Here is a 114,431-nt window from a genome sequence, read left to right on the forward strand (position 1 = left end):
AATTACATAATATATATATTCTATGTGTACATAAATACAAATATATTATCTCTTTTCGAAAGATATGTTAACATTGAAAAATTTAAATATAATATATATTTAATATTCATATCTATTTATGTCGTATCACAAAGTAAGAAGTTAAACTTTGACTTCAATCCCGAAAAATACTGTGATCTTCCAATGTAATGTTCAAAGATAAAATAAATATTTTTCTATACATTCAATGTCATATTTATATATTTTTATTTACAAAAAAACAATATGTCTGTTGTGGAATAAAAACCTTTTTAACCGTATTTCTATAAATCTTTTTAGCAGTAAAATGATTTTTGATATTTATCAATCATTTTTTTTAATTATTTAAAAATTTAATTATTAATACATGTATAGAATTTGTTAAAGTAATCACTGATTCTTCTGAAGCTTTTATAATTAAGATTCTAAAAATATAGATGTTGCAAAATATTTTAAATATCTCTTCCTTTATAAAATATAAAGGATTCATATGTTCTATTCTAATATAGTCAACATTATTTATATATTTTTATTATAATTTTCTTACCAGCATAATATTTTTATGCTTAATATTTTATATAATATAATGTACTAAATTATAAAATTTAATATAATTACAAAATAGTATTATTATTAATAAATAGATTGCACACTGTCTTTTAATTTTTAATTATTATGCATTTCCAATCATTATGCATTTCTATCCAATATATTCTCTTCTTCGAGTTCTTGGATTATTATGATTTATTATGATGATGATATTTATGATATTACAAATTATTTAATTAATTAATCGTTTGGCTTTATTTTAAGTTAAAGTAAAATTTAAAAATAATATCTACAAACAAATTCTACGATGGATGAGCTATGATATAAGAAATTAGAATAAAATAAGTGCGTGTTATAAGAATAAAATAGTATCAAAAATTGATAAAATTGTTAAAATTATTAATGCGTGCTCTTGATTTAATAAACTAGTCAAGTCTTTACAAAAAAAATTTTCTTTTCTTGATTCTCTTTTTTAAATTAATACTTCAATATATTTTCGCAATAGATGCAAAGCATTTCGAAAGAATTTATTAAAAGTTATTTAATTTAATCTATCCTAGCTCATCCATTTTAAGGCAACGGACTTACTCTTCACAATCTACAATCTACAATCTACAATCTACAATCTACATCTACAATCTCTACGAATCCGTTACCTTAAAGTTAAATAAAAGTTTTTCTCACTTACCGACACTGATGCGCAACAGCGGAGTTATAATTATCGAAGCTACGTTGTCTGTAACATACATATAAAATTCATTTATATTAATGCTCACAAAATGCAATCAATATTTCAAAAAATTTTTATCGTGCGGAATTTTATATCCGATGTGTAAAATAATAAACAGAGATAAACACGTGTGGAAAAATTTTATAAAATTTTAAAACTGTTTTTTAAGAAAGTTTTTTAAAAAGTTTTATATAATTTTTATAAAAATCTTTCTCTCTAATTTTCTCTTTAATTCAATAATAATTTAATTTTTAATTCAATAATTTAATTTTCTCTTTAAATAATAAGATCGAATTATTATGCGTACGATTTATAACAATTGATATAATAAATATTCACCATCAGGTTGCTCCGCCGATGCAAGATGCCTCTCCCAGGCCTCCTCCTCCTCTCATGTTGTTGACGCGCGATACTTTCAACGGCACTCCCGCACTCACGAGCGATATTTTTATATCGCTATTTTCGTTATTTTACGCGCGATACTAAACGGCACTCCCGCACTACTTCGATATTCGGATTAAAAATTTGGTCGCGCGATGTATATATTTAATATATATATACTTTCAACGACACTCCCGGTTTCGGTACGAGCGAAAATCTCATTTCATTTACGAGACTTAACTTTGAGCCAACAGGTCGGGAGTGCAACGATACAACGAGCAAAGATTAGGCCCGAACCGGAAAGAAGACGAAAGGATTGACAGAATAGAGGAAAATAAAGTTCACCAGCTTTTTTTCGCGCATAATTATCCTATCTCGTATCGAACCTGGACCCGCTAAGCATGATTTCAGGTGCTTCGCCCGGAACACGAAGTTTGGATATGGCTACACCAGGCTGGTAGACGGCAAAAGAAGAGGATACCCACATTTTTTAAATGCTAACATTCAGCAATTTAAAAAATGGGGAGGCAACCCCTTTTACCGAGCGAAAATGCTTAGGGGAATCCACTCGACTCCTCGACAGGGTTAACACACGCAGTGCGTGTGGCTGTAGGGTAGACGAGCAAAGAGAAGGGACCCATTGACGACCATTCCGAGCAATCGATCGAGTTCTAACTAATTCGGGCCGAATCATTTGACGAAGTACGAAGCACGAAACGCGAGTGTACGTTGCATAACAACGTGTGCAAACTCGAAACATCCCAGTTAGTTGGCATCGGAAGTAGAGACTCGTGACAATAAATGAAATTGGGATTTTATATGAAAAAGTCCAAAATTTCCGCGAAAATGCGACGACGCGAGAATACTACAACGCGAAAACGCGGTAACGAAACGCTTGCCGTCCGCGGCACGTTGACGGCACCGACGACGCGAAAGGGTACTTAGCTTCCCTTTCAAGCACCTTAAGATTTATCATAAATAGAAAAATTTAAGATAAATCTCAAGACACCATCCAAGTACTAAGCCCTCCCACCGCGACAAGGTGTACCCCATGGGAGGGTTATATTATATATAATTTTATATATAATATAATATATACAATTGCAGCATTTATTTTGCAATATAGTATATAAATTTAAATTTGCATAACAAGACCGTAAAACAAAATCATTAGCACGGTATCGTTTATGTCGGATATTATGTTATTCATTGTTGAAATTCATTGTTGAAATTCATTATTAAAATATAATATAATTTGAAATGTAATACAACATAATTTAACAATTTTTTTTTTTTTTTTTTACGTGGGGAAAATGCTCCTTATGCACACCCCGACGGGACCGCTAAATAGGACCTATTTAGCGGTCCCGTCGGGGTAGTGTTGGGCTCTCCCCGCCGCCATTTTAACGGCAGGGACTACCAACTAAAAACCCCACGCGCCTTTCCTTAGTCTTCCAACGCGCAAGTCCCCGGAACCATGTGCATAAGGAGCATTATATGGAGTAGCCCTAACAAACTACTATCCTATTTCTTAAAAGGAATATTTAAAAATTTTAATGATTTATTTCATTTTACTTCTTTAATTTATACAGTTTAATAATAAAACATTATATTTTTATTATAAAAATAATATATAATACATACAATTAAATTTCTATTCATATAAATACAATATATATTCATAATATTCACTATATTCAATATTATATACATTCAATATATATTCACAAATATCTAAAAAAAATAATTTTCTTAATATGTTCGATATTAAACTTTAATAATATAAGCTGTTTAGATAAATTTATATCAATAAAATTAATGAAATACAATTAATGAAATTATATATATCTCAAAATATATATAAATATATAAATTTTATAAAAATTATTATTTAAATTAAAACTTTAAATACATAAATACACAAACATCTATATATAAGAAAATAAACATATAAATTTTATATAAAAATTATTATAATTTAAACTAAAACCTTAAATGTATATATAAGTATATAAATATATAAATTTTGTAAAAATTACTATTTAAATTAAAATCATAAATATATAAATAAATGAATATATAAATTTTCGAAAAGTTATTATTTAAAAATATTATTTAAATTAAAATTTTTTTTGAAATTTTAATAATAAATCTTTTTCTATAAATTCTATTCGTTCTTTAATATCTACTCATTCTTAATTCTATTTTAAATCTTTCAATTTCTATATTTAAAAATAACTTATAAATTCATAAATATACGAAATTTGTTATTCATATTACTAAAAAATAGCTTAATATATAAATTTGTATTTTAAATTTTTCATATAAAATTTCGTATTACATAAAAGTACATAAATTTCGTATTACATAAGTACATAAAATTTCGCAAAAAAATTCGTATTACTATACAAATTATTGAGTGTTAACAATTTAATTTTCATCCTTATATAAATAAAATACCTATAAAAAAACACTCAAAAAATATTGATCCCTTAAAAATTCTTAATATTAATAATATACGTGGGTCGTTTGATAAGTTTGGTAAATTTCCGTGAAATTCAACGAGTATTTTGCAAGTTTTGAGACAGTCTATTTTTTCGACGGTTAAAAAATTGGAATCTCGTTCGACCAAGTGTATAGACCTCAATGGAGACTATGTTGAGAAATAACGTAGATTTTTTCCAAAACAATGTGTTTTACTTGCTTTTTTACCAAATTTATCAAACGACCCTCGTAATTATTGAAATATTTATTAATTTGTTTTCCCTAATATTATTTAAACCTACATTTCCTGATTCCTTAAAAGATACATAATATAAAGTCAGCTAAATTAATCACATAATATCCCTAACAATCCTCTACTTTTTGAATGGAAAATTAAAAAATCTTAATGATCACCTAATAGCCCTAACAATCCTATTTCTCGATTAAGTGAAATTATTCGAGGAAAGCCTATCTCTAATCACGTATATTTTAATTACGTGCCCTAATTACATTCTCTAACCGCATGCCCTAACCGCGTGAATAAATGTCCGACATTACGTACTATTATACGTAAAGCTTTTCTTCAGGCCAATTGAACTTACTTTTCGTTGATTCTGGCCACTTTCTCGCTCGATCTCTAATCAGAGATCGAAAAAGGAGATAAACACTCCTTCTTTTGCCGATTAATTACCAGCAAATGAGCGTAAATATTTCACGCTCATTGTAACGATCGCTCGATTTTACGATCGTTTCTTAAATATTTGAATATAACTTTATTTTAACTCAAATAAAGCCAAATTACTACAAATTTCTATATACTATATTTTCTAATAAAATATATTTTCTAATAAAATATATTTTCTAATAAAATATTTTCTAATAAAATTCATGTATGTGTATAACTTTTATGATATTACAAATTATTTAATTAATTAATCGTTTGGCTTTATTTTAAGTTAAAGTAAAATTTAAAAATAATATCTACAAACAAATTCTACGATGGATGAGCTATGATATAAGAAATTAGAATAAAATAAGTGCGATATAAGAATAAAGTAGTATCAAAAATAGATAAAATTGTTAAAATTATTAATGCGTGCTCTTGATTTAATAAACTAGTCAAGTATTTACAAAAAAAATTTTCTTTTCTTGATTCTCTTTTTTAAATTAATACTTCAATATATTTTCGCAATAGATGCAAAGCATTTCGAAAAAATTTATTAAAAGTTATTTAATTTAATCTATCCTAGCTCATCCATTTTAAGGCAACGGACTTACTCTACAATTCACAATCTACAATCTACAATCTACAATCTACAATCTACAATCTACAATCTACATCTACAATATCTACGAATCCGTTACCTTAAAGTTAAGTAAAAGTTTTCCTCACTCACCGGCACTGATGCGCAACAGCGGAGTTGTTGTTATCGAAGCTAGTTGTCTGTAACATACAAATGTAAAATTCATTTATATTAATGCTCACATAATGCAATCAATATTTCAAAAAATTTTTATCGCACGGAATTTTATATCCGATGTGTAAAATAATAAGCAGAGATAAACACGTGTGGAAAATTTTGATAAAATTTTAAAACTGTTTTTTAAGAAAGTTATTTAAAAAGTTTTATATAACTTTTATAAAAATCTTTCTCTCTAATTTTCTCTTTAATTCATTTAAATAATAAGATCGAAATATTATGCGTACGATTTATAACAATTGATATACAAATAATAAATATTCACCATCAGGTTGCTCCGCCGATGCAAGATGTCTCTCCCAGGCCTCCTCCTCCTCTCATGTTGTTGACGCGCGATACTTTCAACGGCACTCCCGCACTCACGAGCGATATTTTTATATCGCTATTTTCGTTATTTTACGCGCGATACTAAACGGCACTCCCGCACTAATTCGGTACGATTAAAAATTTTGTCGCGCGATGTATATATTTAATATATATATACTTTGTCCGACACTCCCGGTTTCGGTACGAGCGAAAATCCCATTTCATTTCGCGAGAATCAATTTCCAGAGCCAACAGGTCGGGAATGCAACGATACAACGAGCAAAGATTAGGCCCGAACCGGAAAGAAGACGAAACGATTGACGGAATAGAGGAAAATAAAGTTCACCAGCTCTTTTTCGCGCATAATTATCCTATCTCGTATCGAACCTGGACCCGCTAAGCACGATTTCAAGTGACCCGCACGGATGCTATATCACTAGCGCAGTACACAAGGCTGATAGACGGTAAAAGAAGAGGATACCCACATTTTTTAAAAGCTAACATTCAGCAATTTAGAAAATGGGGAGGCAACCCCTTTTACCGAGCGAAAATCGTGCCTAGGGGAATCCACTCGACTCCTCGACAGGGTTAACACACGCTAGGCGTGTGGCTGTAGAGTAGACGAGCAAAGAGAAGGGACCTATTGACGACCATTTCGAACAATCGATCGAGTTCTAACCGATTCGGGCCAAATCAATTGACGAAGCAGAGCGTGTTCATCACTAAGCCGATCGAGTGCGAAGCTCGAACCCGCGCGCCCATGTACATTTTGTACTGGACCTACGTTCTGCGCGGCCGGCATCACCAAGTGCCACGTTGCACAAGGCGCGAGTACGTCGCAAAGCAACGACTCGATGAAACATCCCAGTTAGTTGGCGTCGGAAGGAGAGACTCGTTGACAACAAAAACGAAATTGGGATTTTGAAAACGCGAAAACGCGATAACGCGAGAATGTTATAACGCGAAAACGCGGTTACGAAGCGCAGCCGTCCGCGGCACGTTGACGGCACCGACGACGCGAAAGGGTACTTAGCTTCCCTTTCAAGCACCTTAAGATTTATCATAAATAGAAAAATTTAAGATAAATCTCAAGGCACCATCCAAGTACTAAGCCCTCCCACCGCGACAAGGTGTACCCCATGGGAGGGTTATATTATATATAATTTTATATTATATATAATTTTTTTATATATAATATAATATAATATAATAATTGTAATTAATAAGCTCTCTATAAAAAATAATTAAATGGAGTGAGAATAAAGGCTTTGAGAGCTTTTAGTATGAAATAAATCAGAGATAGTTATATATTAATCCAAAATAATTACATAACATGATATAAATTTAAGTAAAATAAAAGCGGAAAGTATAATATAAAAGTATATATAAAGAGGCTTAAATGATAAACATGTGCAGACAACGTTTCGACTTGTTTTCAAGTCATCTTCTTCGCAAGGAAGTAGGTTCGCAATGAGGTTTAAGATAACTGTATCATTCATTGTTAATATCACTGTTCATTGTTAATATCATACAATTATGTTGAAATATATTTAATTGTAATATTATATTCTGATATTATAAAGAAATTTTATAATAAGCATCGATGATCGAAATATCACAACATAATCTCTTATCCTCTTTTATGCATAATCTGTTTCAATTTTTAATCGCGGTAATGAATGATTGCGATTTGATAAAGATTTATCCTTGCAATACAGTTTCATGTCGTTAATTAATTTTTAATTAATTAACATTTATTAATATTCATAGCAAATTATGTTTCAAGACTAATCATAATCGCGTTTAACAAAAAAAATTATAATATACGAAGCGTTTCTCACCACTACTTTATTACTCGAGAGTCACTGTGCGAATGATGACAAAGCGGTAACGTACAGCGCGCTACTGTTTATATTTTATATTGCCAAAGTTGAACGCCGCGTTATCGATAATTTGTTGCTGAAATATTTTTATATTTTATATATTATAAAATATACATTAACGCGGAATTATGCAAGTATTTTAATTTATTGATTAAAATGTATTATTTATTAATCAATTTATCACGAATCTTTTCGTTATGTTAATTATTTGCATCTATAATTCGATTGTTTTACTTCGTGTTCTCTCACAATTCAAATTATATTTAGATTGTCAAGATAAAGTGACACGGGTGAAATATATTTGTGACTTTAAGTATTAAAATAATAATTATTGTCCGTGAAGATCGCAATCATCAAAGTGATTATTTAATATCTTGGATTCCTATCATTTAATCGATTCTCGATTAAATTGTATATTGTTTAACAAGGAGAAAATTTAAAGCATTGATCGAAATATATTTAATTCTAATACTGTTAAAGAAATAATATAATAAGTATTGATGATCGGAAGATTATATTTAATTCTCTTATTCCCTTTTATATATCCCCTTTCAATTTTTAATCGCGGTAGTGAATGATTGCGATTCGATTAATATTTATCGTTGTGATACAGTTTCATGTCGTTAATTAATTTTTAATTAATTAAAATAAATTAAACAAAGTTAAAGGCTCCTCTAAATTAACAAAACTAAATGAATAATGAAAGGCAATAAAGAGCCAACGTAGTTGTAGGGCGTGGATAAATAAAATAATTTCCAAAGCAGCGATTCAATTCCAACGATCCATTCGCTTTATTCCAAACGTTTCGGACTCAATTCGAGCCTTCTTCAGTGATTCTGATAAAAACAAATAAAAAATACATAAATCAAAAGAGAACAAGATAAAAACGCAATATCGGTAAAATACAAAAGAGAGGAGAAAGCATAGTCATATGAATGCATGGTCTATAAGAGCGACACGACTTCGTCAAGGCTGATCCATTCGAGAAAGCACGATGAAAAAGCCCTCTCAGCGGTACAAAGCGCGAAGAGCGATGCACTGACAAAATATATATAATCAAAACTAGTCACATGTCTTAAAAGCGAGAGGAATTCATTAACGTTAGTCAAAGGACACTCACTCACTCAGACAAAAGACGAATCAGCAAAAACGAGACGAAATAATCGACAAGGTAACAGTCGAACGGGCCGATAATTTGAACGATAAATGTAATCATGTCATAGTGTGGTCGGCAATAACAAACTAAATATATACTAAATATATTTAATATAACTAAATATATTTAATTAATTAATTTTTGTTAATATTTATAGCAAATTATATTTCGATACTAATCATAATCGTGTTTAGTAAAAAAATTACAGTATACGAAGCGTCCCTTACCGCTACTTTATTATTCGAGAGCCACCGTGCGAATAATGACAAAGCGGTAACGTATAGCGCGCTACTGTTTATATTTCATATTGCCAAAGTCGAACGCCGCGTTATCGATAATTACGTGACATTTATTATTAATAATAGATATGCAACAATAGAACTTAATAAGTTTTATATAACGTAAATAATCGTGAAAGAAGATAAAGGATCATTAATAAAATTATTGATCATTTCTTCGACTGTAAAAGAAAATATTTGGATTACTGGCGCATTTTGTGTAAATTATCAAAGGAAATATTCAAAATGAATAGAATAAACTTCGAAACCAACAATTAAATTACTAAATAAATTGCGATTTAAAATTCGCGAGAAAACGCGACGAATAAATAATTCGACAATAATCGGAATATTCGATTGCAAATGCGCGAGTTAATAATAAATTTATAAAAAATTAATATGTGTATAACACTTATCATATTACAAGTTATTTCATTATAATAATTAATCATTTGGCTTTACATTAAGTTTAAAAACTATATCTACAACAAATTCTATAATGAACGAGCTATAAGAAATTAGAATAAGATAAGTGAATAAGATAAATACGTGTTATAAGAATAAATTAGCATCAGATGTAATTGATACAATTTTTAATGTTCTTTTCAATAAATTAGATAAAATTACAAGAATGATCTTTTCACGATCTTCTTTCTTTATTATTAATATACTGTAATATTTTCGCGATGGATGCAATACATTTCAAACGAATTTATTAAAAGTTATTTAATCTATCCTAGCTCATCCATTTTAAGGCAACAGATTTATCTACAATCTCTACCGTTACCTTAAAATTAAATAAAAGTTTTTATCACTCACCATGGCATTAATGTGCAGCAGCGGAGTTATCGTTATCCGTTATTATGTTGTCGTTAAAACTACGTCTGAAACATACAAATATAAAATTCATTTATAACAAGGCTGCGGAATTTCATATCCGGTGTGTAAAATAATAAGCAGATATAAATACGTATGGGAAGATTTTATAAATATTTTAAAATTATTTTTTAAATAGAAATTTTCATATTTATAAAAATCTTTCTCTCTAATTTTCTCTTTAATTCCTTTAAATTATAAGAACGAATTATTATGAGTACGATTTATAACAATTGATATACAAATAATAAATATTCACCATCAGGTTGCTTCGCCGATGCAAGATGCCTCTACCAGGCCTCCTCCTCCTCTCATGTTGTCGGCGTTGCGATACTTTGACGACACTCCCGCACTCGCGAACGATATTTTTATATCGCTATTTTCGTTATTTTACGCGCGATACTGAACGGCACTCCCGCACTATTTCGATTAAAAATTTTATATTTGATCGCGCGATGTATATACTTAATATGTATATACCTTTAACGGCACTCTCTAATATATACCTAACGCGACGCGTTGACGAAGCGCTTGCCGTCCGCGGCACGTTGACGGCACCGACGACGCGAAAGGGTACTTAGCTTCCCTTTCAGGCACCTTAAGATTTATCATAAATAGAAAAATTTAAGATAAATCTCAAAACACCATCCAAGTACTAAGCCCTCCCACCGCGACAAGGTGTACCCCATGGGAGGGTTATATTATATATAATTTTATATATAATATAATATATATAATTTGGAATTTATTTTGTATATAGTATATAAACTTAAATTTACATAACAAGACCGTAAAACAAAATCACTAGGGTGATACTGATTATGTTGGATACTATGTTGTTGTTTATTGTTGAAATATTTTAACATATTAATGTATCTCATATATCTAACGTATTAATGTATCGTAAGATTAAAAGATTAAAGTAATTACATGTTGTCATACATAACTATTGTTTAATTAACAAAGATTTAATTAATAAAAAGAATATTTAAAGCATTGATCAAAATGTAGTTAATTCTAATATTACTAAAGAAATATTATAATAAGCATCAATGATTGATATCATAATTATATATATTTAATTCTCTATATATAATTATATATAATTAATTCTCTTATCCCCTTTTACGTATCCCATGTTTCAATTTTTGATTGAAGTAATGAATAATTGCGATTCGATAAAGATATCGTTTCATGTCGCTAATTACTTTCTAATTAATTAATTTTTATTAAAATTTATGGTTAATTATGTTTCGATACTAATCGCAATCATGTTTAGCAAAAAAATTACAATATACGAAGCGTTTCTTACCACAACTATATTACTCGAGAGTCACTGTGCGAATGATGACAAAGCGGTAACGTATAGAGCGCTACTGTTTATATTTTATATTGCCAAAGTCGAACGCTGTGTTATCGATAATTTGCTGAAATATTTTATAAATTGTAAAATATACATTAACGCAGAATCTTAAGTTAATGAAGTATTTTAATTTATTGATTAAAATTGATTATTTATTAAACAATTTATCACGGAGCCTTTCGTTATGCTAATTATTTGTATCTATAATTCGATTGTTTTACTTCGCGTTCTCTCACATCCTAAAATATATTTAGATTATCAAGTAGAACGATAAAGTAACACGGACGAAATATATTTGTGATTCTAAATATTAAAATAATAATTATTGTCCGTAAAAATCGCAATTATCAAAGTGATTATTTTATATTTCAGATCCCTATAACTTAATCAATTTTCGATTAAATTGTGTATTTAATTAACAATGATTGAGAAAATTTAAAGCATTGGTCGAAATATATTTAATTCTAATATTATATTCTAATATTATATAGAAATATTGTAATAAGTTTCGATGATCGAAATATCGCGACGATCGAAATCTCTTATCCTCTTTTATGTATAACCTGTTTCAATTTTTGTTCCCAGTAATGAATGATTGCGATTCGATAAAGATTTATCCTTGCAATACAGTTTCATGTCGTTAATTAATTTTTAATTAATTAACATTTATTAATATTCATAGCAAATTATGTTTCAAGACTAATCATAATCGTGTTTAACAAGAAAAATTATAATATACGAAGCGTTTCTCACCACTACTTTATTACTCTAGAGTCACCGTGCAACTGATAACAAAGCGATAACGTATAAAGCGCTGTTAATATTTTATGCTGTTAATATTTTATATTGTTAAAGTCGAACGCCTTGTTATCGATAATTCATTGCCGAAATATTTTTATATTATAAAATATACATTAGCGTGGAATATTTAATTATAAAAGTATTTTTATTTATTGATTAAAATTGATTATTTATCATACAATTCACAAAGCTTTTGTTATGCTAATTATTTGCATCTATAATTCAATTGTTTTACTTTGTGTTCTCTCACAGTCCCCTTTTCCCAAATTATATTTAGATTGTTAAGTAAAACGATAAACGGATAAAATATATCTGTGATTCTAAGTAATAAAATAATAATTATTGTCCGGAAAGATCGCAACAATCTAAGTGATGATTTAATATTTTGCATCATCATTCATTCGATTCTCGATTAAATTGTATATTGTTTAATTATAACAATAAGGATTGAGAAAATTTAAAGCATTGGTCGAAATATAGTTAATTCAAGTATTGTTAAAAAAATTTTATAATAATCAATGATGGATATCATAACATAATTAAATCTTTTATCTTCTTTTACGTACCCCGTGTTTCAATTTTTATTTGAAGTAATAAATGATGCGATTCGATAAAGCTTTATCGTTGTGATACAGTTTCATGTCGTTAATTAATTTTTAAATAATTAAATTTTGTTAATATTTATAGCAAATTATGTTTTAATATTAATCGTAATCATGTTTATTAAAAAAATTATAGTATACGAAACGTTTCTTACTACTACTTTATTACTCGAAAGCCACCGTGCGAATGATGACAAAGCGGTAACGTACAGCGCGCTACTGTTTATATTTTATATTGCCAAAGTTGAACGTCGCGTTATCGATAATTTGTTGCTGAAATATTTTTATATTTTATATATTATAAAATATACATTAATGCAAAATATTAAATTATGCAAGTATTTTAATTTATTGATTAAAATGTATTATTTATTAATCAATTTATCACGAATCTTTTCGGTATGTTAATTATTTGCATTTATAATTCGATTGTTTTACTTCGTGTTCTCTCACAATTCAAATTATATTTAGATTGTCAAGATAAAGTGACACGGGTGAAATATATTTGTGACTCTAAGTATTAAAATAATAATTATTGTCCGTGAAGATTGCTATCATTAAAGTGATTATTTAATATCTTGGATTCCTATCATTTAATCTATTCTCGATTAAATTGTATGTTGTTTAATTAACAAGGAGAAAATTTAAAGCATTGATCGAAATATATTTAATTCTAATACTGTTAAAGAAATAATATAATAAGTATCGATGATCGGAAGATTATATTTAATTCTCTTATCCCCTTTTATATATCCCCTTTCAATTTTTAATCGCGGTAATGAATGATTGCGATACAGTTTCATGTTGTTAATTAATTTTTATTTAATTAACATTTATTAATATTTATAGCAAATTATGTTTCAAGACTAATCATAAACGTGTTTAACAAAAAGAACTACAATATACGAAGCGTTTCTCACCACAACTTTATTACTCGAGAGTCACTGTGCGAATGATGACAAAGCGGTAATGTATAGAGCGCTACTGTTTATATTTTATATTGCCAAAGTCGAACGCCGTGTTACCGATAATTTGCTGAAATATTTTATAAATTGTAGAATATATATTAACGCAGAATATTAAGTTAATGAAGTATTTTAATTTACTGATTAAAATTCATTATATATTAAAGAATTTATCACAGAACCTTTTGTTATGCTAATTATGTGCATCTATAATTCGATTATTTTACTTCGCGTTCTCTCACATCCTAAATTATATTTAGATTATCAAGTAGAACGATAAAGTAACACAGACGAAATATATTTGTGATTCTAAATATTAAAATAATAATTATTGTCCGTAAAAATCGCAATTATCAAAGTGATTATTTTATATTTTATATCCTTATATTTTAATCAATTTTCGATTAAATTGTGTATTTAATTAACAATGATTGAAAAAATTTAAAGCATTGGTCGAAATATATTTAATTCTAATATTATATTCTAATATTATAAAGAAATATTGTAATAAGTATCGATGCTCGAAATATCGCAACATAATCTCTTATCCTCTTTTATGTATAACCTGTTTCAATTTTTAATCACAGTAATGAATGATTACGATAAAGATTTATCATTACGATACAGTTTCATGTCGTTAATTAATTTTTATTAATATTCATAGCAAATTATGTTTCGATATTAATCGTAATCGTGTTTAGTAAAAAAATTACAATATAGGAAGCGTTTTTCACCATTACTTTATTACTCAAGAGTGACCGTGCGAATGATGATAAAGTGGTAACATGTAGAGCGCTACTGTTTATATTTTATATTGCCAAAGTCGAAACGCTGTGTATTCGATAATTCGCTGAAATATTTTATAAATTATAAAATATACATTGACGCAGAATATTAAGTTAATGAAGTATTTTAATTTATTGATGAAAATTGATTATTTATTTAACAATTTATCACGGAGACTTTCGTTATGCTAATTATTTGTATCTATAATTCGATTGTTTTACTTCGCGTTCTCTCACATCCGAAATTATATTTAGATTATCAAGTAGAACGATAAAGTAACACGGATGAAATATATTTGTGATTCTAAATATTAAAATAATAATTATTGTCTGTAAAAATCGCAATTATCGAAGTGATTATTTAATATTTTGAATCCCTATAATTTAATCGATTTGCAGTTATATTGTATATTGTTTTATTAATAAGAATTGAGAAAATTTAACGCATTGGTCGAAATATAGTTAATTCTAATATTGTTAAAGAAATGTTACAATAAGCATCATTGATCGATATCATAACATAATTAATTTTTTTATCCTCTTTTATGTATCCCGTGTTTCAATTTTTATTCCCAGTAATGAATGATTGCGATTCGATAAAGATTTATCGTTGCGATACAATTTCATGTCGTTAATTAATTTTTAATTAATTAATTTTTATTAATATTTACAGCAAATTATGTTTCAATAATCGTAATCGTGTTTAGTAAAAAAATACAGTCTCAAAATCGATTCTCAATTAAATTGTATATTGTTTAATTAACAAGGATTGAGAAAATTTAAAGCATTGATCGAAATATATTTAAGTTTAATATTATTAAAGAAATAATAAGCATCGATGATCGAAAGATTATGTTTAATTCTCCTATTCCTTTTTATGTATTTTCTGTTCCAATTTTTAATCACGGTAATGAATGATTGCGATTCGATAAAGATTTATCGTTGCGATATAATTTCATGTCGTTAATTAATTTTTAATTAATTAATTTTTGTTAATATTTACAGCAAATTATGTTTCAATACTAATCGTAATCGTGTTTAGTAAAAAAAATACAGTATACGAAGCGTTTCTTACCATTATTTCATTACTCGAGAGTCACCATGCGAATGATGACAAAGCGGTAACGTATAAAGCGCTACTGTTTATATTTTATATTGCCAAAGTCGAATGTCATGTTATCGATAATTCGTTGTTAAAATGAATGATTATGATTCGATAAAGATTTAACTGTATCGTTGCGATACTGTTTCATGTCGTTAATTAATCTTTAATTAATTAATTTTTGTCAATATTTATAGCAAATTATGTTTCGATACTAACCGTAATCGTGTTTAGTAAAAATTACAGTATACGAAGCGTTTCTTATCACTACTTTACTCGAGAGTCACCGTGCGAATAATGACAAAGCCATAATATAACGCGCTACTGTTTATATTTTACATTGCCAAAATCGAACATCGTGTTATCGATAATTCATTGCCAAAATATTTTATATATTATAAAATATACATTAACGTGAAATATTAAATTATAGAAGCATTCTACGTTATAGATTAAAATTGATTATTTATTAAACAATTTGTCACGGGGCCTTTCGTTATGCTAATTATTTGCATATATTATTCGATTGTTTTACTTCATGTTACTTCATTTTACTCCGTACGTTCCAAACTTCCTTTCTTCTCTTTCGTTATTTCTCTTTGTGGCATTCACTCACTCACGAAAACACGATTTAATTATAAGTAATCAAATATGTGGCGCACTTTGCACGAGACTCTCAATAATCATACAAAATAATCATACGAAACTTATATATTCACTTAAATGATAAAAGAGCAACATGTACTTTAGACGAGATTAAAATCATTCGCTACTTGCTACAGCAATGTGTATGCTACTGATACGCATATTATATGCTGTATAATGTACGAATTATAAGAATGAAAATATTAAAATAATAAATAAAGTTGTGATAGCAGTCATTTAATTAATAATTAATTTATGTTCACATTTTACAAAAATTTGAAGTTTAGTTGTTTGATTGTAACGCAAAATATTAAATTGAATAGAAGTTTTTATATTTATAGATTAATTAAATGATTATTTATTATTTAAACAATTATTTAATATACGAAACGTTTCGTATCATTATTTATTGCTTGAATATCACCGAGCAAAACTGCAATATATAAACAACGCTGTTGCCAAAGTCATGATTTTATTGATAATTCGTTGTCGAAATATTTTATGTACTATAAAATACGCACGCGTAGAATATTGAATTATAGAAGTATTTTAATTGATTGATTAAAATTGATTATTTATTAAACAATTTATTCATTATGGAATCCTTTATGCATAAAATATTTAAATATATTATTGTGAAGCAGTTTATGAAATATTACTATCTATGTAAAAGTATTAAATAATATAAAAATATTTTATTATAGATATTTTAAGTATATTAAAATAAGATAAGAATCCAGAATATTTTATATATATGTTATACTAATATAATTTAAAAACTTAAATAATTTAGATAATTTACAATGAGAGAGAGGGGGGGGGAGAGGGAAAGAGAGAGAATCGTTATTGAGAAAACATGCAATATATAATATGATCTGAATATAAATGACATATATATATATATATATATATATATATATATATAATCTGAATATAAATGATAAATATAAATGATAAATAATTTATAAACTATTTACCGGATAATGTTGCTTAGTACGTGGTCCAGTGCTTTTTAGACTTGCTTTTCCTCTCCTTCGCTATTTTTTCGTTGCACTCACTTTCACTCCTAAAAACAAGAAAAATTAAGATTAGTTAATTAAAATTAGTATACGCAAAAATCGTGAGACATTTTGCACGGCATTCCCGATCGCGTAATAATTACAATTAAAAGTTTAGCAAGTACTAATTATAATTATCATAGCGAATTATGTTTTAATACTAGTCATAATTGTGTTTTATCGTTAGAGAAAAAATTTAATAATATACGAAGTATTTCGCACCTTACTTTTCGAATGTTGCCGTGTGAATGATATCAAGACCGTACATGTAAACACAGCGCGTCATACGCCGCCAAGGCCGACCGTGTTATTATCCATTCACTGCTGATATATTTTATGTACTTTAACATTTACACGAAATGTTAATGTGTCTAAAAGTTTTAGATTACATGGATTAATTAAATAATATTTGTTAATTTGATGTATCGCAAAGCTTTTTATTATGTTAATTATTTCGATTTATGATTCGATTGTTTTGCTGTGCGTTTTGATTCTAAATTAAATAATTAAATTTTAAATAATTGAAAAATAGAACGAGATAAAACGTCGCGAGAATTATATTTTATTCTATAAATATCATTAAAGTAATAATTTCTTCTTGTAAAAATCAATCTTAGATAAACTATAATTTATTATTTTAGATTTCTGTTTCTATGATTCTTACTTGATTAAATGAATAAATTACATGAAATATGCGCTTCAAGAACTTTGTGCGATATTTTGCGATATTTATAGTGTAATATTAATTATCTAGGGATAGTATAGGTTCAATTACAATGCGATATTTTGCGATATTTTGCGATATCTTGGAACGAAGATTATTATTCTGTATTTAGAGGTAATTTAGGTTTATTTATATTGCGATATTTTGTGATTTTTGTGAGCACAGTGTAATAATAATTATCTTTGGATAGTAAAGATTTAATTACAATGGTAACACGAAGTAAAACAATCGAATTATAGATGCAAATAATTACGAAATACTCATAACGAAAGACTTCATGATGAATAGTTTAATAAATAATCAATTAATCTTAATCAATAAATTAAAACACTTCTATAATTTAATATTTCTTGCGCAAATATTTTATATTACAGAAAATATTTCGGCAACGAGAAAATGATCAATAACACCGTATTCGATCTTGATAAACAGCATCGCGCTATTGTTAATATCTTACGTGGCTTATTATCATTCGCATAGTGACCTAGAGTAGTGACGTAAGAGACGTTTCACATATTATCAAATTCTTTCTCTACATAGTCAACCTTGGCGATATAAACAATACCGCGGTAATGTTGCTGACTTACGATCATTCGGTCAGTGACTCTCGAGCAGTGAGGTAGTGATGTGAGACATTCCATATATTATCAAATTCTTTCTCTAACCACAATTGCAAGTGCAATGAGAAACTTTTCGTGAATGAGTGTAAGTGTAACGAGGAATTCAAATGAGTGAAACGAGAATTGGAGTGCCATGAGGACAAAGTGAAACAAAAGAAAAAAAAGGTCTTGGAAATGAATGGATCAATAAGATATGATGTAAGTCATTAATTATTTTTATAAGTTATAAAATTATTTTTATAAGTTATAAAATTTATATATTATAAAAGTATATTATAAAATTAATTATATATTATAAAGTATATTATAAAATTAATTATATATTATATTACATATAAAATTATATATAATATAATATAATCCTCCCATGGGGTACACCTTGTCGCGGTGGGAGGGCTTAGTACTTGGATGGTGCCTTGAGGTTTATTTAAAATTTTTCAATTTATGATAAATCTTAAGATGCCTGAAAGGGAAGCTAAGTATCCTTTCGCGTCGTCGGTGCCGTCAACGTTCCGCGGACGGCAAGCGCTTCGTCAACGCGTCGCGTTAGGTATATACATATTAGGGAGTTAAAGGTATATACATATTAAGTATACATCGCGCGATCAAATATAAAATTTTTAATCGCATTTAATCGAAATAGTGCGGGAGTGTCGTTCAGTATCGCGCGTAAAATAACGAAAATAGCGATATAAAAATATCGCTCGCGAGTGCGGGAGTGTCGTTAAATTGTCGCGCGCCAACAACATGAGAGAAGGAGGAGGCCTGGGAGAGGCCTTGGACTCTAGCAGAGCAACCTTCTGGTAAGCAATTTATTTATTTGTAATTATATATTAAATATTAAATATATTTATTATAATTTAAATTAAACACTTAATCGCAACAACAAATTTGATGTTTTTATTTTTATTTTTTTATTTATATTTAAATAAGAGAGAATTAAAGAAAAAGATTTTTAAATTAAAACTATAATCTTGTAAATGTGTAAGCTTTTATCAAGTTATAAGCGAATTATTAGTAATGTTTTTTAAAATTTATAGTATTATTTTATTAATCTGTTATTATTGTATGTATCGAATATATAATTCAATGTATACAATAATTTTTGAGATATTAATTATTTTGAACGCTGCTACATTGAAATCTTTTTTTATTTGTTATAGATCGATGCAACAATCCTGATGATTTGAGAGGAGGAGCAGGCCTAGGAGAGGCATCCTGCACCGGCGGAACAACTGATGGTGAATATTATTATTTATATATTAATTGTTATAAATCGTTAACTTGTTATAAACGAACAATAATTCGATCTTATTATTTAAATGAATTAAAGAGAAAGATTTTTATAAAAGTCATATAAAATTTTCTATTCAAAAAACAGTTTCAAAAATTTATAAAATTTTTCCGTACGTGTTTATCTGCTTATTATTTTACACATCGGATATAAAATTCCGCGCAATAAAAATTTTTTTAAACATTAATTGTATTTTGTGAGCATTATTATAAATGAATTTTATATTTGTATGCTACAGAAAACTAGCTTCGATAACAACAACTCCGCTGTTGCGCATCAGTGCTGGTGAGTAAAAAAAACTTTTATTTAACTTTAAGGTAACGGATTAGAGATTGCACATGTAGATGTAGACGTAAATGGTAGATTGTAGATAAATTCGTTGCCTTAAAATGGATGAGCTAGGATGAATTAAATTAAATAAATTAAATTAAATAATTAAATTAAATTAAATTAATTAAATTAAATAATTTTAATAAGTTTTTTCGAACTTACGCTTTGCATCTATCGCGAAAATATATTGAAATATTAGTTAAAAAAAAAAGAGATCAAAAAAAGATTTTGTTGTAAAGAAAATTTTGTCTAATTTTGTCTAATTTATTATAAATAAAGGACACGCTTTAACAATTATCAATTTTTGATGCTAATTTATTCTTATAATACGCACTTATCTTCTGTTTGCTCATCCATCGTAGAATTTATTTGTAGATATTGTTTTTAAACTTTATTTTAACTTAATATAAAGCCAAATGATTAATTAATTAAATAATTTGTAATATGATAAATGCACATATTAATTTTATATTTTATTATAAAATATAATTTATAGAAATTTGTAAAAATTTGTAGTAATTTGACTTTATTTCAATTAAAATAAAGTTATATTCAATATTTAACGAGCGATCATGAAATCGAACGATCGTTACTAAATGAGCGTAAATATTTTACGCTCTTTTGCCGATAATTATCTGGCAAAAGAAGGAGTAAGTATCTCTTTCTTCGATCTCTGATTAGAGATCGAGAAAGAAAGTGGCCAGGATCAACGAAAGATAGATTCAACTGGTCTGAAGAGTACGGTTAGGGTATGCGGTTAGGGCACGCGGTTAGGGCACGCGGTTAGGGTACGCGGTTAGGGCATGTGACTAAAATATATATATACATGATTAGGTGAGGTGATGATTAGAGATAGATTCCTCAAATTTCGAATAATTTTAGTTAATCAGGAAGTAGAGTTGTTAAGTAAAAGGCTATTAAGTTAAGGCTATTAAGTAAAATCATTAGAATTCTTCTATTGATATTAGGATTGATAGAGTTCTTAAAATCATTAGAATTCTGTAATAGTAGGATTGTTAGGGCTATTAAGATTCATTCTTTCTTTTAATATTCCAATAATCCTAATTAAAATTATTTTAATTAAGTTGAATTTATTTTTAAAAACGTTGTAAAAATAAATATAACATGTTTTAAAAATAAAAACATTTTAAAAATGAAATTTAAATTATCAAAATTATTTTCAGAAATATTAAAGAAATTGCAAATTTGTAATTATTAACGTTTAAGAAATAACATAACATAACATGTTATATTTTATTTTAAAAGTTAAAAATATATGTGTATTAAATCAAATATAATATTAAATTCAAATGTTAATGCTATCAAATTATTATATCGATGTTATTAAATATTTGAATAAATAAAATATTATTATTTGATATTGATAGCATCATAAATTTGTAAATTTTAAATTGTAAATAGTTATAATTGTAAATAGTTATAATTGTAAATAGTTATAATTGTATTTTAATTATAATCTAACATTGATATTTTAATTGTAAAATATAATACAATTATGACTATAATTATATTATATGAAATTGTATTTACGATTGTAAATTCTTATACGAAAAATTATCGAAAGTATACGTATAATGATTACATAATAGTAATTAACATAATTCATTAAATTAAAGTATTTGTTTCTGAAGTATATATTTTTGGAATATTCATAAAAGAGTAACTGTTTGTATTTTTATGTCAAAGAGGCATTAATAAATTCGGAAAATTTTTATATAAAATGTAAAAATTCGGTGCTAAATTAATGATTAAATATAAGCATTATAAAATTTGACGGACGCCTTTGTTACAGAATCGCGAGTCAATTATTATAAATTTAATGATATGCTTTCCGTTAGCTATTTTTATTTATTAATTCCATATCGCGCGGAACTGAATATTCTTAAAATAAATTATTAAATTATGATTGCGAAAATATCGTGTTCTTTCCGCGTTCTTTTTGCGTCCTTATGCAAGATTATCATTTTAACGTCCTTATTATTATTTTAGCGTCCTTATACAAGATTATCATTTTAACAAAAGAATTTTATCGCTGTCCCTCTCGTCAGATAATATTCCTAAATATTGCTAATTAAATATAAAGAAATGTCGAATAAGAGAGTGAAGATTCGATGTGATAAGTCAACTATTAAATATTAACTTTAAAAAATTTAACGATTACCTTCGATATTATAGAATTGAGAGTTAATTATTATGAATTTAATCATTTGTTTTTTCAATTATATTTGTATTTACAAATTTTGTATCTGAAAATATTCATAAATAAATTAATAAATGATGGTTGCGAACCACTTTCTTTTTCGCACGTTCTTTTCACGTTCTTAGACGAGATTGTCGTTTTAATAAAAGACTTATCATTGTTCCTTCCGTTAAATAAACGTTAATAAAAGGTGCGCGGCTCGTACCGCCGAGGAATCGAAACGATTTTCATCATGGCGAATTTCTCACCGGTTCTTGTGAGATCCATTCGCGACGTCTAGTTCGGTGCCTTGTTGAAAATTGGGAACTTTTATTGTAAGATTGAAGGAACTAATCCCAGGTTTTTCTGACAATTTCCAAAAGCAATGATTTTGATAGTAATTCAACGACGAACGCCATACGCTTCTTTAAAGTTGAATTAATTTAAATAATATATATTTAGATGGAAGAAATGTATCTTTTCTTTTCTTCATTAAAAATATTTATTATTAGGATTGGTATTATTATTCTCTGATGCTAGAAAGATTTAATATTAGATTAAATATGGATATAGCGTTGTTTATAAATTTTTATTTTTCAAATAATTTCATATTGTGATTAATTTTTATTAATTTTTTGATAAAAATGATTACGAACAAATATATTTTTAATTAATATAATTTGTCTCTCTTTTGAAAAATTATTTCTAGGTACTGGGGATATTAACATTAATTTTTAGTTTCTTTTAAGAAACTATTTGCAGGTATTGGACATCCATAACCATTTTGAAATATTAATTTTTAGATATATATCATTTTATACATATGTATAATAAAATACATGCACAAATTCACGTATCCAAAATATTTTTATAATTTTTATTAATGTTATATGTTATATATACGCGAAATTATACATGAATGTTACATCAAATGTGCGAATATTTGAAAATTTCGAGACAAATCGAATGGATACCTCTATATCAGTAAGATATTGATTAAAAGAAAAAAAATTGTCAGTTTAAACGTTATAAGAGTCTAGAGAATTAATCTAGAATTAATTATTTAAAATTATTTGATTTATTTTATTTTGCACACTATTCAAATTGAAATTTTTTAAATCTTGCTGATATCGGATTCGATTCGTCTCGCGCGCGCGAACGGTATCTCACATTATTGTGTTCGCACATTTAACACAAACTCCAATGATGCATGTATTTTATTATTTATAAATATAATCGTACGTAATCATATTTTTATAAAAAAATCGTTATTTAATTTTCAATAAAGATATATATTTCTTAATAATGAAAGAACATGTTTTCTGACATGTATATCAATTTCGTGAATTGAAGACAATGACGAGGGATAATTGTTTTGTCGTTGATATATTACTGAAATCATTGCTATCGGGTATAGTCCGGAAGATCCAGGATTCGTTCCCTCCTACAGTGAAGTTCCCGACGTTCAATGGATCACTTAACTTTTCTTCAAAAATTGATCTTGCGAAATCTGATGTAGAAACAAAATGTTAATCATTCTCCATTTTTAAGATCGCTTTTCTTTTTATCGGATATTTTTATTGGTATGTCGCGTATCTGATGACTTCAATTATTATATTATAAAAATTATGTGTCGAATATTTTAAATATTATCGATTTATTTATTTGTCGCGTTTTTTCAAAAATTTTACTTATTTAAGACGATCTTAAATAAGAATGAATTATGAATGCCAGCCTTAAATAGGGTTACCTATGCCGGACAAGTCGAAGGGAAAGAGTCAGACTAAGAAAGATATCAAAATTATATATATATATATATATATATATTATATATATATATATATATGTTATTTTGAATTATATTAATATTTTTGAATAAAAGGAAAGAAAAAGAGACAGTAATTGAGAAAATAGAAAAAAGACAACTACAGTGATTTGAATATCTCAAACCCTTTCTCCTCCTCTTTCTCTCTTTCTCTCTCTCTCTGAGTGTGTGTGATTTGAATATCTATACTCGAGAGAACAAATGTCCATAGAAAATATTTCGATGGACTCCATAGGAAGGAATAAGCATGACAAATGATGATAATCCCTATGATTTTAACACCAAGGAATATACAATAAACCATAATAATCCAAGAACTCCAAAAAGAAAATAATAGATAATAGAAATAGGTAATAGAAATGCATAATGATTGGAAATGATTAGAAATTAAAAGACAGTATGAATACAACCTATTTATTAATAGTAATACTATTTTGTAATTATATTAAATTTTATAATTTAGTACATTGTATTATATAAAATATTAAGCATAAAAATATTATGCTGGTAAGAAAATTATAATGAAAGTATATAAGTAATGTTGACTATATTAGAATGGAACATATGAATTCTTTATATTTTATATAAAGGAAGAGATATTTAAAATATTTTGCAACTATATTTTTCGAATCTTAATTATAAAAACTTTAGAACAATCAGTGATTAATTTGACAAATTCTATACATGTATTAATAATTAAATAAGTAAATAATGTATTAATAATTAAATAATTAAATTAGTAATAAATAAATAAATAAATAATTAATAATATAATAACTTTTTTAAATAATTAAAAAAGTGATTAATAAATATCAAAGATCAGTTTATTGCTAATTAAGATTTATAGAAATAACGGTTAAAAATGTTTTTATTCCACAGCAGGCATTTTGTGTAAATAAAAATATATAAACATGGCAATGAATATAGAAAAATATTTATTTCATCTTTGAACATTACACTGGAAGATTACAGTATCTTTCACGATTGCATAATTTATTTACTATCAATTTATATACATGAGTGTCTTGTTATACTTTGGTGCTATCGGCATTTCGTGCACATAGCACGGAACGAAACCAGAAATTGTGCACATGATATCCTCTGAGAACATTCATGGACATTGGCTTTGTAGTTCATGTCCACGTTTTCAATGTCCATAGAGGGAGTATCGCTTTCAGGGATCATCTAAAAGCAGGCCATGACATCTCTCAGCTTTCTCTCTGACAGGTGTCATGGGCATGATCGCTCTTTAGCGTCTTTCATTTTTCTCTTTGTATGTACACTTGCATTACTTGGATTATTAAAAATAAAAATATGTTGAGATTAATTTACATCATAATTTTGATATTTTTCGCAAGCGGTTTGTGCGAAGAACAATTCTGTTCGGCGGAGAGTGCTGATTTATGTAAAGAGAACGAGATTGATCATCAGAAATTATCATATGCAAAAGGTATATATCGTGTACGTTTATAAGTTTCTACAATGTATCAACAAATTTGGGTAAAAATTAATTGCAATAATTCCGAAATATTTAGGATGATGTAATAAAAGAAAATGTAAAATCCAATGTATATTATTCTTTTCCTATCAGCAATAAATGAGGGATATCAAAAATATCTGACAGCGATTCAAGATGCAGAACAAGATTATAAAGAATGTAATAATACAAAGCACTCGTGCTTTAAAGATGTCATTGTACGGGACTTGAGCCCTTTTAAAAAGAAAGGCATAAGCGAAGAAATGATAGTTGCTGCAAAAAACAGGTGGTTATAATATCTTGATTTATATTGGTAAGATAATATTGATCTCTTCTGTTTATTTATACTAAATTCTATTATAATCATAGAGGTACATTTTATCAAATAATTGGAGGAAAATTGTACAGAGAAAAAGACTGTATGTTTCCAGCAAGATGTGCTGGAATAGAACATTTTCTATTAAAAGTAATTGGTAATTTATCAAATATGGATTTAATAATAAATACCAGAGATTATCCCCAATCCAGTGAATATTTTGGTAATGCAATGCCTATTTTTTCGTTTAGTAAGGTAAGAGATTTTATTAATTGTTACCAATTCTGAAGTTTTTGTTACAAGCAAATATATTTGTGCAATTAAGTTATATTTGTTTAATGAAAGTTGAGCAGTTTGCAAAATATATTTATAGACATCGCAATATTATGATATTATGTATCCAGCATGGGCATTTTGGGAAGGTGGTCCTGCTATCTCATTATATCCTCGTGGTCTTGATAGATGGGATCGACATCGTAAACTTTTGAATAAAGCAAGCTCAGAGATTCCATGGGAAAAAAAAGATAATAAAGGATTCTTTCGTGGTTCTAGAACAAGTTCAGAACGTGATAATTTAATTTTATTGAGCCGCAACAAACCTCACTTGGTGGATGCTCAATATACTAAAAATCAGGCATGGAAGTCTGAGGAGGTATAATTATACATTATTATGTATTTATTTATTTAATTATTAAATATTGGAAGAATATCATTATATAAACTTTAACATTATTTCAGGATACTTTACATGCACCACCAGCGTCAGAAGTATCTTTAGAATCGCACTGTACATATAAATATTTGTTTAATTTTCGAGGTGTGGCAGCTTCATTTAGACACAAACATCTATTTTTATGCCGTTCATTAGTTTTCCATGTAGGTGACGAATGGGCTGAATTTTATTATTATGCCATGAAGCCATGGATTCATTATATACCTGTTTCTAAAAATGCAGATCAAAAAGAATTAGAGTAAGATATTAAAATATTTAGTTATATATATGATTATAGTTCTTTATCCTTACCTTATCTTATCTTTATTAAATTATCATGGCTAATTTATTTTGTTTTTTATTTTTTCAGAAATTTAATTGAATTTGCAAGGAGTAATGATGATATAGTGAAAAAGATTGCATATCGCGGTAGAGATTTTATATGGAATAATTTACAAATGTCGGATGTTATACATTTTTGGAAACAGCTTCTTAAAAGTTACAGTAAGCTTCTAACATACAAACCAGTATTAAAGAAAAATCTTATACGAATTGAAAAGAAAAAATAAATACACTTGTAAAAAATGTAATAAATACATTTGTAAGTTTTATATTTATTGCTGTATCTGACATAATGAAATGTATTAAGTTGAGTAATATGATTATGTATCCTTTCTTGATATGAATTATATTAAGATAAGCTTGTATGTTTTAACCAGTTTTTTCAAACAATCATCTTTTTACAGAGACATTTCTTACCAAATATATCCTTTTATTCAATAAAACTTCTATGTAATTTTTATTTTGTTTTTATATTGCATAGAGTTATTTTTATTTTAAAACAATTGTGTTTTTTTAATAAATAGTCCCTACTTCTATCTACAATATTCTAATGTATATTAAAGACTACATGTTGGAACCATTGGAGCCATTGATTATCAATCTTGCCCAATCTTGTGGCCAAATAGCAATTACACTTGCAGATTTATTGATTTAAAATATTCAATATTTTCAAGTCATTCAGATATTAGGTTTACGATATTCCATTTTTTCAAGTCCTATTATATTTAATATTTAGCAATAAACTACTTAGGATATTTTCTATGTTATACTTTATTTTCAATGATGAATTCTTGTAGTCAAAACCATCACATGATGGCAGTAGCAGTGATGGTGGTAGGCGATGTGTGATTAATATCAGGTAATGTATTAATAATGTATTAATAAAATAATGAACAAAGAGAGACCATAAAACTTATTTATAGTATTTATATTAAAAAATTATTTAACATATATATAGTTATTTTGCATTATAATAACTCGTGTTATCTTATTTCGTGCACGTAGCACAAAACACAACTCGAAATTATGCCCATTATATATATATATATATGACTTTTTTTAAAGTATAAAGATAAATGATGCGCTTGTACTGTTCTAGTATATATATATATATATATATATATATATATATATATATATATATATATTCACTTCCGAAAATAAAATTAATAATAATTAGTCATATGTGGAACAATCGCAAGACATTTTGCATTCTCGGATTGTAGAATAATTACACAAGAAACGCATTTTATTATATTGTAAAGGATAGAGAACACAAGGGAAATAGAATTCGTCCCACATTTATATGAGGCCAAATTCAATACTACTCGTTATAAATGTTTAATCAAAAATCAAAGTGGTAGGAATCTAAAATAATACATAACAGTAAACAAGACAACAGTAAACAATAGTTGTCGTTTATATGTTATGATTTTGCTATCATTTGCTCGATGACCTTCAAGCAGTAAGTAATGATGCGAAACGTTTCGTATTTTAATTAATTGTTTAATAAATAATTATTTAATTAATCTATAAATTAAAAAAATTTCTACAATTTAATATTTTGCGTGTATAAGAGTATATGTTATAGTACGTAAAACGTTTCAGCATCAAATTATCTATAATGTCATGTTTTATTTTGATGGCATAAACAGTAATGCGCTAATATTTATATCTTATGGTCTTGCTATTATTCACGATGACACTTGAGTAACAGTGATGCAAAGTGCTTCGTATATTATCGAATTTCTTTTTTAACGCGATCGCGAATATTTTTGCGAGTGAATGCAAATGCAACAAATTCAAATGAATGCAACTATGAGGAACAGGAAAGAATCAGTGAGGAGTAGAAACGATTTTCATTATGGTAAATTATTTCTTATCGGTTCTTGTAAGATTAATTCGCGACGTCCAGTTCGGTATCTTGTTGAAAATTGCGGTTTTTAATTGTAAGATTGGAATTAATCCCAGGTTTTCCTGATAATTTCTGAAAACAGTGATTTCGATAATAATTCAAAGACGAATGCCATACGCTCCATGTATTTTTTTCATTTAATCAAGTAAGAATCTTAATAATAGGAGAGAAGGCGAGGAGGAAATTTAAAATAATAAATTATTGTTTTATTGTGATCTTTACGAACAATAATTATTTCTTTAATGATATTTAGAATCAAGTATATTTCACCATAATGCGCTTCACCATAATGCGCTTTGTCGCTTTATTTTTTTAAGATCTAAATATAATTTAGATTGAAAATGCCAAATAAAACAATCGAATTGTAGTTCCAAATAATTAATATTACGAAAGGCTCCTAATTTAAACATTAATTATTTAATAAGTAAAATCGTTAATTAATCTTATAAATTAAAATACTTTCATAATTTAATATTTCGCATATACATATATATCATAGTACATACAATATTTCGGCAACGAATTATTAATAACACGGTGTTCGATTTTGGCCATATAAAAATATAAACAGTAGCGCGCTATACGTTACGGCTTTGTCATTCGCACGGTGATTTTCGAGTAATAAAGTAGTGGTGAGAAACGCTTCGAATATTGTACTTTTTTTACTAAACGATTACGATTAGTATCGAAACATAATTTGCTATAAATATTAATAAAAATTAATTAATTAAAAATTTATTAACGAAAGTGTAAACGCAAACGATAAATCTTTATCGAATCATTCATTACCGCGATTAAAAATTGAAACAGGAGATACATAAAAAAAGGATAAGAGAATTAATTATGTTATGATCTTTCGATCATTGATGCTTATTATAATATTGCTTTAACAATATTAGAATTAAATATATTTCGACCAATGCTTTAAATTTTCTCAATAAAAATTGTTAATTAAATACACAATTTAATCGAGAATCGATTCAATTATAGGGATCCAAAATATTAAATAATCACTTCAATCGTTGCGATCTTTACGGACAATAATTATTATTTTAATAATGCTTAGAGTAAAATATATTTCATCGGTGTTATTTTATCGTTCTGCTTGATAATCTAAATATAATTTAGATTATGAGGGAACACAAAATAAAACAATCGAATTATAAATACAAATAATTAGCATAACAAAAAACTTCATGATGAATAATTTAATAAATAATCAATTAATCTTAATCATTAAATTAAAACACTTCTATAATTTAATATTTCTCGCGCAAATATTTTATATTACAGAAAATATTTCGGCAACGAGAAGATTATCAATAACACCGTGTTCGACCTTGATAAACAATATAGCGCTATTGTTAATATGTTACATGGCTTTATTATCATTCGTACAGTGATCTTGAGTAGTGACGTGAGAGACGTTTCACATGTTATCAAATTCTTTACATAGTCAACCTTGGCGATATAAACAGTACCCCGATTGTTTCTGACTTACGATCATTCGATCAGTGGCTCTTGAGCAGTGAGGTAGTGATGTGAGACGTATCATATATTATCAAATTCTTTCTCTGAACACAATTGTAAGTGCAACAAGGAACTTTTCGTGAGTGTAAGTGCAACGTGGAATTCAAATGAGCGCAACCAGAATTGGAGTGCCACGTGAAACAAAAGAAAAAAAGAAGGTCTTGGAAATGGATGGCTCAATAAGATATAAGTCATTAATATTTTTATAAGTTATAAAATTGATATAGTATATTACAAAATTAATTATATATTATATTATATATAAAATTATATATAATATAATATAACCCTCCCATAGGGTACACCTTGTCGCGGTGGGAGGGCTTAGTACTTGGATGGTTCCTTGAGATTTATTTTAAATTTTTCAATTTATGATAAATCTTAAGGTATCTGAAAGGGAAGCTAAGTACCTTTTCACGTCGTCGGTGCCGTCAACGTTCCGCGGACGGCAAGCGCTTCGTCAACGCGTCGCGTTGGGTATATACATATTAGGGAGTGCCGTTAAATGTATATACATATTAAGTATATACATAGCGCGATCAAACATAAAATTTTTAACCGCATTTAATCGAAATAGTGCGTGAGTGCCGTTCAGTATCGCGCGTAAAATAACGAAAATAGCGATATAAAAATATCGCTCGCGAGTGCGGGAGTGTCGTTAAATTATCGCGCGCCAACAACATGAGAGGAGGAGGAGGCCTGGGAGAGGCCTCGGACTCTAGCAGAGCAACCTTCTGGTAAGCAATTTATTTATTTGTAATTATATATTAAATATTAAATATATTTATTATAATTTAAATTAAACAATTAATCGCAACAACAAATTTGATGTTTTTATTTTTATTTTTTTATTTATATTTAAATAAGGGAGAATTAAAGAAAAAGATTTTTAAATTAAAACTATAATCTTGTAAATGTGTAAGCTTTTATCAAATTATAAGCGAATTATTAGTAATGTTTTTTAAAATTTATAGTATTATTTTATTAATCTGTTATTATTGTATGTATCGAATGTATAATTCAATGTATACAATAATTTTTGAAATATTAATTATTTTGAACACTGCTACATTGGAATCTTTTTTTGTTTGTTATAGATCGATGCAACAATCCTGATGATTTGAGAGGAGGAGCAGGCCTAGGAGAGGCATCCTGCACCGGCGGAACAACCTGATGGTGAATATTATTATTTATATATTAATTGTTATAAATCGTTAACTTGTTATAAACAAACAATAATTCGATCTTATTATTTAAATGAATTAAAAAGAAAGATTTTTATAAAAGTCATATAAAATTTTCTATTTAAAAAACAGTTTCAAAAATGTATAAAATTTTTCCATACGTGTTTATCCGCTTATTATTTTACACATCGAATATAAAATTCCGCGCGATAAAAATTTGTTAAAATATTAATTACATCTTGTGAGCATTATTATAAATGAATTTTATATTTGTATGTTACAGACAACTAGCTTCGACATACAACAACTCCGCTGTTGCGCATCAGTACCGGTGAGTGAAAAAAATTTTTATTTAACTTTAAGGTAACGGATTCGTAGAGATTGCAGATGTAGATTATAGATTGTAGATAAATCCGTTGCCTTAAAATGGATGAGCTAGGATGGATTAAATTAAATAAATTAAATAAATTAAATAAAATAATTAAATTAAATTAATTAAATTAAATAATTTTAATAAGTTCTTTCGAACTTATGCTTTACATTTATTGCGAAAATATATTGAAATTTAATTAAAAAAAGAAGAGATAAAAAAAAATTTTTTGGTAAAGATTTTGTCTAATTTATTAAATAAAGGACATCCATTAACAATTTCAATTATCAATTTTATCAATTTTTGATGCTAATTTATTCTTATAATACGCACTTATTTTTTAATTGCTCATAGCTCATCCATCGTAGAATTTGTTTTTATATATTGTTTTTAAACTTTACTCTAACTTAATATAAAGTTATTATATATAATATTATTATATTAAAATATTGACTCTCTGATAGTCGTTATAAATAACGTCATTATAAATAACGACTATCAGAGAATCGATATTTTATAATATTTTACTATAGTTTCGTATTATAATTTAGTTTAGTATTATAATAACAAAGGGTGAGGAGATTTGTGTACTTTCGTGAAACCTGAGACCTATAGCGGCGGTAATGTACCGATTCATATAGACTATTTTTATATTTAAGATCATTTTACGTATGATCTTATTGTTAGATCGTTAGTCTTAAGATTCCGTTCAGTTATTAAAATAGTGTAACAATTTCCAATTTGCTTAAAACGATCTTAAATAAGAGTAGATTATGAATACCAGCCATATAGTTACTGATAGGGTCACCCATGCCGGACAGGTCGAAGGGGAAGAGTCAGATTAAGAGAGATACCAAAATTATATATTATATAATTATATATATTATATATAATTATATATATTACATAATTATATTAATATTTTTTAATGACATAGGAGTAGAAGATAAAATAATCGAGAGAATATAGAAAAAGAGTAGTTCAGTAATTTGAATATCTTTAAGAATTTTTGAAAACAAATGGCCATAGAAAATATTCCGATAGACTCCACAAAAAGGAAGAAACACATCAAGTTCTTACGATCTTAGGAGAAAGGGCCGAAGAAATACGACAGGCCATAATAATTCAAATAAATTTAGAATAATCGAAAAAGAGGATATGTTAGATAGCATGGTAATTAGAAATGAAAAGATAACTTGTACGTAAAATCAGTTGTAAAATCCGTTAATATATTGTGTATATTTACAACTTTCTATAGTATATCAACATTGGATAAAAATTCATTGCAATAATTTCGAAAGATTTTTAATGATAATATAATAAAAAAAGATAATGTAAAATCCAATTTATACTGCTTCTTTCTATAGCAACAAAGATATTAAAAATATGGCGATTCAAGATGTAGAATAAAATTATAAAGAAAGTAATAATACAAAGCATTCCTGCTTTAAAGATGTCATTATATGGGAGTCTTTTTAAATATAAAAGGGCATAAGCGAAGAAATAATTATTGCAAAAAACAGGTGGTTGTAATATCTTGATCTACATTAGTAAAGTAATATCGATCTCCTCTGTTTTTTATTTATATTAAACTCTATTATAATTATAATAGAGGTATATTTTATTAAATAATTAAAGGAAAATTATGCAAAGAAAAATATTGTTTTCAGCCAGATATACTGGAAGAACATTTTCTATGAAAAGTAATTGGCAATTTATCAGATATAGATTTAATAAATAGAAACAGAGATTATCCTCAATCCAATGAATATTTTAATATCAATCCAGACGATTTTACTGAACATATTTATGCAATTAAGTTATATTTGCCTATGTAATGAAAGTTGAGAAGCTTGCAAAATATATTTATAGACATTGCAATATTATGTATTCATCATGGGCGTTTTAGGAAAGCTGCTATCATTTTATTCTCATGATCTAAATGAATGGGATCTACGTTGTAAAATTTTAAATAAATCAAGTTCAGAGATTCCATGGGAGAAAAAGAAAGTGAAGAATTCTTTCAAAATAAATTCGGGATGTGATAATTTAGTTTCATTAAGCCGTAATAAACCTTATTTGGTGAATGCTCAATATACCAAAAATCATGGAAAGAGGTATAATTACATAATGTAATTTATCAAATTATACATATTAAATATTGGCAGTCTATAACATTATTATATAAACTTTAACATTATTTTAAGATATTTTGCATACACCATCAGTGTCAAACGTGTTTTTCGAATCACATTATATATATAAATACTTGTTTAATTTTCGAGATATGGCAGTTTTATTTAGGCAATTTGTTTTTATATCGTTCGTTAGTTTTCCATATGGGCGACAAATGGACTGAATTTTACTATTATGCTATGAAACCATGGATTCATTACATATCTCTTTCTAAAAATGCAGATCAAAAATAATTAGAGTATAATGTTAAAATATCTAATTATATATCCTTTATCCTTACCTTACTTTATTTTTAAATTTAAATTATCATGGTTAATTAATTTTATTTTGTTTTTTGCTATATTTTCAAAGATTTGAATTTGCAAGAAATAATGATGATTTAGTGAAAGAGATTGCATATCGCGATAGAGATTTTATATATAATAATTTACGATTGTCGGAGGTTATATATTTTTAAAAACAGCTACTTATAAAATTACGGTAAATTTTTAACATATGCCAGTATTAAAAAAAAATTTGTACGAATCAAAAAGAAAAAAATAAGTATTTGTGATAATTTTATACAAGTACTAGTTTCTTTCAATAATGTAACATAAGTATATTAAACAAAGAGTATATTAAACAAAGAGTATAAATTTTGTAACGCTCAATATTTAATTAAAAATATACAATAGTTAAAATAAAAATACATATTAATTAATGCTATTTATATGACAGTGAAGAATATAATACAATAGAGATTTTATTCAGGGCGCGACATAATAACATGGCAAGTTTCAATGAACTATTAACACCCTAAAGTCAATAATAATATAAAGAAAGACCTTGTATAATTGAATTCAAATAATTGATGTTAGAACTGCATATGTTATTAAGTAATAATTTAGTTTTAATTTAATTTAAAATAAATACAATTTTTTTTTATTTCTCTTTTACAGAGATTCTTTTATTCAACAAATAAAAGAATAAAAAGTACAAGGCTTTTCTTGCTTTTCATTTTACTCTACTAATATAATATACATAAAAGTAATTCTTAACAATTAAGTACTGGTCAAAATACTTACAGTATTACTAAGACACTTTTTCAAATGTAAGAAAATATGTAATATATTAATACTTGTTTTAAACATCTTTTAACATTGGTTACAGTGAAGACGGTTTTTGACAACTTTTCTTGGACTATCTTTTTTTCTCTATTAAGGAAGAGAGATAACATTATACATTTCGTAAAATACAGTTTACAGTGCACTTTCATTTTGTAAAATTGAGAATTAAACTCTTTATACATAAGAACTTTATATATAAATTCTCACACACACAGCACTATTAATGTCAGAGAAATCCATTTAATACAATTTACATTAGTTGCTAATAATATCTAATATATACACACACACACAAACACACACACACATATATATGTGTGTGTGTGTGTGTGTGTGTATAATTGCATATAAAATCAAAGATAAACAAGCTACCATTAGGAGAAATCATGAAAGCATTATATAAAAACAGATGTTGTCTTCAAACTTACACAGTGTCGCCTAATTGACATTGATGACATGTAAGTGACCAGATACTTGATTTAACATTCCAAAAAAAGCTACATTTGGACAGATCTGACATTTACATATCCTCTCTTTGATGTATAAATTACAAAAATATTTGTAAGGCACATAAGATAACAATTACCCTAGCATAATTGTAACATAACGTAATAGTTGACATGAGTATTATAGATATTTATATATTTATAAATGTGGACAAAGTACGCAAATTAAACACTGGATAAAGTAGATTAACATTGAAAGAATAATAAGTATACAGAAAATATATTTTAGCATACAAATAAATAAAAAATCTATAATACCCATGTAATACTTTTTTAATCAAGAAACATTTTCGATAGTATTGTCAGTCAGAATTCTGATCATTACTTTTTAATCATTAATTGTCATGTCTCTCAAAGTGTCGCATATCCTTTATACATCGCGCGATCTAATGGAACAGTAGAGTTCCAAGAAATCCGTAAACATTTCCAATGTTCAAAGTCTTTGCAAATGGATACACGAATAAATAGGCAGTGTAGAATGTTCTGTGTTACATTACTGCGTATTAAAACATTACTCAAAGATAGAATATAATATATATTCTCGCGTATACGTATTTTGCACTGGCAATTATAACAGAACGTGTGCAAGTTGAAATACGCGCCACACACAGCTGCGCGAATCATTTTTAATTAATGCGCTTGCGCAGCCACGCAGTTTAACGGTTTAGCTGGCGATGACGCTGCTCACAATTTTCTAGCTATCTATTTAATTATCGGGAAGAAGGGCGCTAGTTTTCCTAAATCACCGCATTGATAACGATTCCGACCGCAAAACTTATCACGGCAGATACGTTTTTTTCGGAGCAGCGCTCGCATGCCCCCATTAAAACTAGAAACCTTATAACAAGTACTATAAGATCTCTATCTTTTACGTAGATACTACGTATCTCGCAACAATTACGGTCATGATGCTGGATAGAAGCTGCCACGTCTTCTCTGCTGGAATCGACAAATTTTCGGGCGCCCCAGAGTCCGCATGACTGTGATTCGGTGACGTGACGAGCTCGTCGGTTCCTCCTGTCGAGTTGAAATTGGAATCGTAGTAGCACGTGGTCTCGCGCGTAACAACGTGATTGGACGGCGCGCCGGCGCCGCATTGATCGTGCGCATGCGCGTGTTTGACAGCGCGAAACTGTGCCGATCAAACAGTGCGCGGTGCGTCGGTCGTTTGCTCTCGGTTGCCGCTGCCAGTTGCCATTGTTGTTTGGAACTATATATTTGATTTTTCTGCGCGTAAATAATCGAGATTTTGGCACGCGCGTGCGTGCACCGATCGTGGGACGTGCCGCTTCGACCGCTCACTTTTTCCCGAATTCGGAATGTACATTGTTGTCGTCTGGAAAAGGCGATTGCTCCCGGTTAATGCGGGTGGTTGATCGTCTTGGCTCGAGAGGCTAAATCTCCTCAAATTTTATGAATTATCATCTGGTTATTACTTGCTCATATTAGTGTTTACGGTGTGAATTATAGGTTTTATGTTACCAATAAGTGCGTGGAAGTAAAGAATTTAACTTATATATCGGACAATAATTGAATATATTAAAAGTATATGAGAAAAAGTTCGCGATATCCAATATATCAACAATCGGATATTTTAAATTGAAAATTAAAACTTCTTACTATTGCAACATAAAAAAGTGAAAAAATGCGATTATAAGTGTCGTATCAAATATATTGAAATCATTGTCTACAGAAAATTATTCCATTGGAAGATTTTTCATCAGTTGTACGTAAATATCAATACATGAATTTTATATATACAGGGTGTATCTTAAAAAGCTCTCACTAAGCAAATAGCGTTATTCCTGATTAAAAACCGAGTCGAAAAGTCCTGAACTATTTTTTTTCCAAGATTCATTAAATAATTAATCAGATTTAAATATTAAAAAGATTTCTGAAAAGATGAATTGTTTAAAAATTAACATAAAACAGTTTATTTTTTTGCTTATCCAAATCTTCATATGTTGATAACGAGGAAGTTTGTCTTTTTATTGGCGCGACTTTACTCATTAATTACTGCTTTATTAAGCATTATGGAAAAAAATGATTCAGGACTTTTCGACTCGATTTTTAATTAGGAATAACGCTGTTTGCTTAGTGGGAGCTTTTTAAGATACACCATGTATATATATATATATATATATATATATATATATATTCCAAGTAACAAACACATGATATATATATATATATATATATATATATATATATATATATATACATATATCAGTTGCGTAAATTACTTTTTACATTTTTAGATTGAACTTATCATGTATTTAGTAAAACAAAATTATATTAAAATAAAACAAAATAAAGAAATGAATATAATATAAAAGTAACAAAAATTGTAAAAAATAAAATTGTGCATTAAATTTTAAAGAAAAAAATATATTTTATGGCTTCTTCGAGATTTCTAAATAATCAATAATAAAATAGAAAATAAATTGAAATAAGAGGCATATTGGGGCGAAGGAAATTCGAGATAGGAAAATTTAAATTATTAATAATACTGTGTGTATATGTGTGCATTTTCCCTCTATACACCTGGTCATTGAATTACAGGTCGGAGAGAAAAGGGAAAGATGTGTAACTTACGATGCATGCCGTGTTTCCAGAGGATTAAATCTCGACAAACACGTCGAACATTCGAGAAAATAGCGAAAAGGTATGTATTAGAAAAAGTAAAAAATTATACGTAACGTGCGTATAAAGTAGAATTTTTGTGCGAATAAAATATAACAAAAATAAAATCAATAAAAGAATTTAGAAAAACAGATAAAGATTAGAACTGGAGGGAAGTTTTTCGTAAGTGTCAACACATTGTTAGATTAGGAGGAACAAGTCGAAAACCTTTATGTTTTTATGCAATATTAAGTTCCAAACAACGCAACTGCCAGTGGCAATGATTACTCATGCACCAGATCTTATTTCATATTTGTGTGCAGATGTGTGCACGTGTATCCTTATGTGTATAGATTTTGAAATAAATTGGTGCTGGTGTAACGATTAACTATTTGATTAATTAACTATACATTACATGTAACAATCAAGTTGTGAGCGATGATAAGACAAAGGAAAAGGTTCATGCAACACAAAATGATATTTTTATAATATAATAATACTACTTTCCCAACATAAAATAAAAATCACGTGTAAAAGAGATGAAGTTAGAGTATGTGAAGAGGAGAAAAAGCTTAGTACGCCACAACCCCACAACAATTGTAATGTGCTAATAAAAGCTGTCCGTGTAAATGAGACAGAAATGAAAAGAGAGGAAACGTGAAAAAATGTCTTACTCATACGATATTTACTTTTTGTCTTGTCAAACTGGATGTGGCGACGATGACACAAACCGAGTTTTCGATCATCGTTTACTTTTCGATGTCGTGATCTTTTCAATAATAAAACTCTGTTCTCATCCGTCGCCTGGCTAATAAATACTCTGGGCTTTGGCGTAATCATAACGTCGCGAGGTTATCAACAATGTGTGGAGATATTAGATTCAAAATGGTAAATCTGTGAAACCATAATGATATGATGATGATATGATTTGATGAGTGGCGATTAAATGGTTAAAATAATGGCGATAAAAATGGTTGTGTTAATCAATGATAGATTGGTGCTTTATATACAACGTATAAATATAATGTAGCGTATGAATAATAAGCGATAAATAATCTCCTTACAAAACTAATCAATATTAATTAATGTTATTTGTACTTTTCTCTCAACGTGATTATTTATCTTTAGTTTATTATATTAATTATATAAATAGCCAACACACACCATACATTAAAATCCCCAAATTAATGTTATGAATGTTTTTATGTAGATCAATCGAGCGTAAACATTTTATTTTGTTTTTCAATACTTTAGAATTCGCAAATTTTGATGCATCGAAATGTGCTCCCTCTTGAATTAAGTTATGTTTAATAATGTCCGCGAAATACTTTTCACATCATGCAACAATATTATCTACGCGTCGCATCAGATTTTAGCGATTTATGACTTGATAAAACACACGAAATGTGAAAGAGCCATCATGAAATCATGAATCATGATGTTCATAATATATTATATCAGAGGACACACACGTTGCAAAAGATCTTTTAATTTCAATCTACCGGTTCTAATATTGTGTTATATACATCAACTATTGTATTCGAACAACTCGCAGTCATTGAAGATTTAAATCTGATCAAATCTGATAAATCTTTTTTAGAAAAATATCGCGTGCACGTGTCTCTTTTCGCGATGTAGCCCTAGTATCGTAATAGCCAGGTGCACGAGAAAATCTTTTTAATATCGCGTTTCCTGCCTGCCTCTGTATTAGGGGAATTATTTTCAATTTCGTTCACATTGATTATTTTCAACAAAGTAAAACGAGCGGAACGAACCACTAGGTATTTATTGTTGCGAGATTCTCCGGAGCATTAATTTAAAGGATGTGCAATTCATGCAGATTCGCGGAAACTTATTCATCTCGTTATTCTTGGAATATTTTTATTACGTATTATTTTTTTACGACAGTTAGTAATTATGATATAGTAAGAATTATATAATTATTCGTCGATAAAGGATTATATTTATAACTGAATATAAAAGGAGAGATGCGTAAAGATTACAAGACTCTCGAGAAATATTTTCATAAATGTTGTAACGCGATTAATGGACATCTTCAAATTTTTTTACGAGGCTAGGCAGGATTTGAAAGATTTTATACCTGCGTCTAAGATGATGTCGCCGACGCTGTCAAGATTATTGTAATCGTCGTGCATGTCAGCCACGTCCAGATTGCTGGCAAATGCGAATGGCCAGAGATCATTACCTAGCGTCCCTTTATTAGCGGATTTGCAGCCAAACCACCAATACGCCGTCGATCTTGGGAAGGCGGGATCAGCATCGTCCACCTAATAAATCAAAAATAATTATTCATACTTTTATCCCGTATATTATATTAAATTAAAATACAATTATAAAGAAAAAAAAGAAGGAGAGAGCATGTATTATTACAGTGTTATTGTCATGTTACTGTGATATTGCTTCAAGTTTAATGAGACTCTTTTAACAAATATTATCATAGAGAAAAAGTACAGGAAATAATACAAATTTAATTCAATATCCCTTTTTTAAGTTACATACCCTGAACATTCGGTCGTTGAATCGATAATAGGCGTTATCTTGGAAGAAATACGTGTAACCTTTGTAAGTTACTGCTGCGTTGATGTGATCCGGGATACCTTGCCAGTTTTGAATAAGTTTAGGATAGTTACTCCTCACTGGTGGCTTCGACGCCGGATCAAAGCGCCAAAATTTCGTACCCTTGTAGAAGTAAATCTTGCCGTTTCCGGTCCATACAGTAGCCGCGTCAATGTGATCGGGGATACCGGTGAAACCGTCGCTAATTTCCTTCGGATAATCACCGTCCATAGTTGTATTAATATACCTCCAATATTGCGTTCCCTGAAACAACAGTTGTTGATGAATTAGGATAAAATTTACAATTTACGGCGCACAAATACGTAAGGTATAAGTTTGTGTATTTATCTTAGCTTCTCGATAAACAGTTTTACCTTGAAGAAATAAGTTTTGCCATTTCTGTACGTAAATGCGGCGTCTATATTTGACGGAAGCTCTTTCCACGCGCTATTAATAAGTCTAGGATAGCCACTAGCTACACCGTAGTCTGTTAATTTCCAATAATGTTTTCCTGAAAATTCCATAAATTTCCGTAATATTCGGTATTCATATTGTTTGTACATTTGATGAGACTTAAACGCTAACAATCAAGAAATTCTAACTCATGTGCGTACCCTTGAACACAATCGTTTCGCCTCCTTTAGTACTGAACATTGCATCGATTTTCGGATCCTTGCACAATTCAGGATCTTCTTCAGCAGGTGGCGAAGCACTTCCGTGAGGTGTTCCACCTCGTGGTATATGCTTGGTTTTCTCCCCGTATAAAGCCTGAAATTACCGTATTTTTTCATATTTCACATATTGAATGGCTATACCGAAAAAAAAATATTCTTGTTTTGAAAATATATTTAATTTGAACATGGAAATCTTGAAATGAGATTGCGAAATTATATTGCGTTAATTAATGAAAAATATAATTGCTTGAATAATTGCTTACTTGAATGAAGCCACTTTATATATAGTTGAATAAAAAAAAATATATTCTTATGATTTAAGATTTAATTTTCTTGAATGGAAAAGAAACAATGTTAGATAGAAAATAACATTTTTAAATCAAAGATAATTATAAAATATAATAAATATAATTAAAAATAAAATAATAAAATATAATTAAAAATATAATAATATAATTTTCTTAAAGTAGAATTAAATAATTATATATTCTTGAGGTGACAATTACAATATTAAAATAAGACTGTAATATTGTTGAAATTTAAAATTATTAAATTCTTCAAAGGAGATTATAAATTGTTGCGTTAGAGTAAGTGTATAAGTTTTGATTTGACACTTATTTCTTTCTGTGTAATCTTTCCGGTCATCTCTCATTTATGAGAAATGTAAATACCTGAATAGCGGCGGTATCGTCTTGGTCTAGAACAAAGTGCGGATCGTAGCCGCGATAAAAGGGTGCCATCAGTGCGCTTTTAACGTCGCTGTGACTCAAGCCGAGCGAGTGCCCAAATTCATGAGCCGCGACCTGGAAGAGATTGGTACCGCGATAGCTTCTGATAGTCCAACGTTCAGAATCGTCAAAATGAGCATCGCCACCGTATACGGGAAAATATGCGTGCGCCAAGGTACCACCAGGTCCATCGAAAGGATCACCGTCTCCGTGCTCGCCTACCTCGAATCTAATTTCGATATGAACCTAAACAAGAACCCCAGACCTTAGAGAATATATCATGATCCTCGAGTATATAAATATAGAAAATATAAATTATATTATAATTAAATTATATAAATTATATTATAAATTATATTATAATTAAATTATATAAATTATATTATAAATTATATTATAATTGTATAAATTATACATTTTTCTATCACAGTATTTTTTGTTGCCTTACGTTTTCGTGTCCCGATTTGCGGGTGAATGTCAAATCAGTTTCATTTGACCAAACGCCAAAGGCTTTCGCGATTTCTTTATCCACTTCCTGTTTGTTCAGACCAGTCGGATACTTGCTGAGCTTGTACGTTAGATTCTTTGTACGCCATCTGGACCCTGGACGAGAAAAAGTATAAGTTTTATACGTGAAGCGTGTACAGTGGCACATTTGCTTTGTTTAATAGTATTGCAGCGCTATTGTCGCGTCAGCTTCCTAGGCCAGGTTTCCCTCGGCTATTCTATCACATGCACATCCGTTACGCTGTCGCTACTATTTATTTGGTATCGCATCGTGATTCCGGACACACAGAAAAAAAGGACATTCTTGTTTTGAAAATATATATTTAATTTTAACGTGGAAATCTTGAAATGGGATTATATTGCGTTAATTAAAGAAAAATATAATTGCTCACTTGAATGAAGCCATTTTATATAGTTCAATCAAGAAAAATATATTCTTACGATTTAAGATTTAATTGTCTTGAATAAGAAACGAAACAATATTAGGTAGAAAATAACATTATTAAATGAAAGATAATTTTCTTAAAGTAGAATTAAATAATTGTATAATCTCGAGATGACAATTACAATATTAAAATAAGACTAATTAATAATAATAATTAATAAAAATTAACTAATAATATTGTTGAAATTTAAAATTACTGCCAAGAAGATCATAAATTGTTGCGTATATACGAAGCAATGAACGCGTTAGTTTAAGTATATTAAATTTATTTATTAAGTATATTAAATTTAGAATTGACACTTATTTTTTTTCTATGCATACAAGTGTAATATTCCTATTTTTTCACGTATAAATTTGCGGAATCCGCAGCCACGCTATCATTGTCATCACGCATTCGTTGTTTGTTATATGATGTAGGAATAAAAATCACAGCTCGCGTGTTATATGCTCATCACGGTTACAAAGCTACCGTTTATGCAACAGCTGTTTATATATATATATGCTTGATAATTATGATATCGTGCATAGTTTGCAACGAGTTACGCAAGGATTCGCTCGTCGCTGTGCGAAATTCGAAAGAATGAAAAACTAGAAACATTAGGTTACCGCTAGGTGTTAAATTTTACGACAGACATTCTGTAGGATGCACGCATGGCCGAACTTAGCAGCAAGTTCACTGAAACATGAAGAGCACGTGCGCGTAGCTTAGGTTCAAAGTCACGGTTAGCTCGAAGCTGCACAATCATACGCTTTGTTATTCCAATGATATAGTGTATGAGTGTCGCGCATAAGAATATCTTTGCGGTACTCCTTTATTTTCGATACGGCTTGACCAAAGCAATTGGATCGTTTATCCAAGTGTTGTTCAATGTCAATGAATCAATTTCATGTCTCAAAGATTTATATTTCCTTGCATATGAATGTGAGTGAACTGTAACCTAGCTATAAATATCTAGCTACAAATTTGCTGATTGCACATTAGCTATAAATATGTACACATCTGCTAATTGCACATTTTTCATTCGAAGACAAGGTATTCATCAGATGTAAGATCATATGGCCAATTGTCTTTCATCATTAAATAGCGAGGTACATACGTGGAATGCAATTGTCAACTTCGTATGCGACTTTATAATGCATCTGGAACATCCGACGAGCCATTATCATGATACAGATCCGCATGACCCGTTTAGGGTGACTGACTCTATATCAATGACTCGTAATAGTAGCGAGACAAAGCAGGAAGTCGGAATGTGCGACTCAGTTGAATTTATATTCGTAAAATGGATACAAAAATTCGCGCAATGTAAAGCGCGAAATAATCCTTATATTTAATAAGATCTAACGCGTTGGTTCTCTTTTCATAATCTCGTAACAGCCGAGTTATTAATATTCAATCAACTTTGAATTATGAACACTTTTTCACCGACGGATTTTTATAACAAATGTGCACGTCGAGTTAGATAATCGATTGCAATTGATCAAACGTAAAGTTATGTCATATCCTGCGGTTACGTCTACGCAATCCAGATTGCATTAAACTTTCTTAAATTTGTCAATCATCGTGTCAAATTATTTATAAATTATTCGATTCCGCGATAAAACATGACGTAATCATTGTTGAGATTAAACTTTGTACGTTATTTCATTCACCTTGAAGAGCGTATCTCTTCGACCTTCCATCAGCAGCTGGTCCAACCTTGTCTTTAACACCGCATCTTGGTGTAGCCATAAGTTTAGCAGTCTCTTCATTTAATTCACCTGCAACAAAAACGTGCGAAAAATTGAATATAAATATTATTTGTCTTCAGTCTCTAGAACTACTTATTACTTCTTAATAAAGAAGTGTTTTATGTCTTATTATTTCCCATCATCTTCAAGTAATGTGCGTGATAAAAGTGATTAAGTGGCTGGATTCGCGCGTATATTGATTCTTCTGAAGTACGGCCTGTGTGCATATATTTTCGTGTACCAGTTTATATCTCTTATGCGTAGGTAGGTACGCTGATATGTATGTGTGTGTATGTGTATATATATGTATTGTCGTGAACCCCGTGCACGTACTAAATTCTCAGGCATGTATGCATAATATGCATAGTAATACGAGACTTAACTCTCGTGCATATGCTACCACTAGTTTCGCAGCGCGGTCACGCGACTCGATATTTACAGATTCATCGTTGCCGCAAAGATTCGGAGCGCGATACGCGACGGGGATTATATTTTTTTTCTGGGCTGCAATCTTGCAAGAAGTGTATCTCATCTCGCGAAGCGGCCTTGAAACTTCTTACGTGTGTCGTTTCTTATATTTCGTAATTTTTTAATTTTATAAATTCATTCTGTCACGACTTCTTCCCACCTTCCTTACCTGCCTTGAGAAAAATTCTTGTTCCAACGAATACGTAAATGAACCGTGGTTTACGATTTTGAAAAGTAATATCGCGAAATGAAAATGAAAATCGTTACTGTAAAGATATTTTTAGTTTATTTTTTTTTCTTTTTTCCTCTTCCTCTTTTTTTTTTATTTTTTTCGTGATCGTGGATGCATCAACAATGCGTACGATTATGGCCGATGGCCTACAATTCTACAGTTAGATCATTCTTCCGTTCACCTTCGGTTTTCATTGGACTCCGTTGCCTGTTCTAGTCTGCCATAGACTCTCGTGTACTATCATTAATGACTGGCGAAACTTTTGCGAAATATTGTCGAATCAATTTTTCCACCTTTTATTTTTATATCTTTTTTTCATACATTTCCTTAAACTACCAGCAGCCTACATTTGATAAAACATAGTAAAATGTGTGAAATTGTATTTCTCAATAAACTTGAAATTATTGAGAAATTTTATAATATTCAATCGCAGTTGTGCAAAATGCAATGTTTTGTTTTGTTTTTATTTTAAAATTTCTTGCGTACTTTTCTAATCGATATTTCATAATGATATTTCCACAATGATTTCTCGCGACAAAAAGAGAGAGGGGGAGGGAAAGGTGCGGGTGTTACAAGTAATGAATCACTGCTGAAACGCCGCGGAGTTGAGTTCGGTCACATTTCATTGAATTCTGAATCATCGCTATTACACTATAGACAGGGAACCACCTACTGTTATCATTCCTCAAGCAACTTGACATATTGCGCGCATGATTGTACCTCTACAATTTCACACATTTTTTGCTATTCTTGCTTTTTTTCTTTTTGAGTCACATGGATACATTGGCGACGTTGAATAAACGCATCCTTTGTAATTTTCTGCGTGAGTCATCAATGAGGATACGTTCATCAACTGACCCAGTAATAAATTTTGCACAATTACTACTCTCCCCTACACGTATATAACATTTGAAATTAAATTTAAGCAAATAATATATATATATAACATACCCGTTATGTTAAGACCGGCGAAAGCTTGAAATTCTTCTATCGCTGCCGTCAGCTTTTCTTCGCTTAAGAAGGCACCACTCTCTGGATTTATTGGCGGCAAATATCCGTATTGCGCCAGATAATTCTGCAACATTAAGAAAAATACCCTTTAAAACACCTGTGTTCTCAGGATATGCGATAATTTGTGCCCAAACATGAGAATATTGCTTTCTTAGTACGTGCATATTTCGGTGATCCAAAGATATCTTTTATTTATATCTATTCAAGGCTGCATTATCATAACGTGAAATCACAAGTAGAAAAATCTAGTCACTTTGCAAAGAATCGGCCTTTAAACTCTGTGTCACAATGTAACCTTGACGTTTTACGAGCTTCGAAAGTGAAGCAACTAAAGATATCTATGTCTTATCTACGTGTAAATTTACTCAAATCCTTAGTTTCGTTTGTCAATCTTGTTCAATAATTATTTTTGATTAATAATTATAATTGCGCGATTACAGAATAATTTTTGTCAATACATGCCTCGCTTCTCTTTTACACACGTGCAAATCTCATCGATCATACGTGATATATTTTTATTCTACCACCTTAAAATATAAACTAAATAAAATATAAATATGTAACAAAATCCGATGTTACACAAGACGTGCTCTTTTCCCGCGCAAAAGAAGATATGTCGTAAGAATGATACACGAGCAGAAAATTGACATTAGAATCAATTCATACGACATTATATTCCAAGCACAGAGATTAGCTCTTTAAAACTGACTCATCTCTCATATCGGACACGAAGAGCACCGTCTGTCTAACTTACTAGTGTTCTAGTTTCGTATAAAATGACAATCTTGACAATCAACCGTTTCTACTGCGTGAAAGTTAACCAATCGATTTGCTATCGCATGTATTCTTTCGTAGCTACCTCTGTATTGATTTTGATTTTGTTTTACAAAGAGTAGCCGCACATGTATATATATAATGGAATTTCATGATATATTCAAAATATTTAGATAAAAAAATAGAAAAAATATACTTGATAAAATCGGAGTAGTTTTAAATTTTTTAATTAAAACAAGAGGACCGAGAGATGTTATTAAAGCTCTCGAAACTTTTATTTATACTAGATAGTCCTGGAAGCCCGACAAAATTACTCGGCGCAAATCACTGTACAAAAGAGTCTGGCGAGTAAGTCACGCGAGAATAATCAAAGTATATAGTGTGTCTAGACTGTAAATTAGACAAGCAGAAAGAGACTTTTTTATACTGAGACTTTACTGTTATTTAATCACATTTACATAGTCTAATTAATATTCCATTAGTTGGATCGTGCAATGAATTCCAGTATATGTATATTTGCTGGAAAAAAAGATTAGATTTGATGCTTTTACCTTTACATCGTATTTTATTTGTATCATCATATATCGTGTGAGAATTAATTTTTTTTTAACTGAAGAAAGCTTTTAAAATGAATTTAAGTATTCGTAATTTCATATGAAATTATGATGTGTGTATGATAATTATATGTGTAGATGTATTAATTGTAAAATGAAACAATCGGACTTTGTCATTCGCATAAAATAAAGCAGTAAGGGAAAATAAGCGTAACTGTAAAGTTATGACGTGAGTCATTCTATTGGGCATAAAAGTATGTTTATTCAGATATTTTTGCGCTGATAATTGCACACATCTTTGTCACTCTAGGCAGTAAAGTTTCCGAGTGCAATCTTTAGATCATTGATTTTTACATTTTTGGGTAGAAATTATTTTTATGAACATTCCCTTTTTTGGCAATTAATTATCTTTTTTATTAAAATATTATAAGTATAAATGAAAAGAGATTAACCTCTGTTTTATTCTTTCTGTAAAAAAAACATTGTTACAAAATTTTGCGATTTGATATATTTAACAGAGAGTAATTTTTTAAAACTAACGAGTCATTTTATCTTGATAAAGATATTTTTATAAAATTGAGAGATATTTTTATAAAATTAAGATATTTTATAAAATAAAGATTTATAAAATAAAGATATTTTTATAAAATTGAGACTCTTATGAAAAATATTAATTTCTGACAACCGTGTTTTATTCCGGTCGGATGAATAGAACTCAAGTGACTCAATGAAATCCTACGATTGACAAATTTTTATTATAATCTACTTCAGGCAAAGTAAGCTTCCGCGAAGGTCGAGATTTTTATGAATGAACGTAGCACACACACTCTCTCTTATGCATGCATCATGCGTGAATGGACGCCTTCCTTTCTCGCTATTTCTCTCTTTCTCTCTCTCCATGTATATGTATCGTACATGTATGTGTGCGTATCATTGCGTACATGTAAAGTATACGATACACTACGGTGCGATTGAATCAGCCAAGTGGTTTTCCGCGAATCCGATCGTGACTTGGCTCAGCGCCGCGTGTCGGTGTATTAATTGACGATTGAGGTGTCGCTGAATTTCAAGGTCTTCCTAATGGATGTTGATTGTCGATTGTCTTCAATTGATTGCAGCTTGGAAAATACATTATGATTTGCGTGTGTATGTTCAGTCACGCACGTGAGTGCATGTATAAGCATCATAAAATGCGTTATATTTTCACATGTTTAATTTCAACATATTTAAATTGCTCAAATTTTGAATATTTCGCGTAGTAAGGATTCGCGAAAAAAGACAAAATTCGTAAAAAAGACAACAGAAACATAACATATAATTATTTAAACCTCGAATACAAATGGCACGCATGCACTATATTCATTGTGTATTACGAATATATAATATATAATCGCGTGAAAAGGTGCATAATATATATTTGTAGAAACTTACATTGCAATATTTTATATAAAAATCGAGTCAGAATATTTTGCCAAGTGTGTACAATCATCGTAAAAAAGACAACAGAAACATAACATATAATTATTTAAACCTCGAATACAAATGGCACGCATGCACTATATTCATCGTGTATTGCGAATATATAATATATAATCGCGTGAAAAAGTGCATAATATATATTTGTAGAAACTTTCATTGCAATATTTTATATAAAAATCGTGTCAGAATATTTTGCCAAGTGTGTACAATCATAAATCTTTATAATATGCGTCATTATAAAAAACGAACCACTTTTAAGTGAGCAATCATATATTATTTCCCTACATTTTATATTTTCCCCACATTTTATATTTTAAACTTTTTTTCTCTTATTTTTGTTATCTAAAATTATATAAATTTCTTTCGCGATAAAAAGAATATCCTCGATGATTAATTATAAGCAGAAGTTGTTTATGTAATTACATAATTTCTTTAAATTATATCGTATAAGTTTTCTGCAAGACACAATTAAGTGCTCATCGTTTAATTACATTACTGAATGACTGTATGAGTTCATTTTTTTTAAATATTGTTGCATTACGAATTAATATCCGGCATGACGGGCAAATTTCATACGAATTTCTGATAGAAATGCTACACAAGCTTGTAATCTATGTATGTTGTTGTCGTTGTAATTGTACAGCAGGACTCGCGTTAAGCACGAAACGTTTTATGTCCGGGTTACCTTGAATCCGTTGTTCAAGATATGACGTAGATATCCACGTAGATAATATTCCTTTCAAAGTACAGTCTACATCAAGTGTCGTTTACGCTATTATTGTGTATTATATGCAGACTTATAGAAATCGCATCGAAAAGTAGTTTATCGAAAACAAACATGTATGTGTAATTAAATATATAAAAAAGCAAAAATTTGTCTCTTCCTCTCATTTATATTAATTATATTAATATTCTCGAAGAAAAAATATTGTCATACAATGTCATAAATTTATAACACAAGTTTGTTGTTTCCATGACCTGAATTTTCAATCGTTGAGATTTTACGTTACTTGCAGCCCAGTTTCGTATAATTACCGTCTTCTACCACAGTTTATTTAATCTCCAAATGTGTTTAATCTTCAGGTGATTATCTTCCCAACAGCATTAGAGAACCAAATTACATAGAAGGAGGTTGTTTTATTAATTCCTAATAGTATAAATCTTTGGTGCTTGAGATGTTAAAATGAAAATGTTGATTATCAAATTAATCACATATATTTTATTTTAATTTTTTATTTATATTAATCACACATATTTTATCTTTTTTTTTATTTATATATTTTATTTTTATTTTTTTTTAATTTTATCTTAATCTTAATTTTTTGTTTATATATAAAGATTTATTTGATGTCAAATATTGCCGAAGTAGTATCTGGGTCGACTTGTATACGATTAATAGATAGCAGGGGATACCGCAAAGGCCAAGTGTTCTATGCTAATGGAAATTGAGTAACTTTATCTCAACGGAACATGGCGTGTCTTCCGAATCCCGGCCAGAATCATGTCCGCCATATTAGCTGCGCTGATAAATTTAATTCGAACAATATCGGGAAAAATTTCTTTATAATTATCTATCATATCAATTATAATTAAACATCGCGTAGCTATTTTATCTTACAAATTTATTAAATTAATAGCTATGTTTAAAGCTACGTATGCTTTTCCGTTTATGTACACCCGACAATCTTTTATCTGATCGCGTTATCAATGATAACGCTTAGTTTGTCGTCCGAACAAGTCCGCCTTTCCTCATCAACCAAACTTTTAGCTTGTAATACAAAATGCAATTTAAACGATTCTAACGAATTCTTTTACGATTCCATAATCTTACGCATAATCTGGCTTATTATTAAGCTTATCTTATTGTAATTGTATTTATTTATTTTTATTATATCCATATCTACAATCGCGAACATGTGTGTGTGTGCGTACGTCAAATTTTTTAAATAAATTCTCCTTTTTCACATAAAAAAATATAGGGTTATGTGAATAAGATCTCTAGAATTACTTCGACAATATAGATAACTGTCTGCAATGTAAAGCAAGAGTCTTTGTCTAGACAAAAAGATAATCAACAAATTTATCGGGTTAATTTAACATAAAGATAGTGTTGTCTTGCAATGCAAGGAAAAATGAAATAAAATGAAATGTCTTTTATCAGTTGTAAAATGATTATTACATTTTAACGCGCTCACAGGATATCGCGTGGGAGTAGCAATTTTGAAAAAAAATTCATTTGATTCCTTTACGTTGATCTTATCCTTTACGATATAATCAAGCTTCTAATTTCTTTGTTTTCACACTTTTGCAAGTATATATTGCTCAAAAGCAAAAAAGCTGTACATAATTGAATATATATTTATAGATTTTTGTTTATTATTTATAGACTTTTTATTTCAAGCGTTGATATAGTTTCCTGTATGAGCAACTCTTGATATAGTTTCCTGTGTGAGCAATTCTTTTTATTATTTTTAATCTCTCAATTATGAAATAAGAATTGTGTGCATGTATTGATTTCCTACAATGTTGAGAAATATTTGTAATAAGTGATTAACGATAATTGGTTATGATGGAGTAAATTGATAAATATCAATAGGAATTTATTGTCACTTGTAAAACTTGTTTTGATGTTTGAATTGTAAATTTTGCAATAATTATATATTGCTCGGAAACAAATAATCCGTACATAATTGAATATATATTTATAGACTTTTATTTATTATTTATAGACTTATTATTTCAAGCGTTGATATAATTTCCTGTAGCAACTCTTTTTATCATTTTTAATCTCTCAATTATGAAATAAAAATTGTGTGCATGTATTGATTTCTTACAATGTTGAGAAATATTTGTAATAAGTGATTAATGATAATTGGTTACGATGAAGTAGATTGATAAATATCAGTAGAAATTTATTGTCACTTGAAACTTGTTTTGATGTTTGAATTATAAATTTTGCAATAATTATATATTACTCGGAAACAAATAATCCATACATAATTGAATATATATTTATAGACTTTTATTTATTATTTATAGACTTTTTATTTTAAGCGTTGATATAGTTTCCTGTAGGAACTTTTTTTATCATTTTTAATCTCTCAATTATGAAATAAGAATTGTATGCATGTATTGATTTCCTACAATATTGAGAAATATTTGTAATAAGTGATTAACGATAATTGGTTACGATGGAGTAGATTGATAAATCTCAATTATAAAATAAGAATTGTGTGCATTGATTTCCTAATATTGAGAAACATTTGTAATAAGTGATTAATGATAATTGGTTACGATAGAGTAGATTGATAAATATCAGGAATTTATTGTCACTTGTGAAACTTAGATTTTTTGAAGTGTAAATAATTTTTACATAAAAGGACGTATCAATTTTGAGAAAATGATTCTGGAAGAGAAGTAATTTTCTTTTGACATATCAAGTGCCGCTTGATTGTAAAATTTTACAAACTGTCGGTCGTAAAATAAAAGGAAGGAGTGCATAAGCGTCAAGAGAGCAGCACGCCGGCCTTGGAGAGGTCTTTGTCGACGCAAACGTTATTAATATTCTACGCCTTCGCGTCTTCTTCTAGACGTTGTTTGAATATAAAGGATAATTCTGACCATCTTCACATTGCTGTTTTGTACAATATATAATACTTTCTCATGCATGTAATTTCTCTTCTTTCGCGATAATCTTTATGCTTTATAACGGCGACGGAAATATCAAATTTTGAACAACAAATTTGAATAATGATTTAAATAAGAGGTAGATAAAACTATAATAATTAACTATAATAATTAACTATGTTATTTTCACAAAATTAAAAAGAAAAAGAGGATAAGTATCATGAAAAGAATATTCAGTTAAATATAAATGGCTTGTCGAAGTTCTTCTAATTACTTATCACTTATCATAATTATATGTATCGCAGATTGCAATGTTAAACATGTTGCGTCGATAGCAACAAGACTGTGATTTGATTTATGCAATTATGTTCGATTTCAGAGAATAATAACTCTATCATATAATATTATTGTAATTGATTATATTAACCCTTTACAAATCAACGATGATCTATTGGACTAATCTGATCAAGAGTTGAATAATGTCAATATCCATAAAGTTTATGATTGCAGGATATTCAAATTGAATAAAAAGTATTTCCATTATGATTAAATTAAGAGGTTGGCAAATGACAAAAGCGAAAAATCTTAAAAAATGTTGAGTCAACAAGCGGAAGTAAGATAGTTCAGTTCATAAGTAAGACGATTCAGGTCTGTGCATCATATGAGTCATTGAGAAGCAAACAAATGCGATAGCTAATTTTTCCTGTTTCTTGTCAATAAGACATACGTCGATGAGTTTCGAGTTTCAACGTCAATGCAAATCGATGTTACGTATAAAAGTCTATACGCTTGTTAATTTTAGAATCTCCTTTCATTTAAGAAGACTCGAAGCAACGCGACACTGCAAGATGCACTCGTACAACATCAACAGAACGTTTAAGAGACGGATGTTTAAGTCAAGACTAACAGTTAGGTACGGTACAGTTTGTAGCCGGAACAATCTTTTACAGTAACTACTGGTTAGCGCATATTATATAACGCACATTACGTGCACGTGTGGATTCCACGTGTCGGAAAACGCATAAATCGCAGAGACACGTTCGCGGAAATAGAAATAGCGGTTTCACAAAGAAATCAGACACTTAAACATGTGATAATCATACAATGCATACGCACGATAATTTGGTTTGTGACCGATATAATATGCAATCTTGTATACAGGGTGTCAGGGCAATCTCTTCCCAAAAAAAGCTCTTGTAGCTTATTTCGAGAGCTTTTCAAAATTATAATAATTTTTTTTCATCAAGTACTTTTCAAGTTATGAAGCTTGAAATAATCTCTTAATTTTATATAAATTATAAAATATTCATTTTTAGATTACCTTAATACTTTTATGTACAAAATAATGAGAGGAATCAATTGGTGTAAAGAAAACACATAATTGTTTCGAAAAAAAATATATAATTGTTAATTGCAAATTACATATTTTTTCTTCAAAACAATTATGTGTTTTCTTTACACCAATTGATTCCTCTTATTATTTTATACATAAAAATATTAAGGTAAGATAATCGAAAAATGAATATTTTATGATTTATATAAAATTAAGAAATTATTTCAAGCCTCATAACTCGAAAAGTACTCGATGAAAAAATAGTATAGTGTTTTGAAAAGCTCTCGATGTAAGCTACAACAGCTTTTTTGGGGAAGAGATTGCCCTGTATAATTTACATAAAAATAACAAACGAAATTTAAAATATTAATACCATCAAAATGGGTAACTTTTTATTTAAATACATGATTAATTTGAGAATATTCCTTCATTTATTTCTTTTACCGAGTGTGATTCATTTTTCTCATAGTCTACGATATAATTGAGATTTGTTGTATATAATATTTAATACGAAAATAATGATTTAATTGTGATCAGAGGGACCTGTTCAAATATCATTATTATCTGTGACAATAACGGTTTCTATTGGTTGGACGTGATTGCGTGTCTTATCAACAGGTATTTGTCTCCGCGAGCTTGTCATGCGTATCGTAACTTTTTGTCTTTCTTGCCCACACGCGCCTGATACGCAACAAATCATTCGTGCTCGAGAATAAATGAGTGTACTTGTGGACTTGAGCAAGATTCGCGTCTGTTAGCTTTGTTCTGTTGAAAGCTATCAAAGCGCCAAAGAGCCACGTATATATCTGATTTTGAGGAATACGTAATTTTCATACGTTCGTTATCTCCTATTCAAACGAGTGTCATCATTTATTATTGGCTAGATTTCGTATACATGTCACAACAGGATGTTTTTGATTAGCGACGATATTGTCGCTATTTATATATATGTTTGTCGAATGGCGGAAGGGAAAGATTTCTGGTAATTTCAGCGACACTAAAACCGCAAACACGAATCAATTCCTCTACTAGAGATTCTTTTTTTACGATCGGCACGCGATTGGAAGGAAAAATGCCAGGCAGAGCTCACTGCTGGCTTAAATATAAAAAAAAAGGAACGGACGATTGCTGGATCGAGTGACGATGAGAATATCTATGATTGGATCGTTAATATTCCGATGACGATCGGTCCGTGTCCGGACTGTGGATCCGCGATGACGAAGGCCAACATATGAGATCTCTGAGCTACGGTGTATTTCCGTGTTGAGCCACATACATTATGTACAATTTCCTAGTATAATCTACGAGAGAACGAGGGAAAGATATCGCGTGCGGTTCGATGACTTGGCATATTGCCGAAGTAAGATTACTGGAGCATCAAATCGTCAAGATCAACCGGATAATGAATTTCGTATTTCAATTTCCTATTATCCTACCTTATTCTTCAAGCGAGCTATTTCAAGCAACAGGACACCTTTGTTCCGAGCGTGTTCTAAGCTTATTTATTGCATAATGATTTTTACAGACGCGATTGTTTGTATGCGTAGAGAAATATATATGTTTTTTTCTCACTTGAATATGCATACCTGTCGAGGCAATAATTAATGTCTGACGTTGCGAACGACTTTTTTTAGAGTTTACCGTATAAACGAGCAAAACTACGTACGTTGACTTGTAACGTAATAATTATGAACTGTTAAATATTATTATTATATATTGTTATTTTTTTATATATTGTTTTATATATATATCGTTAAATATTGTTATTTTTTTATAGATAAAGATCGATGAGTCTCAGCTTCCTCTCTTTCAATTAAATACATAGTCCTTGATTGATTTAAAAATCAAGTGGAATGTTTGTTTAAATCAAATTTAAAATAACAATTTTTTTAAAATCGATGATTCGTCGAACAAACCTTCGTTCTTGTGTATATTCAAGAACACCAGATAATATCAAAGTTAATCTTCGACCGATAAATACTTTGTTATCAAGCCAAATATGTGGATAAAGTGTTAAAACAGAGCTCATAAGAAACGTTAATACGTACAACGCATTCAAACTTGTATAATAATAGAAGCGAGAAATGAAAATCTCTCTTTTTTTCTTTCTCCCTTTCATATAATCTTCAAATGCAATTTCTTAGTCACGCTAATAAAGCATAATAAACAAACAAAATTGCATATCCAAGTGATAGTCCGATATATATATAATCGAATATCAACGAGATAAACGTTTTCCTCGAATGTTATTCGTTGTAATCAAAGGAACAACGAGTACCAATGCAAAAAGATTGCAATGCGCGATCTTGCATTACTCATCTGTGACGCATCTCGTGAGGATTGCATAGCTCCAGACCGTTTCTTTCTTTCTTCCGAATGTCCGCATACAATAAAAAACCTCCCCCCCCCCCACAAGTCTCGACGCATAGTCTACATAACTTGTTGCGTAGTCTATACAGGTTGAATCAAAAAGTAAAGTTCCTCGTTTCACGATTTTATTTACGTATATAAATTGGACTTATTATGAAATATAAATTGATGGTTATATCTTTCAATATATCCTTCGAGAAGAATTAACATTTGCCTCACCTTGGCACGAGTTCGAAGGTTCCCTCCCGGTAAAAATCCGGCTCTCGAGATGATTAAATCATTCTCGAAGAGTCATTCTGTACCGTCATCATCTGCATCATCTAGAAATAGTTTCCCTCCCCAGATATTTTTTGTAACATTTGAATAAATGAAAGTCAGAAAGAACCAGATCTCAACTGTAAGGATACTTCGTAATGTTTCAATCAAATGATTAAAAAATTATTTATTTGTATAGAGTAAAGTCTGACGTTATGAGAAGAATTTACAAGAAAAATCTCTAGACAAAAGTTTTTTTTTTTTAATTTCTTCCTTGATGATGCAAACAGAATGCTGTTGAAGAATGATTTAACCATCAAAAGCTGGATTTTGACCGGAAGGGAATCTTCAAATTCGCTCCAACAAGGTGGGATAAGTGTCAATCTTCTCGAAGACTGTATTGAAAAATAGTCATTAGCTTCTATTTTAACACAATAAATCCAATTTACGCAGAAGTGGTAAATAAAAATCGTAATAGAATCTTACTCTCTGATCCTCTCTAGTAATACATACCATGTAATTCGTACAATATCGAAGCAAAGTGGAATTTAATTCCCATAATCACGTTCATCTACGTAGATCACTTTGCAAATGGGAAAATCTCTATACTTACCGCAGCAGTGGTGTCGCTGATGACGACATTGAGCGGCGCTGCTTCCGTACTCGCGCACAAAGCGAGAAACGCTATCGTTGTCAGGTAGCCGTCGACGCTTGACAGTCGCGAAACAATTTTGCTCCACCTCATATTTTCGATGCAATCTCAAACTACGTCTTTGCTACGTTAACGTACACCGCGATTCTTCTCTTCTGCACAGTATTATTGCTGCTCGTCGCTCGCTCCTTTACATCCCCTTCCTTCGGAGACACTGAATACACACGTGCTTCCCGGAAACACCCTTATTGTATACCTTGACAGTCGCGAAGAGCGATGTCAGATGCGATTCATCCTAAATCAACCGACTTCAACTATTCTCCTGTCGAGGGTAAATTTTGCACGCGAGAGCTGCTAGGGAGCTGTTGACGTTACCTCTCCAATTCTGTTCGCGAAGCGGAAACACCTGTTTTCAGTCTAGCTCTGACAGCGAACCGGCAACTATACCTGACTAGCAGAGTGGTTTGAAACGTGGTTGCCACAACACTATCGATCTCGTAGCGTTTTCCTCGCTGGTGGTTCGCCACCTGTGCTCTTTCGTTCTGTTGCTCCGATTCTTCGACTTTTACGCGTATATGTGTCGCGTGAACCTCGTTCGATTTTCACCGACAGAGACCTTCCCTCGATGATCTGCTGAATTCGTTGAAACGATCGTGGAGCGAAAGGGAAAAAAATAGGAGAAAGAGAGGGAAAAAAAAAGACTGAACAGTAATAAGAAAAGATAGATCACTGTGTACGGGATAGATGTCCGCGTCAAAGGAAGAGAAGAACCGACGAGAAGCGCGCGAATGTGCGGAGCTGGTACCGAAGCCCACCGCCACTCTGAATCATAATCAGTCTGCCACTGACTTTTATTGAGATCTCCCACCAAAGCCGCGACAAACCACGACCGCCAATCGCGCACGACGGAGCTTCTACATGTGCATACGTATGTGCAACGATGCTGCGTTCGTGCGTGATAATTTGTCAAATCGGAAGTGAAGAATTGTTGCGATAGAGTACAAGTTTGTATATCTAATATCTCTGACAGATTCCCGAAATTATTTTTCAACATTATTTTAATTTAGAATTTGAAAAAAGAAATTACTTTCGCTTGCACTTCTTAAACGTTTAGAGTCTCGTAAATAGGTTTTTAGAAGATTAAAATGTGTAAAGTATATAAAAATACGTAAAAATGTAACGGAGTTACATTTACATTTGTAGATTGCTCTGAAAATTAGCGCTCAAAAATGAGCTAAACAAGTTTTATGAAGTATTTTTTTCATATAATAGGCTCTTCATTATTTTGTTAGCTTAATTATGTATTGTTTCAAGACGACCGCTCAATTATTATACACGCGAACAAATCCAGAAAATTGAAATACTATTAAACAAGACAAACACATCATCTACAAGCTTGCTAAGAAAACACAGGACGCACAAAAGAATGGAACTTTGTTGGAATAATTGTACGCATTTTCAATTTTGTGCAAGGATTGTAAAATTTATTTGTGAAAATCTTTCATGAAATGATTTGTTTGAGAGATATGAAGATGCATATATACAAGATAAATAATAACCAATTTGTCTAATTAGATTATTTTTTCGCCCACTAGATCAGACTTCTTTTTAATTTATTATTTGACATAAAAAATGTTTGACGTTTTTTTTCATTTTTTATCGAGATGAATTTATAAAAATACTCTTTTTCTCATATTTATTACATATATCTCTCGCGTTGACGGTTTATTCCTAATTTCTTAATAGATTATTGAATGATAAATGTCAAGTTTCAACAATCTTTGAGAATCGATAAAATTGTGTGTGTGTGTGTTCTATTATTTTTTTATATAGTTTCTCAATCACGTGAAGATAGTAAACGGATTCGATGATGAAAAATAGATTTGATATTTTATATGATATCCTGAAATGAGATATTAGATTTAGGCATCTAGATCTCCTTTTTATAGTTCTTAGATGAAGGAAACTTTTGTTCTGAGAGGTTGCGTGGACAACTTTGTGACTCATCCGGGTTTTAAGTTGCATGGTTTTGTTCCCGAGAATTCTTCTAACGATACCGACGACCGCAGACTTGATTCCAAACCGGGGTCGATGCATGAATTTATGTAGATAAGTGTTTGCGCAAACTTTGAGTAATTACTTAGTCATTTACTTATTATATCTGATTTGATATGTTAGATATATACAATAAGAGATATATACATGTTAGATATATACATGTTATAATAATAAGTTTTTCTTCATGCAAATTAATTAATATAATAAAATTTTGTATAAGCAATTACAATTAGTTATAAAGGGCTTGTAGAGCAAGAAAATAAATATATTACAAAAATTTAATTATGTCGAGATGTACATCAAAATAAGTCTATGTCGACGGTGACATTACAATTTGTAATTAAATTAATTAAATTAAATTAATTGAAGCAAACAATACTTATCATAATTATAATAATTTTTGGAAATGTTCTATTCCTCGTTAATCGAAGCGTGATTTATTAAGATACACGAGAAAATGTAATAAAACTTTTTTCGCCTTTTAGTGCACCGGAGAAATAAAGAATATAATTATATATTAACTGAAACCCTTGTTTCAATTGTGATTTCATACATATACGAGTATTTTTCCACTCATGCAAAATTTTATTATATTAATTTGCATGTGAAGAAACTCATTTTATATCATTGTGCATATCTAATGTACGAAAGCAGCGAATCTTTCGTAGACGAAACTTGAATGCAAACGACAGAGTACATTGAACGAATGAGTAAGCATCGGACTTTTTGGTGCGCGCGCGCGATTATGATTCGTCATTCTCCTTTTCTCCGAATCTTCTTTCCGATTTAATCCATTTGACTTTTATATTTTTTTTTTATATTTTTTTATTTATGGTAATCATGATTTTTCAATTTTCTCTTTGTTTATCTCTTACAGTTCTATCAATAATTATCATTTCAAATTCATTTTTATTGCTTTATTCATATTTTCTTCCGTGAATCAAAAACTTTCAGCCTGAAAAAAAACGTATATGATTATCATAAAATATTTTTCAAAATATAAAAAAAATGTAAACAACATGTAAGCAAAATTACAATTCTATTTTAATTTTTTTTCTCAAAAAGAAGAAAAAAATAGCTACATCAAAAAAGGATCTTGATGCACAAAATCTTACTTTTATTTTAAAAAGGGGTATTTTTTTATTTTTGTAATAGTGTATATCCGCATATGATTGAAGTGATATCATCAAGAATTTAAAATTTATATTTGTATTAATTAACTCATTTAGTTTACGACCGGTTACATAGGCTTGACTCATAATCCTTTTTGATATTTCGCGAATTCATCAGTTTTAATAAAATTTTACATACATAAATTTTTTTGTTCGTTTAATGATTTTTATAAGAGAAAAATTCTCTCTTGATTTTGAAATCAATTTATTTTCTTGAAAAATGCATTTACATAGAAACGTATTCGATAAGTTAATATCAATGATCATACGTTATTGTACGTGACGATAAGAATATAAATTATTTATTTTGCCTGCTTTCATGAATTTATTCCATAAAATGTATATATACATGTGTGTATATGTGTAGAATTACATATATAAATCTAAAAAATTCTTATATGTATGTAAAATTTTTTATTCTTTACAAATTCTTCTAATACTTAATATTATACGTTAAAGTAGAATTCTATTGGCACAAACATACATAAATATATATCGATTTAAATTATACCAAAATTTTATATATATACAAATACACTGTTATGTTCATTCAAAATAGTCATCCATCTATTATTAAAATAAAATATATTTTGTCTAATTATTTTTAATAATATAAATCTACTGTAAAGAGAGTAAAAGCAATTTCTTCCTAAGCTAGTCCTCAGGACAATGCTCCATAGGGAAAGATATATCGACAAAGACATCAGTTCGAGACGATCGCATCCCATGCCGCACCCAAAAATAATATTCCGTTGGTTTTTCGTTAACTTTTTTCTTTTATTAAGATGCGTACACTAATCCTAATCGTTTATCAATCTAGCCGACTCATCCGACCCTTTCAGTTCTTCTTAGCTTTTTTTGGTTCATCTTGGTCAAGGACATAGTCGCGTCGCATAGATTGATTCAACCTATTTTTAATAATAGAAAATGGCAAAATAATAAAGATTTTAAAATAATTTATTTATAATACTAACAACTAAATAATTTTTTAACAAATTTAAAAATTATTTATTAAATTTTAAAATTCTCTGAATTATTCGTAGGAAGTCATCCGAATGGATGACTTCCTACGAATAATTCAGAGAATTTTAAGCCGGAAATTTTTTAGATCTGTTTATATAAAGATAGATATCTACCTCTTTTTCGAAGAAATATGAAGAGTAACATTAGGTAGATTATATACAAGCTGCAGGCTACAGAAATTAACCATTGCAAACTATTAATGAAAGCTATTCATTCTGTACATTTAAGTGATTCATCAACACGCGGTTCTTCGTAGATGAACGAATACTCAAAGATATCATCCACCGTAAAATCATCTCAAGAGATCATTTCTTTCATAAAGATTTATATTATTCAACTGTAAATTCATCAGATGTGTGCTTGTGCGGAAAAATTTTGCAACATTACAAATTTCGAAGAATAGATTGCTCCCTTGGATTTGCATTAGTATCTTAGCTAAACTGGAAACGAGACTGGCGACGAATAAGTGATATATTCTTTTGATAATTTTGCAATCCATGCTTCTTGGGCAACATGTGCGTAGAAACATGATGATGGAAAATTTCCAACTTAATTTCAGGGTTGATTGATATCTTTTCTGCTTTTTCATTATAGTGCCAAATATTCGTTGAACGAAATATTAAAGAATACTTTCCTTTTACTTTCCAACAAGTCATGGTTATTCAGCGATTCTAGATAGATAAAGATCTTACAAAAAGAAATCTTTTCTTTGCTTTTCTTCTACAATGAATTCTTGAAAATAAAATGTATCATTATACAACTAAAGAAAAGAAACACGATATGATACAAAGTTATGGAAATTAACAATAGTCCTGATTATATTATGATAGCTCCCGAAAACATGCGTCGATTTCGTAAACTCGGAACCAGTTATGCAAATCGCAAAATCTTGTTGTTGTCTAAGACGTAGGAAAGTTTCGTGAGAAACCAATATTTCAGGAATCTCTCGTTATCGCTCGTTATCATTTGATTTCCATGCGTACAATGTATCGCTTCTTACATTATTAACATTCAGATTCGCGCTCTCGAACTGCAAAAATCAATCATTCCAATGCGAAAATCGTAATTATGCGCAAGGTTGATGCACGATGCATCGTATTTCCCTTTCCCGTTTGATTCACATGGATGGCACGATGGACCGCCCGAAAGGTCATCTCGTACCGACGCCGGATGAATTTGCGACACTGATCTCTTACAGCTGATTATTTTGCACTATCTTTCTATTAGACGAGAAATAATTCTCTTTATTAATTCCGCCACCGGCGGTGTTTAAATATCCGCAACTTTGTATCCGCGTAATCTCAGATCGTGAAATGAATCATTCAAAAGACTTGGCGGATTAAACGTGTAGACGTTTCTATTAAATGGAAACTTACATTAATCGACAGCATGCCCTCAATATTCGCAGAATGCAAGATTCTAACGAGTTCAAAACTAAGAATGGAATTAATCCATCTCTGACTCAAATTGTAAATTATGTTGAGAGAGAAAGAGAGAAATAGCAATGATTGCGAATTATCGATTATGGATTATCGAAATATGGATTATCGAAATATGGATTATATTAATTAAACAGAAGTATAAATATTATATTGTTCGAATCATCGAACATACAATGTTTACACAAACATGAGAATTTTGAATAATCGCATTTCCGCACGTGCACTTCCTTCCACCAATGTTGTCACGTAAACTCGCGCTTGTAGTTACTTGTCTCGCAAATTTATACAGTTGAATGACGGAAGTCGAAATAACATTGCCCGTTGTACAACTAGGAAATTAATGTCTTCTACGATATTCAATGTAACGATCCGTTGTGAATTCCGCGCAGGAAAATCAGTGCTTTTCTCTGAAAATAATCTCTGTAGAAATAGTTAAAGGAATCTTTCCACTTTGCAAGAATCATTTCCTTGAAAATGCATAGCCATGAATATTTAGGACGTAGTTGATTACAATCGAACTTTCCTTTCATGTTCCAATTTTCTCCTATCTTATTTAACGACACAAAGAAAAAAATTGTGTCAAGAAAAGAAAAGAAAAATGTGACACAGTTGACTTCACGACTTTGTCGCAATTATCGTTGTTACGTTTGTCACTTTTTAATTCCAATTCCACGCTTCTTTTCACGAAAATTATTGCAATTGCTATAATACACTTGGTGGATCTGTTTTGTAAGGTTTTGTTTTGTATAAAATATTAAAAAATTTTTTTTTCATTACGTCAGATATTTCTATTGGAAACTTCGTAATTCGAATATTGTGCGCAAATATTGTTCTCGTCTACCGATAAAAATATCCTCGGCGAAACACGTCCTATTTACATAAGCGGAATCGTATATCGATTATTCCGTAGTCTACGCGATATCTGAACGCAACATTAATTTTGTAAGAAAAAAGGAAACGCAGCGTGACACTCTACTCTGGTATAAAGTTCCGATGTTTAAACGTTTTTCTTCTTCACATTTCCACGTATATATAAACGTGAGTGTTGATTGCGGTTGACGTGAAAGCTTCGACGAATTATGTATTACGCGTTTCGATTAAACTTGAAAAGATATAATTTTTGCTGTGAAATTAATAATCACGCCCAACTATTTATTCGATAAATTTGTAAAATTGTTTAAAAATGAAAGGACTTTTAATGAATCTCTTCTCGCGTGTTTGCTCAAGAAATTGTACTCGCGAATCGAACAACGATCGATTTGCATTCACGCACAATCATATTCGTCCATTGATGCACATGTGCTAAAAAATTAGACGCTTCATTATTATTATTATTATTGTTTATTTTATGACGAGATGTTGTTCTTTCTTCGTTGCCACGTATTTCTTCATTGATTATTAAATAAAGATATGAAATATTAATTTTATCGAAGAACAATAATGAAGAAGAGATTAAATGAAGAAAAAAAATGATTGAAACAATGACTGTTTCATAGTCTTAAAAAGTCTAAGAGACATTATTGTGGTACACATCTGCATTTACAGGGGATAAAGCGTGCGCGTCCTTTTGTTCACCTTTATACGGTTCGTTGCACATTATCGGCGCCACGAAAAGAAGCTGGCGCTATGTATTTATACATTATAGCATGTATATTATGTATACTTCATCTCCGCGACGACAAGAGCAGACGATCTGCTGACCATGGATGGGTTCACTGATCCCATCGTCTTCGAAGTATAAGCTCTTTCATCGCATCGCGGCTTCGAGATGCGAAATATGTGCTCGTTTGTGAAAAAAATGAGCAAGAAAGAAGAGAAAGAAAGAGAGAGAGAGAGAGAGAGAGAGAGAGAGAGAGAGAAAAGACGGGGAATTGAGAAGAGAAGGCAACTCTTGAAATCTCTCTTACACCCGAGGGAGAACATGGCCATGATGTGAAAGCAAAAGAGGAGCATGCGTTACATTCGAGTATATTTCGTGCATTGTTGAATGTCAATGCTCGAGACGATTCTCAAAAGTAAGACAGACCAATTTTTCTCCTTTCCACATGAGAAAATTGAATTATTTAAACATAATATCTCAACAAGAGTGTTGTGAAACAACATCAGCTGCAACGGTATAGATTTTAGAACTTTAATAATTATTTTTATCCTAATTATTATTTTTCCACATATATGTTGTCAAAAATTTTGGATAGGATAATTTTTGTGTCGGTTATAATCGACGAATTAGATGAAAACAAACGCTAAATTATTACAGGTAATTGTAAATAAATTGACGCTTGCATTAAGTGACAGTCGGTGAATATAGTTACAAGCGTCTATCTACCTCGTCTTTGAGGCAAATAACGTCAGTCAGGGCCACCAAAGAGGTATATTAATTGCAGACATCTCTCATCGATAAGTCGCTCTTCGGCTATGAGAAAAATGCACGAGTGCATTCGCTCGCTTCTGTTTGCGATAGACTACGAGATGAGGCCTGCTCCCCCCTCCTTGTGTCGCGTTTCCGAGGACAAAAAGGACCTTGAAAAATTCTTCAACTAGAGTCACCGACATTCCCACAGGAGTCATCCCATTATATTTAAATTAGATGAATATAATATGCATTTCTCTCTTCGGAGTCTCTGCGTGGGAGTATATCCGTGATATACATATACACGCGCGCACACACAGAGAATAAAATGTTTTTTTTTTTTTTTTTATTTCAACGCCAATATATAGCTTGATTTTACATATATTCCGTCGAAAAAAAATGTATGTGATATATACAAATTTTTATACGATTTTTAAAAGGAGGGATTCGAGTTGCGCTTAAAGAATACATGATTTCTGCTAAAGTCCTTTATTATCACACGTATCGAAACGTACAGCGAAGCGTAAAATGCAGAAAATATATAATAACAATAATAATAATAATAAGAATACTAATAATAATAATAATAATAATAATAATAATAATAATAATAATAATAATTGAGTAAATAGATTTATGAATCGAACATTTACTAAAATTAATCATGTTAAACGCGTACGTTTTTCATTATATATAACTTAATCACGCAATTAATTATATGTAATCAGTTAATCAGTTGAATCGGCAACATTCAGTAATCCACAAATTTATACTTATATCTTATTACGAATATCACTTTGTTCTAAAAAGGTAATTTTATTTTATATCGTTCATCGATAATTCAATGCAATGAAAGAATAGCCCCTCCTTTCTCTCTCTCTCTCTATTTGTAATTATTCTTAAATTATTCTTAAATAATAAAATGTAAATAAAAAATTTTAATGATTCGATTTCTATTAAAATTAATTAAATATGTTCAATTTCTAGACATTATAATTAAATAATTATACCTCGAGTTTTGACAAAAATAAACCAGGTAGATTGTTATATCGAATCTGAGCAGCAAGATTCAATCGGCCAAATTCATACATACATACGTACGTACACAATCAAACACACACGCACACACACACACTTTTTTTAGAACATTAAATTATATTTTTATTATATTCATAAAAATTAAAATGTACACACCTTATTGTTTAAGACATACTTGTCTTAGCTGTATCGCGCTATGTATATTATTTAACAAGATATAGATACTCTTCTGAGACGCGAAACGAGCTTATGAAATGAATATACGATTTTTTTTTTCATAGATGACAAAATTCTGAAGAAAGGGGTGATACAGTGTTCAGCTTACCTCGATAGATATTATAATATTATTGACTGCTTATAAAATAATACTATTACACGGTAATCATCCCTTGATTTTACGACACAGTTCTAGTGCATTCCTCGTTAATAATAATTATTAGCTCTTAGATAGTCTACGAGATCGAAAAGTACATTTTTGCTTTTGCGGCAAAGAATGGTAATCGCTTAAGTAAGAATGCTTGCTGCAACTATAAAAAGGATGAGTAGCTTTCATTTCAATTACAAGAAATTACATGGAATATATTCGCTAGTTATAGTTTCTTTATTTTGCTTTTTTCTTCGCGTAGCGTGTTGAAGCGGGTATGTCTCTAATGAGTATGACTGTATCGTATATGCATGCATCCGTGATGTATAACACATGAAAATTGTGCGGGTGATATATCTTTTGATGCCCGTGGACGCACGTTGCCCTAACCGAATCGCAAACCTAACTTCTAATCATAAGATTATAGAGAAATACCTCGAAATACAACTAATATTACGCACTTTAATTTGAGCCAAAGAAAGAGTCAAAGAAAATGGGATTTTGTATGAAATATCTACGAGATCCATCTCCTCAGATTAATTCAAATAACGATTTTAAACACGCCACAATTGCTTATTAATTTCGTGAGTCAAATTTAAAATAAACGCATTCAACGTATAGTGAATGCATTTATTCTTTTTAATTTTTAAAAGATATTAGAGTAAACAAAAATTAAAATTTTTTCAAACAAAAATTGAGGAATATTCTCTGTATAATACGAGCTACTTAATTACCGAGTAACTATACGAAAATGTTTTTTTGCGCATTCATGATGTGCTTATGATAGAAAGAATAATACGATATTATAAATATGTGAAAAATACACAATGTAAAAATTAATTAATACATAGGATCAAATTTCAATAGACTCTACTGTACACTTGTACTTTATCCAACTTAATATTAGAATTCTACAAATGCACCTCAATTTTTGAAGCGTACACAGAAGATGGATCGCGATTAGAATATTCCATGCAAACATTCAGAGAAGTAAACATTAAATATTATGCCAGAATACGTGTACTATACACCCACACAAGTGCATAGAGATACTTGTTAGTTCAATCGCTATCTATCTTTTTTAAATATTGAAACTTTGATTGTGCTGAATCAATAGCACTATCGATTTGAATTACTATGCAAAATAAATGTCTTTTAAATTACTTATACATACATATATATATATATATATATATATATATATATATATATATATAAGTTTATTGGAATTATATTTTGGTATTATAAGAAATTTTTACACCGATGTCTTAAAATTATTGGTGCGCTATTTATAATGTATGCATAGAAGTTGATTCTTGCGATTACTTATGGACTGTGTGTAATCTCGAAAAAATAATATTTTACATTATATCGTAATACCACCATTCGGCAATTAACTAATTATTAAATGATACAGAGTTTCTTTTCCAATTATACAATAAATTCAAGCGGTTTGAAACTTTCTAAATCTATTCTAATTTGTAAACAATATAACGTAACAATGCAACGTAAATTGTTTAACATATCATTATCTACCGAATGAAAATGTTAAAATAATAAGTTATAATTAAAATAATAATTTATGTAGAAAAGGGGAGGGAGCAGAAGCTACAGGAGCCTGTAAGAATTAAATAATAAGCATAATGAGCATTGAATTTGGATGTTATATGAATCACATTATTACGACATTGACAGTCAATATCCTACAAGTTGTTCTCGTATAGTTTGGAGCTTTATATAACACTCCATTCAAGTGTGTATAATCGCTGAATATGAACCGGCTAAATACCATTTTTTTTCTTCGTTTTTAAACGCACAATGCAAAAATAGGCTTTCCTATTACCGGTTATCTACAACCAGACGACACAGCATCCTATCGATCTACAAAGAGAATTTCCGAAATCCTTATTATCTAGTTATCAACTGTATCATTCATTATTTCCGGCAGAAGAGGCTCTACACTTATAGCGTAAAATCGCCGATCGACTGAAACTATTTATTACACACTTTGAAATACTTACGTCGCCAAACCATTTCTTTGCCATCATCGTTGCATAATACTTAGCAAAGTAGACAGAAAAAAAGATTCGGTCGATTCGGAGATTTTATGTGTTGTATCCATTTGATCCACGCGACAGCGCACAACATTGATATTTTATTTCGATTGATTAAAGAGAAAGAGGGACATTGCATGTGCATGTATGTATATGTCAAATGTTTTACTTGGTGTAAAATATTAAAATATCAACGAATCGAAGTGTAAATACCTCTATGACTGAATGGATCTATTTGATGAGTGATTTAATTTGATTTTCTGGAAAGGTATGACTTCGCGAATAGTGGATTTTATATGACGCACATACACGAGAGGAAGCGTGGATCAAACGGATTCGGCACAAAAACGTGGCGTCTCTAGCAAGTGATTTTTTTTTTAATTTTCTCAACCGTGAAAGAGATAGCCATGTTTGATATCACGATTTGTGATAATCGTATGTAATTACACCAAGTCGAACGCGCGCGAGTGTCGTGGACCTAACATATATGTATAGTGCCGCTTTGATAAATCTATTTAATGCGATTAGAATAAATGAAAAGAAGAGATATATGAAGCAAATACACACTTTGCTAATTTTCCTTATGTTACCGTGATAACTGATAAACGTAACGAATTAAGATGTGTTTCGTCACTTTCTTCGTACACATATTCTCTTTGTTATTTTCCCGTTATATATATATATATATATATATATATATATATATATATATATATATGCTTCTCTTCTCTTTTTTTCTTTTTTTTTCTTATACATTACATTAAAATATAACACCAATCTCGAGACTTATGTTGTACATATACATGTGTGTAGATTTTACATTAATATGATCGCGTCCGAACAGTCTCACTGTGAAAACTGGTTTACAGAAGAGTTCCGAATTCAAGATTACGCACTCTTGCACTTTTTCGCTTAATTGACAATATTTAAGCGCACAAACTTGACAAACGCGATCGATAAGACGTTCCGAGAAAAATGGGAATCATTAAAGAGGTAAAAGATAGAATCAATATTGTAGTTTCTTGCTACACATGAAATGTAAAACGTATAATATGTATACATTTAATACACATATAACACGACAAATAATATAAAACACATAAAATATTTGTTAGTAGATAGAACTATGCTTTGAAAAAAATTTTTATAATTTATAATTTACATAAAGTAACTTTGTCAAATCAATCATTATCAATCACAAAAATAAGATCATTTTCGCTGTCGTCTTACCGGCTTACGATCCTTAAATTTGTCCGATGTGCTTAATGCTTTTTTTATATATTTTGTTTTCTCTTACATAACAAAATTAATTGCTCGAGCTGTAATCTTTATGATTTACGTAATTAATCGGCAGCGTAATTAAATCGCGTTCGAGAGCGTTTTGGTATTTCGCGTTACTTTAACAGGGTGTCTGCTCAAATCTTGTAAAAAAATTCTTTGAGCCTCCAAATATTTTCATTCAAAATGCCAGCTTTTTCTAAAAATTTAATTTTTTTAAATAAAATTTTCAACATTTTGTTAAGACATTGAATATAAAACTGAGATACATATATTGAATATAAAACTGAGATACATATATTTGTAATCTTTAAATATATAATTCAGAACTTGGCTTACAATATAAGAGCAAATTTAAAAAAAAATTGTATCCCAATAAAATTTCATGAAAATTCCTTGATTTTTTCAAGTATAAAAGAAATCTCTGACAATTCCGATTAAGCTTTTCATATTTTCCAGGGAGTAGACACCCTATTTAAAGAGAAGAGAATCACGAAAATGAGCGCATAATTCGATGCGTGTAATATTTTAGCACGAGGATAAAAAAAAATCGAGGAAAAGCAGCGTAAATAGCAAAACATCGGTTAATTTCACAGCCATAGTTAGGAGATTTTGATCATGTGGACCCTCCTGTGCGATTCTTTGGAACTTGGACCGTGAAACGCGTGTCATTTGCAGAGCGATCGCGTTTGATAATGTCAAACTCGGAAGTCTTCCAGAGGTAAAATCGCGCGATTGGTCGAAAATATTATATTCTAGAATCATATTTAGGGTACAAAGTATAGCGTGAACAATTATTTTTAGATTATAACGGTAAAAATGGACATTGTCTTATTGCGGGATGGAATAGGCTGTGTAAGCTCTGTCAATGCTAGATGCTCCACTGCAACTTTCCGAACGATTTTTCTGATAACATAATGTGATAATCATTTAACGTTAACCTCCTATAAGGCCACGATTTAAAAAAAAAATCTTAGTCTTCCTCGACTATTGTTGAGATGTTTTTCCAATTTCCATTTAATTTATATATTTTTTTGCAGGTTTTCTTTCTTAGGTATATGTATATATATATATATATATATGTGTGTGTATGTATTGTGAGATAAAACAACTTTATTTTTTTGCTATGTTTATAAAGAATTAAAAGACATATAATTCAGTTTTTGTTATGTGTAAAATACAGTGAAAATCGTACATGACTTTATTAGAGATTTTACGTCGCACTATCTTTCAAGTAGAGAGAGAAGAAACAAAGTTTATTTTGCAAGTGATATACGAATTTCAATGCGTTTAAAACAATGTAAATGTCGATTGTGATATAATAATGCAAAAACCGAGAACGTATAATCAAAACGAAGAATTTATTAACATTATTGCATGCCGGGCAAGCATCATTCTGACACGTGGAGTCTTATAATTTGTGTTTCTTCCTCAACAATCTCGATTACCAAAAATGGACAGATGCCTTGCAAGATTACAATGTTTCCTTCTCGTGGAGGTAATTGTCATTTATATAAAAACGGTGCAATTGCCTATCACGTTAAGGAAACACCGTGCCGCGCGTGGCGATTATTATTATATTCAATAAATATTACATACAGCAATATATATTCATTATTGATAATATAAGTATTGTTCTAATTGGACAGAGGAGTTGTTTTCACAATTTGGGCAAATGTTACCGAGTAACCTTAAGTCGTTAAGTGCTTATTTTTTAGCTTTTTCTTCGTATTCCTTTTTTACGACACAATCTATTCCATGAATTAAGAGGGAAATCTAACAATTCTCATCATTTTGGGTCGTGATTATGTGTAGTAGCTTTTGGAATAAAGATAAATTTAATTTCTCAAGATGGGAATAACTGTTACTTGATAATGCGCGAATCATTAAAGAGAAATATGAAATGTGTATAGATTATTTGCTAATGTTTATGTTGCCATGTCCGTAGACGTAAAGTGAGACGTCGGCAACCCAGACGTTCATCAAAAAATCGAATGAATATATAGCTATGCAATTAATACAATAAAGCAAGCTCATTTATGTATATGTATATATATATTATATAGTTTTTCTACTACCTAAACCTAATATTGCGACTCGACGTTGACAACTTGGACGTTGTATCTTTGGACATTTGCAACTTGTCTCTTAAATCAATTAACTACGGCATTTAAGGATCAGTTTGCAATTTCCAAAAATGCAATATGCATTTAGAATGTATAAATTAACGTGTGTCATATTCGTGTAATAGGGTAACGGTGAGAAGAGATGTATGTTACAATAAAAAGGAACTTAACATACATAATCGCGCTAAAAAAATACAATATATGAAACAATTGTATACATATAAAATCTTTAAATAATCTACACAACGCGGTAAAATATATGTAAAGTGTCTTTTGACATTTTCGTCCTTTCATTGGGCACTTTTCCAAGAGTGTGTAATTACCATGAGGTAATTTTGGAAAGTGTATAATCCAATGATGATGTATGAAAAAGCCAATATTTAAATCGATTTATTATTATCGTATCCATCGCGTCAACACGGACCGATTTCATAAATGCAAAATATGTGTACTGTTACATGGAATATGTACATGAAATTGTAATCGTCACATATCTCGGATTGACATACACAGAGTAAAAGAAAAGATGTCACGTTGACTTTTGATTCCTTTAAAATGTACAATTAAATCGCACACAATTATGCTCTTTCCTCTCGCGTGAAACAAATGCTTCCAGTCGTGATTAAAATTGTGGAATGCTCATAAATGTGAATAAACATTGCTGACTTTCGATACATAACGACAATGTATCGATCATCCACCATCTTCTCGAAAGTAGATACACCACTTACGCAGCATGATCCGAGTCGAAAACAACCCACTTCGTGTAGGGGTTATAACACATTAATGACCTAATATTTCAAGTATTACTTTGAGAATAATCAATAGCTGCCCTATAAATGTCTAAAGGACTGAAACATTGCTGCTACACATATCATAGGCATGCAGCAATTAGGATACTTATGTAGTGGCTTTTACCAACATGAAGTAATGTCGAAGCTGTACGATTCGTTTATTTGCCGCGTGAAAAAGAACGTAGTGTACCTGCTGTAGAGAGGCCTTCTCCTCGACTACGACTTCGGTGCAAGGAATGTAAGCCTTCCCCTATAAGAGAGACAATATTTTCTTAATAAATATCGCTTGAATAGTGACGTATTTACGTCATAAAATATTTAACGCAAAGTTACCCTTGCTAACGCTCCTGCGCATTAACGCGGATGGTGCTGGTGCAGGTTCCTGCTTGGTGTAGCTTCTAAGCGCTCGTCCCCGTCTATCTTGAATTAGCTTATCCACTTTAACAAATATACCACATTTTGGTCTACAGGTAAAGTATCTATGACCATTAACAGCACCATCATTCTTGCCTGAAACATTATAGAAGACATACCTTATATAATCTATGGTTGAAAAGTAATAAAGTTATTACAAGAAAATTATATATATTATTAGCACCAGTTGGAGCGTCAAGTTCAACTCCTATCCAATTTCCAGATGCAAATTCTGTGGGGCCAACATATGCTATGACTCCGGAATAACTGTAAGGACGAACCAAAACTGATTCACCAACGACGACCCAGTCTGGTAAAAGAGTTTCCACTCGAGTTAAATCGTGTCTTGAACCAAAAGCCGAACTTTTGTCGCTTACATCATCTGCTGTAAAAAATTTTTTTGAAAAGTTACGAAAATATATATTAAGGTCTAATAAAAGAAAAGTTGCGGACATATGATGCACAATTCAAAATTCAAAATATAAAAACTCGAAAAATCTCTCAGACAGAAATGAATTGAAATTGCAATCTTAATTCGAATAATTTTGGAAAAATGAAAACGCCGTGAAAATTAATTGTTTGAATTAGTACCATCGATTCTCTCCGAAGAACTATTGTCACCGTTTTCATATGGCATATTAGATTGTAGCGTTTGTTCCAAACGTGCTGCAGCCTTACTCTCGGAAAGTTGTGGACGGACCATAGGAAACGAAGCTCTATGCTGTGAACTGGTAGGCCTTCCTGTACCGCTACAAGTCTTTTTTCTTCGCACGACCTGAAAGAATCAAAATGAAATTAAGAAATTATTAAAGCCTTTGAAAATCCAAGAAAAATGCATTAATTCTTTGAATGATACATTTGTGCACGCACACATTCTCTTTCTCTCTCTCTTTTAAAATCATTAATATTGTATAATACAAAATATAAAATGCTCACTTTGCCAGGTGGCAGTTTGGTATGTACGACCGAGGTCCCCTCTGTAGGACTATCATCTCCCGAATTAGATGTCTGGCTGATTTCCATTACACTTTTCCTCCTATCGTCAAAAGTCTGATCATGTGTACTTTTCTTTCGAGTTTCGATATGAATCAAATTGCTATTAGTTTCACTTTCGCTCTTTGTAGAAGAAACTGGGCTATCGATGTCAGTATCCACATATGCTCCTGTCTCTTCCAAATTTTTTCTGGTATATTCTAAAAGGTAAAAAGGAAAAATTACATATATAATACAGAAAACAATGTATGGACGTTTGAAATAATCATTTCTCAACAACTAACCTTCTGTGCAAGCGCTCTGTGAGATATCCAAGTTATCCAATGCAGAGTTTACTTCGCCCAGATATTCCTCGGGCGTTTCTTCAACGAGAGAACTATCCATTTTCTCAGGTTTTTTGTTATCGATAGGATTGCGATACTCGAGATCCGGAGTCTCATCAACGCTGATGGATTTAATGGAAATGGAATCTTCTGACGTTAAGTTTGTCGTGGAGACAGCCTGAGAACCGTAACCGCTACTACTCATACTTGGCGTGTTGATTTTGGTCGATTGTAACTCAACCAAAGAATCCAGTGTGCGTGAAGAAGTTAACGGCTTTGTCGGTTTTGGTGGAGCCTGAACGCAATTACATAATTTCGATAGCATTATATACTTGGATATTTTATCACACAATAGCTGACTCTGCTAATAAATCAACAAATTGACATAATAATATACAGTATAATTTATCATACATTTTATTCATGACTTAGTTTGCTATTTAAATAACATTTGAATTATATAGATTACCTGATATGCCTCATATTCAGAATAATCGGCGTCGCTTTTCTCCTCGTCATCGTCATTGATGGGAGTAAACGCTTGATTTCCAACATTTGATGTTTCTTCATGCAACGTGGTCATACGAGGACCCAGTTTGCTACTGACTATATTTGGAGATGCTACAACCAACACAATTAAATTGATAACATGTGATTGACGATAAAGAATATTTTTTTTCAACACAAGCATATTATACTGTTAAACATCAGGGCCGATCTGGCCGTTATAAATATAGTGACTTTTTATTTCAATTATATTATTTCTGCAAAATAATTTGCTATTAACAATATACATTATATATATTATATGTTATATTGTTATTTTAACATATATTAATGGATATTGGTGGATTTATGAATTATACAAACGTTATATTAAAGGTGCCAGGTCGGTTCTGATATACATATAAATAAATGTAAAAAATCATCCATGCACTTCCAAAATATAACAGAAAGTATCTTACATATTCTACGCTTACTTATATTTTCTGACATTAATAGTCTGACATCAATAATAATATAGGTGATTGTTCAATCATTTATACTTTTTAAGTTTTGCGAATTATAAATTCTTGTTTCAGATAATTGATATCAAGCAATTCAAGAAAAAAAAGAAAAAGCGTAGAATATGCAGCCTGAAATAAAGAAATAAATTACAAAATGGTTAAAAGGTAATTTTATAAGCAAAAAACGTTCGACATATATAATATTGTATACTGCACTTTCAATGCAGTAATAACGGTGATTTAACGGCGATTATGTGAATTCACAAACTATCTAAAATAAAACACCTAAAATAAAACGAAAAATCACTACTATCAATCCAATCACTACTCTTTAATGTGCTATACTAATTCTAATAATTGAAATTAAACAAATCGACTACACTATAAATATGACCGAGTTCATCCTTTCAAACTTCTACTACTCTCTTTTCTACACTAGAATTCTTCTTGAGAATTAATATTATTTAAAGTGTCTATTTAAATTTTGTAAAAAAATTTCTTAATCTTTCAGTTATTTTTATTCAAAATTTCAGCTAAAGAGAATATTTTAAAGATTCTTTGGTCCAAAGTTTTAAAATAATTTTTTTATCATATGTAGTTTCTGGTGTTTTTCATTCATACGAAGAAAAAACACAAAATCACTTAAGTTTCAAATGCTAGATTTGAAAATGTACTGAAAAACTGAATTGCTTCCGTGAGATAAATATTTTTTATTTGCACAATATTTTCCTTTTTAAAAAAAATAAGATTAAAAATAAAGGATATATATGGCATATTCAATATTTTGTTAAAATATTGAATATATAAACAGAAAGATGATATGTATTTATATTTTAAATATACAATATAATTGAATTGACCGACTCTTATAAGAGCAAAATTATTAAAAACAATTTTTTTAAATTTTTTAAAAATTTCATGAGAATTCCTTGATGTTTCTAGATACAAAAAAGAAATCTCTGAAATTTTCCAATTTTTTCAAGAAAAAAGTAGACACTCTGTATTATTTTAATTTGGCTTTCTTTCGATAACATGTTTGGGATCAGTTATGAAAAGATGAGTTTAAAAGGATGATCGACAACGACGTGTCACCTACACTTGGCAGAGGTAGACTGTTGAAGACGTGTCAATGAGTTGAGATTCAGGTTCAGATTCAGGAAAGTTGGTCTCGCTGAAAGGAGACAGATATACTGATTATATTTGTTTTTTCTTATCTCCCGATTAATTAATATTACGTTCTTTTTCATAATGGCGAGCTTCATAGATTTTTATATGAACTTTATAGACATTTTTACAATATATCACAAATCATGCCTGCAAGACACTGGATAGTGAACCAAGTAGACAGATAATGAACATCATCTAACGCGCATTCTAATACGGAAATTCCATCAAATGTTCATGTCACATCGCAGTCCTATCAATTTTAACATCAATATTTATGATATTTCATACATGTGTTCCTTTCCTTTTATTGATTTTATGATATTTCATTTCAATAATAATTTTAATAACTCGCCATTGCATTTGCAAATTCAAGATGCACGTGTTCGAAATATGTCTATATGTATGCGCTTATCTTCATGATGATAGATGAATAATAAATGAATAAATGAATACTACGCACATAATTCGATGACGCGCATAATGAATTTAAAATTAAGTTTTTAAAGATGATTAGTTTAAAGTCGAAGATAATAATGTAATTTTATTGTTTAATTTTATTGTAGCAGTATTGTAGTAATTATCTTATTTAGACTTTTAATGTATTTTTATATGCTATTACATAAAAACTAATAATATATAGACTATATGATTTAACCATATACATGCTACACTATATTTAAATTGTGATACCATGCATAACTAAGCCTTAATCTTTCAGCTTTTCCATTACTTTTATCTATAGTTAATTTTACATTTATAAAAATATATCCCTGACTTTAAACTGAATCTCTTTTTATAAGATAAACAAGAGGGAGATATTTATTATTATTTCGAAATATTATTATTTCGAAAATTGATTTTTACAGATTCCCGACTCCATTTTTTGCTTGCATGTAAGAGATTTATTCCGTCTCTTTATTCCGCTTAATTTTTTTTCCGGTTAAATCATTAATATAAAATACAAATTAAACGAATAATAGATTAATAATAATAAATTAATTTTACATCATGAAGATAGTGATAAATTTAAATATTGAATGACATCATTTTGCGTTTAGACACAGAATAATCCTCAGTTTCAATATATATCAATTATAAAAATATTAAATATTTATTTACATGTATATTACAATAAACTTTCTATTCCCTGCCTAGAGTATTGCTCAATAGCACATTCAAAGTTTATATATATATATGTATATACTATATACTATATATGAAATAAAGATTGAGACGTTGCAATTTTCTTCATATATATAATGCAACATTTCAATCATTGATTATTTTACACGCTTTATAATAAATTAATTTGTTAAATGCAATTAAATTGGTCCGCGCAGGAATACATTTAACAAATTATCAGGGATCATTATAGAAATCATCTTGATTTATCAAAAGGCTATAAAAGATAAGGTTTTAAGAATTATATTGTATTACGAATTATGATAATAGATATATGGATATATGAAAATGATTTCTATGTGATGACTTTGGCACAAAACGGTGCGACGACACGGCACGCATGTGCATATATGTATGTACATATACACACATAGTTGCTTGTTAATATTATATTTTACATTTGAACAAAGTGAACCATAACATATATAAAATAGCAATATCAATTAACCATATAAAATATAAGAAAAGCAAACAATTTAATAAATAAATTCGTTGATTTATGTACTAAACTGCATACAAAAAAATGCATTCGCATGCAAACTAACAATAAGCAGGGGACTGAAACATAATGTTGACGCAATGAAATTGCATTCAATTGAAACGAAAAAAAAAAAAACGTCAAGGCAATCTTCTCGGTATGGTAACGCTAAACTCTTTTTAAGTCAACTAAACAATCGAACAAGTGACACTTACGGAAACATATACTGACCCTCAAAACGCATTCTTATTCTGAACATTACTATTACAAATAATGTCTCTCTGATATATACTATAAGGCGAACTTTGAAACAAAAAGACAAACAGACTCAACCACTCACGAGACATATGTACTAATTGTCATTGCCACAATATGGCATCAATTAAATATCAAATCAAGACTCCATTTTACCTGAGTTGAGAATGGAGCCTTGCGTGGGCCGAAATAGTTGTAGAAGTAGTAGACGTAGAGTTAAACAGAGGAACAGATTAGTTGCATACATTAATTAGTTGACATTCATTAATTTTGCTGTAGAATTCATTAATCAAAGTTTGTTGGTGTTTTATTTATTGTATAATAAGTGGTGGAGCGCGCTTAAATGTAGCTGCTAAAACACTAGGCAAATTTTGGGAGAGTAAATTTTACCATGCTCAACTATCTTTGTGTCATAAAGTGAATATTTTTAAAATTTTTATGAGATTATATATATAAATATATTAAATATATTTATTTATTTATATACATTTATATATATATGACAAATACACACTAAAGTCATGTGAATTATCAAGTTGAACATAGCTCGATGACATAACAATGTGACAGAAGCTAGAATTATAATAAAAAATTTTAGTGTAGTGATTATATTAATAATGAAATTGAAGTTATATATCAAATATTTTCAAGTGATGTGAGCTTAATCAATTATCTTAAATGATAGCAGTAAACTCTTTAAAGTGTGTCATTAATATTTTATATAATATTTGTTTCATTTTTTTTTCTTTAATTTATGTTATTCATGACAACTTTTTTTTATTTTTGTAAATTTTATAGAGTACTCAATATTTTATGCCTTTATAATTTATAATCAATAAGAATCTTACAGACACACACATAAAGAGTACATACTAATGATGAATGATATGAATTTCAAAAAAGTAAAATGATTTTTTATGATTATAAAATTAACATCCCGAATGGAGCTTGAGACAATCAAAACTAGGATAGGGAAAATATAAACCGTCATAGCCAAAGTGAAATATCGAAAACACTGCATAAGCCACATTTCAGAAACAAATTACTGATTTTTCATTGAATAAAACTCATAAAAGCAAATCATTGCAATGAAATGTGATTTCAACATAAATAAAAATTTAATCTAAAACTAAAATCCCTATTAAAAAAACACGATGCTATTAAATTTATTTAAGCATTAATTTAAAAATTTTATAGTAACTTAAGCAAACTAAATATTGCATTCAATATATACGACGAGTTTGCATATAAATATTTGAGATCTAAAGTAAAATCATATTAAAACTTATTGATTTTTTTTTATTAGAAGTAATCCATCTCTAACAATAAATTTAACAGCATTTTTGTATATTAGCCAAGAGCATTTTATAAAAATTGTTTTTCTTAATATTATATTTAAATGTTATAGATTTCTTGGAAATATCTATGTATCTTTTGAAAATGAAATGGATTACTACGAATGATTATGAATGATTACATGAATGAATGAACGCATGTCCATGGATGAATGGAGCTGTGTATCACGATATCTATTTGTGATCTTTCTCTTTCTATGATTTCATAAACAATCCTGCTTTACAAGCATAACATATTATAAGCTATGAAAATATATTTCTCATATTTTTGCACTTAACAATGACAGCATAAATCTAATAATTTAAAATGTATGTAGAGAGAGATGCATATACAAAATTAAGAAATCATAGAATGTGTCTATCTCTATTCATTTATGTGATTCTGACATTAATATAAAATAAATAAAAGATATGCTTACCAATTCCAAATGGTTTTGGCGGTGCAGATATGAAGTTTTCGTCATTTCTTGTATGACCTATGGATGCGCGTCGCGGATGTGGGAGACCATTCATTTCTGTATTAAGATCTGTTACGCTTTCCGAACGAGTAACATTCAACGAGTCCATCGATGTATCGAATCTCATAATCTATAAATACGATGAAAATCTTTTTATTGAATTTATATACGTGATGAAATTAAAAAAGGATTAAATAGATAAGAAATTAAAAAAGGATTAAATAGATAGAGAAGAAAATACATGCAAAAAATAGAAAAAATTCGAAGTTTTCAAATTAAGATAGAATAAGAGATAATATTTCAGTAGAAATTAGTTCACGTTTTGATAATAAAAGGTTAAAAGAGAGGCTTTGAGAAATGTTGCAAAATTTATTCGATAAAATTTATATAAAGAACAACAAATTATAAAATTAAAAAAAAAAATATATATATATAATACATCCAATACATCAAGGAGGTAATAATACCTGCGAGAAGTTTGGAACACTTGCAGTTTTGCGCATCAGTGGCTGGCCTTGTGCTTGTAACAATTCTTTTACAGCAACACTTTGTCGTAATCGATCCAATGTTAATATACTTTCGACAGCTGAGACGCCGCGAGTATATTTTTCTATAGAAATGTGATCAAAAAATCATGATTAATATGGAAATATTAATTTTAAGATACTCTCGGAATATATAATTATGAAGTTTTTATAATTCGCACCTATATAAGTTTCTCCATCGCATAAACTATTATCTTCGCCACTGGCAGCAATTTGCGCCAGGCTCTCGCGATCTTCTAATTCTTCGCTCGCTTTTGGTATGTTTGAAACTACCTCGTAAGTGACGCCGGTTTGCGTTAAGCAATCGATTCGAACGATTCTCTTGAAAATTCTATCCGTAATACTCTGTCTCTTGTATATATTTAAAGCTAATCTTTTCCGCAACACAAGATCCATCGGTGCTGGATGCGACAAGCGAACAGTAGTCTTTAAGATTAAAAACACCCTTTCGTTGGCTGAAAATGAGAAGTCATTAAAATAGATCGCTAATTGTTTGATCGTAACAAATGTTAAGAACTAAAAAATACCATCAGTCACTCTGTTAAGATGTACGTTATCGTGTATACTAGAATCCCAAGCGGCGATGGCACATACGTCTTTCTCTAAATGCCGAATAATCGGTAGATTATAAAATTTATTCCCATGTTCCTTAGGTAGAATCGAGTTCAATCCTGTCACTGACACTTCCTCTCCCGATTGATGCGTTGAGAGATCATCAGCTATAACGATTATCAAGATGGATGTATTAATAAATCAAACATATCGATATATACAGTGTCCCAAAGTCCCGGACCGTCGAATATTTCATAAACTATACACTTTAGAAAGAAATGTTTCAGACAAAAGTATGGCTTGAAGGGGGCCATCAGATAGTGGCAATGATTTGACATGGGAGAGTCACGTGAAGATCACCGTCAATTTCTTAAATGGAATCCCCTATTTTTTATTACATATTCGTGTAGCTTATCTCGAGAGCTTTCCAAAACACTATAATAAAGTATTTCTTCATTGAGTACTTTTCGAGTTATGAGACTTGAAATCATTTCTTAATTTTGCATAAACCATAAAATATCTAGTAAAATATTCATTTTTCGATTATCTTACCTTAATATTTTTATGTACAAAATAATGATAAGAATCAATTGGAGTAAAGAAAACACATAGTTGTTTTAAAAAAAAACATGTAATTGTTAATTGCAAATTACATATTTTTTTCTTAAAAACAACTATGTTTTTTCTTTACACCAATTGATTCCTCTCATTATTTTGTACATAAAATTATTAAGGTAAGATAATCGAAAAATGAATATTTCACAAGATATTTTACGGTTTGTAAAATTAAGAAATGATTTCAAGCCTCATACATAACTCGAAAAGTACTCAATGAAGAAATACTTTATTATAGTGTTTTGGAAAGCTCTCGAGATAAGCTACACGAATATGTAATAAAAAATAGGAGGTTCCATTTAAGAAATTGACGGTGATCTTCACGTAACTTTCAAATCACTCTCCCATGTCAAATCATTGCCACTTTCTGATGACCCCCTTCAAGCCATACAACTTTTGTCTGAAACATTTCTTTCTAAAGTGCATAGTTTATGAAATATTCGACCGGTCCGGGACTTTTGAGACACCCTGCATATTGTGTATGTATATGTATATTTTTTTTGCAATACCATTGAGATCGAGAAATAATACAGGGATATGAGGTTCCATCCCTGCAGGAGGAGTCCAATCGGCAGGAGCACCAGGAATACCTGAACCTGCCGCAGGAACCAGAACAGCATTCCGTTCTTCCGTAAGACTAACCCACTGATCGACTAGACTTTGTTCTCGCTCCATGTCTTGTTCCGTTTTATCTACAGAAATATACAAAAATGGAAAAAGAATGTGTGAACGACAAATAGATAGAAAGAATAGATAGAAGAAAAATAAATTTCTATGTATATGGATTTTTCATCGAGATAATATTCAATACCTTGTTTATTAATGAGTTTCTGAATCTGTTGATCAAGGTACTGTCGTCTTCTCATTAAAGCGTCGCTCCATTTTTCTCTTAATATACTCAGGTCCTCGTCTTGATAGCTATCTAACGGAATTTGTAGTCGATTTCGTACGGAAACGCTTCCAACGGCTATATTCAATATCGATTGACAGATAATCGGTAGGGTTCCGGAATTTTGTACCGGTTTTACTCGTACTTGTATCCGACGTTGTTGGCCTTGCCGAAGTTGATAAATGCCACCTAAGAAACAAAATCAATAATTATTTAACAATATATAAGTAAAACGATATTTCAACATATTAAATAACATAATAATTGTAAACATTCTTACCCGTACACGTATCTTGCTTCACGGCGACCTCGACGGGCGAATATTCTCCCTGCTCGTTGAGTTCTTGTATTTCCACCCACAATTCGATTTTTCTCGTTAATTCCGACCATCGGTCAGCGAGCGATCTAGCTTTCGCTAATTGTTGTTGTTCCACTTCCCATCCAGGTTTACTACGCGAGAAACCTGCACTGCGATGGCCCCATACTTCTATACTCAACGCTCCCTCTATATACATGACAAATAGCATGAGTAACTGAAGCAATCTATTCGTTCATGAAAACAATAACACATAGATACAAAAACATATAAATTTTACCTGAGGCATGTTCCATAAATTCCTCTGTAATGGGTACGGTGAAATCCTTTGTATGATCAAACTTAAATGCCAATGAATCCCTCTGTCCGATGATGCAATTCGAGTTGGGTAGATCGGCGTTTACCATAGGCGGTACCACTATCGGTTCCGGATGACCCCAAAACATATATTGACAAAACACAAAATGGCTTAACGAGAGGGGTAAACCGGTGGCCTGTTTTATCGTTACGCGACAAGTAATGTGGCTAGATCCTCCGGAATAATCCTCCGGTTCGGAGGATGTCGAGTCCGCGGAAGATTCTGAAGCGGCCTCACAAATTCGATCTTGAGGAAATTGCCCGGATATGCGACTTATCTCGACTTGCAGTCGACCAGCGACCTCTCCTTGCTGACTAATAATTGGAGTGTGATAATCTAACCGTACGTCATGGAATAGCACTTCTAAGAAAATATTTGCGACGCCGATAAGATTGTGATTCTCCTGGGATTCGTAAAATGGATCTTGTGTTTTTCCTGGCAATTCATCCTGTAAAAAAAAGGATAAAGAGAAAAATTTGTGTGAGGACATGTTTCGAAATTTGTAGAAAAATTTAAATATTTTTTATTCCGTGCACACATGTATTACCTTAATCGCAGGTAATCGTTGACAATTGTGAGGATCTTTTCGTTCTTCGTACATGTCTCGCATATCGACCAGTTTATTTTCTAGTTTTTCCATAGACCATACTTGACTACCCGTATTCGTTCTTTTCACTAAAATTGCGGGTTCACTGACAAATGCACCCCGCTGAAAAAATACACTCTACATATCGAAGAGTGTGAACAAAAAAACAAAAAAAACATAAATTAAAAAAACAGAAAAGAAAAATAAAAGTAAAGATAAAAAAGAAAAGTAACATACACAATTAATAGTAATTGTAAAGATATGTAAAATGAATCGATAGAAATAAAAACTTATAAGTGATAACAATTATACATAATTAAATTGAATAAGCGTGTAAATAATAAAAAATTGCATACGAATGATGAGCAAAAATAATGCTTCAAAAAGATGCTATATAAAAGAAGTAGTAATTTAATTCCGCTAGTTTACCTTTCTATTCGGACTTAGATTATTCGGAGGAATCTGTAGGGTGACGCTAAATTTCGTTTGTTTGCCCATTTCTTCCGCGAGGAAATTAGCCTCCTGTACCAACGCATTGGCTTTTAAAATGTCCGTCTTCAATTGACCCAAACTCCGCTTGAACATCTCGTCTCGTTCCTGTGCCCACTTCTCGACGCGCATTTGCGTCGTTGGTGTGCAAGCCGGGAGCTTTCCACTTTGACTACCTCTCAAAGGATCATATGGTACATAAGGCGAATACGGCGTAGAGGGAGATAATATGTTGCGCAGCTGTTGAAACTGTCGTTCGTATTCCTGTCGCTGCTTTTCAAGAGCGACCTTCATATATGTACAATAGATATAAGTATGTGTTTTGTTAGCCCGATGCTTATTAAAGCGATGCAATAAAATACGTACTTGCTTATCTTCCTCGTGTTGCTTCTCCAGTCTTGCAATTGCCCGTTGAATCGGATCGTTTGAAAGTTCGTTAAGCATAAGCTCCTCTCTGGCAAAGTTGTAATCGATGTTCTGTGCGGGAGTTTGCGGTTCGCTATTGATTGCTACAGAATAGAATACGGCGATACAGAAATACACGTGTTATTTGTTTGTGCTTCGTGAAATCAATATTCTTTCTTATTATAAAATCAATATATATGTATTTATTATGAAATTGAATCGCACCTGTAGCGCTCCTTGGACAGTTCACTCTGAAGAAATGATGGTTTCCCCAAACGATTCTATCGCCATGTTGTAATAGAGTCTTGTCTACGACTTGCGTACCGTTGACAAAGCATCGAGCACCATTCAACGGCGTCATATACAGACCTGATTCTTCTATCGTGATAACGCAATGTTCCGGTAGTATACCCAAGCCATGCAATTGAATATCCTGTTCTGTCTTAGCCGAACGACCGCCTACGAGAGTCCTTTCCTGAAATTCAGACAGAATTGAATTATCATCAATATGCGAGACAAATATAAACGTGACAAGTATATAGTTAATAATATATACATATATTACTCACCTTGAGATAATAAACCAATAATTCGTTCAAACTTGGATCATCGTTTAAATTAACCAAGTAGTATTTATTCTTTTCTACTTGAATACCGGACGCTTGTACACTTATTCCCATCTTCTCGAGAGCGTGTTGCCTTTCATGCTGCAGTCTCTCGGTCTTCACTAGTTTCTCTTCCCATGTTTGTGACATTTCCTTCATCAATCGTTCCGATTCCGATAACTTTTCCGTAATGTCTGTGCGTTGTTGGCCGACGATCGATCCCTGAATAATTAAAAAAATTTACGTATACAATTATATTTATTTAATAAATAAATATATATATATATATATATATATATATATATATATAATATAGTAATCAAGTAAATGATATAATATAATAATATAATAATAAATGATTTAGTAATCAAGTAAATAATATAATAAAGATTCTCTTACTGTGGCATGTAACAACATTTCCTTTAAGGTTTCAACTTCTTGTCTGAGTTCACGAATAATTCTGGCATTAGGATCTTCATTAACTACGGCGTGATTGACTATCCTCTTCGCTCTATCGGCGTAGCGGAGAGTCGATAACGTTTCTTCATAATTGTCTGCGGCCGGCGATATAGTGGCCACCATAACAGTTTTACTATTGCCACCAAGATTATCCTAAAAATTTCATAAGATGTATCCGACAATCAAAAGGCACAGACGGGAAAGAGAAAAATATACCTTCAAGAGCCATGTAAGGACCGAATCTCTGTACGGCACAAAATTATCCTTCTTCTTGTTGTTGTTGACGGAATTCTGATCCGCCAATTTCGAAATGACTAGACCCAACGTCGTTAGGGACCTATTACAAGTCAATCTTAGTTACGCTTCTCATTTTCACATTAATGGGAGAACATTTCTACGAGGTTCAAAAGATATTTACTTGTTAATATTGCTTCCTTCTTTAAGTCTATCACCCACTGCTCCAGTTTTCACAGCCCTTTCACTCCCAGCCAAATCCACTAAGCTCATTCGCGAGACCTTTTCCCCGCTGACCCCGCTTTTCGAATCAGTTAGTGTCTGTGTGAGGATTACCGAGAATACGGCATGCGAACGAGAGCTCTCGGAATTCATATTCGTCGCAGCGACCGTCCGCGACTTGTTACCTTCCGCCATAAGATTGTCGATATCCTAACATCAGTTGAATACGGAATGAATGAATAATAATTGAATTCGTGAATGAATGAATAATAATATACATTTTGAATTCGGCAAAATTATTCACAATTATCTAATAATAGAGAGAAGGCGAAAGAAAGTCACCTGAAAAGAAGTGACCGCCAATTGACTGAGTCCGTCTACGTAGGGCCCCAGGACATTGTGTTCTCTGACTTTGAGCGATTGTTTGTTCTGCTTTGGATCCAAGAGATCATGCACTTTCTCGTTGTAGATCTCCATATATGAAACCTCGACCTTGTATGTGAGCTCGGAACTTTGTTGTTTCGCTATCATATCAAAGAGATTGTCGCACAAGCGTGGTATTATCCCTTTGTTGTCGCCACTACCCATCATTGTGTAAGACTTTCCGGAACCTACAAGAACACGTATAATGTGTGATGACGATATTATATCAAAAATCTCATCTTTCTCAATCAAATATAATAATAATAGAGTTCAAATTACAATATGTATGATTATTATTATAGAAATGATGATTATTGCCAGTAAGCCTTAAGAGAAAAGAGCACAAATTTTATAATAATAAATAATACTTTAATAAGTTATGTATTTTAAATCATTAACATATAAAAAAGTAACACGAAAATTTTTCACACGAAAAATAGCTAGAATGATATCAACTGATATGTTAAAGTATTATCTAGCTGATATTAAATTAAGAATTTTATAATATTAATTTATTAATCTAATAAAATTAATTTATTAATTTATAATATTAATTAATTAAATTAATAATAATATTAATTATTAAATTATATTAATTAATATATATTAATAATTAATATATATCTTAACAAACTGACTAAGTTCTCACTAAGAGAGGAACTATAAGGCAACAAGTGACAAATCCTAGATAAACCTAACCATTTTTAATTAATATTACACAAATAAGAGCATCACATTTTATATGAAGGTAGGAATGTATGTGAGGGAGGAGATAAGGCGTATCTACGCTGACTCGGTCAACAAGTGACAGAATAGCAATTCATCCATAGCAGTACTAACGTATATGTGTGTAGAGCATGCACACATTTTTCAGCCCAACAAATAATTGTTAGTAAATAATATTTGTGGATTAGAAATATATGTGAGGCGCAAGTGGCTGGATCAGAAATCGAATCCGAGTCGTTCGCTTTCTGGGCAATTGCTCTTAACCATAGCTATCCAGACTTCACACTTAATGCCGCTACTTAACACAGTTATATAGTAATACGATTCCAGAGTGATGTTGGAATCTCGCTCAATAGATGCGATTGCCACAGAAATGGAAGCTCTTCTGTCTTTCGTTTTCTGGGCAACTGCTCTTAATCAGTGAGCTGCGAATTTTTCCTTTCGTGCCTCTTCTTTTGCATATGTAGATTGCTATATAAAGAGCTTGTTGTTGCTTTGTTTTGCGTCGTAGGTCAATGTCTTGTCCCCGAGAAAATCAATCGTTTATCGACGACCCAACCGACCGACTAATTGCATTATTTGCCGCATTACACTCTGCTTGTGCGATTAACTGCCGCATCATTTCTATCGTCTCACGTTTTTAAAATACTTGATTTAAAAGCCCTGAATTGTCGCAAGAACAATAATAGCCGAAGTGAACTCAAATACATACCGGTTTGTCCGTAGGCAAATATACAGGCGTTGTAACCCTGAAATGCATTGTCCAAAATATCACGGCCCAAGGCATCGAAAACGACCTCTTGACTCGCAAAATTCTCCGTTCCAGGTTCCAGGGAATAAAAACAGTGGTCGAAAGCGAAAGTTTTCGGCTTGTTCCTACAACATTGATAAAATAATAAAATAATTATCGTTATATAAAATCGTCAGCAATGGATTGCACATCGAAACACGTTTATACGTCAAGAGAATGTCATGTTTTATAGAAATCAAAATAGTTTTCCTGTTTCAAATATCACTTCACCTTTGTATTATCAGCAAAAATGATCGCGAAAATGGCACGTTGTTATTGATTTTCAGTCATGTCTCAACTTCAATTAGCTCAGAAAAGAGAAAAGGAAATAAAATTCTATTTTTGCGAAATAAGTTGATCGAGAAATGAAAGAAATATATCTTTAGAATTTTGTAAAAATATATATTACACTACATAAAATATTTCTTATAAGTATATTATTAAAAGATCATTAAAAGGCAATTTTTGTTGAAAAAAGAATTGTCGGAAAAAATATCAAAAATTTAATTAATAGCAAGGCATTAAAGATAATTTGTATAATAAATATTGTTTGCGTAATAAAAATTGTTGTAATAATTTATATATGTGATAACGTTTATATGTTAGCGACGACAAATAGTGATTCGCGTATCGATCGAATTTGCAGAGTATCGTGTCCGAGTATGAGTCACGCACGGTAAATGTGCGAAGGATTCAAAGTAGGTAGGATGAACATAATTGCACGATGAATAAGATATTTTGCACACAATGTACTCAGATGTACGAGTAATTGCACAATTTACACATATTATATATTAATTAATTTTAATTAGTACGAATTAAAGTTATATCATATGCATATAATTTATACACATTGTATTACGCAAGTTCTTCCCAAAACACCTTATCATTTTATTTTCGCGCGAAACATAGCACAAATTGTTGCAGGGATATGAAAAGAAATTGTAAATAATAATTAATTAAGAGGACCAATTATGAGACACTTTTGCTATCTGGAACTACCAAGGACAACTTTGCGCTTCAGCTGCAGCGTAGGTTGCAACACGACTTGTGCGAAAGCTAATGGTGTGGTTGTTGCGGCAGTGGCCGCTCGATAGGCACCTTTCTTAATTGAAGGAAGAAGCAACCGACTGACCACCATCGCGTGACGATCGTATCCCCTTTCCTCTTTCTCCTTCAGAGATTACATTTAGTATACATATATAATATATATGGCCACCCTTTCCCTATTTTCAAATGTGACCTTCGACACGCGAGGCTCTGCGGCTTGGCGAATATTAAAAACAGCGTCCGCAGCTAATTTTCGTATCTCGCAAACAAGTGCAAACAAATCATATCATCTACAGCGACTACAATCTCCGATCTTCAAAGTTGTTTCAGTTCAATTTTTCGTCGACTAAAGATGATAAAATTAATTTATTTGAATGTCATCTTTTTGACCTCCCTGATATTGATTTGAAACGCTCTTGATAAGATGCATCTTGTAAAATTTTTATATTATTACAACATGTATATCGAATTTATTTTGCAATTTATCACACAATCTCCGATCTTTAAAGTTGCTTCAGTTCAATTTTTGGTCGACTAAAGATGATAAAATTAATTTATTTGAATGTCATCTTTTTGACTTCCCTGATATTGATTTGAAACGCTCTTTATAAGATGCACCTTGTAAAATTTTTATATTATTCCAACATGTATATCGAATTTATTTTGCAATTTATCACACAATCTCCGATCTTCAAAGTTGCTTTAGTCCAATTTTTGGTCGATTAAAAGTGATAAAATAAATTTATTTGAATATCATCTTTTTGACCTTTCTGATATTGATTTGAAACGCTTTTTATAAGATGCACTTTGTAAAATTGTTATATTACTACAACATGTATATCGGATTCATTTTGCAATTTATCACACACGATGACCACTGTTATCATTAGATACTGTTGGACGTTCAGCAGTGTTAGAATCATGAGAGAATACAATTTTAGAGGAATGAAGTATTCGTGCGGTTTTTGCGAAAATATAACTTCTTAAGATACAGTTATCATTTCTCTTAATATTATTGTATAATTTAAATTGTCTAATTTAAATAATTGTTAAATAATTGTTGCAATTATTGCAACGATAAGCTCAAATAAAAGAAATTTCCCGGATAAGATGCCCATATACTTTCGTTCTTAAAATTGTGTAAAAGTTGACCCGCATAATGGCTGGTGACCTCGTTTAAATTCTTCAGTTAAATAAATTTCTTGAGGAAAGTACGCCGTAAGCTTGTTTCGGACCTTATCGCGAACGATTTATTCCATAGTGCACACAACACTTTCCACGAATAGTGATTTTAACGATGTATTCTTAAACTAGTTCTCGCTTAAAATATTCGAGACGATTGGGTTTCAATGATAAGAACATGTAATGTCGGAACGGAATATTTTTTCAAATCACAGCATAGTACTTTGCAGAAACAAATGTTAAAAATAATAACGAGGCTCTTTCTCCCTTCTTCGTCTCCCCCCTCTCTCTCTAAGGGATGCAATCCAAGACCTTTGACTTTCTTCGATCGTATTCAACTCCATTTTCACTGAATGGCGATCGATAGACGACGAACTTTATGCGTCCAAGTCTACTCGATTATTATGAGCAAAGTATAGTAGGCCGACTGTATGGCCGCATAATATCTAGATTATTGCACTGAACAATGCAAAAGAACGCATTGCATATCGCTAGACGATGAAACATAATAAATACGTTCATCGTATGATGTCTTTTGTCCTTGGTAATCTTTTATTTCAAATTCAAAATTATTTTAAATTAAATGATAAACTTGCGGAATCGTTTGCGTGCAATTGGTATCATTATTTATATTTATTCAGGTCGCAAAATTTTACAAAATTACGATTACGAGTATTTCCAGCGGCTTAAGATTACTTAGATTGTAGGTGTTTTAAGCTCGACTTAAAATCTCGGGAGTTTTTTCTCTAATGTATGTGATTTTAAGGAATTTAACTCTAGTTCTTAATGAAGATCCTTTCCATTATACGGTTGATGAATCGTGACAAATTCTACGAGGGTAAACTGAAGGGAATAAATTGAAATTCCTTGTTGTATATATATCACGTGTAAACTGGGTCTCGATTATAAATCTCTCAAAAGTTCGTTATTAAATGGAGCTACGCGTATAATGGGAGAAGCGAAATTTTGCAAATGCATGAGCAAGTAAAAGTGATACATACGCGAAAATTTTTCCTTTCAGAGCTATTTTATATGCACATATTAGAAAGTATATATCTCTTCTACCTTCTATTTAATTAAAATTCTTTGAGATGCGAGTCGTAAATCAGGTGAATTAGATTTCTTGGTTGAAATTCAAGCTCGAGCCGTGCCTTTGATCTCATGATATTAAAAGATTGTCGATAAAAAGGTTACTGATTGCCGATGAAAAAAGATCTGCATCATCGCATCCTCTTTTTTTCTTTCTCTCTCTTTCTGTCTTTTTCACGAGATGTATTCTTTCGGACAAATCGCTATAATATTACAGTTCATTTCCCATTCATACATGTATTAAAAAAACAATGTAATACCATTTATGATCCTTAGAGCTCTAATATTCTATTATTTTTATCTATAATAGTTCTATTATTTTTATATTCGACATTTCCATTATCTTTTTATTTTGTGTTTACTATTTCATGTTTTTGAAACTGGCTTAGTATAGTTCATTTCCCATTCATACATTAAAAAAAACAATCTCAAAAAATACAATTTATAACCATTTATGGTCCTTAGAGCTCTAATTTTCTATTATTTTTATCTATAATAATTCTATTATTTTTATGTTTGACATTTCCATTATCTTTTTATTTTGTATTTACTATTTCATGTTTTTGAATCTGGTTTAGTTGGATATCAAAGCAATGGAATACATACATACATCGTGATTAAAGTATTGTAACAATTCTAAATACGCGGTAAATTGATCTGAATCGAACAATGACTTATCTAAACGATTCGGAAACATACATACATAGAGATTTCCAATGTCCAATCGTTTTATTTCGTTCGGATATCTCTCTATATACATCCAAATAATCGATTTCAATTATCTGTTCTCGATACAAAAGCCGTCGAATCAAACTAGCAGAGGCGTATAAGATTGGACGAGGACACGTTCTTTTTTTTGCTTCACCTCATTGGTTAATGTATAAAAGTGGATTGCGCATAATCGATTCAACAAAAGCTCACACGACGATCTCCACTTTTCGTTCGCGATAATTAGCACACGCGCATACACACGTACACACATATACACACGAATGCACCTCGCGTGTGGTCGGCGACCCGTTGCGCAATAACCAGGTAACATATACAAGTTTCCTGACCCATATTCCCACACCGTTTCATCATTCAGTGTCGAGTCTCACGGTCACTGGAAATCAAATTTTAATTCACCATTGAGTTTAGATTTTTGGAAAAATGCATCGACACTTTCAAGAAGCATAAAAAGGTTCTTTAAAAACTCCACATTGTCGAAAACAAAGAAAAAAAAAGCAATTTCATTTTCCATTTAATTTAACTAATTTAACAATTGTTTACTGCAACTCAATAACCGACACGATAATTATCTGATATATCTGTCGCTCGCGGATATTATCTGGCGATTAAATTAAGCGATTGGGTAAAACTGAACGTGAAACATATAATTATTCACCGTGTACACCTGCGAACTTCCATGTATCGTTTCATCCGGATCAGCTGTAACGCAAGCCGCAGACATGCGTGAGATGCGAGTAGCGTGTGTCGATTCAAGATCATTTGATAGGGAAGGTAGAGGAAAGAAAAACAATAGAAGAAGAACGTGTAATCCGTAATGCATAACACATGAATTATCATTGTTTTCGAAGGAAAAGCGCAAGTGTGAAAATACGCTCATTTTTAAGATAGTTTTCGGAAGACGAAAGTGTGAAATGTGATCGAGGAAAATTTTTTTCGAAAAAAAAAAATCTTGCTGTGAATTTTGTTAATTTTAATGAGAATTAATTTTAATGAAAATTGTAATGAAAATTAAATATGTCATAAATTATTATTCGGATTTATAGAGATTAATCGATTTATTTCTACAGCAATAATTCCAATCATCTTTTGCTACTTACATGAAACATTTTCATTTGAAAATCATGCAATATCACGTTTATTACGATACATTAATTTTACACATCGAGATCTCTATAGATTTGAAGTATGCTTATAACAAAAGTTGGAACATTCTGTTAGTTTACAATTCTACGCTTAGCAAGTGTTTAATAAGTTTCAGTCGTGGATATAAATACACAAAGATGAAGAAGACTAGGCGAAGGCCTCGGCACAATAGCAATTCATTGTTCGTACATACTGACGTTACAGAAGAAACTTTTAGCATTGCTTAAACAATCTATTTATAAATAAGATATATTGTAAATGTATATAACGCTGTTCTTGATTAATCACACTTGATTGGTCAGTAATAAGTTAATAAAATGAATTTGAAAAGGTGATAACCCTTTAAAATGCATCGTTCATCCGCGACACTTGGCAAAAGTTAAATATATTCAGATCATACGAAGAAAAAAAATGTAGACTGTACATTTTTATTTAGAAAGACTGAGAATTTTCATTCTCGATATGTATAAATCCGCTATAAAAAGAGACGTGAGCTTATTTTTCTTCTTATTGAAGAAAAAAGAAGGAATAAAAATGAGATCAAGAGTGAATAAGAGCGAGAAGGAAGAGAAAAATGACAACGAAGCTGTACAAAAATGTTGAGATATAGTACTACTTTTCTAACTACTATCAAACAGCCTGTTCTACTTTTCAAGTTTTCGTCTCTCTTTCTCTCTGTCTCTCCTTCTTGCAATACTTGACACGCGTTGCAAACCTGCTGTAGTCTTCTCATAAACGTATGGCACGAGCCTGTCCTCGGCTCTCGGATGGAGGCTGATCGATCGTGTCTCGCACCTCGCGTCTCTCTCGTCACGTTAAATGAATCATCGCGATTATCGACCAGATGATCGGAATGGCCGACACTTGAAAACGAGGATAACACGATATTCTTCCTTATTTCTTACATCTTATCTATAAGACATGTTTGGGATTACTTTGGATTCGAGTATGAGCTAGACTGAAACCTAACAAATATTTATAACAATAGACAAAGAACTCGAGATATATAGAAAAAAATTATTTGATGTGCTGAGGATATATGGAAAAAATTATTTTATATAAAAGGATAAATAATCGATGCGATTATTCTGCGCGAGATTGAATGTCCAAAAATAAAAATAAATGAAAAAGAATCACAAGCATTGGCGACTTCCAGGATTTTCCAACGATATGACAGCCATTGGCATTTTATAATTGGTGATTCTGGAAAACTTCACGGTTCCCGGGAATCTCGTACAGCAATAACGGGACTATTATTGGCATCTTGCGATTATCGCAATTCAGTTACACGGACATGACCAAGCGCACGTAAATTTGAGGATAAAAATGAGATTAAAATATTTGAGTAAATCGCGAATAATTTCCGATAAAAAATATTTAAACTTATATTTAAAATATTTAAACTTATCTAAAAATATTTAAACTTAAAAAATATTTGAAAATATTTACAACTTTTTTTGTAAACAATCTAAATAATTCAATCCCGCTAGTAATTCCTTAAATAATTCAGAAATTATTTGTTAACGACAATGAGTTGTTTAGAATGTATTAACGAGAAAGTGTAGAAGATAAATAAGTGTAGAAAGATAAATATGTATAGAAAGATAAATAAGAATTATGCATTATTATTATGCATTGGAGATTTACGTCGCGATTTAACAATCCGATAAGATCGTTGAAGGCCGGATTTCCCGAGAATGATACGTTCGTACATTAATGCGAGAGAGACAGGGCAGTCTCGTTGCATAAAAACAAGCGCCGTTCTTTCAGCGTCAAGGGATACACCGAACGATGACTCACAAAGAGAGTATATATTCAAGAAGTTATCCGTAAAGAAGATTCCATATCGCGAAAACGTATAAAAGGCTGCTTAAAAAAGACGCCTTAAAATTTGGTATAATATTAGATGAAATACGCGAATTATAAAAAAATTATTAAAAATAAAAAATGACAAACTTATTATAATTAATATAATTAATGCCAACGATGTAAATTTTAACAAGTGAATGTCTTATGAAAATGATGAAAACATTGATTTCTTTGTGTTTTAAAAGTAACAACATGGCTTTATTAATAAGAAAATTGCATATTTTTTTTTTTAAATTAATAAAATATTTGCGAAAAACATAAGCGTATTTTTATTTATATATAAAAATTTGACATAATTTAATAATATAAATTATTATAATTTATATTATTAATTTTAATATAATTTTAATTTTTATATATATTTATATATATTTATATATATAAATTTATATATATAAATTATAAAAAAATTTGACATAATTTAATAATATAAAAGATTTAAGAGATTCATTATTAAGCGTAATTCTTTTCAAGTCAAGATATATATGTATACACATAAAGTCACGCAAATATATCTCCATAATAACGCGATTCACGTTCTTGCCGAGGCAACGAGATGCGACACGATGCTTTTATCTATGCAATTGCATTTTTGCCAGTCTTTTATATCGATAATTATTCCGATATGAAAATAACTATTTGTGACAAATTGTTTCAATGAAATCTAATAAAACTGGAGTCTCTATTACGGTCTTTCAGTGTACGTGATGTGAGATAACACGATAAAGCATACATGTATATATCATCTATTGAAAATGTTTATAATGTGAAAGATGATAGTCGTTGAACAAAGTAAATGAATAGCAAGTGAGCGATTATTTACTGAACATATTCCATAACGTGTCATATAATTACATTAATGATAGATAAAAATTTATTTGAAATATTAATCACATATATACACGTGCATAAAAATTTATTGACGATATACTGATTGCAGCAAATATGTAAACTTGTTTTTTTTTCTCGTTTCAAACGTTGTATTCTATGCAATTACTTCATATTACATCGTTGTAATAACTGACATACAAAAAAAGTCTGGAAAATGTTCGATTAAATCTTTGCGTTATCACAAGGTGATATCAAGAAATCAATATCACTCGCGACGATCCCGGAGCAAAATACGAAAGCGTTAAAAACGTCCTCGTTTCGGTGTTGAGCCGATAACATATATAGCATATAATATAATATATAATATATAGCAGATATAATATATAGCACATAATTGAACGATTTTCTCGGTAAAAATCACACACATTTACGTGTACATATATTATATATAATCCCAAATCTATAAATTAAGATTTCTACTCAAATCTTCCCAAAGACATTTCCCGCTCCATCAGATATTTTTATCAAAATTTCGGATAAAGAGAATATTTAAAAATTTTTTTTATACAACTTTCTAAAATAAAATTCTCAATTGCATTTTCTAACATTCTTTCACTCATACCAAGGGAAAACACAGAGCCTCTTAAGTTTCAAGTGCCAAGTTTGTAAATGTGTTAAAAAAAAATCTTAACTTTCGTAAGATAAACATTTCTCTCACTTGCATAATTTCTATTTTTTCATCCCTAAAAGTTGCAATAAAGAATACGAAATGCATATTCAATATTTTCTTAAGACATTAAATATATAAATTATAAATATAAAGATAGATATATATTTATAATAAATTTAAAACGCATAATTTATTAAAAAGAGAATTTTTGAAAAAATTCCACGAGTTCCGATAAAACTTCATGAGAATTCCTTGATTTTTCCAAGTACAAAGAAAATTCTTGAGTTCCAAGTTTCCACATTTTTTACAGAAAGCAGATACTCAGATAAATCGATTCTTATTCATTGCATCTAAAAAATTTTACACTTTTGCATTTTAATCCGTTCGCGCGAAATTAACATGATTTGATACATATGTAGAAAGAATGGGAAGTTTATCGATATACGCATTACGACTGTCTGCGTTTCATAAATATACCGCGACCTTTCATCGATCCAGCGGTACGCGCATAATTCGCGCATATAACGCTGTTACATCACCTGCGGAGAACGAATAAAAATCCGCGTAGAGAATAAAAGCCGCGAGAGAGAGCTTTCCCTATATAAGACGATATACCGTCGGCTATCGACATCGCGAGCCATCATATCGTAAAAATAGCGTGACATTTCATTGATCGTGTAGCGTATTCGTAAAAACGTTTACGGCTGTGCCGACTATATGTGCGATACATAACGCGAAACCAGGTTCCTAAGAAATTCGAAATTCGAATTTCGATTCCTTGCCATCATCCTACTTGAAAAGATAGCGCGCCAAATAGCCAATTAATTTCTACTTATTTCTAAATGCAGACAGTTTTTAATAAAAGCCCTTAAAGTTCACGTATATCAATTTAATCCTATCGACATTTTAACCATAAAATATCCAGAAGACTTCTTAATAGATAAAATGTTTAAAATCTATTTTTTTTTTATTTTTGTACACAATCATTTTATAAACGTCAAGGAAATTAAATGCAAATTTCCATAGATTTTTTTCGAGTACTTTAAAATAACTAAAATTTCGACAAGACATTGTGACTTATATGTCAGCAACAGAGCAAACAAAAATGTATGACCTACAAGACTTAATTTCTGTGAATTTATATAAAAATGTCACTGAAAAAGTTTCATGAAAATACCTAATGAATGAAAGATTTCCTACGGTGTTATTCGGATTTACTTTCCACTACGCTTATCATCGAGAAAGCCCACAGAGACGATAATATTATCTGAGCGATAAGAATAAAATGCTTTAATTATTTGATAAATGTAAGTATACTTCATTATCGAGTGATATATTTAGCACCTTTCAGTGCGATATGATGGAGAAGCATCGTAGCTCATCCTTCAAAGTACTAGCATGCATATATATATATGCTTCGTTGCTCGCTTGAATCGAAGTTACTTTCGTTATTCATGTCGCTTGTTGATAGCGTATCCGCTGTATGACAGAAATAAAATGAGATGCAGAGATCAAAGTCTGTAATGTACTCATTGGTTACTCTATCATCATATCGCGCTAAAAAGGTGTGTGAGACTAATAACTAAGAAGAAAGATTGAAGATTGCTCACCGATCGATTTTGTCCATCGTGATAGGATGCTGCAAGATGGTTTGCTGTCCTGTCATCTCGACGACGCATTGCGTACCGAGTTCCAGCTCTGTAACGAGAGGAAAAATATCAGTCGAGATAAATTCAAATCGTTCTTAATTTAAAAAAGTAGCTTCTTCAATTATATCGAGATAGTAAATCATGAATTAAATTTATTAAAAATAATAATAATCTTTATCATAATATAAATTTATAATGATATAATAAATTTAAATTTATTATACTTATTAAAAATAATAATCTTCATATCATAATATAAATTCATAATAATATAATAAATTTATATAAAAAAGTAGCTTCTTCAATTATATCGAGATAGTGAATCATGAATTAAATTTATTAAATTTATTAAAAATAATAATCTTCATATCATAATATAAATTCATAATAATATAATAAATTTATAAAGATATATATATTAAAATAATTAAAGAATTATATAAAAATATAAAAGTAGTAAATTGCGTCACAGTAAAGTCGACTAACAATAGTTGAAATATCACACGAGAGTTCATCTCTTTGCAAATATCGAGATGTAATTACTCCATACGCTCGTGTGTTTTTCTCGTCAAAAAGTTTGTGCAATTTTTCCGTAGTAAAATTTTATCATCTTTTATATTAAAAAAGAAATTAATATAAAACTGCACGACCCTGTCAAAATCCAGGAAAGATTATTTAAAAAATTATATGATTTATTTCCTTTGCTCACAAAAAATTGTTGTTTTTGTTAAAAAAGGAATAAATGAAAATGCACGCATACAAACATATATTTAGTATATACATTTTTATAAATGTATGATATATATGCGATGAAAAAAAATTCTAAAATTGTATCTTTTCTTCGAAGATAAACATGATCAATCTGAGAATCCTTTAAATCGTTTCAAACAGATGTTGAGCTTACAAACAGCGTCAGAGATATGATGTGGATAAAATATGAAAAATATAAGAATAAATTTGCAGAACCCACACACGTAAGAATCGAGTGACAAAGCAAGAATTTCTATTTATTTAAATGAGAGGGGCAAGACTTTTGCGTGGACAAAGGTGTAAAATAACTTTTATGTTTATCTCAACTTACAAACTCTGAATATGCACATTTCATCCAATAATTTTTGCTAATTAATTGATATGCTTTTGATTATTCATACAATAGTACGCGATTAACGAAATATTATTATTGCAATCTCCATTTTACAGAAGAGATAATTCACGATTACTTCACAGAAATAATTATCTCGATATAATATTTATAAAAAAAGTTTCATAAAAATACATACAGAGAATATAAATTAATTACGTGCTCTGTTATTTATGGTTGAAATAGTTTAATGAGGTCAGTTCATATTCTAGAGACTGCTTTTCTCTTTGTGCACTTTCTCCAACAAATTTTTTATGATTGTCATTTTATGTCTATCACATTATACTCATTGTCTCGAGATAAATCATATCGATACAACGATCTTTCGTTTTTTTAATCAAGAATTAAAATTTTTTTAATCAAAAAATTCAGAAAAGTATTTTGGCAAAAGAATTAAATGTGAGAACAATCTAGTAGAGTAATTTCTCTCGCAATAATAACTCAAATTGAGAAAAAGATGACTCTTTTGTTTTATCTTATACATATGTATATGTCTCTGTATTATACGTTTCAAGCTGTTATTCATTTATCACAAGTATAAAAAGATATAAAAAGAAAGTCACATGAAATATCATGAATTCAACCATATATTGCTCGTGACTATATTATCAGAGGAAAGAAAGTACAATTGAAAATGCAATGCATGTCTGATTTTAAAGAAATACATTTCGTGTCATATACGATATTTTTTTGACATTATTATTATTAGTATAAAAGAAATTCGATCTTATATGTATATAAAATAAAGTAAATATAACTATTCATGTATCTATCATTTACAATGATAATACATTACAATGTCGAATGGGAAGCCTTGTGAAAAATTGGAAAGAAAATATTGGGTAACGCGAGCTGTTAAATATAACGAGTACCATATTGGCCTATGTTGCATCGTGTGAATTAAATCTTACAAGCGCGAAAGTTTGACGATTAACATGCTAGAAGGAGAGGGAAAATTATGCAATCTTATATCGTTCGTAGAATCGTTAGCCTCGTGTTGCTGCACCTTGCGATACGTCCTTACGAGTCTCGTTAAAATCACCGCTAAAAAAACTTAATACGTACTTGCATGCAAATGTTGTACGTACATACAGGGTGTTCTGAAAGTGGCTATCTATTTGCAAAATAGCAGGAATTATGAAAAGCATTTTTAAGACATGAAAAAAGAAATGTATGTAAACAAAATGCATACTTTATGAAGCTAATTTATTCTTGCACTTCACCGACAATAAGTCTGAAAAGGAAATAAAAAAAATTAAGAAAAAAATCGTGTAAAATAATTGAATTTTACATACATACGAGTTTGCGTAACAATAGATATATCATTATGCTAGTGTAACATTTTTTTTTAAATATCTCTAATTTCACTAAAATAGATAGTCACTTTACGAACACTCTATAAGTCCGATTAGATATGTGCCTAGCGCGATATTATATATTTTATTATTTATTGCAAATTGTAAATTTCGCAAAATGTGGAGAAGCAATACGCATTTTAATGAATCTAATCTTTTACGATGCGTGCAATTTAGATAACATATGCTGAAGAGAGATGTTTTATAGGACGATAGCTACAGCTTAATGACAATTCGAATTATCTCTTCAATAATAAATGAACGATGCTACACATGTCTCAATGTTTAGCCTTGCGATTGGAGAGTGAAACCTCGATCGAAGATACCCCGCCGATTCACGTTTCCCCGATCGGATCGATATTCCAAGGTCATCGGACTAATGTCATCGGAACGTGGCGTTTTATTCGTTTACACTCCCGCGCACTCCATCACTTTGCTCAAATGAAATTTCGTCGGGTTTCATTGCCCATATATACCCCACGCTGATAAGATTTATACGCGTTGATGGTTTCGAGCTTTGGGATTTTCGAGATTGGACTAATTCACACTTTCCAAGCCTCGGGGTCCGTTACTCCGATATAAAAAAAAACGGCATTTAATATCATTAATCGCACAAAGAGAGTTAGGTTTAGTGCTCTAAGAAATGTCATTCTCTTCATTCATAGATATAAAATATCTTCATCTAAAATATCTTCGTCTAAAGTGTCAGAGTGGCTTATTTAAAACAGCTACGTTTAAAAAATGAGACGCTCTCGCCTCGATCCTTAAGTCTCGGAAAAATCGCCGGAAAAATCTTGACGATAATAATAATAATAATAATAACAACGTTCGATCTCGCCTCGATGACACTTGGACGGGGGAATGCGTCATCGTAATCGCGACTATTCGCTCTCGGCGAGGCCCGATAAAGTGATAAACAAGGGATAATATACGGGCCGTCCACGGGCCGTAATAGCGAAAAGATCGCGTCGCAGCCATGGAAATCGAAGGTCATCCAGCATTTTTCCGTGGAACACCTCCGGGTCTCTTCGATTCCCGGGGTGCCAACGCGTGGCGCGCGGGAGGAGGCGGGGCGGGGGGTGACGAGCGGGGGAGGGGGGAGGGCGCGAGGAGAACGAAGCGAGGCGAGGCGAGGCGAGGCGAGGCGAGGCTGCGAGAAGAGAGAAAACGAGATGAAGCGAGACGGGACGCGTCGCATGACGTAGCCCGCGTTCGGATTGTCAAACGGCGATCCGCGAGCGTTCGGCGGGGGGGAGGGGGCGAGGGGGGAGGAAATACGCGGAAAATACGTACCTCTGCGATTGAACGGCCGTACCCGCACGGCGACCTTTATCTTATCCGTAGCCATGACTTTTTGCACACCGGTAAACGCGCGCACTTTTTTCCTGTATCGCACACGATCACACACGAGGGGAGAACCACAGCTGGGCAGACAGTTTGACGTGCCACGTGATTACGTCGATCCTCGCACGATTCGCACGTATCGCTACATTATTATTATTATCAACCCATACCGCGGACTTGTCATCTTACGAACGGCACGCTACGTCTACGCCGAGCTCGCTGTGACACACTTCGCCATATTGCTTCCCAAGGCCCGTCGTGCGCCAGACAGCGGCGGTCGTCTTATCGAAGCTATCGAGTGAGCGCGCTTCGGGGAAACGCCGTTAGGGACGCTCGCGGTTCGATAAATACGTGACGTCACGAACGAGGTTATAACGGACATAGAGGGCGCCACGCGGCCGTCCGCCATTGGTCGGGACGAGCCGCCCTATCGACCAATCATCGCGTCTGGCGCGAATATCGCTCTAAGGCCGATCTTATATTTATCCCTTCATTTGCTGCCGCCAAGTAGAGGTCACGTGACATTTTCCACTCGCCACAATTTGAATCGCGACTAATAGCGCATGTGCATTTGTATAATTTTTGATAGATAAAATATATGTAATTTAGATCGAACAATGAGAGATAAATTGTAGCAAAATAATGCACGTCGATTAAACTAATGTAATTTTTTGCTGAGTAATGCAAATGAGATTCATCTATTGAATGATATGAGCATAGAAATATAGAGGGCTCAAAAAAATGAGAATCAATCCTTTATAAAAACGAATGAATACTGTTTTAGCTAAATCTCTAGCTAGATTCTAAAATAGAATCTTGAATACTTATGTATAATTTACTGTATAATCTAACTACTATGTAATATAATTTACTGTACGATCTAACCTGTATGGAATGGTGGGGACCTCTCGTGGAGACCTAGGAACTACCGATTCATAAATGCACTATTTTGACCATAGACTTAAGTCTATGATTTTGGCCAAAAGCTTGCTCTGTTCTTATTCAATAATCGTGGGATGATTTGTAATATCAAATGAAGTATATTCATAGTTAAAACTTAAAATTTAGCGCCTAAATTATTTATATTTATTAATTCTCCAATTATAAGTATAATTTATGATTAACTTAAAATCGTGTAAGATTACCTGATGATTGAAATTGGACCAATCAGGACAAAGAGATTTAGCTCTTTCGTTCTGATTGGTCAATCTTCAATCTTCAATTTCCATGCGCAGTCTGATACGGGTTTATCTCCACACGCGTTGTTTTTCATCTTGATATCGTCTTGTTTGTGAAGAAGGATTCGAGAAACAACCATAACCATAGTTAAAAAATAAAGATATTAATTATTTAAAAAAGAGATAGATTTAAGAGGTTTGTTCTCTTTGCGGCTAAAGTTTTTGTTTTTCTCTCTTTCTCTTTAATTTTTAATTACATTTTTATCTATCTTACTTTACTCTGTTACAGTTCAGCTACAGAGAACAACCTGATATTTCTCGTTGTCTCTGCGATTGTCTGTGATATCGAAATTCAGAAGTTAATGGAACGTGCTAGAATTTTGCCAAAACTTTAAGGAAACTGGGAGAACGTGCCAGAATTTTGAGAAAACTGGTGGGTGTCAGAATTTTGACGAAACAAACATTTGTGAAAAAAACGTTCCTCATATATATACGATATTTTATATTAAAGTATTTTTCTCAAACTCAAGAAATTCATTGAAAAATAAGGATGTCACAGGAAACAAATTTGTTACTTTGTTATCATCGCGGTTGTGGAAAGAAATTTGATCCAAACAATAATAAGGACGGTAAGTTATGTTGCTTTCAAAACCTTTAATTACTAATTATTTATCAGATTAAATAACTAATAACACATGTAAAAAAATTCTTATAATTTTTTTGCAGATGATTGTGTTTATCATTCTGGATATCCAGTATTTCATGATGCTTACAAGGGATGGTCTTGTTGTAGCAAAAAGTGTACAGATTTTACAGAGTTTTTGAATATTAAAGGTTGTACCAAATCAAAGCATTCGAATGAGAAACCAGCAGAACCGGAAAAACCGCCTATTGATAAATGCAAGCTGGATGAAGTGATAGAGGTTGTTTCGAAGCCTGTGTTCAATGGAGTATCTTTACCAAGACCTGCCTTTGACACTGCTCAACTTGTACTATCGCCAACAATATCTCCTGCTCTTTTAGAACAAATTAAAGGATTAACAGCTATAGAATCTGACAAACCAATAGAAGGCAAAATACAAATAGGACAACGTTGTCAAAATAATTCATGTAAAGGAACTTACAAAGGAATTACTTCTGATGAAGAAATTTGTCATTATCATCCAGGAGAGCCTATATTTCACGAAGGGATGAAATATTGGTCCTGTTGTCAAAAAAAGACAACAGAATTTTCTGTATTTTTGGATCAACCAGGCTGCACACAAGGCAAACACATATGGTTTACTAAGGTAATTCACAGAATAAAGCTTGATTAATATTTGTGATAATTAATATTTCTGCTTTTTTCAGAATTCAGAGAAAAAGGCTCAATGTAGAATGGACTGGCACCAAACTGGAGCTTATGTGTTTATTTCTATATATGCAAAGAAATATCTGCCTAATCAGTCTGTTATAAAATTAAATCCTGTCCATCTGACTGTAGATTTATTTTTTATAGAAGAAAAATCAAGATATAATCTTGATATAGAATTGAGAGGAGTATGTATCAATGTTTTAGTATTTTAAAAATAATTCTAATAAAACTATAAGAAATATATTATGAAATGTATGCACATATTTTATTTTTAGATTGTGGATGTCAAACAAAGTAGTGTAAATATGCTGCCAACCAAAGTAGAGATCAAATTAAAAAAGGCTGAAATTGGTTCATGGTCAAAGTTGGATATTCCTAGAGAAATAAAGCCAGAAATTTCTGAAAGCAAGGAAAATATTGCCACTCTTAATACACAAATTGAAGCAGTGGATCTTAGTGACCTTTAAATGACTGTAACATGCTGTTAAATAATTTGTAACTTAAATAATACTGTAATAATAGTTGTAATAATAATAATTTGTCTTTTTGGAATGATATATTTAAATTTAAAACAAATATTTTTATATATTTTTAATAATTTTTGTTAAATAATTCATGGTAAAATTATGATAATTATGAAAAGATCTTTATTATTTTTCTGAATAGTGTGAGTAAACAAAAAAGTGCAAATGAATAGAATTGTAAACTATAGATTTTTTTTAACCCATGATCTTTTTTTCAGTTTTTTCTTTTATATGAAGACAATAAATAATTTGGAATACTTAATGTTATATGAATTTAATGTTTCATTTTCCTACAAAAAAAATGTATTCTTAATTGTAGAAATATCTTATATTTATGAAGACTATAATGTATATATATATGTATGTGTGTAAATTTTTATATTTAAACCTTGAATTTTTCCTCTATCATAGAACCTCGAAATAGTGCGCAAAGTCATTCATTCTATATATCTGTGAATAGCGTACTAGGAAATGTATGAACAAAACAATACCGCTACTACTACCACTATAGTTTAAAAGTGAAGTGGGGGCAACCTAGTTTTAAGCTCAGAGTCCCGAACCACGCGCCATTTAAAAGGTTCCTCGTTCCAGTGTAGTTCCTATTCTTACTTTCTGACAATGTATGTAGAATGATAATACGAAGCAGAATAGATGTTTAATTTATGAAAATTGAGAACTGGTTAAGAACAGAAAAAGTTCACACATATATAGAAAAATTCTTAATGTACCTTAGAGTTAACAATAAGCAGAATGACAGCCATCAATTCCACCAAACCAAAATTAAGAGTAAATAATTGTCTCGACGCTTGATACGAGAATATATAATACATGATAAAATTTTGTATATATATATATATATATATATATATTGTAGAATATTTATATACTCCTTTATTTTAGATATTAGCATTACATGGATATATGCAATCAGATGTAATCTTTAGCGCCAAGTTGGGATCATTAAGGAAGGGATTTAAAAAAGAAATAGATTTTACATTTATAAGAGCACCACACAAAATTCCATCAAATAATGAAGAAAATGCAGATGAAAATGGTTTGTGTTGTACAAGCAAGAAGTATTTAATATACAACCAATTGCAAAATTTTTTATACCATTATTTACGTATCATTTAATAAGTGTTTAATCATATATATATAAACTACAGGATATGGATGGTGGTTTAATACAGAGGACCATGTATTTAAAGCAACAGTACCTAGTGAATTATGTGTAGGATTTGAGGACAGTATAGTTTTAATAGAAACAATATTTACAGAACAGGGTCCCTTTGATGGTATATTAGGTTTTTCACAAGGTGCTGCTTTTGTCAGTATATTATGTGCTATGATGAAAAGAAAAAGTAAGAAATGGAAAATACATAGTAAAAAAATAAAAAAAATATATATATGATTGATTTTTTCATAGTGTTACAGATTGAATTCAAATTTGCTATTATGATATCTGGATTCAAGTCATTGTGCGCACCTCATGCAAAATATTACGATGAAAAGATAGATGTACCTTCCTTACACATTTATGGAGAAAATGATCAAGTAATTCCAACAGGTATGAAATTATAATTATTATTTAATTATAGTTATTGAATGACAAATCATATTGAATACTATATTAATTTGATTATTTATTGTAGCAATGGCAGAACATATTAGTTGTCTTTTTACAAATAAGAAAGAAATGCGGCACGAAGGTGGCCATTATATACCAAGTAAGAAAGATATTTACAAGGATTTTATAATGGAAATGCTAACAAATAAAAATGTATAAGCAATTAATATTCAATCGTTTTCTTATTTTATTACTTAATTTATAATTATTTTACTGAGAGTAAACGATTCAATTGTATGAATGAATTTTGAATGTATAAGTCTACATGAGATTAGTGGATGAATTGCGCAAAAGATTTTTGAATATTGAATAAATGTATGGAATCAGTACAATAAATTTTTCTTTTTACTGTTGCCTTGTGTGGTGTTATTTGCTTTGTTACATGTCCTATGTAACATATAATTATATTGCTAATAAAACCATATAAGTTACATAATAATTATAATAGGATATACAATATTATAGAATGAAAAACTATTCATTGGAGCATTATATTTTACACTTATAATAATTGTATATCTTATGTCAATTCAGATCCAATCAGCCTTATATGTCATTATGCCTTGTAATTATAATGCCTACAATTTAGAAATATCATAGATAACTTGCAAATTAAATAAGAAATTATTTATACATATCTTAAGAAACTGAATTTATTTTAGTTTTCCCTGTATGTATATATATATATAGACAGTTAAATAAAGCAGAGATGAATAAGAATATTCAATTTTAAAGATATTAAAAACTATTTAAAAATAGTATATTTAAGCTATGCCATAAAATTAAATAGTTGAGGTATTTATTCTCGCATTCCAATCATAACAAAACACTTACGTATAATTTCATATCTATATAAATTTGGTTTAATGCACGGTGTAGAGTGTGAGCATGATTCTTTTTTAATTTTATTATCACCTTCAGTCTAATAATTGAGTATAAATTAGTACTCATCACATATCATTACAAAACTGAAGATTGTGTGACTACATTGCATTCTCATTAGATTAAATATTAAAAAATTTTGCTGCTCTGAACATCTGTATAAAATTGTACGTATCTAATATTCACATGATGCTCCCTCTTGACACCATGATATTCACATTCTAATATTCACATAGTACATGGTAATAAGATTTTTATCTCGTTTTACCATTCAGAGCGGCCCTGACGATTACTAAATTGTAGAGAACACAAAACTTCATCGTCAATAGGTGCAATATCATCCATATTATTTCAAGGGGATTGCTCTTGTCCATTATTTTCTTGCGATTTCATAACATCCGGGAGATCTGGTGGTAATGAAAATGGTGTCATTTCCAAAGGTTCAAATTGACCATCTGATTGACGTAGAGCTAAACCAACTAATGCGGGACATTGCGCCTTTGCAGTTAACGATGTCAATCCATAATCTTGTAATGCTTTGTTATCAGACATTGGAAGATAATCTTTATTAAATAACTGTTGATTTGCTGGAGGTACTTTTAGTATACCTACAATAGCAAAAAAAAAAACCAAAAGACTCGGTTAATCTCAATATTAAATCAAAGTAATTACGTTAATAAAATAACGTGAGAATATATCGACAAACGATTTAAAACATGTTACATTTTCACGCAATTTTTTTTTTTAGATCGTGCTTTACCTTCAATCATTTTCTTAAGCTCGAGAACTGTGGTGTCGTCTTTCGCATCGGTAAATATTGTCATTTTCTTTCGCCTAATCATTAAAAATACATCCTGCAACGGAAATGACAAAAGTGACTTGGAAGGTTAGTTGGCTCGGGAACATGGAGTATTTGTCACGCGAATAAGACGTCGATAATAAGCCGAAAACTTACCATTGTGAGCCTAATTATATACACCTAATAACACTAAAATTAATTAATATATTCCTTTTAAAGTGCAAGATTTATCTATACTGCTTCTTAAATTGTTATGTTATGTTTACTAGCAGACTTCCAAAGAGATATATCAGGCCGCATGTATATATTTCACACCTGAAGTTAGACACAAATGTTCAGCTGTTCAGCACGAGTCTATCGTCTGTCAAGATTGGTCACGTGGTCGAAAATGTGCAGCTGACGTATATATGTCATATGACGTCATTGTCCAAGCGAACGTTTATCATTGGTGTTGATCACTGACGTTGATCTAGTAAGAAGATAAGGGGTCTGTTCTTTTTAGCTGCACTGCTACACTAGTGCAATAAGTTAGAAAGAGACAAACATATGTACTTTCTTTCACTCTAATTAATCGCACTAGTGCAGCAGTGCAGCTAAAAAGAACAGACCCAATAATAACATGACACAGTCAATAAAATTCGCAATGTCATCTTATCGTTATGAGCACTGTCTCTCTCGTTTAGAATTTCGATAATTGACATTATTATCAGTGTTCTTATTTTTTTTCACTGCATATCATAAACGTATAAAATATATAGATGGAGTTTCTTCTTTGACGAATGGAGAATTTGCGCGAAGAGGGAAGATATCGGCAGAATTAAACATCTCCATGTCAGATATCGAAAATTAAAGATTGAATTTCTTGATTTATATTTTGATTAGAATAAAAGGAGCTAAAATTTACTGTTTTAATTGGTCAAATTTAATGCATGCATGCATTTGGATACTTTGTATACATGTATAGCAGCCTTTAATATGCATATATATATCGTGTTATTTGGATAAGTTTATCGTTTTTTCTTTTTAGTAGGAAACATTGTTTTTTATAATATCTGATAACGTTATTATATATGTACAGTTACATAATTGAATTGTATAATTATATATAACTCTTTACACATTATAATAATATACTTAATGTTATAAAATTATAAGATTAATATTTTTATCTCGAGACATGATGTCTCATCATGATCAAAATAGAAAAATATCAAAGAAAGAACTCAATAGATCAGAATTTACTGTTATAGAGCAGTTTGTGGATAATGTTTATAGCTTTAGTTCTCAATATGGCAATAATATCAGCATATCTTATACTGCTCCTAATATAATTGGACCACCTAGCAAGTTTCCAGAGTATGGAGATTTCCCACAGGCATTTGCTATGGCATGTATTTTCTGATTTTAACTTTTATTATCCTAGCAGAATAATTGTATATATATAGATATGTGTGTATCTATTTTATTTTAATTTTATAATGTTAATAAGATGCTTGATATTTGAGATTTAATAAATTTATTTTTTCACGTAGAGAACTTATGGATTATGGTGGGATAAAGCACCTTCAAGATCAATTGATTATATGCCACAGAATAATCCGGATGTTGTGAGCCAAGACTATATTGGTATGTAAAATATTTGTAATGATGATAATAAGATGTTTATATATTGATAAAATTATAATTATATTTGTTTTTTTTACATGGGACTTGAAGATATTGAATATCGTGAACCAGTATATCCAATTAGAGTATCAATATATGAATTGTATAATCCTGGGAGTGTAATTGCTATCTGGGCACAAGATTGTTATGGTCAATGGTTTCAACTGTGGAGTGGACTGCCTCAGATTGTAACCCAACAATCGCGATTATTCTCCCCACCTTTACAATTGTGTAATTTTAAAACCAAAATGTTAAGGCTAGAATTTAATCATAGCTTATTGGACTATTACACAGAGTTGGATGCTGTGTCGCTTATTGGTACATCAGAAATGATGTTTCCTAAAGATCCATCAAATAAGCGGAACTTATCTGATTTATTACAAGATACGATTTATGGTCATTTCAATAATATTGCAGATCATAATTTAACACCACATTATGAAAATCCACAACAAAACATAAATAATCTGAAAGTAATATTGGATGAATATTACACTACATATGAAAGGTATTACAATATTTATATGATAATTGTTAATATTATATGGTATTAAACTTTTTTATTTACATAATAATGAAAGCAAATTTATAGTAAAATATTTATTTAATAATATTATTTTCAGTAACAATCTTCAGAGTATGTTAATATCTGACGTGGAACAAATTTATCATTCCATACCACCTATTGAAGAAGGATTAAATAACATGCAACAATTTTTAATAAAAGATTTACCAAGATTTGTGAACAATGTTGAAGCTTCTTCCAATGAACCCAAAGAATTATGTGGCAATTTTTCTATACTTTCTGTAAAGTCTTTTTTAAAAGAATCTCTTATGTGTAGTAACATTTATTATTTGTTATATTTGTTATCTTATTTAACAAGATTTTATAATTTTTTTTGCAGATTGAAACGATACTAAAAATATTAAAGAAATTAGACTTGAAATCGTTATATCGCATATCGAGAGTAAATAAGTATTTTTATAATTTGGCACTAGATCCTCTACTCTATACAAGTTTAAATTTAAAACCATATTGGCATTCTTTTAATGCACGTACATTGCATAACTTATCACTTAGATGTAAATATTTACGAAGATTGGATCTTTCGTGGTGTGGTAATCACGGTATGTTTTCTGCTACAAGTATTAAAGAATTTCTCATTGAATGTGGCAGTCTCCTAACACATTTACGATTAAATTGCTGCAAAAATGTTGACGATTCTACCATTTATCAAATATCAGTTACATGTAAAAATTTGAAAGGTATGTATATAAATACAATTGCAATGATTATACAGTTAAATAGTTAATACAAATAAAAAATATATAACATATATATATATATATATATTTTTTTTTTTAGAATTATGCTTACGCAATTGTCAGAGCATACAAGATAAGGGATTTGAGTATCTTGAGAATCTTGAATTTCTCGAGCGTTTAGATTTTTACAGGACATCTATAAAGACTGAAACTTTATGCAAAATATTACAAAAAAATCGATGGTTGCGTCACTTAAATGTAGTAGGAACATTTCAAGATAATATAAATATCGACATAGTCGCAATGGAATTGGGAAGATCGTGTCCAAATTTGGAAAGTATAGATTTTTGGAAGGCACAAACACTTACAGCACTAGGTATTAATGCTCTGGCTGCTTGTAAGAATCTACGAGAAGTGGATTTTAGTTGGTGGTGTGTATTATAACATTTCTCTGACAATTATCATTATATATTCTTCATTAAAATTTCTATATGCATACATATATGAAAATTGCATTGTTTTTTCTTATAATAATATTATTTTTCCTATATAGTGGTAATACATCTGGTCATGGTGAAACCTTAGTGAAATTGTTCTCTTGTTGTCAATTCTTGGAGAAAATCTTTTTGGCCACCTTTCGAGGACTCACGGATCGCGATTTGAAAGGATTGACACAGTGCAAACATTTAAAACAATTGGATTTATTAGGTGCGTTATCTCTGACACCAGAGATATGTTATGAAATTTTGTCAAGTTGCCCCAAACTGGAATTGATGGATCTCAGCTTTTGTGACAACATTAACAATTTTTACATTGAGAAGTTGCGACAAGAGTATCCACATGTAGCTATTAAAAGAATAATGGATTATCATTAATGGTAAAATTTAATATATATATTTTGTTTCATTGTATATAAAACTCGTATTACAATACAAATCTTATGTATTTATATAATATTTTAATTTCATGAACTTTTGAACTTTAATTTTTTTTAGTGTGCTTTATATACAATGAAAGTTCTTGGAATCTTATATTAAATTTGAATATCAATGATAGTCCATTGATTTGACTCTGAGAATTTTCATTGTATATAAAACAGACTTAAAAGAAATCAATACAAATGCAAGATTTATATTGTAATACGATAATGCATATAAAAACAACAATTTTGAACTTTGATTTTAAATCTGTTTTATATACAACGAAAATTCTCAGAATCAAATATCATAAATTACAAATATCTAAGTACAAATAATTTATAATATATTAATTGATATGAATGATAGTATATCAATTTAATATGAATGATAGTATTTCAAATTTAATATTTGAATAACTGTTAATAAGTAACTGTAAATAGTTAATTGTAAATAATTAATCTGCAAGA

General features: G+C 30.3%; 7 protein-coding genes and 1 pseudogene across 17 annotated transcripts; 5 read left to right on the forward strand and 3 right to left on the reverse strand.

Moving 5' to 3' along the window:
• Positions 1-25,686: 25,686 nt before the first annotated feature.
• On the forward strand, positions 25,687-27,625 carry LOC105255412 (O-glucosyltransferase rumi homolog). The gene is made up of 6 exons (XM_011264682.3): positions 25,687-25,906; positions 26,048-26,219; positions 26,303-26,504; positions 26,623-26,901; positions 26,988-27,220; positions 27,332-27,625. The coding sequence occupies exons 1-6, from the start codon at positions 25,732-25,734 to the stop codon at positions 27,528-27,530; spliced, it is 1,260 nt and encodes a 419-aa protein (XP_011262984.1). The 5' UTR covers positions 25,687-25,731; the 3' UTR covers positions 27,531-27,625.
• A 6,063-nt stretch (positions 27,626-33,688) lies between these two features.
• LOC105255452 lies at positions 33,689-35,025 on the forward strand (annotated as a pseudogene).
• A 919-nt stretch (positions 35,026-35,944) lies between these two features.
• LOC105255413 (matrix metalloproteinase-14) lies at positions 35,945-58,960 on the reverse strand. 6 transcript variants are annotated; one of them, XM_025414213.1, is made up of 10 exons: positions 58,111-58,960; positions 47,046-47,169; positions 45,317-45,424; positions 43,160-43,314; positions 42,655-42,957; positions 41,924-42,077; positions 41,684-41,820; positions 41,253-41,573; positions 40,939-41,020; positions 35,945-37,127 (listed from the first exon to the last, which is right to left on the reverse strand). In XM_025414213.1, exons 1-10 carry the CDS (start codon positions 58,240-58,242, stop codon positions 36,979-36,981), a joined length of 1,665 nt encoding a protein of 554 aa, XP_025269998.1. In that variant the 5' UTR covers positions 58,243-58,960; the 3' UTR covers positions 35,945-36,978. The 6 variants fall into 6 exon arrangements, with proteins under 6 accessions (XP_025269998.1, XP_025270001.1, XP_025270000.1 ...); XM_025414216.1 differs by having other exon boundaries at positions 35,945-37,446; XM_025414215.1 differs by having other exon boundaries at positions 35,945-37,513.
• A 13,899-nt stretch (positions 58,961-72,859) lies between these two features.
• On the reverse strand, positions 72,860-104,047 carry LOC105255414 (kinesin-like protein KIF13B). 5 transcript variants are annotated; one of them, XM_011264685.3, is made up of 29 exons: positions 103,699-104,047; positions 99,871-99,958; positions 89,617-89,780; positions 88,098-88,366; positions 87,718-87,965; positions 87,516-87,636; positions 87,240-87,452; positions 86,805-87,062; positions 86,461-86,710; positions 86,197-86,339; positions 85,771-86,118; positions 85,303-85,479; positions 84,678-85,203; positions 84,362-84,586; positions 84,004-84,270; positions 83,702-83,884; positions 82,553-82,744; positions 82,187-82,480; positions 81,948-82,090; positions 81,442-81,610; positions 79,824-79,841; positions 77,682-77,756; positions 76,048-76,199; positions 75,540-75,873; positions 75,199-75,455; positions 74,854-75,037; positions 74,447-74,644; positions 74,182-74,358; positions 72,860-74,098 (listed from the first exon to the last, which is right to left on the reverse strand). In XM_011264685.3, the coding sequence occupies exons 1-29, from the start codon at positions 103,751-103,753 to the stop codon at positions 74,007-74,009; spliced, it is 5,820 nt and encodes a 1,939-aa protein (XP_011262987.1). In that variant the 5' UTR covers positions 103,754-104,047; the 3' UTR covers positions 72,860-74,006. The 5 variants fall into 5 exon arrangements, with proteins under 5 accessions (XP_011262987.1, XP_011262988.1, XP_011262986.1 ...); XM_011264686.3 differs by having other exon boundaries at positions 74,447-74,647; positions 85,303-85,464; positions 103,699-104,046; XM_011264684.3 differs by having other exon boundaries at positions 74,447-74,647; positions 103,699-104,046.
• A 974-nt stretch (positions 104,048-105,021) lies between these two features.
• Positions 105,022-106,808, forward strand: LOC105255416 (cysteine and histidine-rich domain-containing protein). Its single transcript, XM_011264690.3, has 6 exons — positions 105,022-105,123; positions 105,217-105,360; positions 105,458-105,556; positions 105,654-106,216; positions 106,278-106,466; positions 106,557-106,808. Exons 3-6 carry the CDS (start codon positions 105,478-105,480, stop codon positions 106,746-106,748), a joined length of 1,023 nt encoding a protein of 340 aa, XP_011262992.1. The 5' UTR covers positions 105,022-105,123; positions 105,217-105,360; positions 105,458-105,477; the 3' UTR covers positions 106,749-106,808.
• A 408-nt stretch (positions 106,809-107,216) lies between these two features.
• Positions 107,217-108,593, forward strand: LOC105255417 (esterase OVCA2). 2 transcript variants are annotated; one of them, XM_025414301.1, is made up of 5 exons: positions 107,217-107,425; positions 107,706-107,859; positions 107,972-108,166; positions 108,232-108,372; positions 108,458-108,593. In XM_025414301.1, exons 2-5 carry the CDS (start codon positions 107,727-107,729, stop codon positions 108,589-108,591), a joined length of 603 nt encoding a protein of 200 aa, XP_025270086.1. In that variant the 5' UTR covers positions 107,217-107,425; positions 107,706-107,726; the 3' UTR covers positions 108,592-108,593. The 2 variants fall into 2 exon arrangements, with proteins under 2 accessions (XP_025270086.1, XP_011262994.1); XM_011264692.3 differs by having other exon boundaries at positions 107,219-107,591.
• Positions 108,594-109,209: 616 nt separating this feature from the next.
• Positions 109,210-110,480, reverse strand: LOC105255418 (elongin-B). Its single transcript, XM_011264694.3, has 3 exons — positions 110,270-110,480; positions 110,075-110,168; positions 109,210-109,922 (listed from the first exon to the last, which is right to left on the reverse strand). Exons 1-3 carry the CDS (start codon positions 110,270-110,272, stop codon positions 109,666-109,668), a joined length of 354 nt encoding a protein of 117 aa, XP_011262996.1. The 5' UTR covers positions 110,273-110,480; the 3' UTR covers positions 109,210-109,665.
• Positions 110,481-111,293: 813 nt separating this feature from the next.
• Positions 111,294-113,919, forward strand: LOC105255419 (F-box/LRR-repeat protein 4). Its single transcript, XM_025414311.1, has 8 exons — positions 111,294-111,500; positions 111,646-111,739; positions 111,830-112,286; positions 112,402-112,585; positions 112,684-112,754; positions 112,860-113,044; positions 113,145-113,475; positions 113,598-113,919. The coding sequence occupies exons 1-8, from the start codon at positions 111,294-111,296 to the stop codon at positions 113,917-113,919; spliced, it is 1,851 nt and encodes a 616-aa protein (XP_025270096.1).
• The last annotated feature ends 512 nt before the right edge of the window (positions 113,920-114,431 follow it).

This window comes from Camponotus floridanus, unplaced genomic scaffold (assembly GCF_003227725.1).
Source record: "Camponotus floridanus strain SB8 unplaced genomic scaffold, Cflo_v7.5 scaffold8, whole genome shotgun sequence".
In the NCBI taxonomy this organism is placed as follows: Eukaryota; Metazoa; Arthropoda; class Insecta; order Hymenoptera; family Formicidae; genus Camponotus; species Camponotus floridanus.

Bases quoted from the DNA above. Each gene is read 5' to 3' on its own strand.
- LOC105255417 (XM_011264692.3), top strand. From the start codon at position 107,556: ATGACAGCCATCAATTCCACCAAACCAAAATTAAGA. The intron at 107,592-107,705 runs GTAAATAATTGT...CCTTTATTTTAG, and splicing joins CCACCAAACCAAAATTAAGA to ATATTAGCATTACATGGATA. The intron at 108,167-108,231 runs GTAAGAAATGGA...ATTTTTTCATAG, and splicing joins TGCTATGATGAAAAGAAAAA to TGTTACAGATTGAATTCAAA.
- LOC105255419 (XM_025414311.1), top strand. From the start codon at position 111,294: ATGTCTCATCATGATCAAAATAGAAAAATATCAAAGAAAGAACTCAAT. The intron at 111,501-111,645 runs GCATGTATTTTC...TTTTTCACGTAG, and splicing joins TCCCACAGGCATTTGCTATG to AGAACTTATGGATTATGGTG. The intron at 112,586-112,683 runs GTAAAGTCTTTT...TTTTTTTTGCAG, and splicing joins GCAATTTTTCTATACTTTCT to ATTGAAACGATACTAAAAAT.
- LOC105255413 (XM_011264683.3), bottom strand. From the start codon at position 58,242: ATGAGGTGGAGCAAAATTGTTTCGCGACTGTCAAGCGTCGACGGCTAC. The intron at 41,021-41,252 runs GTATGTAACTTA...TTGATTTATTAG, and splicing joins TCAACGACCGAATGTTCAGG to GTGGACGATGCTGATCCCGC. The intron at 37,128-40,833 runs GTATAAAATCTT...TCAACTCGACAG, and splicing joins CGACATCATCTTAGACGCAG to GAGGAACCGACGAGCTCGTC.
- LOC105255416 (XM_011264690.3), top strand. From the start codon at position 105,478: ATGTCACAGGAAACAAATTTGTTACTTTGTTATCATCGCGGTTGTGGA. The intron at 105,557-105,653 runs GTAAGTTATGTT...ATTTTTTTGCAG, and splicing joins TCCAAACAATAATAAGGACG to ATGATTGTGTTTATCATTCT. The intron at 106,467-106,556 runs GTATGTATCAAT...TTTTATTTTTAG, and splicing joins TTGATATAGAATTGAGAGGA to ATTGTGGATGTCAAACAAAG.
- LOC105255412 (XM_011264682.3), top strand. From the start codon at position 25,732: ATGTACACTTGCATTACTTGGATTATTAAAAATAAAAATATGTTGAGA. The intron at 25,907-26,047 runs GTATATATCGTG...TTTTCCTATCAG, and splicing joins GAAATTATCATATGCAAAAG to CAATAAATGAGGGATATCAA. The intron at 27,221-27,331 runs GTAAGATATTAA...TTATTTTTTCAG, and splicing joins GCAGATCAAAAAGAATTAGA to AAATTTAATTGAATTTGCAA.
- LOC105255414 (XM_011264684.3), bottom strand. From the start codon at position 103,753: ATGGCTACGGATAAGATAAAGGTCGCCGTGCGGGTACGGCCGTTCAAT. The intron at 86,340-86,460 runs GTGCGATTCAAT...TCTATTCTGTAG, and splicing joins CTGTCCAAGGAGCGCTACAG to CAATCAATAGCGAACCGCAA. The intron at 75,874-76,047 runs GTAATCTATATA...AATTGCGTTCAG, and splicing joins CTGAATATGAGGCATATCAG to GCTCCACCAAAACCGACAAA.
- LOC105255418 (XM_011264694.3), bottom strand. The intron at 109,923-110,074 runs GTAAAGCACGAT...TTGCTATTGTAG, and splicing joins GCTTAAGAAAATGATTGAAG to GTATACTAAAAGTACCTCCA.